The following is a 140,401-nucleotide window of genomic DNA, read 5'->3' as shown; positions in this document are numbered from 1 at the left end:
TCTGTGCACTCAGGGACCAGTTCCTGAGCTCCTCCAGGGAGCCAGGCCCAGTGCCAAGGACCCCGAAGGGAACTGGGCTGAGGCCCTGCCCTCTACAGAAGCCCTCTGGATGATAGGCAAGACAGGTGAGCTGAGCAACAGGTATAGGTGAGCCAGCAAGTCGGGTAAGACATACGCATGGTTCTGAGGTGGGCTGTGGAGGGGTGGCCAATGCCACACCAGGGGAGGTGACATTAAAGCTGGGCTTTGGAGGATCCATTGAGATTCATCACAAAATCTTCCCCAAGGACTGAGTACCCTAGGACCGCACTGTCATGTCAATGCCAATGGCATCCATCCTCATCCACCATCTGTCAAGGAAAGACACAGAGTCCCGTCCTACAGGCAGCCTCCCAGCTAAGCCAGGACGCCCCTCTGCCGGGCCCTGAAGGAAAGCTTGCTGAAATCTCTCCCGTTCCCAATCTAGGGCCAGCTTCGTGGGTGTGCGAGCTGGGTGGCTGCACAAGGTCCGTGCTTGGTATAACGCTCTGTGGTCACTGCCTTGAAACGCTTAACCATTTGTGAACAAGGGCCTGATGTTCACTTTGCACTGAGCCCTGCAAATCATGTAGCTGGTTCTGACCCAGCCTTGACTCCTTGCCCCCAGTGAGGATGCCTAGAAATGTACTTCATAGTTTCTTGGACACTTGAGGTCATTCTAGTTAATATTTCATTGTATTTTTGGCCTAACCATTCATTGGCATTATTGCCGCCCCCGGAAATAAAGTTTCTGGCAACAAAGAATGTCCTTGTAAGACGTTTTTTTTTCCTTCTTCTCCCCAAAGCTCCCCAGTACATAGTTGTGTATTCTAGCTGTGGGTCCTTCTGGTTGTGCTATGTGGGATGCCACCTCAGCATGGCCCAACAGGCAGTGCCATGTCCGCGCCTGGGATCCGAACCGGCGAAACGCTGGGCCACCAAAGTGGAGCACGCGAACCTAACCACTCAGCCACGGCACCAGGCTCCCCTTTTTTTTAAGATGTTCTTCTTATTAAGAGAGGCAATATTGTCGATGAAGATTCACACACAGGCCTGGGATGAATTAGGGAGCGGTTACTCCTGTTAGGAAGAGGTTCTTGTTTTTAGAGAGGGATTCCCCGCAGAATTCCTTTAAATAGTCAGCTTCCCTAATGCATTTTTAATGTGCTTCAACATATTAAAAACTATTTACACGCCGTCTTCTCAGGTCTGTGCGCTGAGCTCCTGCTCCGTGCTGCCCTGCGAGCTGAGCCGCAGGGAAGGAAGCAGCCCGGGACCGTGGTCCCTCCCTGGGGAGCCCTGCCTGGCCAGGGGTGACCTGCCGAGTGGGATGGGCAGCCTGAATGAGAGCCCAGAGAAGTGTTGCAACTGCCCAGGGCGTGTGGCACGTTGTCCCAAAGCAGGGGAGACACAGATGGGAGCTGACAGGATGGCCTCGGGCTGGCGGGGCCCGAAGCAGCAGAAACGGGAATTCCAGAGAGACGGCAGCTCGTCCGCGTGCCGGGTGTGCAAGTAAATGGGGCCTCCAGGAGGAGGCCGGGCGTGTGCTGGGTGGAGGCTTGTGTGAGGGGAGCAGAGAGCAAGGGCCTTCGTGCTAGTCTGAGGAGTGAGGCCATGGGGCAGTGGGAGGTCACCCCAGAGCCATGTTCTGGGAGGATAACGTGGCTGCGGTAGGAAGACAGATCAGAGCCTTACAAGCTTGGCCTTGCAGCGGGCCACACGCGGCTGTAACGATCCCTAGAGCAGGGTGAGGCGTGTCCCAGGCAGAGGTGCTAGGCCTCTGAGAGGGGGACAGATTCAAGAATCATCTCCGATGTGGCACCAGACAGGGACCGAGATGTGGAGCTAGGGAGTGAGGCGGGGGAAGTTGAGAACAACCAACCGTTTCACACTCTGGCCAAAGCCAGAGGGAAGCGGTGAGCCAGGGTGCACAGGCACGCTGCTGAGATCCGGTGCAGACACGAGGGTCCAGGAGAGACACCGGCCCAGGGCAGGTCAGCTTCTCAGTGTTTATTCTGCTGGGAGTTTCTAACCTGGGGGAGGGGAGAGAAGCTGTTCTGGGGATGCAAGGAGAGAAGAGTTTAATGTGGGACCAGGTCAGCCTGGCCACAGTGGGGAGAGACTGAGGAAGCAGGGGGCGGGCGGAAGGGCTGGGGGCAGCTGCAACCTCAAGGATGGTAGAGAGTTAGACATGAGCAGAAGCAAGGTCACATCAGACCCAGGAGGACCACGAGCAGGGACCCAGAGGAAGGAAGGGTGGAGGCGAAGGATGCGCGTGGGGGAGCGTGAGAAATGAGGCTGGTGCAGGGGACGAAGGTTGGAGTAGACCTGGCGTCTCCTGAGCATTCCCGGCGTCCTGAGTGCGAGGTGGAGCCCTCCACGCGCTTTGTGTCATTTGGCCCCACAACACCCTCCCCATGTGACAGGCAGGAAACTGACGCTCAGGAGTTGCTTGTCACACAGTGGAAAGGGGCTTGCTGGGGCTCCCAACACCCCACGTGTCTGAGTGCAGTGTCCTCTGCTGGCTGAGGAGCCCCGGCTTTCTTGAGCGGGGAGAGATGCAATAAAAACAGGAAAAGAGGGGCCCTTGTCGCAGGCGGCTTTTGCGGGTGTGCCTACTCCTGCGTTCCTGTGCAGGTGTGCACCTCACAGGCTCCGCTCCGGCTCGTCTATAATTGGGAGCTCAAGCTGCCGGCCCAGGTGTCGTCTCAATGCTCAGTGAAGTTTCCAGGACCGCATGACTGTCGCAGCCCAGATGCCCCCGTCAGCCAGGCCTGGCCGCATCACACAGTAGGCATCCACTGTGCTGTAGACGGGATGGCCACAGAAAGTTCTTCTTTTAGCCCTGAAGACTCTCCTCTTTTGGGGGCATCACCACCCAGCCCATCATCACCCAGGGGAGGTGGCATCACCATCCTCATATCAAAGGCCAGAGAGCTGGGTCACTTGTCTGTGGTCACGTGAGGTAAGTGGGACTGGAGGCCAAGTCTGCCCGATTCAAGACCAGGCCTCTTCCCACCACTCTGCCCTCCCACTGGCACCAGTGGAATGCTGTCACTGTCACCTACACCGGTGAAATCCTGTCATCCGGCAACGGGATGCTGTCACCTACACCAATGGACTGCCATCACCCACCAATAGAATGCTGTCACCCATTAATGGAATGTTGTCACCTGCTAATGGAACTCTGTCACAAGCCACTGGAATGCTGTCACCCCCCCATGGGACACTGTCACCTGCCAATGGAATACTGTCACCGTGGAATTAGTACTAAGGGAAAAGAGGTTATTTTTGGATGTGCTGGCCTCGAGGCTCCTGTGGGACATCCAAACAGAGATATCAAGTTGCCAGCGGGGTACCTGGTGAGTGGGGGGCTGTTGGAGTATAGCAGATTATTGAAGACTTGGCTGTAGATGGGACCCCCTGGGGAGAGTGCAGGGGTAAGGAGAGAAGGGGGCCCATGTCCAGGAGAACTCCGATGTTTAGGAGGCTGAGAGAGAGCAGGGAGTGTGGGATGTGGTGTTGTTCCCCGAGGCCCAGGCTGCTGGGAGCCCAGGCCTGAAAAGTGGCTGACAGTAAAGGGACAGCCCAGGGACGAGAAGAAGCCAGGAGGAGTGAGGGGAGAGCGAGATAGGGGCGGAAGATGGTAAACCAGGATGTGTGCCCTTTGCCTTGTTGGGGTGACGTGTGCCCTCATCTTTCTGCCTCAGCATCAACCCCATGTGCGAGCTGCTGCTTGCATCTGGATCCGGCAGGAATGTGCTTCCTCCATGAGACCTTGCCTGACATCACTGACAGGTGCTGCCACCCTCCGTGGGCGCCCTCGTCGGGGACGCGCTCCACTCCCGGCCTTGCCCGGCATTGACCCCTGTGCCCCTCCGCCCTCCGTCTACACTGCCATCTTGCCCATCCCCTTCTGCCCCACAGAACGTGGCAGCCGGCTCCGTGCACTCGAGAATTCAGGAAACGTGCTGAACCAAACTGAAAAGTTGGGCTGGCCCAGAGTTGGTGGGCGAGTGGAGGGCCAGGTACTGACCGAGGTGACCGGAGCAAACAAGGATGTAACAGGCCAGAGAGAAGTGTTTGGCTATGACTTTTGCAAAACCCACCTGCAAGACCTCACCTGTGGAGTTAGTCTGCCGTGAGCTCGTGCTGAGCTCCGATCTGGGAACGCTCACGGTGAGACTTACCTGGGTCTCTTAGACTCCCGACTCAGGGGGCCAAACCCCACCTCCTCCCCTACAGAACCATCCTGACCGTGGTGCTGTCGGGGGAGACCAGCAACGTTGGCGTCATTGATGGATGAGCAGAGTGCCTGAAAGGGACAGCCCCCCTAGCGGTGAGGACTGAAAACGAAACATAATGCCAAGCCCAAATGAGGTTGTTTGTCTCCAGATGCAGAAGTCCCCATCTGAATCTAGGCTTTGCCGTTACCCAGCTGTTGACCTCGGAGCAGTCCCTGTACCTCTCTGGGCCTCAGTTTTCCCATCGGAAAATGGAGTGACAATCCTCGTCCAGTCCACCTCGCAGATGGACTCCAAGTCAAAGAGCCTTGTAAAAGGCACGGGTTGGTCTTATTTCACTGCCACTTGGGGCATGTGTCACCTTTCCCTGCCCTGTGGCCTTCTCTCCCCGACATGGGGTGGACTAGCTTCCTAGAGCTGCTGTAGCAAATGACTGGGTGGCTTCAAACAACAGAAATGTCACCTCTCACTGTTTTGGAGGCTAAAAGTCCAAAATCGAGGTGTCGGCAGGTCCATGGTGCCACCGAAGTCTCTACGGGAGTGTCCTTCGTGGTCTCTTCCAGCTTCTGACGGCTGCCGGCAATTCGTGGCATTCCTCGGCTTGTGGCAGCATCACTCTGGTCTCTGCCTCCATTGTCACCTGGCCACCATCTCTCTGCGTGTGTCTGTGTCCAAATTTCTTCTTATAAGGATGCCAGTCATTGGATTATGGCCCTCCCTGATCCAGTGTGACCTCATCTGACCTTGATTGCATCTGCAAAGAAGACCCTATTTCCAAACAAGGTCACGTTCACAGGCTCTGGGTGGACGTGCATTGTGGAGGGACATTGGTCCACCCAGTAAAGGGTTAAGCCTCCCAGGCAGGGAACTGGGTTTCTCCTTCTATAGGGCTGGCACATGGGAGGCGTGGAAAAAAGACATGCTGACAACCAAGCCCTCAGAGGGTCCCCGGGGTTGAACACGTTGAACTGAAGGATGATGTACTTGCTGCGCGTTCCGTTCACATCTCAGGATCCGGGCAGGAGGGAGAGGTGCCACAGGAGAATGATCCAATTGGGCCTTGATCAAAGATAAGTCTCAGGGGGAGAAATTGTGTCCCCAGTGTCACAGAGAACCTCACTTCGGGGGGTCAAGCCAGGAGGAAGTGTTCGATGGGTCAGGACAGTGCATATGTTATTTCCGCCAGGCGATGCTGCTCCTCCAGCCAGAGTTCTATGTCACCAGAGCTTCTTGCAGACCACTTGGGGTGGGAGCCCCCCAGATGCCACGGGACAAGCCGTCTCTTCACCTGGGTCAGCAGAACTACATCTGGCCACGGCCAGCTTGTCACCAGAGGCTCGGAAGGGCTGAGGCATCACTGCCCTCCTTGGTCCTGGGGGACAGCCTGGATGGGTGGTGTCTCGCTTCTCTTTTCCATTCAAAAATACTTACTGTGTGTCCACACTGGGCCAGTGCAGTGTGTCCCTTGTCTGCTCCCAAGCTCCATTTCCCCGTCATTAGCCAGAGAGGGAGAGAAATAAGGGCTGGCTTGTGGGGCTGAGAGGGGGCAGCCAGTAGGTTGTGGGGAGCAGGTGGGTTTGGGAGAAACCAAGTGAGGCGGATGTGGCTACGGCCAAAGAGAGGGGTGATGCAGCTTCCCTGACGGTGGCCGAGACCCCTTCATTTTACAGACAAGGAGCTTGAGTTGGGGAGAAGGAGAAGAGTGTGTCTACAGTCACCCACCAAGATGGGGGCAGGGACAAGAGAGAGAGCCCAGGCTTCGGGTCAGTCCCATGTGTCCCAGCCCTGTCCCATGGTGGGAGGTACATATGGCCTTGAGTCAGCAGAAGTTGGACGCAGTTCCACCCTGCACCTCTTACCTGCTGGGCCCTTGGCAAATGCTCTAGCCTCGAGCCTCAGTGTTCTCGCCTGGAGAGCCAGGACCGCAGGCCCCTCTGTCGCTGCCATCCTCGTGAGGTCGCTGTGAGAATCAAACCAGACGAAGTGCGCAGGCAGTCCTCCAGGCATGTTCCAGACTAAAACCATGCAGCCTGCTACCCAGGGGCCAACTGGTGCACTTGGCCCACCTGGACGGAACGCGGGGACTGGCTGCTTCCTCCCTTAGAAGTGATTGAACAGAGGACAGGAGGGCCGGATGCCAACGTAGTTCCCAAGGGAAACGGATCTCTCTGGCAAACAGGAGCGTTCTCTTCTGCTTTCAGACCACACCAGGTCAGGGAGACCCAGGATGAGCCGCCAAGCAAGTGGCTGGTGTGACAAGCACCTGTGGCCAACGAGGAAAACAGCATCTAAATATTGCCCAAGATCAAGGCTATTCAGTGGAGGGCCTGGAGCGGGGCTGGTGTGCACCGGTTGAGAAATGTCCTTCCAAGCAGCCTCGGACTTGACGACGGCTGTGTGCTGTGACTGGACAGGGCCTGATGTGATCGAAGCATTCTGGTTTCCATTTGGGAAATTTGCAGGATGTGGACAGGAAAATCAACTTTCCAGAAGGGACGCCTTTTCTTCCATGGGCCGAGCGGAAAGAGCCCTGGGCTGGGAGCCTGGCAAAGGAGACTCCTGTCTCAGCTCCTGTGTGACCCCGGGCAGGGTGGAGACACGGCTCCTCGTGGACAAGGCAAGAACCACAATGTCTGCTCAGGTGAGATCCTTCGGGAAGCTGGTAAGGATGGAGTTCTTACAGATGTCCGCGAACACAGCCGTTTCTAAGGCGAGGACTCAGGAACGCCTGGCCCACTGCTGGCTTAAGCTGAGTTGACTCTGGCTGGTTGCTCTTCTCTCTCCCCATTTACAGGGCGTCAGGAAGTGAATCCAGTGTCTACCTGAGACCTAGGACTGCTGAGGGGTTCAGCAGCCGCTTCCACCTCCGAAGGGAAATGGAGCCAACATTTTAATGAGTCCCTTTCATGTACCAGACGCACCGGCCATTGAATTTCATTTTGCAGAAGTGGACATTGGGTCTCGAGGGTTGAGTAACTCGCCCACATTCACCCGCTTCATCGGGGTAAGGCTGGTGTGTGGCTCCAGGTCCGTGTGAGTCCCAGGGTGAGACCATGGGTGTGGGGTCAAGGGAGGCCAGACCCCAGCCCCAGCCCCACCATCAGCTCACTTTGAGGAAGTGCCCTCATGCTGGGGTCTCCGTGCCTTTGGTGGAGAGAAGGAAATGATCATTCCAGACCACTCCCCCCACAGAAGTATGGAGACCTTCTAGCAAAAATAAGGTCCCTGCTGTCTCAGGACTTCCTGGTTTCCAAAGCAGTTCTCATTTCAATCCTCCCTGTGTCTGTGGGCGGGAGGGGGTGGGAATTGTCAACCCGCTTCAGAGATGACGGCGGTCAGGGGACTGATAGCCAGTCAGTTAACCAAGTCCCAAGACCAGTCCAGCTCATCTGATCCCGGGTTTGGGCCCATTTTTTGGGTCCACATGACCCACCGAGTGCATCACTTCGCCAGGTCCTCACCTCTGCACAGCTAGGCCTCTGAAGGCGGCACTTTCTCCACGACTCCGTGCTGCTGTCCTGACTCCACCACCTGCTCCTCTGTGACCTTGGCCAACGACTTCCTTAAGCCTCAGTTTCATCATCTACAAAGTGGGGATAAGAACTCCGATCTGGTGGGACGGTGGCAGGAAGAGAGATGAATAGCAAGCCCCCACCCCAGCACCTGGGGACAGTCGGTGCTCCATTAACAGCCACTTTGGTTGATGTTTGCAAAGGCAGCACGTGACATGGAGTGAAGGCTCTCTGACAGCACCCTGGGGCTGCTCGAAGGGTGTCTGCTGCCTTACTCGTGCCTCCCTCCCTCCTCCTTTCTCTGCTTGCCTGCTACCTCTGTCCTCCCCTCCCCCCTTCCACGCATGCATTTGGAATCATACCTCGCCAACCTATAAAAAGGAGTCAAGGTGGCCTTTAATAAAACGAATCTGACATAACCCCTGAAGATGGGGTAAGAAAAGAGAAGTCGGATGTCCCCGGGAGAGGGCCCGTGGGCGACACTCCTTCGCTTCCAGAAACCTCGTGCGGCAGACTGTCTGCCCCTTTGCTCGTAAGCTCTTGGAACGCACGGCCGTGCTGTCTGCCTCTTCTGCGTGCAGAGCAAGGCTCTCGGGGCAGAGCTGCTGGAGGGGCTGCTCAGGATGGACTCCTGGAGCCGGGAGGCTCTTCAGGATCCCACAGGTCATCTGGTCCCGTCTATTCCAGGTGGGGAAGCTGAGTCCCACGGCCGGTGTGCGCCGGGAGTAAATATCAAAGCGGTGAATGGTCTGAACCACCAGATGCTGTGGTGGTGCCTGCCTCGTGGACAGACCCATGAGGACGTGAAGAAAGCATGGTTTTCTGTGACGAACTCGTCCACGGAGAATCTGCTTTGGTGAGATTTAAAGTTCCAAAGTCTAGAGAACACAATGTCAGGTCGCAATGGGTGGGTGTCCAGCTGACAGTTGCTAGTGAGGACTTGCTGCTCCCGGCCACTGTCTGCGCTCCATCTTGTGTCTAACCCACCCACAGTTTGTGTCCCACCATTGTCCGTTTAGGATCAGACTTCGGGTAAATCACACTTACCTTGAATCTCAGAGGGATTTTTTTCCTGTAAAATATAAATAATACTCCCTCTGTCTCCCCACTGGACTTTTTTGTGAACTAAATGAGAAAGGATGTTAAAGCATTTCTTAAAGTTTAAAAGTGCTGCCCGAGGGCACAGCATCACCAGGCGCCCAGCCTATGGGTCTGAGGGCTCACCTCCCCTACGGATCAGCTGGAGGTGAGAAGGCCATGAGGAGCGGGTTCCACTTGCAGCCCTTTGACCCAGGATTCCTTTCATGATTCTCCCGTCTTCATCACCTGCCTCTGCTCGGCAGCTCATCGCATGTCATTCCGTTTATAAACTCCTCCACGCTGGCTGTTTTCCCCTGATCAGTGTAAAATGGACTGACGTCCACATTATGGTTCCTCTTTTCTCTGGATACACGTTGTCACGTATCCAATATCATACAGACAATATTGAGCAAAGATAGGACTTTAAATAACTTACGAACTACCAAGTATCTCTGCTCTAATTTCTTTAAATAAACCAAAGTTCCTCCCTCTCTGCTAAATATAGCGCACAGACTATATCCACTCCTGTTCATCTTGAGTGAGGGAAAAAACACAAACCCTGTAATATGATTCTCCTGTTAAGATGTTCCATCTTTGGGGGCTCAAACTTTTAGCACAAATCTCAGAATTTGGCTCCAACATCAGGTTTAGCAATAGTTGCGAATGAGGTAGGAACCAAGCATCCGAAGACCCCCTCTTCCTGAAAAAGACCTGCCCTGCCCTGGCCTGTCTTGGAGACCCGGAGAGGACGTGAGGTGGGAGGGAGTGTGCGATTCAAGTCCCGGCTGTACACACACTAGCTGTTGGCCTTGGGCAAAGTGTTCAACCTTTGAGAAGCATGGGGATAATATTTGTATCTGCCTCACTTAGCCAATGTCCTCATCAGGGACATCATGTGTGAAGCCCTTAGTACAGCATCTGCACATGACAGGCGTTCGATAAATGAGGTTCCCACCATAACACCTGAATTCCATCATAACATCCAAATTCCATTATGACACCTGAATTCCGCTGTGACACCTGAATTCCGCTGTGACACCTGAATTCCATTGTGACACCCGAATTCCACTGTGACACCCGAATTCCACTGTGACACCCGAATTCCATTCTAACACCCGAATTCCGTTGTGACACCTGAATTCCATTGTGACACCCGAATTCTGCTGTGACACCTGAATTCCGCTGTGACACCTGAATTCCATTGTAACACCTGAATTCCACTGTGACACCGGAATTCCACTGTGACACCCGAATTCCACTGTGACACCCGAATTCCATTGTGACACCCGAATTCCATTATGACACCCGAATTCCGTTGTAACACCCGAATTCCATTCTAACACCTGAATTCCATTGTGACACCCGAATTCCGTTATAACACCTGAATTCCATTGTGACACCTGAATTCTTGCTCCCGGCATGTCCTGGGGCTGCCCTTAACAAATTACCAGAAATGGAGAAGCTTAAAACAACAGCAATTTATTTTCTCACAGTTCTGGAGGCCAGAAGTCCGACATCAAGGTGCCGGCCGGGCCGCGCTCCCTCTGAAAGTTCTAGGGGAGGACCCTTCTTTTCCTCTTCCAGCTCCCGGTGGCCCCAGGACCTCCCTGGCTTGTGGCTCCATCACTCCAGTCTCTGCCTCTGTCTTCACAGGGCCTTTTCCTCTTCTCTCTGGGTGTCACTCTTAATGACACTTGTCAAGGGACAAGCGAGGATGCTCTCATCTCGAGATCCTTAATTTAACTGCATCTGCAAAGACTCTTTTTCCAAACAAGGTCACAGTCTCGGGTTCTGGAGCTATGATGTGGATGAATCTTTTCGGAGGCCACCTTTCAAACCCACTACAGGTGTCGTGTCCAAATCTCCTCCCAGTGACTGAGCAGTATCCGGGGGTCACCTCCGCTTCTCGATCTTCAGCCTCCCAGCCGTAAAACGGCAGGAAATTCCCCAAGAGCCTCGAGTCTCCGACACTGTGGTTCTGAGTAGTCCCAGCTGGCCTCTGGACCCCTGGGATTATTGGCCAATGGCTGCCCTTCTTTGCCTTCATTTTCCCCATTTTAAAAATTAAGAAGCTGGATGAGATGAGTGCTTCTCAATTGGAAGTCGAGGGTGAGAATCACTTGGGACATTTTCAAAGTCTGACTGGCCAGGCCCTGCCCTGGGTCTAGTGAACTGATAGCTTATGGGGAACGGGCGAGGATCACTGCACCAGCCGGTGCTGAAGGTTCTCTAAGACTAACACTCTGCGGGTTTTACTCACTTTGCTGGGGCAGAGGCAACACAGCAGTCAGCTATCCCCTGGTTGATTTGGTTAATTCTCTACCACCCATGGTCCTATGACTAAAGGTAGAGCTTTGGGGAAATGGAGGAGTTTGATGGGAAAAAAAAATCAAAGTCCCAGGATCATGGAGACACTGAGCAAAAAGGGGCTCGTTCTGCTGACTGCAATCCAGTGCCAATCAGTTGCAAACAAGCCCGCGGTTGAGAAAAGAAAATTTATACAATTAGCCAGCATCATCGGAAGATGGCAGACTATGTCCTAAAGAATCATTTTAAAATCCTACAGAGCCTTGAGGCAGTTATACGGGGGACATGGGCAGGGAAGGAGGGGGGATGTCGACCCTCCGGTGTCACAAACTTCAGGCGCCACGTTCTCTCTTTCTTCTGTCATTCATGATGGAGACTGAAGCAGAATTTTTCTTTCCGGAGGTCGTCGTGTTCCTGGAAAACTCAGCAAAATCATCTTATCACAGCTGGGAGACATGCGCAAGTGGGAGTCAGAGAACTAGCAGGTCGTGTATCTTGTAAAAGGGAGAGGCGCTTAATCATCCCGGCGGCGTGCAGGCTGCAGCGTGTCCACAGACACTGGCGAGTTGGGGAACAGTTGCCTTGTTGCTTCTTTTCCCTAAGATGGCTTCCCTCATGTTAACTTCAGATCTAGCTGTTACATAGAGACAATTTAGAGCTGTGGTTTTTCACACCACAGGCATGGGTCATGAACTCAAGTTGGTGGTTGAGACCAACATATAGAAATAGTTTAAGAAATTATTAAAATACACAGCAATTTTTTCCATGGAGCTCTGATTCAGTTGCACGTATGCACATACATGTCTGCGGGTCCCTGGTTTCTATGTACAATTTGTTTCTTCCTGTGGATCAAGGACAAACAGTGTGGAAGCCACCGCTCTGGGGGATCCCTCAAAGAGAAACAGTGAGGTCCCAGGACCGTCCTTCTGTCCCTTGGTAGAGGGCCCTTGCAGCCAGGTCCCTCCTGAAGTCTCCGATGCTGTGCAGAGACCCACAGGCTCTCTGTGGCTGACGCTGGTGACACTCGGTTCCCAAGGGACAGTCAGTGCTCATGGGGGCAGCTGGAAAGGAGAGTGGGACCAATCCAAGTTAGTCAGATGGTAGTGGCTGCCTGCAAAGCTGTGTTGAGAAGAACTTACAGACCAAGCTCAGGCTCAGCCAGGAAGAAAGCGGGGATTGATTACTCAGGTCTGCCCTGGGAGCGGGGAGGGGACAAGGGTACACAGGCTCTCAGTTGCTCTCTCTGGGAAAAGGAGAGTGGGGTTGAAGCTAAAATTGTCGTCCTGCCACTGACTTGAGATGTCACCAAAGTTCTCTGAACCATCCTTTCTTTGTCCACAATGAACTTGAAGATCTCTTTTAACTTTGAGAGTTTAATTGGATTAAATTGGCGGGATCTGTCTCCGTTTGATTTTGCTAGAGTCAGGGTGTATGTGCGTGTGTGTGTGTGTGTGCACACGCACACGGGAGGCAAGGGATTGGGAGAGGAGTCGTTGACACTCTGGACACAATGGATGGTTTTCTTTGGCTTGAAAGTGGGACGCTCCATCAGGGCAGGGGGCTCAGAGAACCGGGCAGGTGAGAGAAGGCAGGTGACGCAGGACCGATAGCAGTTTCCAGGCTCCCTCCTCTCTGCTTCTGCTAATGGGGCTCTGCCCGGTCAACCCAGGGTAGGCACTTATCCAATGCCTACTGTATACCAAGGACACCTGCTTAGTACACACCCCAAACCAGTTTACAGCCCAGCCCCAGAAGAGCCAGGGAGCAGAGGAAGTCTGGAGCAGGCGTGGGGTGTGGCTGGGGGCCCGGGACAGCTTGCTTCAGCGGAATTTGGCTCATGCCTCCAGGTAGCCGAGTGACATAGTTCAGTGCCGTCATCCCAACAAGGGAAAATAAGCTGTTTATATTCTCTCTGCCTCGTGTTCTTCTCGGCTATATTTTTACCTCTCAGGCTCTATTTATAAACGCCGGGTGGCAGCTCGGGGCTCAGTACTGCAAATGTGCCCACACCGAGGGCTCCTCCACCCACCTTGACCCAACAAGGTCTAGAGAGGGGTTACATGCAGGGCTGAGCTGAGCTCCACGGGACAGATGTGGGCAGGACTGTCCTTAGCTCTAGGGAGCTTTCTGTGTGGACAGACAGATAGACACACACCCAGATGACAGTGGCTCAAGGCAGGGAAAGCAGACCCAGCCCCTGTGGGCCCGAGGGAGGGAGGAGGGAAGAGTTCATTATCTGGGAAAGTGCCAGTCCACAAGCATTAGGTGTGGTGCCAGGGGGTTGGAGAGGGACCCCAGGGGGTGGCGCAGACAGCCTGCAGCCGCACCAAAACTGAGCAGGTGGCACCAGGAGCACAAGGGACGGTGCGGGGGCCCCAGGGAGCATCACGGAGGGCTGCGGAGGCTGTCCCTCCATCCTTTTCTCTTATCAAGGGAGGAGAGAAGGCAGGAGCTAGAGGAGGCTGTGAGATTTGACCCTGATTCCACGTGCTACTGAATACTCCTGGAGGAGTCATCTGGCCTCTCTGTGCCTCAGTTTCCTCATCCAAAACCGGGGTGGATTAGTGGGCTGGGCCGCCCTAACGAAATACCACAGGCAGGGGGCTTAAACAATGAAAGTTCATTCCCTCACACCCTGAAGGCCAGAGGTCCTGGGTGGAGGTGCCGTCAGCATGGATTTCTGGTGAGGCCCCTCTCCCTGGCTGCAGACAGGCCCTTTGTCCCTGTGTCCCCACACGGCCTTTCCTCTGTGCATGCAGGGGGAGGGAGACAGAGACAGAGACCAGGGCGGGGGGGTAGGAGGGCGGACTCTCCCTCTTCTTACAACGGCACCAGTTCTGTGGGGTCAGGGCCCCACCCTTATGACCTCATTTAACCTTAATCACCTCCTTAGAGGCCCCATCTGCAAGTGCAGCCACACTGGGGGTCAGGGCTTCTACATAGAAACTTTGGGGAGGGGCTGGCCCCGTGGCCAAGTGGTTAAGTTCTGGCGCTCCACTGCAGGTGGCCCAGTGTTTCGTTGGTTCGAATCCTGGGCACAGACATGGCACTGCTCATCAAACCACGCTGAGGCAGTGTCCCACATGCCACAACTAGAAGGACCCACAGCGAAGAATATACAACTATGTACCAGGGGGCTTTGGGGAGAAAAAGGAAAAAAATAAAATCTTTAAAAAAAAAAAAGAAATTTTGGAGAGACACAAACTGTCCACAGCACAGGGGGCAGGGCCATCTTTCGCTCACAGCATGACTGTGACGATTAAATGAGTCACTTCAGCAAATGTTTGCCTCGACACAGGGACACAGAAGCACTCAATACATGATCATTTAATTATTATTATAGAAAGTTCAACATTACAGAAACCAAAATGAAAGTGAACCATTGACAACGGCGGCCTTGCGGGGGGCGGGGGGGGGGGTGTCGATGGCAGAGTACTTTCCGGAGGCGGCTTGGAGGGTGAGTGGCTCCTAGCTGGGAGCAGAGGAGAAGCGGACGGTGAGGCGGGGCTGGGTGGGGGCTGCACGCCGGGCTGTGTCAGGAAAGCGTGAGAGGAGGCGGTGATCAGCGAGGGGGAACGGGAGCCGGGACCAGGGCCCCTCGCGTCACCTCTGGCTGTGCGGTTTTGGCCACATCACTTAGCCTTTCTGACCGTCCATTTCTTGACCAAAACCTCCCCCGATAGGATTACCGAGAGCTCATGGTAGTGAAAGAGCTTTGTAACTTGTAAAACATCTGGGAAAAACAGGGAATCAGGTGTGGGTAGTAGAGGGATCTGTTTGAATAGAATGTTTGCACAGAGAATGAAAAATTTGGATAAATGAAAGCGGGACCCCCCCCCCACCCCGCCAAGGGGAGGGCTAGCAGGCATCCACCTGGCTGCACTTGAGAACCACCCGCAAACCCCAGGGCCCGGGGCAGAGCCCCAGGATTCTGCTCAAACTGACCTGGGGGCTGCCCCAGCACCCTCCCTACCACACCCCCACCGTGTCCTGGATTCAGGTGTCCCCTCCTGCCCCAGCCTCATCTGCCCCTTCCTCTCCTGGACCATTTGGCCGTCTGGGCTCCCTGTTCCGCCCCACCCTCCACAGCCTTCTTTCCACCCCAGCCTGAGCATGGAACCCCTGTCCCACCCGCCCCTGCACAGCCTTCCATCCTTCTAGAATGAAATCCAGTCTTCTGCCAGGGCCTGCCAGGCCCAAACAAGTTTTAAGCTTGGTGACCTCTCTGACCGCATCCCCCCCCCCCCATCCCACCCCCGCTCACAGGCCTCCCTGCAGTTCCTGCCCCAGGGCTTTGCATAGGCTGTTCCTCCAACTGTGCTGCCTTGCCCCGACTCTTTACCTGGCTGCCTTCCTCGTGCCCTCAAGGCCTCTGCTCCAACCATGTCCCTTCAAAGAACCTCTGACCTCCACAGCGGGAGTAGGGTGGGGTCCTAATCTGATAGCTTTGGTGTCCTTATAGGAAGAAGAGAGAGAGTTCTCTCTCCATGTGCACGCACCAAGGAAAGTGGGGGAAGAGTGAGCAGGTGGCCGTCTGCAAACCAGGGCTCATGGGGAACCGAATTTTCCAGCACCTCAATCTTGGACTTCCAGCCCCACGGGGAACTGTGAGCAGTAAATGTGTGTTGTTCAAAGTCCCCAGGCTGTAGTACTCGCTGAGACACGCTCGTCACTCTCCCCGCCCCGTTCCACGTATCTATTTCGGCGTTGGTTGTTTCTCGCCCCAGGAGGCAGCCCTAGGGAGCAGGGACTCGCTCCCCGTCTTCGTAGCCGCATCTCCAGCCCCCAGACGGCACCTGGCTCGGCTCATGGGAGGCACTGAACACATATGTGTTTATGGATCAAAACTCAATCAATCAATAAGTCAACTACATGGATATCATTCCTGTCTATCAACGCTGGAGGAATGTAGGGGAGCTTCTTAGAAGAAGGGGTCTTTGAGCCAGGCCGCAAACCCTGTGAATGGGGGCAGAAGAGGTGGATAGAGAGGGGAGCTGAGCATTCCAAGGGAGCCAACGGGGCCATGGGATTGCACAGGACACATCGTGGGGTTGGCAAGGGGGCCCTGAGCTGGAGTGGAGGTGCTGGGTGTGTGCCCAGGGGCTAGAGGGGGGCCAACCAGGGAGGGTCTTGAGGGAGTGCCCTGGGGGCAGCAGGGAGCCACTGAGGGCTCCCAGCAGGGCTGAGGGCCGGAGGTCAGGCAGGGTCTCTGCCTGCTGTTCTGCTCAAGCTGGGGTCATAGAGGCTGCCAAGAGCAATCTCCTCGGAGACTTGATCAGCCCACCTGGGGACGTCACGAAAGAAATCCTCACCCGGCATCTTTTCATTCCAACTTCTTGACGATTGACTGTTGCGGCATTGACATTACTTGTTTTGCAACTCAAATGGTAGAAGCTCTGGCCTTGATGTTCCTCCCTCCATAACCCCAGGTCTGAATGCAGGTGCATATTGCAGAACTCCCAGGGTCCCCTGCTTTCCTTCTTAAACTCTTTCAGGAGGAAGGTGGGGGGATGCCATGGGCTCCTTGAGCACAGGCCCCCTGCCCTGGCCGCATGGGTCTGAGACAAAGGTTGGCAGGCTCGGTTCCTTCTGGAACGTCTGAGGAAGAATCTGTTCCAGGCCTTTGCATCGCTTTAGCGCCCACTCTAATCAAGATGACCTCACTTAACTTGCTCACATCTGCAAAGACCCTCCTTTCAAATAAGGTCACATGTGCGGGGATGTCCCAGGGATTAGGGCTTGAGCGTATCTTTTTGGGGACACACTTCTACACCCTACATGCACCAAGTGCCAGGGCAGAGGTTTAAAAGCATAATCCTCCCAACAGCCCCATGAGGTAAGTACTGTTCCTGCCCCCTCTGTGAAGTTAGGGAAACTGAGGCACGCAGGTGCCACACCAGCCTCATGTAGGGGGCTCTGCAGTCCGGGCACTGACCGCTCACTCTGCCACACCTCCGGGGAAAGCTGAGATCACCTGCATGAAGCGCCCACCTTGCAGCCTCCTTTCCTTCTCCGTTTCACTTCCCAGGCCCCCTCATCGGGAAGATTGGCCTGTGAACCGCTTTGGACAGACTGACTCTTCTCTTTTTGATACTAATATTTTGCTCACTCAAATTAGATTCTGATTACGAAAGGCTGGCACGATTACGCTTTTCATATTGTATTTGAAAACTCAGCTTTATTGTCACCCAGAGACGCCCCGATGAAGGTTTAGGGTCTTGCCTCATCTCACATATGAGTCTCCTTTACAGAAGAAGTGGGAGGAGAGCGCTGGTTCAGTAGCCGCTGGTGGTTCTTCCTGGCTGCACACGTTAACCTCTGGGCAGCTGGAAAGCAGATGGACAGACGTGGGTGGACAGGCAGAGGTGTAAGCGGACACTCGCCGCTTCCAGTGACGGGGGGCGGTTCTCCCGGGCTTGTTCTCATGCGCGCTGTACTCTTTTCCTGTGGTGTGCAAGGATGTCTAAGATCCAGGCCTGGGAGATGCTTCCTGCACGAGCCCAGGTTTGCTGCTTCTCGAGCTGGTCAAGGTCGATCCTGCAGCTGCCAGGATTCAGTAGACGTGGGGTTGTTAGCCGGGACCTTGCATTAATAACACCCAGATAAGGAGCTGTTTGGCGCTGCAACTTTCAACAACCCTTCCCATCTCTGCTTCTGGATCCATCCTTGTGTCTTTGTGAGCAGGGGTGGGCAGAGGCCATAACCTTCACATTCACAAATAAGAAAGCATCTGTCAGATTTTGCACCTTGAATCTTTTGCAGTGTGCAATTTCAACTTGGAATTTTAATGACAAACCACAAGTTTACACGGCTTTCCAATTTTTAACCAGTTTACTTAGCGCCAAGCTGAATCCCTATTGGAACACAGAGGCACACGAATAAATACACGTGCGTGTGCATACACACATATCTGCTCGTGTACACACATGGAAGCCTTCACTGGCCTTACCTTAAGAGGAGTGGGGACTAAACCAGTGGTTGGCTGAAGAAATCCCCAGACTGGGTGTTCATTTATGATGACACAAGTACCAAAAATAACCATGACCACAACTTCTATAAGCACCCGCCCTACGCGGGCACTCTGCTGGGTGCTGAGAATAAGGCAGTAAAGGGATGACAATCCCCCACCCGCTCCTGGATTTAGCTGTGTTGCAGGCTCGATGTTTAAATAAATAGCTGCTATCCTAGCCTGGACAGAATGATCCTAGGGCCCAGGGTACCTTTTTGTTTTCTCTCCAGGAGATCTGATACCTCAGCAGTTAGCCTGGGGGGAATATCCTTGGGTAAGCAATTGTTTTGCAATTCTTCTCTGACCACTGACAGGCAGATATTCAGAACCTCCAAACTCACACATTTTCTGACACACCCACCCTTCTCATTCCTCCCTCATTTACAAACCTTGAACCATCTTGTAATTCCCCAATAAATTAGTAATCATTGCAATTAACACTTGTTCATGGCACCTCTCATTGTGATAATAATGATCCTCATTTCATTATTATAAATGTTATTAATAACTCATAACTCCTTAACTACTATTCTCACCAATGACTCCCACATGGCAGTTGAGAGATTTTTACCTGTGTCCTCCCCAGAGGGAGACAAAGCCAGGGCCAGAAGCTGCACGCCAGCCTCCCTGCCCAGTGATGCAAGCCCAGCATCGCGGCCTCGTGGGAGGTAACACCCCAGGCTTGGACCTGGGTTAGTTTCGGTCAAAAACAATTACTTATCAGCTATGCTTCCTTAGAGACGTCTCCGAGGTATGTTGGCCTCAGTTTCCTCATCTATGTAATGTGATTAATACCTACCTCAAAGGGTGTTTGTGAAGCGTTAAAATGAGACAACGTGGAAAGCCCTCAGCATAACGCCTGGCGTTTAATATGCGCTCATTCAATAAACATATTATTAGTATCATAGCTTAAACCTAACACATGGTGGTGCCTAATAAATGCTCTTTGATGTGGAATCCGCCTGCACAGATGCGAATCAGGGAGGTGGGAGGGGAGGAGAAACAGGAAGCAAGATGCTGTTCTATTCTGCTGCTTTGGCACTTGGCTAAAAACGGGTAGAGAATAAGAGAGATTTTCTTGAAAATCCTTGAAAGTTTTCAACAAACTATGGAAGAAAATAGGTGCTGAATATGTGAATGAATAATTGAACTCTCCTTTCTGTGCCTGCACACATAGGCCGCCGAAGGAAGAGCTGGCAGGATTTGAGAACAACAGAGCATCAGGGCTGGAGGTGGTCTTTCCCATCGTCCTGACCAGAGAGAGGCTGTCCACGCCAGCCTGCTGGCGAGGAGGGGATGTGAAATCTGCTGAGGCCGGGCCAGGGGTGACGCTAATGAGAAGAACCAGGGCCAGCCTCAGTCTCCCCTCAAATAAGGATATTTGGGACGTTGGCCGCGGTGGCTCAGAGAAGGAGGGACGTTGGTGCCCTGGGGCTGCCGTGACAGAGGTTCACAGTGGGCCACTTTAAACCACAGAAATGTGCTCTCCCCCAGTTCTGGAGGCTGGAAGTCCAAAGCCACGGTGTCAGCAGGGCTGGTTCTGGGAAGGCTCTAGGAAGGAATGTGTTCCATGCCTCTCACGTAGCTTCCGGTGGAGTGGCAGCCCTGGACCGCCTCTGCGTCCGTTGTCACGTGGCACTCTCCCCTCTGTGTCTCTGTGTCTCTCCTCTTCCTAGAAGGACACCAGCCATTTCGGAGAAGGGTGATGAACTTGTCTTAACTTGATTACATCCGCAAAAACTCTATTTCCAAACAAGGTCACGTTCGGCGGTTCTGGGAAGGATGCGGATTTTGAGGGACATAGCCAGCCCGGTACAGGGAGGAAAATGAAGGGCAGAAGGAACAAGGAGGAAGGCTGATGGCAAACCTTGCTCCCCGCTGCCTGCCCCTGCACCAGGACCTGGCATGTTAAGGTTCACAAAGTAAGTGTCCCCCAAAAAAGCCCGGGGGAGGGCAGGGCTCATCATCTCCCCAGCTTCCCCTCCCTCATTCGCCCAATCTCACTCCACAGTCCATTCACCCCGGCCAGAACCCTGACGCTGCCCCGGACGCCCTCCGCTCCCTCGCTCCCCCACCTCACCTGTCCACCTGCGTCCCTACCCCATGGGCCCCACTGCTTTGCCCCATCTTGGATCACTGGCCCAGCCTCCAGGGTCAGAGGCTGCAACTCCTCTATCCAGTTGCAGCCGAGTGATGGCTAATGACTGGCAGGTCCTTGTCCCAAATCTCAAGGCCCATCTTCTTGGCCTCTGTTGCCAGGATTGCCGCGAGGTGGCTGCCTCCCAGGTGTGCTGTCTGCACTTTGGGATCCAGCTGAACCCAGTACACGCAGTCCTGAGGGGCTAGGCTCTCTCCCACCCACAGCACCGTGGGCACAGGTCTATTCTGGCACCAACCCCATGGTTCAAGAGGAAGGAACTCCATTCACTCAGCCCTGTTCCCAGTGGCCCACGGTGCACACTCTGTGATGGTTGGCTGACTGGATGACCCTTGTTATAGGTGGAGAGGTGGAGAGGCAGAGCAAGTAGCTTATTCCACGTCACTCAGCCAGCGGGTGAGAGCCAGGATCCGAAACCCCCCGACCTCAGTGGGCTGGGCTGCGCAATCCTTTCCCCACTCAGAAAAGATGAGCGCAGAGCCCCAGAGGAACAACATGGGAGCCCCATCGTCAGCCCCCCGAGAGGCCAAGACCAGGGCAGGTTCTAGGCAGCACGTCAGGGACAACCGAGAGTCACTGGGGTCTCCCCTTGGCGCTCCAGACCAAACTTGCCCCTGCCTGCTCCAGATCCCAGATGCCCCAGCCATCAGCATCTCCCTTGGCCACAGCCTCTCCCAGCCCTGCCTGTGGCCCATCGATTGGATTTGTGTCAGGCAATATTACTGCCCGTTGGTCTCACAAGGCAGACAGGCAGAAATATTTTGGAGTCCTCTCTTGTCGCAGCGCTCACACCTGGTTGGCCTCAGCCCTAACTCCCAACCAGTTCCTCACCCCAGCTGCCTCTCTTGCCCCTGCTGGTCTGGGCTGTCCTCCCAGGGCAGCATCCTAACCCGTCACCCTTCCCCACAGCCCCAAGAGTCTGGATTCTGCAGACACTGACACGATCACAGCACTTTAGACTTCAGGGCTCCCCATCACCTGCCAACCATCCCAGCTGCTTTTGGAGGTATCTGGCCTCTGCCTCCATTCCTGGTGAATGTCTGATCCTCTCGCTGGGGCAGATGCTGCCCTGCCCCGTCCCTCCTGCACTCTCGCCTTCCTCCTGTGCACCCTGAGGCTTCTACTGTGATCACCCATGACTCTCCAGTGTCAGGAGCAGCCGCAGCCTGTGGGTTCTAAGTCAACCAGAGAGAATGTCCCTCGGAAGAAGCCCTCAGCGGATGATGGGCAAGAGAGACCCTGGGTCTCTCCCCTTGAGTAGGACAATGGGGAGGTGAGGTCCACATGGTCTCCCAGAATTCCCAGCACAATAGAGCCCTGTGGCCCCCGCAGTAACCTGCTCCTTCATTCTCCTTGCTCGGGCTTCCTTCCCTTGCCTGGCTCACTTCCCACACCCCACAGGTGCTTCCTGGGATCAGCTCCCAGCTAAACACCTGCACTCGAATCCTAGCTCAGAGTCAGCTTCTGCCTTAAATCCAAGCAAAGCCACCACCTCCCTCCTCTCATGATCTACCTGCGCCCAAAGCCACCTGTGCATTCATGCCTCGGCACCAGGGCTCACTGGCCTCCTTATCTGGACATGTCCTGGCTCCCACAGCTGCAATTCAAAAGAAGTGGAGCCCAGACTCAAGTCCACATTTCTAGGATCTAAATCCTCACTGACATCCACTAACTAGGTGACTTGCTAGTAACTTACTAACAATCAAGCCTCAGTTTCCCCATGCAGAGTGGAGGTGACAATAATATTGCCCCCCCCCACCCAGGGTGATTGTAGGGGTCAGTGAAATGATGGAGTGTGAAGGCTGCCGGTGAGAATGGGGGCCCCTCCTCGGTGCTCCCCAGCCCCTGTTTATACCTCGCCAGCATCTATTCTGGGCCATTGGTGAGGTGGTGGGCTGAAGTCTGCTGTCCCCATCAGACTGGGAACCCCTTGAAGGTACCAATATCCCCCTAGCCTGTAGCATGATGCTCTGCATGTAGTAGGACCCCATCATGCCATGGAGCGAAAGCCAGTTCTTCGTCACTCCGTTCCCCAATAATTACTAGGCTGGACTCACCGTGGCTTTATCCACAGAGAGAAGAAACAGGCTTGGAGGCATACAAGTGAAAAATAACTTTTACTATTACTCTGCTGAAAGGTTCCAGGCTCAGAATCACTCCTTGGCCAGAAGCCCGGAAGTGAAAACATCACCAAATGTGAGAAAGAAAATCAGAGAACCAATTCTGCACTATGGCTCCGTAGGTCTCCAGGTGTAAAGATGAGAGAGCAATAAGGGCTTACTGCACAGTGTGTTCCAGGAGAATTTCATTTCTCCGTACGAAAGGCATCCTACGTACACGTGCAACACGTTGACTCATTCTCAAAAGAGAATCGAACGGCTGACTTAGAATCTATGATGATGTGGGTGTGAAAGTACTAATTAGGATGGTTCTGCTAATAATAGAAGCCTCAGGACAGAAATGTTCTTAGGTGGCGCCGAGGGCTTGGCTCCTGTTGGGGACCGAATTTGTCTTTGCAGTGTCCACAGTGGGGCTCCAGGTGGTCAGGGCTGCACCTGGGGAGGCCCTGTCCTTCTCTGGATATTTTCCCACTTGATGTCCACATCATTCACTTTTGTCAGAAGGAGCCCTAAACTCCCAGAGGTGAAGCCAGGAGGCCACAGGCACCTGTTGGCCTCAAACCCACAGCTTCTGATTCCGAGGATGGTCAGGTACCCACCTCCCCACTCCTGCCTTCCCCTGAGAGAAGGTGACGCTGAGGGGTGGTGAGGGAGACGCTTCCCCGAGGCTGTCAGCACGGTGCACGCACCTCCTGGAAGAAAGGCATACCCAGCTTTCCCATTTCCCCTGATCTGCTGCTGCTCCAGATGCTGGGAAGTGGATGGCCTTCCCCTCACACTTCCTCCTCTGGAATCATTGAGAGCTGGCGTTTTGGGATCTGGCAGACCCGGGTTCAAATACAGAGCTCTCAATATATAGGTTGGGTGACTTTGGGTTAATTCACATTACTGTGCCTCAGTTTTCTCAACTGAAAATGGGGCACAATGGGAATATTTCCCGGGGCTATAAGGAAGAGACAATCAAGTAACGTATGGAGTATATCCCGTCAGTGCTGGCACTTGGAAGCCTACTATAAGTGGTGATTCTAGTCCCCTCCCCTGCCCAGCTGCCACCTTGCCAGTTCCGATCCTCTGCCCCAGCCCAGTCTACGTCTCTGTTCCCCCTTTCAGGGCTGATCGCATCAGGGGACAGAGGTGTTCACTGAGACTGAGGCAGAGGGACCGAACTGGAGGGCTGCTGTGCAGCAGGGGGCCTTCAGTTAGCAATACTGTGTGGTCTGCTTAAAATTCCGCCAAGAGACTAGATCTCATGTCAAATACTCTTACCACACACACAAAATCAAATTAAAAACTTGAAAAATAAAGGAGGTGAGGAGAAACTTTTGGAGGTGATGGTTAAGTTCACAGCCTTATTATGGCGACGGTCTCTTGGGCGTACACTTACCTCCAAACTCATCGAGTTGTGCACATGAATATGGACAGCTTTCTGTATGCCAATCACACTGCAAGAGTGTGGTTTCTCTGGTTTTGAATTCTGCCTTTGAAAATTGTACTGTTGTTTTCAAGGGAGGTAAGAAAATGTATTGGGGAATAGAAAAGCAACCTCCAAAAAAGGCTTTTTGACCTGAACTCGTAATAACGCCAGGATGGAGACCCAACTAGAAGGGGAAGTGGCCAGAGGTGGTGGAACTCCTGGGTTTGGAATCACACAGCCCCAGATTTGAATCCTGCCTCTTGCCCACGCTGGCCAAGACCTGGGACAAGTTATTAACTGCCCTGGGCTTCCTTTAGATAAAGAGAGTAATGACACCTGCCTCTCGGGTGGGCAGGAGGCATGAGATGTACTTCAGTGATGATGTGGCACACAGTCTAGCTAGCCTGGCGTGGGCACATATGGTGACGGGTAACCAATCCAAATTGATTTCCTTCCTGCCCCCTCCCTCTTCAAATGCCCGGGGAGCCTCAGCCTGGGACCAGACGCTCAGGACCTTCCCCACCCTGTAAAGGGGCCCTGCCCCACCCTGTGGGCGTTCACTCAGCCTCCAGAGCAGACCTGTTTGTCTTTGAAGGGATTTTCGGGGTTGTGGGAACAATCTGGTCTCCAGTTGATTGTCAGTATATAATCCATAACACGGAGGACTTGTCTTTCCTCTTCAGCAGACTTACCAATAGGTGTATGGTCTAGAAATGAGATTGTGGATAAATGCAAACTTTGGCAGAGAAAAGCTTCGAGACTTCGGGGGATAAGCGTATTTGAAACAAAACTGTCAAGTGTAGTCAACTAATGTGTAGCTGACATAAATGAGGAGCTCCCCTGACCTTGACAAGGGCTTCATTGAGTATTACTGCAGGAAGGGCCCTTATAGGGCAGACAGGGGCAGTGCCCCCAGGGGACCCCCAAGGGGTGGGCCAAGAAGGGCCAGACAAGGCCTCCACCGGGCCCAGGCACCGCCTCTCCTTCTGCAACCAGTGGAGGGTTCCCAGAGCCTGCTGACGAGCATCTGTCTTCTCCGGTTTATAAATCAGGTGAAACGCGGTGATCCAGAATAGAGGGCGGGAGGTGGGGTGGAAGGCAAGGGAGCAGAATCCACCTCAAATTAGCAAAGAGTCCACACTAAGCATGTTCGTAGTTCCAAGGCTCGACACATGGGACTAGGTACACAAATAAGGAATGCGGACTAAGAACAAAAATGAGGTCAGTTAGTGGGACTGGCACGGCATCGGTGCTTAACAAATACACGGTGAGTGAATGGATGACAACTGAGTGTCCACTGAGCCTTGAGAGCAGTTGGCCATCTGAGAGAAGAGCTCCTGACAGGCTGTTAGGGTCGAATTGTAGCCCCCAAAATTCACATGTTGGAGTCCTACCCCCTAGGTCCTCAGAATGTGACCTTATTTGGAAATAGGGTCTTTATAAAGGTCACCAAGTTAAAAAATGTCATTAGGGTGGTCCCTAAACCAATATGACTGGTGTCCTTCCAAAAGGGGAAATCTGGACACAGAGCCATGTACTCAGGCAGAAGGCCGTGTGAAGATGAAGGCGGAGACGGGGATGAAGGCCAAGACGGCCGGCAAAACCCCGGAATCCGGGAGGGAGGTCTGGAGCAGATTCTCCCCCACGGCCTCAGAAGGAACCAGCCCTGCCGACACCTTGATCTGGGACTTCCAGCCTGCGGACTGCGAGAGCATGAAGTTCTGCTCTTCAAGCTTTGTGAGAGCCCCAGGACACCCCTACCTAGGTCCTGAAGTTTCGACTTCCGCTCTGGACCAGTCACACTCGCCCCCACGTGAGCAGGGCTGCAGCCAATCAGAGTTGCGGATTCCTCTCCATCCCGCGGCGAGGTGGGAGGAGTTAGAGGAGCGCCTCCAGCGGGCAGACGTTTAATGCAGCAACTTCCCATTCCGAGACTATTTTGCCTGGTGGGAAAACAGCACTTTCAGAAAAGAAAAGTACAAGTGTTCGTGCTGAGAGCAGTGGCCCTGAATGTTGCTGGCGAGTGGGTTCTGTCCGGTGCCCGGAGGAGGGGAGGGGCACCCCTGCCCCGTGCGTCGGCGAGGGTCCAGGGGTGGGGGCTGTGCTGGATGGACGGACGTCCGGGGCTCCAGTTCCTGGTTTCCCAGGTCACGTCCAGGGGACGGAGAGTAGGTCGGTTAACTTCTCTGTGCCTCAGTTTCCTCACTGGCAGCAGGACAATAATAACTCCTGGCCTCTCCAGCCCTGGGAGCTGCTGAGTAGATGGAATCAGTTAGACTCTCAGAGGACCAGTGTGGTGGAGTTGACAAGGGAAGTCAGGCGTTTCTAAACGTGCAGACCGTGTGCGCAGTGCCTTACGTGCACTTCTGAAGCCCCAAACGTCCTGAGTTTTTTCCCAATAAGTTTGATGCTCACACTTATTTGGCAGCAGAGCCTCACCTGACCCAGCATGAGGCTGTTTAGGCGTTCTGGTTCTGCTTCTGGTCAGTATTCGTACGTTTGGCTACGGAAATATCGAGGTGTTTGACTATTGAGTAATTCACTGACCCCGCTGGAGATGTCAGGAAATGTTTGGTGCATGCATCATGTGACTTTTCTAAAACCTGAGAAATTCTAGGTCCCTGTGGATCTGAATATTCCCAGCTCTGTGCTGGGCGCTCGATAGACATTGTGCTCTCTTCTCTCCAGGAGATGCAGGAGCAAGGGTCCGGGACACTCCTGCATGGCTGCAGAGCTGCGGGGCAGTGGGGCCGGGAGTCCGGCCTGTGTGAGTCTGTCTGCTCATCAGAATGGAGAGCTTGGGCTGTGTGTGGGCTGCCTTAACAAAGTATCACAGACAGGGGCTTAAAACAACCGAAGTGTGTTTTTTCATGGTCTGGAGGCCAGAAGTCCTAAATCAAGGTATCTGCAGGGCTGGCTCCTTCTGGCAAATCTTCCCAGGCCTCTCTCCCAGCTTCTGGTGGCTCCGACAATCCTTGGTTTGTAGATTCCAATCTCCGCCTCTGTCATCACACAGTGTTCTCCCTGTGTACATCTGTGTCTGTTCTTCCTATAAGGACACCAGGCTATTGGATTTAGGACCACCCTGGTCCAGCACGACTTCATCTTAACTAATTACACCAAGTGTATATGATATGGGGCCTGAGAGAGGAGAGAATGACTCCGGGAGCTGATGGATGGTGCTGCTGCCCCGGGGGGGGCTGGTGAGCTCAGCTTAGGGCATGTTGAGCAGAGATGCCCAGTAACATCCAAGGGGATGCGCAGGGGGCAGCTGGCTTCCAGGCCTGAGCCTGTCAGTGTCTGGAAGGTGTCTGCCAGATATACTGTGCGGCCTCTGAGGGTGGGGGCAAGTCACTGGACAGGGCTTGGGCCACCCATTTTGCAGGAAGCAGAGTGACAGTCTGTGATGCTACAGTTGGTCCTGTGGCTCAACCCTGCTGGAACCTGAGACCCCTGCACCAGTGTCCCAGGCTCCAGACAGCACCATTCTCGACCTCCAGCCACTGCTCTAGATCAAAGGGCATTTGGTCTAGAAAAGGAAACTTTTCAAGGCTCTGCTCAAATGACTTCTTGACAAGCCTCTCTCACACCACCCCTCCCAGAATTAACTCTTTCCTCCTCTGTTATCCCATTTCTCCAACTCTGTGCTGTTTATAATGCAGGGCCATTTGAATTATCCTTGTGTCTGTGCTTTCTCTGCCAGAGCCGTCACCACACCTTGGTCACCCAGGGCCTGGAACCCATCTGATTGGATGCATGTCACATAGCTGCTTCTGCAGTCCTTTTTCTTTTTCTTTTTTTGTGAGGAAGATTGCTGCTGAGCTAACATCTGTGCCAACCTTCCTCTATTTTATGTGGGATGCTGCCACAGCATGGCTTGACAAGTGGTGCTAGGTCCATGCCCAGGATCCGTACGTGTAAACCCCAGGCTGTCAGAGCAGAGCCCATGAACTTAACCACTATGCCACTGGGCCAGCCCCGTGAAGTCCGTTTTCAAGAGTCACCTTTGCCTTCTTCTTCTTCTCCTTTTTTTTGGTGAGGAAGATTTACCCTAAGCTAACATCTATTGCCAATCTTCTTCTTTTTTTTGTGCTTGAGGAAGATTAGCCCTGAGCTAACATCTGTGCCAATCTTCCTCTATTTTTTGTATGTGGGATGCCTCCACAGCATGGCAAGATGAGCTGAGTAGGTCCACGCCTAGGATCCACACCTGCAAACCTGGGCTGCCAAAACAGAGCATGCAAAACCTTAACCACCTTGCGTCCCACCTTGGCCTTTTATAGGAACCGTTCACGCAGAGGGAGGAACCGAAGACCGATTCTTCAGTCTGAAAACATTCACTGCTCTTCTGGGTTCTCTCCAGGGCACTAGGGCTGTCGTAGGCGTGACCTCACTCATCCTCACCAGAACCCTGAGCATGATAGCTATGGCTATTCCCCGTCTTAGCCAGGAGGTCCTTCAAAAACAGAGGCAAAGTAGAGCTTAAAGTCTGTTTTTGAGGCGCAACCCTCGTGCAGCAGGAGTAAGGGGACAGGGCCAGAAGGAAAGCAACATCAAGGTGATGGATTACCAGGTTGTCCGCCGTTCGCAGGGTATGTGGGATGTTTTACAGGCCGCCTGGTGGGACCACTGGGCCCCAGAGCATTCTGTCCAGCCAAGGAAGGGAGCAGTATGATTTGCTGGCTCTTTCCTGAATCCTCTTTCTGGTTGGTCCAAGTTCATTTGATGAAGCATGACCTAACTCCCCTAGACTTCTGACTTGTGTTACTCAACCCCTTGGCTGGCCACAGAACTTCACTCAGACTCCAGAAGAGGGGGACCAGCATGGGGACCCCATGGGTCCACAGGGTTGGCCGGTTCTAGAGCTCTGCAGCGCCCCCTCTGGCAGCCATGCTGAAGGCCGCTGGCACCTGGGCGGTTGAGCCAGCAATGGACTGAAGATTGGGACCCTCCACTGAGCCAGTAGCCAAGTCTGGGGCCAGGAGGGGCCGAGTGGGTCTGGGGGTAATTGTAGTTGGTTGGACAATTCCCATTTTACACGTGAAGAAACAGAGGCTAGGAGATGTGGAGCAACTTGCCCAAGATCATGAGGCTGCTAGGGGCTGGACGCAAGTCTCAAATCCAGACACTCCAGCGTCCATCCCAGCCCCTGTCCAGCTGACGACAGTGCAGGTGTGAAGAGGAATGTGGATGCTGGAATGGATTGTAGGCACTGCTCATTTCTATAGCCACGATTAACAGCCTCCCTGTCTGAGAACAGAATGTGTTTCTCTTTTAGCATTCATTCATTCGTGCATTCACCCCCTCATTCACTTATTCATCCTTGAAGCACCTACTTGGCCCCAGGCACACCATGCCTTCCTTCAACATACATATACTGTGCTCTGCCCATAGGCCAGACTCAGAGTCTGCCCAGGCTCCAGTGGCGAAGAAAGTAATTACCTTTATTATGGGACGGAATGCCCCCCATGCAAAGTAAGCTCTGTGTGGTGAGTCTCCAGAGGGAGGAGTAAGGAATTTACATGGGGAAATTAGAGGAAGCTTCCCAGAAAAGGTGGCATTAAAAGTGAATCTTGGAGGATGAAGAGGATTTTTAAAAGGTGGGTTATGAGGGAAAGGGCTTCCAGATGGAGGGCACAGCACGGGCCAGGGGAGGGTAGCTCAGTAGAGGACGCCCTGGGGGTGGGGCAGGGGGAGTGCGTCGACAGCAGCCACAGCAGCACTGGGCTCCTTGCAAATCTGCTTACAAGAACTTCAGCTTGGTTTTCTTGCACATAACCAGTTCCCCCCTGGTTAGAGGGCACCCCAGCCCCTGACCTCTGTTGCTTGCTCAGGAATTAGGTGGCTGTGAAAACAACAGAGGGGCACGTCGATGATCACGACGGTAACCCGAACTCATTACAGAAACTTGCAAACAGCGCTTTAACATCTCTACAGTGGGAGCCACGCTCCTGCAGCCAGCATCTGCCTGAGTCTGTGCGGGTCACAGACAAGCTGAGTATCGTCTCTGTTGATTGAATTACATACTTGGCCAATGAAATTATTATAAATTTTACCAAAAAGCCAGTGACATTTACAGAGATTACAGTAGGAATCCTCTTGTGCGCTCGCTCTCTCTCTTTGGCTCTCTTAACACTGGTCCCCTGGGCAGTCCACTTTGCCAGGCCGGTGTCCAGGCCAGCAAAGCACTAAGTAGGGTGGACACCATCCCGAATTGGGGTGAACCCAGAGCGGAAGGAGCCAGAGCGGAAGGAGCCAGAGCCTCCTCAGGGCACTGAGAGTCACCTTTTAGTTTAGCGTTTGGTAAGTCCTGCCTCCCGCTGGTTGGTGCTGGACCAAATGGATCATGACCACGTGTTGGTTTTACCACGGATAATGAAACTCACAAATTAACCAGCGATCCCTTACTGAGTGCTTCCCAAAGGCTGGGTGCTGGGGTCAGGGATGAGAGGCCCCCAGTGTTTGAGGGGTCCCAACAAACACATAAGTCACTGTGGCGAATGCCCCACTGGAGGCCAGGACAACATTGAGGTCCCCACCTGAAAAAACATTCTAACAACTTCTGCTGACAATAGAAGTAACGTGTGGCATGTTGGCGTATGTTGAAAGGGGCATTTGTTGATTGCGTGTGCCTGGGGATTTTTTGTGCTGTGCAGGAACACGAAGTTATAATGGTTTATCAGTTTAAACGTTTACTTCGAAATAAGATCGCACCATTTCTCTCCAGCGTCTTTCAAACATACCAGGATTTTACCAACGCTACCGGAGCACAAAGCATTCCGACCTTAATTGACGAGGACGGAAACTCCACTTTGGTAATATCGACTCGGAGACATTAACCTCCTGGCTGCAGGGCTGCGAGTTTTGAAATGCGATCTCCGCAGCTGTAGTTATAATTGTCTTATGTCACATTGACCGGGCGTGTTTACAATTTTTAACTGTCTTAAAAAGTCCAGGGACATCTGTTGAGAGTTTAATTGTGAGTGTAAAAAAAAAAAATCATTAAAGGAACAGTCAAGAGATCAATTTTCATACTGTTTAAACAACACGGTGGCCATCAGGCGGTGGGGGAATCTGGCGAGATGACTAATTTATCTCCCAAGTCGCAGCGCTAGTGTCCGGGGAGGCAGGAGGGGATGGAAGGCACTTTAAGTAAAGCAGGAGACGGAGGCGGACGGAGGCAGAGGAAGGGGGAGAAGGGGGAAAGGGGGAGCAGCGAGAGCCGGAGGAGAAAAGAAAGAAAAAATGGACATTTTCCTTTCCACCGGAAAGTATCCATAACCCCGGCCTTAGGCTGAGCGCCCCGCTTTCCTCGGGTTTGGCCGGGGGTTGGGTGGGCGGAGAGGAGCGCGCGGCCCGAGCGGTCCCAGAACGGGCCGCCCCAAGCCGCGGGCCGCCGAGTTTGCGCCCCTCCGCGCGGCCACTTTTGTTCTCCGCTCGGGGCGCCGGGCCGCGGCGGGGCGGCAGTGCGCACGCGCGGGCAGGGCGGGGGCGGGGCGGGGGGCGGGGCGGGGCCGGCGGCTGGCTCCGGCCCCGCCCCCCGCCGCCCCGGCCCGCTCCATCCGGGCACTGCCGAATTAGCATCGTGCCGAGGCACAACTTTGCCGAGGCCCAGCGAGATCCAGGCGCGCGCGCCGGAGGAAATATAGTCCCTGCCGGCGGGCGACTCGCGCGGGCGGCGGCGGGGCGGGCGCGCGCGGGGCTGCGCGGGGCTCCGGGCGCCGGGGGGCCATGCGCCGGGCCGCGCCGGCAGCCCGGGGACCCGGCGCAACTTGCCAGGCAGCCTGAGGAGTTGGGGCGGCCGCGGCGGCCGGCTGCCTTTCTTCCCCCTCGCCAGACCCCCCCCTCCCTTTCGGCCGTGGGGGAGGGGGCTCGCGTTCCCCCTCCCCGGAGACCCGGTCCGACCCCGCCCGCTCCTGCTCCAGCGGAGCGGCGCAACTTCCCGGGAGCCGGGGCCAAAGTGAGCGAAAAGTGCTGCCCAAGTTGCCGGGATGGAGCTGCAGAGCCGGCCCGAGGCGCTCGCCGTGGAACTCGCGCGCCACCAGGTAGGCGGCCGGGGGCCCCTGGCTGGGGTGGGGGGCTCCAGGGACCCGAGCCCGGCGTCCTCTTCCTCGTCGCAGGGTCTGCATGGCTGGAGGGGTCCGGAGGGAGACCCTCCTTGAGCCTACCTCGGGGCGGGGCGAGTGTGCACTCGCACGGACCCCCGTCTGGGCTCCCCCTCCGCCCCCCTCTGGTGCAATCTTGCATAGTTTGAGGGGGGGTCGGGCGCCCGTGGGCCCCGAGCCCGGCGTCTTCTCTCTCTCAGCGCAGGGTCTGCAGGACTGAGGGTGCCGGGTACCCCTTCGTGAGCCTGCCCCGGGGTGTGTGTGTGTGTGTGAGTGTGTGCGCCGACCTCCTCCGGCCCCCACCCCCCGTGCAATCCTGCACAGTTTGCAAAAGTAGTTTCGGCGATGGTTGCCCGGGCGAGCAGCGGCGCGGCGGCCGGGGCCCGAGCGGTATTGCGGCGTGCGCGTGTGTGTGTTGGGGAGATTAGGACGCGACTTGAATATTTATGAGCTTTGCTCGACACGGACTCGCCGTGTTTACTTGGCTCTTTGTTCCTCCCCCCTCCCCCGGCACACACTCACACTCACGCTCACTCGCACACGCACCCCGGCCTGCAAACTTGCACGGCTCGGGGCGCGCCGCCGGGTGGCCGCGGCCCCCGCCCCGCCCCGCGAGCTGCCCCGATGAGGCGGCAGCCACAGGTAAGCGGCCCCGCGCGGCGCTGCCCGGCCGCCGCGCGTGCGGGACGCGGCCCGGGGAACTTGGAGCGCGCTGCGGGCGGCCCGGCCTGCGGGCTGCCGGCGGGGGGCTGCGGCCGCGCGGGGCCCCGGGCGCACTTGGCCCCCCGGGGCCGCTGGCCTGAGCCTGCTCCTCCGTGTTTCTGCAGAACGGCGACCTCAAGAAGCAGCTCCACGAGAGGCAGCCGCGGATCGCCGCGCTCAGCGACAAACAAGTAAGCGAGCTGGAGCTGCCCCCCACCCCGCGCGGGGGGCGGGTGTCGCCGGGCACTTTGGCAGCACCCTAAAAAGTGCCGGCCTCGGCGCTGCACGCTCAGACTCCCAACGGAGTCTGTCTCCAACCCTCAAAGTTACCCGCCCCCTCCTTTTCTGGAAAGAAAGAGCCGGTTCTTGGAGGCCGAGCGGGGAGGTCGCGGCTCCGGCAGTGGCCGAAGGAGTGAAGCTGCACTTAAAAGGCGGCGAGCAGCCCGGCGTCCATTTTGAGTTGGTGGACATGTTTTTGGAATGCGAAAATTTCTTCCTGCTCCACGTACCCCCCCCCCCACCTTCAGGCCAGTGTGAGGGTGGGGGTAGAGGGGGCGGTAATTCGGGCCTAGACACCAAACTACTTGGAAGCGATTTCTGGGTTCCAGTGCACATCGTATTTAAAGAATCGTTCCTCTGGGCTCCCCCCTCCCCTCCACTTCTCTAGCATCACTTTTTATTCTTGGAACCTGACGCCAGATCCCGGGAACAAAAGAAAAGCGCCCCCAGAACCCCCCCCCCCCAGTTCTGCTCCAACTTTGGTCTCCGGGCATCAGGTGTAGATTTGGACACACCAGAAGCTCCTCGCGGTGGGGGGCACGGCCGCCGACCCCCCTCCCGGCCCCTCGAGGAGGAAAAGTTGCCCATTGTGACTTAGTTGCGCTGAGCTCAGCGCTCGGGGTTTCAGCACCACGAACAGATGCCGCCGCCGGAGCGCGGCCGGCCGCGCGCCCCCGCCCCCGCCCCGCCCCTCCCCCCTCGCCGCGCGCCCCTCCCCCTTCGCTGCTCCCCCCGCCCCCTCTTCCCCGCACAGGCACTCCCGCCCCTTCCCGCGCCGCCCCGAGCCGAGAACTTTGAGCGGCGCAGCCAATGGCGCTCTCGGGGCTCCGAGGCGGGCGGGGGCGGGGGCGCCGGCGCCCCTCCCCGCTGCCCCCGGCCCTCCCTCCGCCCGCCCCGCGGGCCCGCCCCCGCCCCGCCGCGCCCGCCGGCCATCGATCGCGCTTCCTTCGGAATGCCGGCCGCCGTCAGCACCAAACTTGGACAGTGCCCGCCCCCGCCCCCGCCCCCGCCCCCCGGCTCGGCCGCCGAAGCTGATCCCCTCCTTCCTCCCCAACTCCGGGCCAGGGCGGCCGGATCCGATGCCCCATCCCCGAAAGAATTTTCGGTGGGAGGAGAGACGTGGACGAGATTGGTGGGGGTGGCGGCGACCCTGGAGAACTCAGAGGCCGGGTGTTCATTTCGAGTCTTTAAAGTTGAAAAGTGGTGGGAGGGGGCGTGCGGAAGAGGAGGGGGCCGGGGTTTGCGGAAAGAAAGATGGCTGTTCCCGCGGGTCCGCGCCTGGTCGGGGGCGCCCGGCTGGACCCGAGGGTTGGGACGCACGCATTCACCCCTTTCTGTCGGTGCCACGGCCCCCACTCCCCGGCCGCGCGCTCCCGCCCGCCCGGCCCGCGCCCCCGTCCAGGAGTGGAAGCTTCCATTCCCGCCGGAGGGGGGCCCGGCGCGCGGCCCCGGCGAAGTCGGGGAGTTCGCGGGGGGAGGGGACCCAGGCCCGGCATTACCATTTTGATTGCTTTGATGCCATTTTTGGAGGGGGAGGGGTTGGAATACCCTTCTCTGCTGAGCACAAAGATGTTTAATCGCTGTGTAGAATCAAATCAGATACTTTCTTTAAAAAAAAAATCCATCACTAAATCTGGTACGGTGTGATAGCTGAGGGTTACTAAGCCCTTTTTTTCACCGGGTAAAACAGCAAGTTGTTGACTCTCATGCTCGGAGTAGAAGATTTAAAAGAGAGAGAGAGAGAAAAATCCAATAATCCAGCAGCTTTTATTACAACAATGTCTCTTTATGTGTGCTTCCACATAGCAATAGTTGCACTGTTTGTAGTGGTTTTTCGGAGCTTAGGTTTGATCATTTCTTGTGTATTGTAGCAACTATTTCAAGGCTGTTTAAATTTTTATGATGATAGTAAATGAGTAGCTATTTATTATCTGTCATGCCGGAATTTAGATGAGACTGAGAGAAACACTGAAAAATCCTGTTTGAAGGCTGCGGTGCAGCTCCGGGAAGGAGCTGTCCGATCCACGCTGCCTTTGCCTTTAAATTTGAACTCGGGGAAGGATGCTTGCGAATGGAATGTACCTCCATCTTTTTGTGTGTGTGTGTGAGTGTGTGTTTAAAAAGAAAGAAAGAGAACAGCGAAAACTTTTGTTCTCTTGCCTTTTAAAAAATGTTTCTTTTAAATGACTAAAAATAACATCTGGTAAGCAGCCAGGGTTTGGCCTGGCCATCGGAACTTGTGTTTGTAACTGTAAGTGTGTTGTTTTTCCTTTTCCCTTTGTGGCATTTTATGTAACAAGGGCTCATAAAAGAGGGAGTGGAGGGGGCTGAGGCTTGGTGCAGCATGCTAATAAAGCTGCCTTGTCTCTCCCGAGCTCCACGGTGAAATCTTGCAGAGGTCACCTATGAAATGAGTTGGGTAGACTTAACATTTACTCGTCTCTCTCTCCTTGGGAGAGTTTGGTGGTGATTGGCAGCTTGGCTGGGGGAAAGGTCGATGAGGAGGCTCTTGGAGGTGATTCTGGGCTGCACCCAGGGTCTTGAAGAGGAGCTGTGGGGCTCTGCTTGGCCACCCCAGAACCTGCCCGAGGAGCTGAAATGTGGGAGCAGGTATGAAAAAGCCAGTATTTCAAAGTTTATTCTTAACTCAACATAAAATTAAAGGTAGTGTTTATTTATGGATTTGCTTGGGGAGAAACTCATGCCGTCTCCACCTCCAGAGATGTGTGCTTTTGTGCGCTCCCACTTGGAATATGGGGTATGAAGGTTAAGTTTCAATTGAAAGTGCACATGTGGATGATCAACTGGATAGTAATGAACGGGTGACCCCATTATCCACATCTGTTAGATGTACAAGAGCAGCTGAGTAATAGCTTTTGGTGCCCAGCCATCAATTTCCCATTCATGCCCTTGGCACTGGAATTTTTTCAGTTACTTCTAGAAAAATGGGCAAGCGTTTAAAGATGTTTATCAAGGACTCCTATAAGTAAATACGTTGTTGGTCAAAAGTAGAGAGATACAAATTCTGTTTAACTCCTCAGTGTTTCTCCTACTGTTGGTGGACTAGGGTATAAATAGGAAACCAACTTCCATAGGACCTTACTGTTTGAAAACAGAGTTTGTGTTTTCTTCTTAAAAAAAAAAAAAGGAGATGTGGAGGAGCCGATCAGAGCTGAGTTGTGGCCCCGCCGAGAGTGGCCAGGCTGCGTGCCCAGGTGTGGCCTTGCCTGGCTGCTGGGCTGTGATTCCAGTGGAGGACGCAGTCCTCGTTTTTAACGAGATACGATGTGTGAAGACTCCATTAGTTGCTCCAGTGGTCTTGTGCCATGAATTTGCAGCACATGCAGAGAGGCAGTAACATTTTTATCTAAATTGTCAAGCAACAAGCAGTTCTGTGTAAATAACAGCCCCGTCATAAATACTGGGTTTTTTTTTTCCCCCTCCCTCTTTGGAGTTCTTAGCACATCGTTTAGATGCCCCGTGTAGCGGGCATCTCTCGACCTGGAGTTCACATGAGTTCACGTCACCATAAAGTGAGAGGACTCTTCTGTGTGGTCCATGCTGGTGTGGCCGAGAGAGAGATACCATGGAGGTGAACGTGGGGCCTCGTGCGCTGCTTGATCCATCGATTTGATGGACTCTGGATTCCGAGGGGCTGTCCTCAAGTGCAGCAATAAAAATATGTCTTCTTGAAAGGTGTTATGTATGTGGCGTGCACCCGGGTGCTGAATCATGTCTTCTCCGTGATTCACTGGCCACGTTGGACACCAGAGGGATTCCGCCTCGGAGGTCTCCACCAGTTACTTCTAGAAACGGAGTGGATTTATTCCGAAAGCTCCCCAGTTGTTTGTGGTCCTTTAGTAAAAAGGTGTTCCATTTTCTGAGCTTTATTTCCAAATCTGCTCTTATCCAGGAGGGTAAATTTTAATCTTCTTGACCTGGAGTTGGAGATTTCATTCTTAAAACAGCATCATTATGTGTTAAAGAGAAAACTCAGGCTGCCTCCCGGTGCACCACGTTTTGTGCTCTGCGAGAGAGAGCAGGGGACTGAGGCGGCGGGGGCCCGGGCCTGACTTCCCTCACCACCGCCTGTGTGACCTTCACCCCGACTGCCCCTCCCACAGCAAAGTCTCCCGGGCCCGGTTTTTCTCTGAGCCTGTTCCTCGTGCTCCTCTTCCCCATCCTTCCACCACTCTGGTCCCTCCCACCATCATCTCTTAGCTGGAAGATTATAGGAGCCCCCTCACTGCATCTGCTTAAAAAACAAACAAAAATAGCTTTATTGAGATATAATTCACGTATCATATAATTCACCTGTTTAAAGTGTACAATTAAATGTTTTTTCATGCATTCACAGATATTTGCAACCATCACCACTATCAATTTTAGAACATTCTCATCTCTTCAAAAAGAAGCTCTTTGGCTGTTACTTGCTCCCCTCCCCCAACCCTAAACAACCACTAGTCTACTATCTGTCCCTGTAGAGTTACCTATTCTGGGCTTGGACGTGAATGGAATCATACAGTCTGTGGTCCTTTATGACCAGCTGCTTTCGCTGAGCATAATGTTTCAAGGCTCATCAAAACTGTAGGATGTGTCAGTACTGCATTCCTTCTTATGTCTGAATAATATTCCATCGTATGAATTAACCGCGTTTTGTTCATCCATTCCTCAGTAGATGGACATCTGGGTTGTTTCCAGCTTTTGGCTGTTGTGAGTAGTGTCTTGTATCTATTCTTGCCTCTTCTGCCACCACAGTGAGTGTCTGGAAACCTGCCTGTGATCATGGCGCCCCCTGGCTCGAGACCTTCCAGTGGTTTTCCATTGCTCTTGGGATGAAGCCGGGGAGGGGGGGGGGGGGTGCGCGCCCACGGACCCTGCAGGGATGCCTGCCCGGCCTCCACTCGGGGCACCCTCTGCCTCACTCCTGCACCCAGCGGTGCAGCCTCCTTGGCACCTTGAGTGTTTTCCTGCCTTGATCTTTTCGTGCCTGCTCTCTGTGCTAGACTGTAGGCTGCATGCAGGGCGGGGGCTGTGCCTGCTTTACCCCCTCCCCTTGTCTTCTCAGAGCACTGCTTCGCAGGGGCCGAGCGCACGTTTGTTGAACGAGTGGATGACTTTGTAAAGAGATGGGTGTGAGGATCAACAATGATGTATTTAATGGTCCAGGTAGAGTCCCCAGCCTGTAGTAGGCATGCAATAAATGGTAGATTTTTAAAATCCTGTGTTCAAAATGAGTGGACACGGGGATGAGTAAGACCAGCAGCTCCCTGCCTTGGAAACCTCACAAAAGAGTGAGGCGTAGATAACTGTTTCAAGGAAGTTCCAGGAAAGTTCTGTGAAAATCCTGCTGTGGGAGCACTTGTTTCATTTCTGGCCTCCTGGAGGAGGGTGGGAGAGGGGTCCTCAAGGACACCTGGGGTTGTAGACAGGAGGAGCTGGGGGCCAAGCCCACTAAGGGATGATGGCCTGAGGAATCCTACAGGGGCTGGTGAGTTTGCTGGCAGTAAACCATGAGAGAGAAGAGGAATGAGACAGCAGAGAAGGCGAGCTGGGGCCGAGCAGGGAAGGCGTCCGAGGCAGGGATGAAGGGCCTGGACTTGACGCTGTGGGCTTGGGCTGGCCAGGACCTCTCAGGGTACTGGTCAGGAAGGTGCGGGGAATGAAACTGAGGGCAGATTAGAAGGGAGGAGAGTGACAGAGGCCTGAACCCCAGCCCTGCTTGGCCTGGCCATATGAACTCCTTAGATGTTTGTCACCAACATGGGGAAGCTCTTGCAGGGACAACAGAGCCCATGCATGTTGTGGGACAGGAGGCCGGGAGGCTGCTGGACCTCTAGCCCTGGGTGATCAGTATGTACCAGGCTGTGGGGACGGGGACAACATGGTGCCCTCCTCCTCCTGCCCTCACCAGAGCTCCTTGGAGCAGAAATTGGTAGGGGCCCTTCTGGAAGTGACTCAGTTGACAACTCTGCTCAGTTTGTTTAAGGGAAAAAAAAGCATGCGTGTGTGTACATATACACACATTTATATTTCTACTTACCAGTTGCATTTCTGTTGTTGATTTTACTTTGATTACATATGAAGTATACAATAATAAATACTAAATATATTGGCATGCACCAATAAATATACATAAAGTCTATGTAATATGTATAAAATCGGTTAATAATTTATCCAGGATTGTATTACTAAAATGAGAGGATTTGTTTTTGAAGTAAGAAAAATAATTATCATTCTCCTGCTAAAATAAAATCTTAACTGAGGAAGGCGGAGATCAATATTTCTTATTGTTTCTGTAACATTTAGGAGATAAGAAGAATTCTACTTTTAAAAAAGTTTTTATTGTAAAAGCAACATGTGTTTGTTGGGAAGAAAATTCACAATACAGATTTGAAGGTCATGAAACGTCAGCCTGCTTCTTCCTGCCCGTCCTAGCTTGTGGATGAGAGCAGTGCTGGTTTTCAGGTGTGTTCGGAGGGTGCCTTCCGTGCCCACACAAGCGTCTATAACACAAACAAACATGCTTAGCGGATGCACTGAGCGTGCTGTTCCTAAACTTGCTTTTTACGCTTGACATAGTTTGGTGACCATCTCTCGGGAACAGCTCGGTTAACTCTACAAACGTTTAACGAGCTCCTGCCAGGTGTTGGGGATCTGGAGGTGATGGTGGGTGGTGTGCTGTTAGTAATAGCGACATCTCATTTTATAAGGCTTTACACCTACCAAATGCTTTCTCTTGGTCTCTGCCTCAGACATTTTCATGTGTGGTTGGGGAGGCAGCTCACCTGTCCCGGGAGGCCCAGCCAGGTGTCTGCATGAGCTGTTAGACCACCAGGCTCACCCTGCAGCAGATGGGGCGATGTGCTCAGGTGGGGCGTGCGGGGAGCGCTCTGAGGAGGTGACACTTGCACCTGTAGAGAGGCTCAGCGACGAATGTTACACTCAGTGCCTTGGGCGTCTGCAGCGCCATCCTGTTCAGCGGGTCTGCTCCATCCCTTCCTTGATGCACGCCTTTCTGTTAGGTCATCAGGACAGTCCCGTGACTTGGGTCAGGCTGGGCAGGTATATCATCCCTGCTGGACGGGTCAGAGAAGGGCCGCTTCCCAAGGTCAGACAGCTTGGGACCGCCGGGCGGCTGCCCTCTGTCTCAGCCCCGCCTCATCTCCAGCCGGCCCCTGCACTGTACAGTGTAACGTGACGTACCGGGACAGCACAGGCCCTTGAGTCAGGACCCCTGGCGTCGTGTCCCAGCTCCCTGCAGCTGGTGGAGTAGCCTCGGGGAGGTCTTTGCCTCCTGGAGCTCCATTTCCTGTCTGTAAAGTGGGTGTAGTCATTAGACCGCTCTCTGCGGGTTATTGAGATGAAGTCAGATAATAGATGCGAAAGTGCATCTTAACCACGCAGTGAGCAGGCTGATTTGAAGAGAATTGCGTTCGGTGTATCTGTGGCCCCAGGTAACCCTGCCGAGCCCAGGCCCGCACCTCGGGAGCTGGTCCTGGTCGGCCGGCTGCTTGGGGCCTTCTTTTCCGAGAGAGGGCGGCCTGTTGCTTTGTCACTCCTGGTCGAGGTTGGCGGTGACTACGCCGTCTTCTGCAGCCAGTCCAAGGAGTTCGCTTTGATATTTCAGCCTCTGAAAACGCCTGCTGTTGGAACTGTACAATTTATTTCAATTAACTTTGAATTTTTCCACGCGACGACTGGTGATAACTTCGGTAATCCCACGGTGCCTCATTAGAGCTGCGGGCCACGAGGATTAGCCCTCTGATTTAGCAAGTTTTTCCTCCAAACGGCTTTGTCTGTTCAGGAACCGAACCCTGGGCTGGCTGCCGTCTTTATTTCTCTCTCGGAGCCGATGCTGACCGTGGCCGCGGTGGCCGGAGGAGGGGCGTTCTGCTCCTGCACTGGGGGCTCCCCCGCCGGGCCATGTCTTGGGCACGCTTGGTCACGCACGGGGGGCTTAAGGAGGCCCCTTTGGGGGTGTCCGTGGGCTCAGCCTCCAATGCCTCTGCCCCAGACCCAGGAGGAATCGAAGGAAGGGGCAGCGTGGCCATGGTGTTCGTCTTCCCGACACTGTTTGGAACTCATGGTGTTTAGGAAAATAGGACTCTGGGTTTGATGTCCCTTCCGGAAGAGGACGGCCAGGATGGCTCTCAGCTTTTGTCTCCCAGAGGCTTGTAAGACAGAAGTCAGCACAGGCCTTAAAACTGGACACACTGAGCTCTCAACCCCGCTGCATCCTCCAGGAAGGGCTGGGCCGCATTCAGTGCCTGGAAAGTGGGACTAACCGTGCCCCATAGGTCAGCTAGCGGAGTGCAGGTGTGTGACGTGCACAGGAAGTGGCCTGAAGGAGGTCCCAGGAGGATGAGGTGAGATGAAATGTTAGGCTCTGGGCCCGCAGTAAGTCCTCAGCAGGTGGCACTTGGCCAGCATCTTCTGTTCCTCCCTCAAGAGTCGCAGCTTTCCCATCTGATGCTAACCCTGAGCCAGGCTCCCTTCTGGTGCTTTCCATGGACCAACTCATTCACTGTTCACTCAGCCCTTTGGGGAAGGGCTGCTCTTAATTTCCATTTTATTCAGGCTGAAGCCCGGAGAGGTTGATTCTGGTTGATATCACACGGCTGGTGAATAAAGGACCTGGGATCTGGTTCAGGGCCATTGTGGCTTCATGATCTTAACCCCTATGCCGGAGTGTGTGGGGGAGATGACAACACTTTGTGCCACGAATATGAAAAGTTTGGTGTGTCATGTAACCCCAGGGCCTGCGTTCAGGTAACAGTGATGGAGTTAGTGCGAGAGATGACCACCACCAGCAAATTAGCTGTTCCATGGTGAGCAGAAATTTTACTCTGCCATAGACGGTCCTAGAACTCTGGAGGGGGCCTAGTCTGCATCCCGTCCCGGTGTCTCCCAGGAGGCTGCCTGCTGGCTGGCACCGGGGTGGGGTGAGTGTGGCAGGCCAGGGGTCCCTGTGGGGTGGAAGTGGAGCCAAGGGCAGTTGGGAGGTTTGGACAGACGCCGAACAATTTCTCCTCCCTCTCGTCTATCCGCGAAGAGCCCTGGGCGCCGCCCCCACCCCGCCCGTCAGCCCCGCCTTGGCCTGGGCTCTCTGGCTCTGCTGCCACTCTGTTCCTCCTCCTTCTTATTACTGTTCTCATTGTACACTTGAAGGCGGAGGCATCTTCTCATTTGGAAATGGCCTCTGTTCTCCAAAGGAACAAATGTGCCTCCTTAAGACTTTTTTTTGTTGGCAGTTACTTATTGTTCGGTGGCAGCAGTTTCAGTGTGTGAGAAACTGCTGATGCAGCTTCCTTGCCGTTACGACCTCTGCCTGCCCCCCGCGGCAGCCTGGGCAGGCTCGGGTGGGCCTCGCTTTCCATATATGTGTATATGTTATTATTATTGTTTCTTTTGCTTGGCACCTGTGTTGATCTTATTAAAACACAGCGGACATAAGTACATCCATGGGGGGTTTTGATTTTTTGTCTCGGCTGCCGTGGCTCTTCAGCCCCCAGGGAAGACTGGAGGGCAGGTTGGCTGGGTCCTTCTCTGAAAGCAGGTTAATGCCGCCTCCCCGGCAAGGTTGTCCTGAGGAGTAATGAGGACGCTTGCCCCAAGTTGGCGGTCTGGTGGTTAAGATTCGGTGTTCTCAACGCTACGACCCAGGTTTGTGTCCCGCCCAGGGAACCACACCACCGTCTGTTGGTTGTCACACTGTGGTGGCTGTGTTTCGCTGTGAGGCTGAAAGCTCTGCCACCAGGATTTCCAATACCAGCAGGGTCTCCTGTGGTGGACAGGTTCCAGCGGACCTTCCAGACCAGGACAGGCCAGGAAGAAGGACCTGGCCACTCACTTCTGAAAAGATTGGCCATGAAAACCCTGTGAACAGCAGTGGAGCGTCGTCTGAAACAGCCCCAGAGGATGAGAGGGTGGCACAGAAAGACCAGGCAGGGCTCCGCTCTGCTGTCCACACAGGTCGCTAGGAGTCGGAATCCACTCGATGGCACTGACAACTGTCCCAAGTGCCGGGCAGGATTCCCGACGTGCAGCAGGGCGGGTGAATCCAAGGGGAGCTGTACCGATGTTCCCTTAATTACTTTAGTTGACAACAACGTGAGAAGGAGAAAGCTGTTGGTTCCCGCAGGATGTTATTGCTGTGGAGAAGTCGACAGGCAAGTGTGGCTTTTTCTTGGGATAGAAACCTGTGGGTTGCTTTTCGTCACCATAAACTTGTGTCTACAGCTGGGATTGGGCCCTAAACTTGGCATTCAGTGGAAATGGAGAGCACGTGTGCTCCGGACTCAGCCTGATGGCTTCAGCACAGGACGCGAGAGCCAGGGTGCCTTGGCCAGGCCCCGGTCTTACGCATGGGAAGCTCAGGGCCTGGGTGGGGGGTAGGGGTGGCACCCAGAAACCAGAAGTAACCCCGGGGACCCTGGTCTCCCTGACCACCACACCACAGTCACACAGACGGTTGTTTTTGTTTAATCAGTTAAATTCTGTTCACTGGGGTTTTCTTTCGTAAGCTGCTTGCCCAAGAGGGTGTCCCCTGTGTGAGACGTGCTGGGGTCCTGCACCAATGTCCCGTGACAAAAGGGCCACCAAGAGAGGACCCTGGGGCAGACACCCTAGTGGTTTTCAGAACGGGTGTTAGACTTTCAGAGCAGCTGAGGGACAGGCGGCTCTGGCAGGGCACGGGGCATTCCGGAACAGTGTGTTTTGTAAAACTCACCGAATCATGTTGACAGTGGATCTCCAGGTGCGGGTCAAGTTCAGAAGGAGGGTTCAGAGGAGTGCTTCTGTCACCCAGCCCAGCGTGCATGTTTCTGCTTTCAGAGTCTCCCATCGGAGTAGAGGTTGGCTGTGAGCTTGTGACGGGAGAGTCGATCCCAAAAATAGAAAAGGGGCTGAGAGATGGTACTGTGGGTGCACCCATCTCTGGCAAAATAGTGGCTTCTTTTTGCTCTCTTGAGTGGAGGCAGCAGAAAGTTACTTGACACGGCAGATGGGGGCTCCCCTGGGGCCTTCCTGGGGGATGGCAGCAGGCTGTCCGTGGGTGATGCGGCCGTCAATTTGGGGAGAGTCTCTTTGCGCCAGGAGAGGGAAGAAGGCAGACGTGGGGCAGGGGAGAGAGGAAGAGGGGGAGCTGTGTGTCTCTTTGATGTCGTTCAGGCGGAAAGCCAATCTGCACATGTAAATGAACTTGAAAATGCAATTAAAAATATATACATATTGGAGACCGCGATCCAGGCTTTAATGTGAGATGCGGGCGCAGAGTGACGAGCAGCATTGTCTGTAATCAGGATACGGGCTCTCCTCTGTGATTAATGCGTCCCGGTGGTGATGGATGCGCCACAGATAAACGCCAGAATTATTTCTTAAACTGCAGATTGGCAGCCCCGCTGAATGCAGACTTTCCTTCGCTCACGTCACCAGTGTCCTTCTCCCAGCTGCCACTGTGCAGGGGACACGTGCTTAAGAAGGTCCCTCCAAGGGCTTGACAAGAGAGGTGACAAAACAGTTACCCGTGTCATTGTGGACAGAGATGAGAGGGGCCCTGGCTGTTATTACAGTCGCAGGTGCTGGGAACGGGGCAGAAGTGGGTGCATTGCAGGGGAGGTGGCAAGGAGCGAGTCCTTAAAGCGGGAGCTGAGACGTGGGGGGCCTGGGATGTCCAGCGCAGGGGTCTGGAAGGGAACGGGTGGCAGAGCTTGCTGTCTCAAGCCCTGTTGTGTGTTCTCAGGGTTGACAGCTCACGTGTGTCCAGAAGAGGGCGCTCAGCCATGGGGGCCCAGGCGTTCGCCACTCGTTAGAGAATGGTGTGCAGCACATGCCTACTGTGCGCCCTCCCTGTGCCATCGCTGTGTTGGGCACTGCGGACACAGTGGTGGATGGAATAAGCCCCGGAGGCATGCTCACAGTCTCAGAGGGGGAGACACCTCATCGAGGAGAAACGTAATAAATGAATTACGGAGGTTAGATGACAAGTGCTCTGGCAATAAGTAGAGCAGGGTAAGGGAGGTGTGTGTAGGGTGGATGGCTGTTTTAAATAGGGTGGTCCAAAGGGGCTCATTGAGAAGGCAACATTGGAGCAAAGACCTGCAGAAGTTGGAAGAGTGAGCCCCGTGGCTCCCTGCCAGAAGAACGTTTTAGGCAGAGGGAACAGACCGTGCAAAGGCCCCGAGGTAGGATGTGCCTGCTGTTTCCAGTGGAGGCTAGTGTGGCTGGGAGAGAGTGAGTGACAGGAGAATGAGAGGGAGGAGATCAGAGAGCTGGTGGGATGGGATGGGGGCTGCCTTCTCCATCATGACTGACCCGTGCCTTTAAATTGCCGACTGGCCATAATGTATTTTGGCAGAATTTTAGCTAGAAGCTGGAAGAATTTTAACCAGAAGACGATGTCAGCTCCAAGTCTGGAGGAGTTCTGTGATGGAGAGAACTGTCTGGGGATGGAATTGGTTGTTCTGAGACCTTCACCCGCCAAACACCATCCTAATCAGCGAAAGGAGAAGGTGTAGTGGGATGGGAGACCAGGCTGGGCCTCCCTGTCCTGAGATTCTGTGGTTCAGAAATGCTAAGACCCGTCAAGGATCCTTCGCTGCCTCATTTCAATCTGAGATGCTCTGACTAATGCAGAATCGCAAACTCCGATGCTGTGGGGCCGGCGAGTGGTCCTGCTGAGGGCCGGCCCGCTGGAAAGACCCTGCCCCACAGCAGGGGCAGCAGGCCCAGCAGGCCCAGCACCCCCTTGTCGTCACATGTCATGGGCCCTGGGCACCTTGCTCCTTCGACTGTTCAAGAGGAGCCAGAAAGCCATGCTCACGTGAAATCTCCTGAGGTTTCCATGTGGGCTGGGCATTAAGGCGTTTTCTAAGTGCTGCTGGCCTCGGGAACATTCCTGCAGGCTGGATCCCACCCATCTCCTCTGGTGCCCGTCCTCTGATCACCCCTCCTGGGTCCCTCCCCCGTGCCCTTGACACCTGGCTCCTCCCTCTGCATCGTCCAGGCCCAGATGGGACAGGCAGTCGCCCTGACCTCGCCCACAGGGACTGGCGGCCCTCCTCCGGGCTCGCGCCCCTTCCCAGCTCCATCACGCTGGGTTGTAATCTAGTAATTTCCTGCCTCCTTCACCTCTGTGCCCCCCATTCACTGTGTCGCGTGGTGCCCCATACTAAGCACCAGATACAGAGCTCCCGAGTGTCAGAGCCCGAGCACCGCGATTCTGAGCCAAGACTGACCGTGAGCCCTGGCCTCGGCGGTTCTGCCGTCCTGGAGGCTTCTACGCCTCTTAGCGAGAAGGAGTTGCTTGCACGCCTAGAGGGCCGACAAGGTTCTTCAAGAGCCTTCATCTCTCGTTTGGATAACTAAGTGGAACTCAAATATATTTCTGTAAATAAAACGGTCCCACAGCCCCCCCGCCCCCGCCTAAGTCGATGCCTCGTTGAAGCTATTTTATTAACGAGTTCTGCTGAGTGGGCCTGAATGGGGGCCGCCACTCTCACATCGCGGATCTAATTATAAACACGAGGGACGGTACCAAATAAGCAGCCGTGGAGGGAGAGGAGTCTGGCAGCTTGGTTTAAAGTGTCCTTTAATGAACTTCTTTGGCACTTGTATCTTAGCAACACGTTTTATTACATCCTGGTGCAGCTGGACTCGCGCAGCGGTAATCTATCCCCCAGCTCTCCCATTCTGGCTCTTCGCTGAATGGCTGGAGGGATGTACCGACCCATTCTCCCAAGGCTGTGTTTGCGTCCCTTCTGTTTTGTTTAGTTGATGAAAAAGGCAAACACAGGCCTGGGAGTGGGGGCCTTGTGGGTGCAGAGGGCGCCGTGGCCCCGGCCTGAGAGACGGCGGCCCGCCCGGAGCTGGGCTGCCATCCTTTCGGCCGCTGTGGCAGCTGCGTGCTGCCTTGTGCGTGTACCGCTTCGCTCCCCGGCGCTCCCTGGGTTTGGGTATTTTTATCTGGACTTCTCTTCTGTAATGACACTAATTTGGATACGGCGGAAGTGGGGACGTTTGCAAATCTTTCATTGCAATCAGCAGCCTGTAAGTGGGGATGGGGGAGTATTCTAGAAGAAGTGGACGTGGGGGAGGGTGGCACAGGAGAGGAAGGGGGGCCGGGGCACTGGGCCGAGGTGGCCTTCCAGCCTGGCTCTGTTGCTGGTGAGCCCAGGGACCTCGGCCAGTTTCTTGCCTTCTCTGAGCCTTAACTCTCTTGTCTGCTGTGTGAGTTTCCCGTGGCTGCTGTTAACAGGTCACTGCAAACTGGCCTTAAAACAACAGACATTTGCTCTCTCAGTGTTCTGGAGGCTGGAAGTCTGAAATCAAGGTGTCACAGGGCTGCGCTCCCTCCAGGGGAGGCTCCTTCCTGCCTCTTCCAGCTTCTGGTGGCCCCAGGCGTTCCTTGGGTTGTGGCCGCATCACTTCAGTCCCTGCCTCTGTCGTCACGTGGACGTCTTCCCTCTCTCTGTCTCCTCTTGTCTTCTTATAGGGTCCCCAGTCATTGGATTTGGGGCCCACCCTGATCCAGTGTGATCTCAACTAATTACATCTGCAAAGACCCAATTTCCAAATAAGGTCTCATTTCGAGTTTTCGGGCGGACATGAGTTTTGGAGGGACTATTCTAACCCGCTGCCTCTGCCGACTGAAGCTGCTCACGCCTCCCTCAGGTTGCGGTTGGGGATCGCACGCTCCATGCTGACCCAGCGCCAGGCTGTAGTCTCCGTCAGCATCTGCCTTCCTGCCCCTTCCTTGCCAAGAGCCGGGACAGAGGAGCTGCTGAAACCGTGCTCTGCTGTGAGCAGGACGGCCGTACTTTCCGAACCCGGCAGTTGGTTTGGATATTTGAAATCAAGACCACCCCGGAAAATCTGGGGTGCCTCCTTTATTGGGTTTGATGTTAATTTGCTTGTGCAGTTTTGAAAACCAGTCAGCCGATGGTTTCACCCTGGTTTGTTTTCATTCAGGAGCCGGGAGAGGATGCTTTAGAACAAACAGACCGTCAGTGGGATGTGCACCTGCTGGGCGGCCCATGCAGCTTGTCTTCGCCCTGCAGGGGGATGAGCAACCTCTAGGCTGGAGGCCGAGGCCCACAGTTACTGGCTGCCACCTCCCAGGATCTTCACAACTTTGCACAAGTTGCTCATCTCCACTTGCCTCATTCTTTGCATCTGTAAAATGGCTATAGTGAAGGACCCTGCCTCTGTGGCCTGTGATGGGGATTAAATGCCTTATGTGGAAGCACATTTGTAAACTGCAAATTGCCGTGTGTGTGTTGTCTTGGTATTGCTGTCCAGCAGCTGTGGCCTGTCCTCCTGGCTGACCAGGAGGCTGAGGTCCATGTTTAAGTCTCAGGAGCCACATCGTCTCTGGGCCGCCAGAGACCCTTGTGGGTGGCAGGATGGAGCCAGCCAGCACTTCCCGGTGACAGGTGAGAGTGTGCTGGGTCCCCCACTGCCTTGACTTCTGACAATAGCTTCGAGTCCTACTCCTGTCCCCGTTTCACAGGGGAGGAAACTGAGGCTCAGAGCGGGACAGTTACTCATCCAAGGCTTAGCTCTGGGGCTGAAATATGAGCCCAGGTTGCTGCTGCACTGTCTGTGTATCAAACTGGCTGCCAGCAGAGACGGAACCCCGAGCCCGCCTGGGCATCTGATCCCTGCCAGCAGTCCCAGTGTGCTGCCAGCCCTGGCTGGGGATGCCACACTCGTCTGTGAGTTTGCGGTCCACCCAGGTCCTCCCTGTCCTTGATACCATGTCGTCCTCAGTGTCTCTGGGAGTGGCAGGCCCGGCAGGGGGTGTCCCCATGGGACTGAGCTTGAGGAAGCAGAATCTGTGTCCCGTCCCCAGGGCCCTGCTGGGTAAGTCTTTGATCTTTCTGAGTCGTTTTCTGCATCTGTAAAATGGAGATGAGACTCTGCTGCCTACTTCAGAAGGTAATTGTGAGGGGGGAGTCTGGCCTGCAGGCTTGGAGGGTGGGGCATGGGGCGACTGGGATCAAGTGAGCAGCTGGGCGGGGGTCCAGAGAGAAGGCCCATGGGGTCGGGGTCAGGCCACCTACCCCCTCCTCTTCCCCACCCCCCGCCACATTACCACTTAATTTGCACCTACTGGGTGCTGGATTACACGCATGTGTGGGGTCCTGATAAGCCTTGGGACAGAGCCGTGATCCCTGTTGCAGGAACAGAGAGTGGGGCCTGGAGCTTTTCGGTAGAGGATAGGGGCTGACAGCGGGGCCCGGCTCACACAGCTGGGCCTGAACCCTGGCTCTGCCCCTCACACGTCCACGTTCAGAGGGGCGGTTCCCAGGTTCAGTGGAATGACGTGCTTGGTCATCGGCCGCTGTGTTGGGCACTGCCGGCCCTGGTGAGTGCTGTCCGGTGACAGAGCAGGACTGGAAGGCAACCTGGTAGGAGGGCCGCGGGCTTGCTGTCCCTCCCACTCCCAGAGTGCTGGCCGGGGCGCGGGTCAGGTGGCCCTGAGACTGCTCGGAGGGGCTCACTCCTGGGGCGCCCTGGCCTGGGTTTGGAGCAGCCTCCCTCCTTTGGCGGGAGCCCTACCCGCCGCCAGCTCCTGCCTCCTGAAGACACAAAGACACAAAGGAAGAGCCCACCTCGGGTTCCCCACCAAGTCTTTTTGTGATTTTGACCCTGCTAAGAGAGTTCCCGGTCCCTCTGGGAAGCATTACGATGTGGTTCTCCCCATTTTACACATGAGGAGGCTGAGTGGTAGAGTGACCTGCCCAAGGCCCACAGCACGAGAGACGCACCAGGATCCCAGAAGCATCCATTTGACTCCAGGGGGCACTGTTATCCCCACTTTAAAGATGAAGAAACTGAGGCCCGGAGAGGTCAAGTAACTTTCCCAATTCACCCAGCTTCCAGGTGGCAGTGCTCAGATCCCCACCAGGTCTCTTGACCACAAAGCTTCCCCTCCCACAGCTGTGCCAGCCCCCAGGGACCCCAGGAAGCCCACGCGGCTGAGGGAGGAGGATCCCGCCTGCAGTCCTGCTCTTGCTTGGTGTGGTGCTCTGGTGCTCGCAATGTCCCCTCCCCTCCGAGCTCACAAAGTCCCCCGAGGGCAGAGCCAAGATGCGCTCAGGAAGGGCCGACCACTGTTTCAGCGCTCACACGCATGTGCTGTTTGAGGAAGAAACGAGGAATTGGACAGGTGAGGATTTGGTTCGGGTTCGACTGTTTCCAGGCACCTCCTGTCTGTTACGAGGAACTCAGTGGGAACCGAGGGAGAGCTTGGGGGCGCACTGTCACCCTCGCTGTTTGCTCAGGTGACAGGCCGGAGGCCGGGGCTCTCCTCGGAGACAGGGTTGGTTGTGAGGTCGCACACGAGGAACCGCCTCTCTGAATGTGGACGTGTGAGGGGCAGAACCAGGGTTCAGGCCCAGCTCCGTCTGAGCTGGGCCCCATGCTGTCAGACCCCATCCTCTACCGAAAAGCTCCAGGCCCCACTTCCTGTTCCTGTACTAGGGATCACAGCTCTGTCAGCCCCGGACGGCCTGAATGCCTGAGGGTCACCAAGCCTTTGCTCAGGCTGCTCTCCTGCCTCGATCGCCCTTTTCTCTTTAACAAGATCCTGCTCATCCCCTGAGGCCCAGATCCTCTTCTTACCCTCAAGAAAGGCGCCTCTGGATTCGTCTGGATTTGGATCCTAGTGGTGGTAGTGATGGTGGTGGTGGTGGTGCTGGTGAGGATGGTGCTGATGGTGATAAAGGTGATGGTGAGGATGTTGATACTGATGATGATCCTGGTGATGGTGGTGGTGGTGGTGGTGACGGTAATATTGGTGATGGTGGTAAGAATGTGATGGTGATGACGCTGGTGATGATAAAGGTGATGCGGATTATTGTGATGATGGTGATGATGGTAACATCAGTGTTCACCATGGCAACTCCCACTTATTGACCCCTTCCTACGGTATGTTTTTTTTCCAAGTTACCTTACTTACCATCACAACACGTCTTAGGAGCAAGTATTACCCACACTCTGGAGCGGAGGAAGCAGAGACAGAGCCCAGGTGCTGGCCAGTCATGGCTTCGCTACTTTGTGGCAGATCAGACTCCTCAGTAAAACGGAGGTAGTGAGGGGTGTTACCTGTGTCCGACACTTGGGTGCACACAGTTACATTTTAATTGGTGAACAGTGAGCATGGGTGTGCCTTAGAAACTGTAAATGTGGAAATGTTTTTGCTGTTACACTGTGTCCCTGAAGACAAGATTCTTGTGTGTGTGTGTAAAGAAGAAGCAAAAAGCTGTAAAAGTTCTAAAGTCACTGAGGTTGACACCCAAGAAATAGAGTACCTTGTGTGCCTAGGATGCCCTTCTGGGGACCCCCTACAGAGTGAATAACAAGATGACATAAAACACAGAAGGTTGCCGACGTTGCTTTGAAAGACCGTGCGGCTCAGACGGCCTCTTCCTGGGCGAGTAGATCTTGTGTTGCATCTATTCGTGTGACATTTGCTGTCACTTCCTAGGTTTGAAAAGCCCCAGGCCAGCTCCTTGGGGGTTGTCTGTTCCTCCTCTGTCTGAGCCTGCAGTTCTCTCGGCTGCCAGTGGATGACGCTGAGGTTCTGGAAGGAAATCACAGGAATGGGAAAGAATACATGATTGTTCTTGAAAATTAAAACTTTAGATGAAAAAGAACAAGATAAACAATCCTGCCACCCTCCAAGTGTAATTGGTAAGTTATGGAGCAAGATTTAAATACAAATAAGCATACGTGTCAAGTACTTTCATTGACATAATTGCTACTTATCCTACTTAACATGTTTTTAACTCTTGGGTAGCCCTTTACTCTCAACTACAATGTTTCCAGGCTTTGCAAACACTCAGGCCCTGACTGGACCTTCGCTCAGGCCCCCCCGAGCCTGCCCCTTGACCTTCTGCGTCTCAGTCTCTCGGGAGCTCCATTTCCCAGCAGATGCCTCGTGCCACCTCTTACTTGTGGAACCAGAAGCTCCACCACTGGGCCCAGGAGTGTGTGTGACATGCTCCCCGCAAGATTCTGGAGCACCTGAAGTGTGAGAACCAGGGCTCTGTGTGAGGATGTCCCTTTTCCCGGCCCCCTGACAAAAGGGAAAGATGTGGACAGCAGGCTTCTTCAGCCTTTCTTGGATCTTCTCCTCTTTTGTGATTATGATGATGGTGATCATTGTGATGGAAATGATGGTGGTGATGATGGTGGTGATGGAGATGATGGTGGTGACGATGGTGATTATGGTGATGATGGTGATTTTGGTGATAATGGTGATGGTGGTGGTGATAGAGATGATGGTGGTGATGATGGTGATTATGGTGATAATGGTGGTGGTGATGGTGGTGATGGAGATGATGGTGGTGACGATGGTGATTATGGTGGTGATGGTGGTGGTGGTGATTTTTGTGAGGATGGTGGTGGCGATGGTTGTCACGCCTTGCCAACCTCAAGGAAAGATGGAGGAGGTTGGGGCGTAGTAGAGGGGCCCAGCTCCAGGTCCTCAGCTTGCTTACCTCGCACACTTGGCTGAGGCGTGGAAACTCCCTGAACCCCTCATTTTCTTCACGTGCAAAATGGAAGTAATAATATCTTTGTAAGCCATAAGACCTGTGCAGATATTAGTGGTTTTATTATTAAAACTCAGGACTGCAGTTGGTTTTCATCATGCGGTGTCTTTATGTAAAGGGGTAAAAGAAAAGAGGGCTAACCATGTGTCAGTAGGCTGTGATGTGAGACTTTTCACTGATATTTCATGGCGTTGGTATTTAGACATTTCTATTAATCAGCTTTTGGTCTTTCTAAGTTGAATTTTAAAACATATTTCTTTAAAAACAAACACAGAAAGTGCAAAAGGTAATCTAATGGGCCCCCTTACCTGCCCTTTGGTGCGGTGTTCAGGGGTGGGCCTGGGTGCTGGGCCTCACGTCCCAGCTCGTCCAGGCTTGTCTGCTGATGCCTGTGGGTGGCCCCTCCTCACAGTGTTTGCTCCAGTTTCCACTCAGGGGCCTTTGACACGCATGTGTTGCCCCTGCAGCCTCTGCCTGAATCGGTGAGCCCCCGTCTGGAGCCAAGTGGCCTGGACGGCTGGCCCTCCCTGAGCGCCACCAGCCGAGGCTGAGAGGCCAGAGGAGCTCAGCTCTCGTCCCCATTTTAGGTTATTAAATAGATTCCCCCCGATTTTGCCTTTGCTCAGTCCAAATCAGATTTTGTTTTGTCTCCTGGAGCTTCGTTTCATAGCTCTGCTGGCTTTGATCTCCTCGTCGCATATGGACATCTTCCCTTGCTGGCTTCTCCTCTCAGCCCCAGGTGCCTCCTTCCTGACGTCGAACCCGCTGTTCCTGTAACACATACTCACCCCTAATGAGCTACTTAAAAAATAAGCATTGATTTCTGTATAAAAATCACAATTAATTTTAAATGCCCTCTGTAAACCTTGTTACAAATAATTGCCAGAAACACACAAAGTCTGAAATTAATTAAAATCGACAGCCTCATTTGATGCGGAATGCGCCTCTCATTTTTTAGTTATGTGTGTGAGCCGTGTGGATGTTGCTCAGGCAGAAGCGGCGTCTGTGAGATGCCAGGCGGGGAGAATTTGCTGGAGGACTAGCTGAGTTGTCTGGCCACGTGCAGGAGGGGGAAGAAGATGGGGTTGGAGTGGTCCAGACCTGGCTGGCAGCCCTGCATCCTCTCTGAGTGATTGGATGACCTTCCGAGCCTCAGGTTCCTCATCTGTGGAATGGGTGTAGTCATGCCAGCCGCACAGGGTTCCTGGAAGGTGAAGGCAAAGATGAACCTGTTCAGAGAGTCAGTGCTCGCTGCTTATCCTCGCTCTTCCTTCCTCCCTCTCTCCCTGCCCTGCACCAGCCTTGGAAGGCTTCACCTGCGTGTCTGTTGCTGCAGTCTCATTTCATTCGTTCACTCATTCGCTCACTTCTGCCATGAGATAAATGGAAGCTTGACAGGAGTCAGAGATGGCAAGAATGCCATTCAGAGTTCCTCTCGTCTGGACGAAAACACTAGGGCCAAGGGTGGGGAGGTGACTCAGTCTGGGCTGAGCCTGTCAGTCTGGGGTGAGAACCCGACTTTCCCGACCCCGAGCTTGGCACTGTTTCTGCCCCACTGGACTCCTGTCCTCTCAGGCTGGTAGGGTGATTGGGGTTGGTGTTTCCCGAGGCAGATGGAGCCCGCTAAGGGCCACGGCTCTGTGATCCCCTGCTCCCCAGTGTAACAGAAGCCCCTTACTCAGCAGTAGAGAGGATGTGTAGAGGCGAGGAAATTCTTCCGCAGGATTGCTATAGTAACGGGTGCGTTTATATGAAGTTGCAGTCATGGTCAACCTTTTGTCAGTTTCCATTCCAGGATTCTCAGAATCACTCCGCTGTGTCCTTGAGCAGAGTGCCCTGTAGCCTTCACATTTCCTCATTGATCTCTGTGTAGCTATTGTGTAGGGCCACAGAGAGGCCAGTGCTCCCCCACTTTCTGAAGGGGCACAGGTGCAGGGCCAGACCTACCAGGGACTCATCCTTAGGTCCTGCTCTCTACTGATCACCAATGCTGGGTAGTTGCTCAGCATCTCTTAGCACTTTGGCTGCTTCATCCGCGGACAGGAAAGTAGCATTTACTTAACTGTTAGGCTGTTTCATTTGTCCGTTGAGCCAGGAGTTCCTGAGCAATGCCGTGTGCCAGGTGTTGGGCAGGGGCTGGGAAAACAGCCAACAGCACAGCGTCCCTGCCCTCAACAAGCTCATAGCCAGGTATGAGGACAGTTCAGGGCACCCCAACTTGTTGAGTGAAGGGGGAACTCAGGTCTCAGGGGACCTTAGAAGGAGCCACCAGTTCAGCCAGGGACTGCAGGAGACAGCGTCGCCGAGAGAGTGGAGACGGCACAGGAACAGTACAGACTCAGTTAGGACAGTTTCTTGCCTCCTTCCCACCCCCTCCCTCCCTCCTGGTCCCCAGGTATCTCTTACCCTCTGTCTCCCCCTGCCTTTGAAGCTTTGGACAGTAAAGGCCGGTTCCTCATCAGATTCCTTCTATGCCTTTGGTCCCAGAGACAAATAAATGGCAACTCGCCCCCCACCCCCTTGTGTCTCCGTGGACGGTGGCTGCAGAGAAGAGGAAACAAAGCTTAGGAGTTACTTATTTATTCCTCACTTTGCAGAAATGTTTATTTGAAAGCAGCACGGCAAGGCGGGATGGTCTGATTTGATTAGCAAGTCTGAATGTATTAGCAGCGAGACAGAAACGGTATTACAATTAGCCGTAATTAGCCGTGCTGATGACTCTGGGTGGCAATGCGGGTGACAGATGTGCCTCCTGGTCCCGGCTAGGCTGGGAGGGCACTTTCCCCTTGTGAAGGGACTCTGCTTCCTGGGGACGTAGGACTCTGGCCCAGTTGCTTCACAGAGACCAATGTGCCAGACCCACTTGTGTTGTGTAAAGTGATTTCGTGGTTCTCTGGGGGCAGTGGGCCTGACTTTTGGGGAGCTGGCGTCTTCTAGGCTGCCCTGATTTGGTACCATCAGCAGCAGCAATGGATTCCTTTGTATGCTGCTCATCTCCTTATGAGTCTTTATCAAAGCCCAGCCCTGGAAACCCCGTTCACTCGGGTTTACTGTGGGCTTTCTCGCCGAGACCAGGCCTGTGCTGTGTCCCAGGCCCAGCTGGCTGCAGCGAGGATGCCCTTGGTTATGTTTGTAGATGCTTGCTGGATGCCCAGTACTGGGCTCCAGTAACACTGTCAGGTGCTGTCTTAGATGTAGACACTAGGAACGATGTGACCACATCTTACCAAGTTAGTGTATCTCAGTGTGTGTTGTCAGTGACTTTGAGCAAGGCGGGGGTTGGGGGGGGTTGGAAGGGGGACGCCCAAGCCTCTCCCGTCCCCCACGAGTTCCCGGTCTTCCAATGCGGGCACCAGACACACAGACATCCTGCAGAAGGAAGCCGAGTGCTTCTCATGGGGTGATGAGGATGTTTTGGAACTTGATGGAGGTGGCAGTTGCCCAACTTTGTGAATGTATTAAATGCCATTGAATTGTTCACTTTAAAATAGTTATTTTTATGTTATGTGAATTTCATCTCAGCTGAAAAAAAAAGAAGCAAAGTGCTGAGATATTTTGGAAACACTATAGACGGAGTGCATCTCAGAGGCTTTAGTGGGATAAAGTTTCTGAAAAATCGGGCCGATAAGTGGAGATGATCATGGAATCCGAGTCTGGCTCTGAGCTGGGAAAGAGCTGGAAGGGTGAGGACGGGACGGGCGTGTCCACAGAGGCCCTGGGGCACAGTGAGGACCCAAGCCCAGGAGATGCAGCCTGTCCTTTGGGCGAGAGTGAGGAGGAGGCTGGAGAGACCAGTGGGCAGAAGTGAGACCATGTGTCCTTTCTGCCTTTGGCTGCCCTCCGGGGGCTGCAGGAAGTGGGCAGTGTGTGTGAAGGGGGCAGTGTATGCCATCTTTATGGCTGGAAGGAGGCCACCCCACTGCCCCACCTGCCCTGAGTGCCACCCCCTGGCTGTCATGCCCGTTAGAGACCACAGCTGCCTCTGGAGTGTGGCTGCCTGTTCTGTGGCTCCACAGGTGGACTCGGCCTCAGCTGCAGCATCTGCCAGGGCTGCTTGGAGAGGCAGCCCTCAGATGGCAACTCCTCGTTGTCCTCCACAGCCCCCCGGTGGTCAGGAGGATCCTCTGGGCTCCAGATCTGTGCCGGGCCTGGACCAGTTGCTGCAGGTATAGCAGAGACAGATGTGCTCTGCCCATAGGGGGCTGTCAGTTTGCAGCTGTCCAGGGGCACCTGGTGGGGGTGTCTGAGGGAGCTGGAAGGGGCTACAGCTTGAGGAAATGCTTTCTGAACTCCAAGTGCAATCAGAGTTTAAGGGATTCTTTTTCTCAGGGGTGGGGGGTGGTGACAAAGAAAATGTTTAGCTGTGAGCTGGAAAAATGCACTCTCCTGCAAGGGGACCCTGGGGTGGGTGGGCCTGCTTCTCTCGGGGGCTCCAGGCTGAGTCCACACAGAACACTGGCCCATCCAGTCCCCCAAAGGACGTGGCTTTGGTTCCTCGGAATGAAACTGTGGTGCAGTGTCTTCCCAGGGCATGGGAGGGTGGGACGGGCCTTCCTAGAAGAGGAAAAGAATAGTCCATCAACGTGTGAAGAGAGGCTTGACCCTCCCCATGTCAGGGAACTGCCAATGAAAACCACAGCAAGATTCCATTTCCTCCTCACCAGAGTCAACTAATTGAGTCCTGGCACTCAGGGCTGGTAAGCACGTGGGTGACCGTAAGAGCCAGAACTCTTATGAAGCACTTGTGGGCCGGAAGTTGGAGAATTTGGAAAACAGCTCAGAGTCATCTAGTAAAGCTGAAGATAGACACACATATCCTGTGACCCCAGAATCCCACTTCTAAGTGTATACTCTGGAGAAATGCTTACACAGGCGTTGCAGGAGACCTGCACATTCCCACAGCCAAAACAAAACAAAACAAACGAAATGGTGAGAACTGAGATCCCCACTGACAGTAAGTGGATAAAGAGGTACATGCATGCACGATACGGCCGTGAAAGGGGTGAGCCAGGCCCCAGGCAGCAGAAGCCGTGAGCCTGAGGAACGTGAGCTGGAGTCCAGGTAGAACGTGCAGAAGAATACTTTGGTATGATTCCATTTATCTAAAGTTGAAGGACATGCAAAACAAAGTAGTATAGTTTTTGATAAACATATTTGGTAAACTATAAGGAAAAGTGAGAGAAGGATAAATATGAAATAGTAGTTAGCTGTGTGTGGGAGGGAATGAGGAGGGCATCCAGGGGTATTTTGAAGCTTAGCTCACTTTCTTAAGCTGGGCACTATGTACACGGATGGTATTGTTAGTCTTTAAGTGTTACGTGTATTTTATGGTTTCTGATATCTGTTTGGTACTTAAAAAACACATATACATATTTAAAGTGAACCTGCGAGTGTGGGGCGTCCTGCCTCACACCCACAGTGAGATGCTGGGCCATAGAGCAGGATCCGGGCTGTCCTTGGCCATGCAACCTCCAGGAACGGGGCACCTCCAGCTTCCCAGAGGAAAAAAGTTGTGTAACTTTTGGAAACAAGACAGAACGGTCAAAAGTGCATGAAACCAGCGGTGTAAATTGTGAAACATAAGTCGTAAATTTGCTTTTTTCCCCTAGAGTGACGTAAAGGCACACTTTTCAAGTTGTATTTCTGAGATGAATTCTGGAAATGAAGCAGAACTGATTTGCGCCCTCTCCTGGGCAAGGCGGGAGGAGCGGCTGGGCCCGCGGCGGTTCAGCACCACGGAGAGCGCCCGCGCGGCCTCTTCCCCGGAGTCTGGTGGGCCACCTGGCCGAGTGGGGCAGCTTTGCAGAAGGATGACTTTGGGGACCTCGGTGGGCATCCTGCCTCTTGCACTTCTTAGCTGTGTGGCCTTGCGCAAGTCTCTTGGGGCCCTGGGGCCTCAGTTTCCTCCTGTTTTCCTTGTAGGGGGAGATGAGGCAGGGAAGGTACATTATGTGTTCCTTGCTCTGAAGATGGTCGTCCTGTTTGAAAACCCATCTGGCTATCGGAGGGGAAGGGGCTCCTTTACACACACACGTGGGTCCCGCACGTGTGTCTCTGTGAAGTGTCTGGCTGAAAGGGTGGTCAAGGGGGCAGGGGTGGGCAGGTCATGGCAGGAAGGGGCAGGTCAGTCCTGCCTGTTGGAGCCATGTGACATGTGAGGGATGCCATGAGTGGTGACCAGTGTCGCCAGGCTCTTCGCACACTTTCTAGGTTGGCTGGCGTAAGGGGCGAGGGGACAGGAGCTCCCTGTGGCTCTGCACAGCACCTGCCCATCTGCCACCTGCACTTCCTGCTCAGGACCAGCCTCAGGTGGTCGGAGGAGGAGCAAGGCCAGGGATGTGCCAGCATCGCCTCAGGCTTGTCCCAGTGGTGAGGCAGGTGGAGAGGGCAGAGGTGTGTCAGCCAGGAGCTTGGACCCTTGACCCTCAGTCCCTGGAGAGAAGATGACTTGATGCATGTGAGGGAGTAGAGGGATGGTGGCGGGGGTGGCTTCTAGAAGGTTCTCAGCTCTCTTTTCTCAGTAAAATGAGAAGCAAGCCCTTGGGTGAGAGAGCAGGTGGAGGAGGCATGAGGAGAGAGGCGAAGGTGGGAGTCATCGTCCAGGAGAGCTGGAGGAAAGGCAAAGACTGAGGACTGAGGATTCTCTCGGCTTTAAATTCTAGGGCATGTGCTTCTAACCACACCACCCATTTGCTAACTCACATTTCTTTTTGACTTATTTATTCACCGGTTGGGTAGTGAGCAGTATTATATTATCTAAACTCTCAGTAACACAGTGTTACACCATTGATTGAAACAAATTGGTTGGCATCTTCATCTCCATGTACCACCCTGGTCTTGTGAAATCTAAATCATGTTTGCACTCAGCAGCTCTGATTTGAACTGTAAACCCAGCGTGGGTGGGAGGTGACCTGCTGTTTGAAGGGCTGTCTTTCTCCTCCGTCTCTGACTTGATCTGACGTACGTCACTCAGCGTCAGGCCACATCTGTGAGAGCTGGTGTGCTGGTGACCAGCTGTAGGCACAGTGCGTGTGTCTGGCATTAAAACGCCAAGTTGCATGGATGAAGGACTCAGTGCTGTGTAGCACCAGCACCCTCGGGTGTGTAGGTGAAAATACAAGCCTGGGTCACCTCGGGGCATGTCTGTGCAGACCCCTATGTCCTTACACACGTGTGTTTATAGCATCTCACACCAACACTCCAGGGCCAAGAATGGAACTGATGTTTCACTCCTGTCTGTTGTCATAACTGCTGTGGCCCCAAAGCTTGTAGTGCTTCTGAGCAAGGCGGAGAGGTCAACCTAGTCCAGGGGTCTAGAGACACAACCCCCGCCCCCAGCTCCAAACTTGGATAGCCCATCAGTGTCTGAAATTTGCATTTAGGATGGCTTCTGATAATTCTGCCTGTGTATCCTTTCCTGCCTCTTCTGGCTTGTTCCTGCTAATCCTATAAGAGCTGTCTTGAAAACTCCTCCTCCGAGAAGTCTTCCGTGACTTCACAGGGCTGGGCTGGGTCTTCTTCAGATGGTTACACAACTCTGGGCGCAGGGGCCCATAGTCCCCTGCCATGGTGCTCCCCTCACCTCCCACAGTGCCTTGCCAAAGCTGGGAAAACAGTAGGTGCTCAATATGTTAGTTGTATTTCAAAATGGTTCCTTTCCCCTTCCCCTCGGCCACGCACCAGAGGGGTTTTCTCCAGTCTTCATTGTGAGAACTTGATGGGGTTCCTGGAGGTAACACCCACAGAAGTATGGGCCCCCCCTTAGATTGGGCCCCTGGGAGTTTTAACTCTCAAGCTGTCAACACTCAGCCCTCAGCAGTTTGTTGAAGTTCTCGGTTAAGTGTTGCTACCAGTTCCTGGTTCTAGCGGCTTCTGCTCGTGGTAAGCTGTGATTCTCTGTAGCCACCTGTCTCCCGGGAAGCCCCCTGCCTCCTCTCCCTTGGCTCCGAGTTACCAGGCCTGTGCCAGGGCCTGAGTCATCTGGCAGCAAAGAGCACAGTCCATGCTATGGAAGGAGCTCCCTGTCTGGGGGAGCAAGCACACACAGCTCCAGTGCACACTGCTTTGGGGAGGGGAAAGGGCCAGAATCACGTCAGTTCCAGGAGAAGGTCAGCCCCACCAGGGCCAGGCATGCAGGAAGTGCTCCTTCCATGTTTGTTGATTGACTGAGTGAGGATTTGCAAGTGCAAAGTCTGTACCCGGTTTTGCCTGGATCACCCCTGAGCTGACCATGCGGAGGAGTTTGGACTCAACAGTGTGGGCCACTGCCAGCTTCCTCCGTCCACTCGGGAAGTCCTCTCAGCCAAGACGGGGTTCCAGACTTTTTTGGCTTTTCAAGGTTCCCCTCCCTTAACAAAATGATGAAAATGCACAATAGGCGAAAATGCCCAAATCCGTGACTCATTATACATTTTCCCAAAGTAAAAAAAAAAAAGAAAGAGTTCTCCTTAATCACCTTTCATATTTTCATTAACGGCATCAAAGCGGTTGGGTCTGGAAAAACCAATCTGAATCATAGTCGTCTGGAAGAAGTTGATGAGGAATGCAAAGGAATTTGAATTTCAAAGCTGAGCCTTTATCTCTCATTAACGTTTTCTGCTGTGAGGGCTCCCCCAAGACCCAGCCGTGTCATCCATTAGAGGAGCGTGTGGATCTGAACACATGTGGCATCGTCGCTCACTCTGAAGCTCTCAGGGCCCACAGTGTGGGTAGCCCCATCGTGAGCCCACGTGACCCCTTCCTCTCCCTGACCCGCCCTGCCCCGGGGAGTCCAGTGCCGAACTGCTGAGCCTCTGAGCTTGCTTCTTTGTTGGCTTGGCAGCAGCTGTGGGCACCTGTTGCACGCCCAGCTCTGTGCTGGACCAGCTGGGGCGTGAGGTGTAAGATGGAGCACACCTTTAGTGAGCCCTCTGCCCAGCGAAGCCACACACCCAGCACTGTGTGGGAAGGGTCAGCACAGACTCGAGTTGGGGCATGCAGTGACCCAGAGGACAGTGTCTGCTGGGCGCATGGTGGCTCCTGGAGGCTGGCCTCCATTCTCCAAGGTGCAGGACAGTGTGGGGAGGACAGAGCCACCCAAGGCCAGGCCTGAAGGCACCGGAAGTTCTGGAGTCAGTCGGAGCGGTGTCAGGTCCTTCGGGCGTCTGCAGGTTCCTGGGGACCTGAGTGGGAAACACACTCCCGCCAACTGACATGAGCCGGGCCAGGCCACACACCCACTGTGTGGAGACCACGTTGCTGTGATGCTCTGTCCGTTGGCCCCGTGAAGCCAGGGGTGACTCGGCCACAGGAAGTGTCCGTGTCCTTCAGGGCGACGGGAAAAAGGGGTCCCGGAGCTGAGCATCTTGTAGTGCCAGAAAGTAACAAACAGATAAGCAAAAGTCACTGCACTAGGAACATGTCAGAGGGACCCAGGAGCCGAGCCCGAGAGTGCCTGTGGCCACACTGGGGCCATTGGAGCAACAAAACATGGTATTGGAGTTTAACCCCAGGGATAAAATAATATCGATCAGCCCATGCTGATATAAATTCGTGATTAAGTAAATAAATCAGGGAGAAGAGACACGTCTCCCAGGCAGAAGAATTCTAGATAAATTATGTCCACACCGCGCCCTCGAGGAGCTGGGTGTTCCTCCCACCGCTTCAGCGTGGGCTGTGCGTGTGACGTCCTCTCCAAGAGGGCAGTGTGGACGGGGAACGGAGTAAGTTGACAGTGGAGAAGCTTGGCAGACACCTCAGCCGGGTGACCAGGGTCAACACCAGAGGGATCAGTCATGGTGACGGCACCTGCCCTGATGGGATGTGACGAGGAGGGCTCCTCCCCTCTGTGGTCTTCCTCCCAAACCCATGGCCCCAGTCTACCCCTAATAAAACGTCAGACACATCCCAGTTGAAGGACGGTCAAGATCATCAAAAACAAGGAAAGTCTGAGAAACTGTCACAGCCCCGGGGAGCCTAAGGAGATGTGACGACTAGATGCCATGTGGGATCCTGGACAGGGTCCTGGACCAGAATAAGGGCCTCAGGTGAAAATTAAGGAAATCTGAATAGAACGGGGACTTGAGTTAACAACGTATCAAGGATAGTGTGTCCATATTGGTTCCTTGGTTGAGACAGATGTAGAATGTTGATGTGAGATGTGAACGGTGGGGAAACGGGGTCTGGGGCATATGGACACTCTCTACTGTCTTGGCAGCTTTTCTGTAAATCTAAAACTATTCTCAAAATAAAAGTTTATTTTAAAAAATTAAAATTAAGTAAAAGGGATTCAGGAGCTGGCAACTTTGCTGCTCTTGGGGGTGGCCCGAGCTGCTGGGGCCTGTGCAGGGCCTGGTCATGGCCGCCCCTGAGCAAGGGGACACTCCCGTCGCAGGATTCGGTGGCCAGAACAAGTCCCCGATTCAGCTCGCGTGGCCTCCTTGGGGAAGCACAGGGCTCACGTTTTCTTGTGAAGGCTCTAGGACACGGTCAGCTCTGCTTTTGTATTTTCCTCCGTGTGCGCACGGGAGTACTGTGATGTGCTGGGGGGCGGGGGGCACAGCTGGAGCCCTGCGGGGCTGTTAAGAAGGAGATTCTGGCCTTGCTTCACAAGGCACTATCTGAGAGAGGGCCCACGCCCGGGCCGTGCAGCAAAGCCATCCTTCCCACCCGGCCATGTGTGCCTCCCAGGTTCAAAGTGGTCCCCAGTCATCATTTTATGTGGCCTTTACAACTTTGCTCGTGGTTACGGCAGGGGGTGCCACTGCCCCTGTGCCTGGGCCTTGACTGTCACGCAGAGGCTGACAGGGTTGGCTGCTTGCCTCATACTGGCCTCAGCTTGAGTGCTCGACACCCCCGTGGGGCAGCATGGAGGGATGCAGGCTCAGAGTGGGTCTCCTTCATGCCCGCGACCTGGCCTTGTCCCTGTTGTCCCCCCGCCCCCCCCCCCCCCAGGGACTCCCTGAGGACAGTGGCTGGGCCCTTCTCTCCTCTGCCTTCAGTCCCTAGGCCATCACTTCCCTCATGGACACAGGCATGACCCAGAGCTGTGGGTGTGGGCTGGTGGGTGGGCCTGCCTGCTCTCTCTGCCCTGCCCTGAGGCAGCAGCCGCCTCTCGCAGAGGCCAGGCTTCTCCGTGAAGGGACTGGCACACTGCGCCTTTTGAGGGCTCTCTGAGGCGGGGTGCAGAGCTGTGAGGAGCCTGGCTGGGTGTCTGGGCCAGCTCCCTGGCTCGGCGTCTGTGCTTGTGCTGGACAGCAGGCAATGGGGCTCCTGGGCCCTGGGATGGGCACCCTCCCGCATGCAGGCTGCGACAGGGGGGCTGGGGTCAGATTCGAGGACTTGCACTTTGCACGTCATCTTTCTGCAAACGCGCTTATTTGGCTGGCAGGTCGCTGGGCCCGCTGAGCCCTCGTCTTGCGTCGGTTGCCTGTCCCTGTCTTGTCTGTTGAGGTGGCCCCGAAGGCAGCAGGGGGAGGCAGGGGCTCCTGCCCTCAGCAGGTGGGGATGTGGGGAGGCCTGGGTGTCTGGCGGGCTTCGGCGGGGAGGTGAGTTGGGTCTTTGATGGATGGCTGCCACGAGGACAGGGCTTTCCAGGCTGAAGGGACAGCACGAGGGACATGTGAAGTTGTCTCTGGAGTCACCCCAGCCCTGCCCCCTGCCTTCCCGCATCACCTTGCTCCACGTGAAGGCACAGCCTGCCTTCCATGGTGGGTGAGTGGGCACGGGGCAGTGAGGCCCGTGGAAGTTGGATTTCTGGACGGGCTCTCTCTTCTGCGGGGAGGATGCGATGTGTGGAGGGGGTGGGGAGCTGGGGTGGGGGGGTGGGTCCCTCGGTGTTCCGCTCAGGGCCCCTGTGGGTTCGTGGCTGGTGCTCACACCCAGGCTGCTGGGTTGGGCTCGTCCACCCTGTTGCCTGGCATCTGGCCATGGCTCCTGTTGACTTCTTGGCCAGTGGGCAGTGTGGCTTTCAGCCCCCACAGGACTGTGTCCGAGCTGAGCAGGGCGTTGGGGCAGAGGGGCTGCCTCTGAAGGCTGGCTGAGGCCACACTGTCCCAGGGCCCAGCAGAGCCTGGACAATGCCTCCAAAGCGTCCTCTGTTCCCCTGTGTGGCCAGACCCTCACAGATACCCTGCCTGCTTTGTCTGGAGGGGGAAGGCGCCCGACTGGCCAACAGTGTGGCAGGGATGGAGGGGAGCCCCACAGTGGAAAGGGGTCGGGAGGAGGAGACACTGTTGCATCTTGACGGTCGATGGGAATCAGCAGGCTGAAAGCTGGGGTGATGGGGAGCCAGTGGGACCGAGGGGAGCAGGGCGAGGGCGTAGGGAACAGAGGAAGCTGGAGAGGCGGGCCTGTGAGGTGAGGAGGGGGGGCGGGGAGGGCCGAGGTTCTGGCTGGAATAGGGGAAGAGCTCTGATTGGGGCATTTGACGGCTGAATGGCCTGTTTGCCTCCCCATGCCCAGAAGGCAGGGGGCCTGGGCTGGAGACCCAGATGGAACTGGCTAGAGTGGCGGGGAGTGGGGCGACATGAGGAGGATGCACTGTCCAGGGTGTGGTGCCAGGCCACAGACCCCAAAGGGAGGGGGAGGCGGGTCTGGAGGGAGGGGGAGTGTGGCCAGCTGTGTGCAAATAGGTGAGCCCGAGGCTGGACTGAAGGCTGCTGGATTCAGAGCTTAGAAAGCCCTGCCCGGAGCTGCTCTGGACAGGCCGCCCAGGTGGACGTCCAGCGAAGCCCAGCTCCAGGCTGCTGGTTCAGGCCGGGCGGAGTCCAAGGCTGAGACCGGAGTAACTGAGGCATCCACACCACGTGCAGGCAGCCCTGCTGGGAGACCGGCACGCCACAGGGGAGAGAGGGCGGTAAGGAGCCCCCGTGACCTGTTCATCTCCAGTGTAGGCACGGGAACCTAAGGATCAGAAAGGTTAAGGTGCTTGCCCAGGCTCACACAGCGGAAAGCAGTGAGAGCAGGTCTGGGTGACACACTCGGCTCTGAGAGCGCTCCGGAGAGGCAGCCTCAAGCCCAGTGTTTAGCTTGAGTCTCCAGAAGGCCCGGGGGTGGGGCTCTCATCTGGGCTGTGAGTGACCCAGGCCCAGACCCGGTGACAGAAAAAGAGGTTTTTACCCCCCCACCTCCCAAGTAAATAAATCAGTACGTCGAGGAGACCTGTTTCTTGTCTAAAGTCACATTAGAACGTTTGCTGCAGGCGAAAACTTTCGCCTGAAGATCTCACCCTGGGAGGCATCTCCTTTTAAAATGTAGTTATTAATCACTGAGGCTGAATTAGCATAATCGGGATCGTTTAAACACCGAGCCACGGTGAGTGAGACTCTCCGGCGGGGTGGGGGCCGTTGTCTTACTGCTGCAGGTCGGGGGTGCAGAGGGGCTGCCCAGTGGTCAGGCCTGGACTCCTAGTGGGAGGGTTGGGTCCAGGCGGCCACGGGGGCTGCTGAGGGCCGAGGAGGGTGGGCGGTGAATGGGGACCAGAGGTGGACCACACGAGGTCCCGCCCCCTCTCAGGGCTGGGCTCTCAGTGGGAAGAGTGACGGGACTGTCGAGTGTGTCTCTGGGGCTCTGTGTTGTGAGGACGATGGTAAACCTCCCTGCTGGGAGGGCAGAGGGCTGGGGCCTGGATCAATAGCTATATTAGTCAGTGTTCATTATTAATAACATGGAGCCGTGTGTTTGTCCCTGTCCCCACTGCCCTACGCACAGGCAGACCCGCCTTCACTTGCTCTTCCCAGGAGCCCCATGAGACACACGGTCTCACTGGCCCCTTGTCCTGAGGGGCAGCCGAGGCCTGCAGGACCCCCACACACAGCTGGACAGGCCGGCTGGCTCTGGCGCCCGTGCCCTTTGAAAGAAGAACTTCTGAGTGCCCTTGGTCTGCCGGGCTTGTCTCCATTACGAGGGATTCAGTGATTTGAGTGAAGGCAGGTCACACGTGTGTTCACAACATTAATCTTTAAAACCCTCTGGGGCTGATGCTTTGGGTCCTCAAACAGTTGAGGCCTTCACCTGTTTGGATGGGACCCACCCACAATGGGGAGGGCCATCTGCTTTACTCAGGCTGCCGATCCCAATGTTAATCTCATCTGGAAACACCCTCTCAGGCTCATCCAGAATAATGCTTGGCAAATGTCTGGGTGCCCCCGGGCCCCGTCGAGTTGACACACAGATTAACCGTCACACAGCTCATGGGGAAACCAGACCTTGCAAAGAGCCAGCAGCTCCAGGCAGCACAGGGTGCGGTCCTGATACGGGCCAGAGCCGGAAGTGACTTCCACTGCAGAGGAGAGATGGGGAAGACGTGGGGAGGGGGTGGCCTTGGGCCTGGAGGGGCAGGAGGGCGGGCCATGTCTGCATGGTGCTGCCAGCATGGCATCCTGCTGTCTGGAGATTTTCCAATTTTTAAGGCAATGAGGGAAAAAAAGACGTCTTGACGTTCTCTTTTAAAGCCAACATTTGGCGCTGAACTTGGGTGGCTGTGGACAACGGGGAATAATCAGCAGGAAATGGAAAAATGGATCCAGGAAGTGGGTCCCTTGGCTTGTGGAGGACGCAGCATTCAGGTGTTTCTCCGATGGTTGTTCCCTAGGGCGGGTGCTTATTGAGCACTTACTGTATGCCAGGCCGTGTGCCGGGCAGCGGGTGCACAGGGATGAGTAAGAGCCCTTGAAACGCGGGTTTCAGGGAGCGAGAGGTTTGCACACGGAGAGAGGTGTGTGAGGCCTGAGTGCACGGGAGGGGGCGCTCTGAAATGCAAACTGGCCATCCGCTGCCCTGCCCCTGACCCTCCGGGGCCCCCAGGACTTTCGGGGAGCTGGCCTGGCTTACTTCTGCCTTGTATTTGGCTCACCACCCCCTCCCTTTGCTCCAGTTAGACCCCTGTGTCTCCCTGAACACATCGGCCTCTTTCCTACCACTGGTCTTATACTCCATGTGTCGCATAACGACATTTCAGTCAATGACAGGTGGCATATATGATGGTGGTCCCTAAGATTAGTCCCACATAGCCTGGGTGTGTAGCAGGCTGTACCATCTAGGTTTGTGTAAGTTCACTCTATGATTTCACAGTGACGAAATTGCCTATTGATGTCTCTCAGACTGTGTCCCTGGATTTAAGCGAGCCATGACTCTACTTAGCTGTTTCCTCTCCTGGAATGTCTTTCCGTCCTGTTCACCCATCTACAATCCACTCATTTTTCGATTCTCAGCTCTTCGTGAGGACTCTCTGGCTTTCCCTTCCCTTAGGAGTCACTGGCTCCCCTCAGTGATGCCCCACTGCCCCAGCACAGACACCCTTCAGAGCCCCTGGGCCACTCGCCTGTGTGTCTCTGATGAGCCTCGGGGGGCCTGGGGGCAGTATTCTTCATCTGGACCAGTTAGAGGAGGGATGGCGAGAGCAAAGGCCCAGAAACTGTGAGAACTTCGTAGTTGAAGCCCGAAGCTCAAAGGGGGAGCGTGAGCGGGTGGATCAGGACAGAAGGCCGTCGCTTGTTTGTGGAAGACTTTGATGACCCAGTGCAACCCCCCAGAAGGCTGTTGAGTGCCTATCCTGAAACGGGAGCGGATAACAATCACCGGACATTCAGGAGAGCATCTAGGAAGGAAGGGACCAGGGCAGACAGGCGACGAGGAGGCCATGAAGGAAGCAGGAGAAGCTTCCAAAAACCTTCCATCTAAATAAATGCTCCAAGAAATCGGGCAGTGTACAGCATCCATGAGACAGAGCAGGGGCTAAAGGGAGCAACAGCCACAGACCAGCAAGGACCATGGGAAATAAAATAGATGCCAGTGGCATTAAATAATCAGCTGAGGGTTGGGACATGTCTCATAAAGTACAATAAAGTGATCCATGGATGAGAATGGATAAGAGAAATGAAGAAAATCGGAGGATCTCTGTGTAACAAGAGGACTTCCAGGTAAAATGGGGAAAGTGACAAAACAAGACCAAAGAAATCCAAACGTTCTCTGTAATTGACGGGCGCAGGTTTCCAGATTGAAAAGGCCCTCAGAGTTCTTAGCACAACTGGGGTCCACGCTGCACGGCGTCACCATGAACTTCCGGGACACAGGGTTGAGTTGGGGAGCAGAGAGCAGTCAGTGGCTGGAATCAGGAAGGCAGGAGGTGACTCAGCAGCAGCCCCAGAAGCCAGAAGCCAGCGGGACCATGTGCTCAAGATGCTGAGGGATAGCAATCTCCAAACTAGAATTCTGCTTCCAGACACGCAAGGCCGTGGAAGTGTCGCACGTTGCCTTTCTCAGAAAGCTGCTGGGTGAGGTTCTCCACCCAAATAAAGGCATTAAATCCAGAAAAACAGGGGATCTAAATGCAGGAGAGGGACCCGGGAGCATCAAGAGAAACCTCTTTGGGTTGGAGCAGGAGAAGGAAGCTTCCAGAAAGAAAAGAAGGAACTGGCACCTGAGTGTTTGGACAGAAAAGAGTTTTGTAATTCCAGCAGGGAATTTAGGAAAAATTAGCAAGAGGATCTTAGAAAACCAAGCTGATGAAAGCTTGGGGCAGAAAAAAGTGTGAGAGAGGGAGGGTTGACTATTGATTATGCATATGCATTATTTAAATATGAATTAAAATTAATTTAAAACTCCCCCTGCTGGCCGGAGAGGATGAGCAGCCACACAGCCCACGGACCTGACACACCAGCCCTTGCACACAGGCTGAACAGCGGCTGCGTGAATTTGCTTTTGTGCCTTTATAAGGTTTTTCATGCAAACAATCAGGAGAGAAAAAACTTTTCAAAGAGAGTTCATTCTTGTAAAGTACGCAGTCCGGGGCGTGACCCACGAAAGGCCTTGAATACTGCTTGGCCGTGTGCCCAACCTGGCGTGTGGAAACGGTGGCCCCTCTGCGGAAGAGCTGGGCCAGGCAGTGGCTATGAGTCGACGAGAAGCATCCTTGGTGGTGGGCGTTGGGGGGGGCACCATTGGGGGAAGCCCCGGCAGGGAGCAAGGTTGGAAGGATATGAGGAATGCGTAGGGCGTGCTCAGTTAGCCGTGGCTGTGGGACCGCCGCTGGGGAAGCAGCCACCGTTTACAGCTCCCGCCAGCGGAAGGAGGGCGTGGGGCGATGCCTTGAATGCTCCGAAGCACCTGGATGCAGCTGTTCCCCTGTCCCAGCTCCCTGTGAGACCAGGTGAGGGAGGTCAGGATCAGGAGGAGAGCCCACTGCTTGACAGGACCACCCATCCCTTATTTCTTCCTAAGTTTCCTGTTTCCAGAGAGGGCCAAGTGGATTCCAAAAATGGGGACCACTGCCCTGGGTGGGCCCAGCAGCGGCCCCAGGGTCAAGCTCCCCTCGGCCTCGGTGCCCCCTGAGCAGCGCGTGGAGGTCCCCCGAGGTCTCCACCTCCCCCCTCGCCTGGGCAGCGGCTGCCTCGTGGAGAAGGCCCAGCAGTTCCGAGTCCCGTAATGCATGATAAATCCCAGTATTTCTGCCATTAAACAATAGCGTCACAAGGACTGAATTGCCACCTGCAATGAGTAAATTAAATATTGACGATTTCATTGACTGTTAGATTTAATTTGGAGCCATCTTGCCGGGGCCGTAATGGGGCTGGAGATGACTTACTGTTTAATCCCGGCTGTCATCCCCGTTAAGAGCTGAGTAATGAGGAAAAGATGTACTTGTCGGGGTGAGGGAGTCCTGACGCTCAGGCCGCCGCCCCGTGAGTTTGCCGAGTGGTGGCAGCCCTCCTCCTTGTCGTTCCTCCTCAGCTCCTCCCCCAGGTAAAAGTTAGAACCCTCGTCCTCCTCCGGGAGACCTCGCCTTACTTTGTTTCCCACGGGGGAGCCTGGGTCCCCGACAGTCATGACCTGCCTGTCGGGGACATTGCTCATCGGGATGTACCTGGAGCGTCTGCTTCATGCTGCCCTGTCGTGTCATCAGGGTTAAGATGATCGGGGCGGTTCCTTGCAGGCTGATGGCTTGATGCCATGGGGTCAGGGGGATGCTGAGCCCTCGACACAGCACCGTGCCTGCCTGGCACAGACCGGGACTCGTCATGTAGTTAGTAAATAACCGTAACTGAAATCACTTAAGCCGCTCTCCTCGGCTGCAGTGTTAACAGAGAGTTGGTGAGCACTGACCATGGGCCAGGTTCAATTCTAAGCACCTTTCCTGTATCATCTCACTTAAGGGTCACAACCACCCTGTGAGCACAGGTCATGATTACCCAGGTGAGGAAACTGAAGCCCAGAGAAGTTCGGGGACCTTCTCGAGGTCGCACAGCTGAGGAGTGGCAACCAGGATTCTGAGCCAGGGCATCTGAGCCCAGAGCCAGGGCTCCTGACCTGAGACAGTGCCACCACCCTCTGCCCACTCAGGCCTGACCCAGCTGGGTTGCTGGGCAGTGATCCACACTGCAGTCACTCTGGCCTTGATTGAGGCTGCTGGGCTGGAAGCTCCGCCTGCCTGCCTGCTCGCCCCGTGGCACTGCTGTCCCCATTTGCCCCACGCCCTACACCTCCTCGCCTTCAACTTCCCGCTTCTCCCTTGAGGGCAGGGCCCTGCGCCATCTCTCAAGGTGTGCCCCATTCTTCAAAGCCCGAGGCCAGTGCCCCTCCACTGCCCGTCGTCCAGGAAGCTGGGCCCCCTGCTGCCCCTACAGGGGTAGAATGGCTCTTTCATTACAGTCCTAAGGCACATACATGGGTAGAGTGGATCTGGTGTCAGAAGACCCAGATCTAGCCAGTTCTCCTGCCTTCTTGCTGTGTGGCCTTGGGCAGGTGACTTCACCTCTCTGAGCCTATTTCAAAAGATGTTAATACAGATAAGAATACTTGGCTCACAATGTTGCTTGGAAGATTAGATGAGATAGACTAATAACAGCAGCCACTACGACTTTCTGCGTGTGTTCTGTGTTGGAGTTTGTTCTGGCTGCTTCATAGACTTTCTCCCTATTCCTTACAAAAGTCCTTCAGAGTAGACAGCGGGGAAAATGAGGCTCAGGGGTTACGTGCCCTCCCTAAACTCTCACAGGTATAGAGGGACAGAGCTGGGACTCACCCTGGGTCCTCAGGATTGCTAGCCCAGGCCCTGAGCCCATCACCACGTGGTCCACGCTGCTGTCATCTTGTCAGAGGCCGCCATCCTCCTCTGCTGTGGAACCTTCGTTGTTTCCAACTTCATCGGTGTCGTTTAGATGTTTGTGTTCACAGAGCGACCCCCACATCCCACCAACATTGGCAGCTTGGCTTCTGAGTTGATTGGGTCTCACAGTGGCTGGTCCCTCTGGCTGCCCCTGTCTGGGGCCTCTTCCTCCTGGATGGAGTGGCTTTGTTTGACCTCCCAGTGGCCTCTGAAGTCACAAGTGGCCCCAGAAGGACATGCACTGTCCACGCTCGTTTACAAGTGACTGGATGCTGGACACTCCCTTCATCATCACTTAGCTGGGGGGTTGACAAACTTTCTCTGAAAAGGGCCAGACGGTGCATCTTCTCGGCTTTATGGACCACAGAGTCTGCGTGGCAGCCGCTCAGCCCTGCGGCTGTGGGGCCAGAGCAGCCGTGGGCACCACGGAGAGAACAGATGTACCGTGTTCCGATTCAGCTTTGTTCGTGGACACTGAAATGTGAATTTCATGTCATTTCCGCATAACACAAAATACTATTCTTCTTTTGATTTCCCCCCACCCCCAACCAGTTAAGAATTCCTAACTGGTGGGCTGTACATAAACAGACAGTGGGCTCCATTTGACCTGTGGTCTGTAGAGGCCTGAGTCCTTCCGAGGAGCCAGGACCTCCTTGTTAGAATAGTAGGAGTGGAATCAGGTTCAGGGTTCCTGCTCTCTCCCAGGCGTGTCCTGCACGTGCAGAGTTGGGGCACTTGAACCTGGTCGGGGTCAACTCGGTGGACTTGGTGCCTGAAGGGCTGTTCTTTCCTTGGTGAAACGATGGTTCGGGGATGTGAATAACCACTTCTCAGTTAATCTGTACCCCTGAATTGCTCAAGAGCGGCCAAATGGCTGCACGCGGAGGCGCAGGTGAGAGGGGCTGGAAGATGGGAAAGTGTGGCAGGACTTCACACAGAAATAAACCCTATCTTGCTCACCTGGGCTGGGTACTCGTGAGGGGCCCCTGGCCACAGAAGCTCTGCTGGGTGGCAGGTGCCACCGCACTTGTTCATTCCTTGTAGCCATTTATCGAGCACCTACCTGGATGTGGCATTGGGCACCGGGACGAGAGAATTTGACAAGATCCATGTGTGGGCCAGGCGCAGGGCCTAAAGATGAGCCACTTGCACACAGGAGGAGCTCAGACAAAAGTCGTCACCTGGGGTCTCTCAGACGAAGGTGGGAGGACGATTGGGCCCAGAGGAGGGAGGGAGCCATGTGTCCTGGCGACCCTGGATTCTGTCAGGGCTGGAAAGCGCTGAACAAGCACTGGGCACTGGGGAAAGTATTTTCCAACTGAATTTGAAAAAAAAACTGTAGCCACTCAATGGGCTCAGAAGAAATAGACCTTGGCAGCACTGTTTAAGTAGCCCTGTTGGCTGTGCGGCTACCGCCGTGCTCCTGTAAACATGGACCCTCTCGGGGGCTGAGGAGACGCTGTGGGTCACATGCCACTGGGATGGGGCCCTGAGCTCGGGGAGGCTCCTTAAGAAGAACCTGGTGGATGGACTGAAGCTGGAGGACACAGCCTGACTCCTGGGAGGAGGGATGGGAGAAGGGTGCCCCCGGGACAGGGAGCCCCAGCTGACGGGGGAGGGGGCACCTTCAGAGCCTTTGTTCCAAAGCAAATGAGACATGATCGGAGGGAGCCTGGAGACAGTGTGACCCCAGGCACCAAACCCGCACACCTGGAAGCTGCGGGTCTCAGAGGAGGGCTGGGGGCTCCCCTGGGAGGCTCCATCTTAGCAGGAAGCCCCCGCTCCGCTCCCCCATGACGCACTAGGAGAGAAGACATTGAGATGTTGGCTGTGTTGAAAGATCCACTCCGGGGCTGGGATTATGTTGCGACCAGAGAGACTAATTAATAAATTAGAGCAGGAAAAATAAAATGAAAGGGAACATTGGAAATGAGAAGTGATCACACCAAGAAAGCCCAGCGGAGCCTGCGACTGGCTGGGTTTGCGTAAGACTCAGGGGCGATGGGGAGGGCCACCGGGAGCTTCAGAGACGGGAATTGCTGCACGTTATCGTTTCTGGTTTCATGTTCCAAATGGGTTGAGCTTCTGCTAAAAACAAAACAGACTGGGAAGCACAGCGAGACTAGCAGGTGCCTCCTGCCCCAGGGTGTGGGGATCAGACCCACGGGAGTATCTCTGCCCCCGTTGGGGTCCTCAGCCTCCAGGGTGCATGGCCACTCGGGGCCTCAGAGGGGAAGGTGATCCTCAGGCTGCAGCCAGGCCCTGACCGTGGGCTCGTGGTGCCCAGCCACCCCGTGCCCTCCCTGGGCTCCTCTAGAGGACACCCCGGGGTCTCTCGAATGCAGAGGAGCTAGGTTAGAGGGTTGAGCACCCACCACTCAGCTTTCGAGAGGGCTGACTGAGGGGGCCCTGAGAGTTTGCCGTGTCCCCAAGGTTCCAAGCCCACCACTTCGGGGAATGAATAAATGAGCAGTGATGTTGGCCGAGGAAGGAGGAGTGATCCCGGCAGAAGGCGCCAGGAGTGCCTGTGACTCTGCGGCCGCCCTTGGGAGGGGGATGCAGCATCTTCCCCATCTCACTGCTGACACCCCGACAGTTCTCTTCCCACTGGGAGGCCGTCAGCCCTCCGTGGAGCCCCCGGATTCGGGTATGTCCAGGCTGTGTTCCCTTGTGCCTGCCCACAGCTGCCTCCCGAGGTTGAGGTAAGCAGGGACTGCTCACACAGCTCCGTCCCGCCATCAGGAGCTGGGGGGAGACTTGTCCGGTGCTGGAAGATGAGGGGATCCTGGGGTCCCCCATCACTGCCCGTCCCCCCACTCAAGCCCTCCTGGACGTGCTCTTGGAAGACCTGAGTAGAGCGGGGATCTATGACCAGGGCTGTGGACATGGGACAAACCCCAGGCTCTTGCCCACTGTCTCCGGAACCGGCCCACATTCAGTCACTGGGCAGGTGATTCTGTAGACGGCAGAAGCCGCGTAAACTCTGGGGTGGGAGGGGATTTAAGACGCGTGTCTGCGTGGGAAGCCCTGTACCTCCCATCATTCGGCCAGAGTTAAGTCGGCCCATTGCACAGAGCAGGGGTGCAGGCCCCAAGTAGGGGCACGGAGGAGCCTGGGTCAGACCCCTGTCTCTCATTTCGCGCCTTTCCTGCTGGCTCCCGCGAAAACGAGGCTGCCCCTTCTTCCCGGGAAAGCACAGAGCCCAGGGGCTTCCTAACACGAAGGAGAAGTGTTATGAAGTGACTTACACGTGAACCAGAGCTTAATGAAGCCCAGCGCTTCCATAGCACTTACTACACCGGGGGCTTTTCCACCCGTTCTTGTATTTAAGTGTCATCACTGCAATTGACAGGAAATTAAGGCGGGAGAGGGGAAGGGAGCGGGCAGCTGTTAGGCACCTTGCAGATGCACAATCAGCCCTTTATGCAGAAATCTCATGATCCTACCGGGTAAGCTTCTCTCTCTCCCGTTTACAGAGGAGGAAACTGAGGCTCCAAGAGGACCCCTAGCTAAGGTGCGAATGAGAGAGTGACACGTGAGGGTCCTGCTCTGCCTGACCCCAGAGCCTGGATGCTGTGTTTCCCCAGGCCCTTCTGCCCATGTCCATGACTTCACTTTCAACTTCAGAACATCCCCAGGAGGTGGGCTGGGCAGGGGGTTTGCTGTTCCTCGAGTCCTTCATTCACTCACTCATTCATTCACTCACCACTCAGGAGCTCAGTCTCCTCTCCAGCCCTGAGGACGTTCTCCCCAGGCAGACCTCCCTACTGAAGGCCTGATGTCCCATACCACACGTCTGTTGAAGGTGGAACCAGGAGTGCCAGCCTGGCCCTGTGTCTCATCAGCTTGCTGGCCGAGGGCCTGGTTCAGAGCAGGCAGGGGCAGGTCTGGCTGGGCGTCTTGTGTGACGGTCAGTAGATTTCCTGGCTCTGCTGGTACCTGCCTTTGAGTCCTGTTTGTCCCAGTACTGAGGCAGTAATGCCAGCATGTTGGTGGTGGCGGGCCTTGGTCAGGGCTCCTGGTAGCCCTCATCGAGTCAGTATAGCTCCCGGGAGCCAGGGGACAGGGAGGAAGGACAGCTCGCAGTTTTAGAGGCAAATATGGTGTTATGAGCTCCCAGAGTGGACGACCAGTCCCCCGGAGGCCATCCCCAATGCCACTGAGCCCCGGAAATGAGATGCACATGGAAATGAAGTTTATTTCCTCCCTTAACTTCCCTTGAAGGGATGTGGTTTTCAGCTTTTGCGCAGAGTGTGTTCACTGTTAAAGTTTGACGGCCTGATCATGGCAGCCAGAGGCGGAAGCTGCCCGATGCTGCCCAAGGATGACCCTGGGTGCACAGCCCTTCACCGTCTGCGCGACGTCCTCACACCCCACCTGACTCTTACCAGTGGGTGGCAGTGTGATTCCCCTTTCACAGGTGGGGAAACTGAGGCTGATAGGTGCTCAGCGTGTTGCTGAAGGGGAACTAGTAGGTAAGGGGGGCGGAGCACGGGCGGCTGGGCTGAAGCGGGAGTTCTGACTCCTGCCCCAGACTCTTCCTTCTCTCAGGTTCAAGTGTCCTGTCTTTTGGAGCGGCTGAGTTCAAAGGGCTGACAGCATCTTACTGTGCACCTACTGTGTGCTGAGTGCTCAGGGTTTCCATCCGCGTGAGACCGAGCCAGGCCCATGAGGCGCTTAGATGCCAGCTGCAGTGCTGAGGGTGGGTGTCCTCAGTGCCCCCAGCCCGCCCAGAGCAGGTGCTCCTGCCACTTCTTGTGCCAAAGCCGAGTGATGAGCCTCTCAACCCCGGGGAGGAGTTGTCACGTGTGTCCTTGCATGTGGGGACAGAACCCTGTCACCCGATACTATGTTAGGTCTTCAAAGAAGGGATTGGAGCAGGTCACAGAGGTCAAAGTACATGTCCCCTGCCCGGATTCCAGGCGGCACTGTGGGGCCCAAAGGGCCGTTGAAGCTGGCCGTGTCTCGTGGAGGAATGGAGGCACAGACCAGCCTGTGGGGAGCCGGCCTCCTGAGCTCTAGAGGGGCTTTTCGCAGAGCCCCACGCGCTTCCCTTTAGTGTCTCCATGAGGAGTCCTGGGCCTCCCCAGGCGCATCCGCAGGGCCTTGCAGGACCCGGTCCTGAGAGAGATGAATGGGCTCACATCCATCTGTGCTGCCCAGAGTCTGTGCTGCCCAGACTCGGGGCTGGCTCTGTCTCAGGATTATCGCACCGCTGCTGCAGTCAACTCTGCTCCACTTCTGTGTCCCCCCGTCCGGCCCTGCGCTGCCGGGGGATGGACACAGGCCCCCTGCCTGGTTCAACTCTGGTCTCCAGGCTTCCAGATCGAGGGTGTGTTGGAAGGGAGCCTGCGGGCAGGACTGGGCATGTGGGAGAGAAGTGGGGGGCACGGTGGCGTGAGGGCGTGGCTGGGTGGGCAAGGGCCGCCCTGAGTGGGAACTCGCTCCACATCTTTCATCTGGCCTTGGTGTGCCTTCGCTGCGGCTGCCAGGCCCTCCTGGGGCCGGGAGTCACCCCCACCTCCACCCCCACCTAGAGGTCTCTGCCTGGGGCTGTGTCCTGACTTCTCAGATCCCTCTTCCTCCGTTGAATCAGACCCTTCACACTGGACCTCAGGGATGGCGACTCCAGCCCCACCCCCACCATCCAAATGGGGAAACTGAGGTCGAGCCAGGACAAGGGGTTTGCCGGACGTGAACCAGCCCCTGCACGCCCACCTCCCGCGTGGTCTTCGAAGATGTGCGGTGGCTCCCAGGGAAGCTTGGGCGGCCCTGCCCTCGGTGCAGCTTCCCTGCTCAGCCTTTGGGTCTCAGCTCAGTGGCTGGGCCTTGCTGGAGCTGCGGGTGCCCTGCTGTGACCCTGAGCCTTTGCTGTGAGTGCTCTGGGCCACCGCCTCTTAGAAAAGTCTAGAGCGCACACAGGCTCTGCGGCCAGGCTGCCCAGTTCTGCCCGGCACCCCCCACCTCCCGGCTTGGGCAGGTCACTAACCTCGGTTTCCCCATACACTGAGTGGGGTGAGAATAGTACCTTCTCATGGGGTTGTCATGGGAATGAGATCGGCCACCCATCACGGGCCTAGACAAGGGCCAGCCCTCGTGCCAGATAGGCCAGCATGCCCGGTGTCCTTGTGGCTGTCCTCTTGCCTCTGGGTTCTGCGTTCCGGGATGCTAGGGCTGGGGGCCCCGCCCAGGACCCTGACACAGCTCCAGCCACCTGAGGGTCTACCGCTCCCTCCAGAGGTGCTGGCACACTCTGGGGCCTGGCTGCCCATCACTAGGTTTGAGATGACCAGGCCCAGGATTGTTGGCCTCTTTCCCAAATCCGGCTGGGAAAAGGAGGAAGCCCCAGGCGCTGCCAGCACAGGTGCAGATCCTGAGCCCACCATCCGAGGCCCTTCTGGCCCCAGACTTGCTGTCCCACCTCAGGCTGCTCCCCAGTCCCCAAGGCCAGGCTCCTCCCAGCCAGGCCGTTGCCCATGCTGGTCCCTTTGCTTCCCCGGTCTGGCTCACTGTCACCTCCTCTGAGAAGGTAACATCCTCCCTCTGCCCCAACAAACAGAGGGTGGACAGGTCTGTACCCCACTGAACTATGAGCTCCTGGGGTACGGGCTGCTTCTGATTCATCCCCCTTTCCCCTGTGCCTAGAACAAAAAGCTGAGTGAATGAATGGATGGGTGAAGGAATGAATGCAGCTTCCACAGGCTGGTGGGTCCCCACCCCCTGTGCTGCTCTGATAACGGCCCTCACCTTGGTCTGTCACCATCAGCAGGTCTGTCTCCAGCTGGACTGAAGGCCCTGCCCGCAGCCCCCACACACAGTAGGTGCGCAGTGTGGTTCTTTGAGGGCAGGGGGCTCTGAGAGTGGAGGTTGAGGCTTGGAGCTCTCGTGGCTTTCGTCCCCTCCTCCTGCCCCTGTTAGCATGGATAATGGAGTGGTCACCACAAGGTCACAGAAATCAGGTGTTGTCAGCTTCGATGGGATCTGCAATTTTCTGGTCTTTCTACCCCGCCTTCTCCCCTCGCTGTTATTCTATGCAATTGAGATGAAACCAGACTGAAAGAGAGGAGGCTCAGTCTCAAAGGGATGGGCTGGCCTGACCCGCTCCTAAGCAAATGGCGGGAAAGGCAGCTCCACGGGGGCTGAAGTCACTGCCAGAGCCTGACCGGCATGTGCCCACGCTCCCCTTGGGCTCTCTGGAATCTCCCTCGTGTCTCAGGGCTTCCAGCTGGGTGACCTTGGGCAGGTGGCTCAGCCCTGGGCCCTCCCTTCCCTCGTGTGTGAAAGGGAACAATAACTCTGAGCTCTCCAGGTACCTAAAGGATTAAATAAAATCGGACTGCGCGACCCCCAGCAGGGGCTCGGTAAATGCCGGAATTGATGTCTTTCCCTAATCCTTCTACTCACCCAACAAATATTTGTTGAACCTTTAAAAATTAGGACAAGTTGGAAAGTTTAGAAGTTGATAGATTAGTACAAATTGAAATTAAATTCCATGAAATGACAATAGGGTGGCCGACTCCTCAGCAGGGCGATGTGGGGGTGGGCATCCCAGACCACACCGTGCCCCCCAGGCCCATGTGAGGCCCTGCGTGGGTCGTCTGTGGGTGTCTGCTTCTGCCGTGGCCTCCTGTCCTTCCTCCAGCGCTGCTCGACACTTTGGGAAACTCCAGGCACCCGCTGTCTGCACTGGGGACAGGCATGGGTACACTTGGAGGGGTCCCTGGCCAAGGGCTGGGGGTCATGCCCAAGGGTGACCCTCCTTCCTGGGGCCTGAGGGAGGGCCAATGGGGTGGGCTCCCTCTGTGCTATCCGCCCTACTTTGGCCACACCCCGTGGCCCTGCCCTGGGGTGTGTGCAGGGACGAGCCCTTGCAGGGCTAGTGTGGGGGGGCCCACACATCTGTGCATCTTGATTGTTGGTGCATCCCGCCACCAAGGGAGCAGAGCCACGGCATCCCAGCCTCGTCCACGCCGTCCTCCAGCAGCCCCACCGAACTGGGCAGCATCTCGGCCTCCTCCCACCTGCTCCCGGGGATTGTGCCTGCTTCTCCCTCATGACTTGAGACCCCCAAAATCTGAAACTAACATATTCCTCCATCCTGTCGGGCCCTGCTGCTCAGCGCAGCCTCATTATTCCAGCTTATTAACACGTGGATGCGGTGCTGGACCGCGGACACTCTGAAGTCGCTCACAGCGGGCTGGCGCAAGGTTAGAAATGCTAATGCTGGTAATTAGAACCGTGGCGGAGATGGGCTGGGTGCAGGCTCGCCCGTGGGATTTGAGGGCTGGGTTTCATGTTTGGAGTGTGGAAATAATTAAGTTGACCCGAGGGTTTGGAGCAGGCCTGCGGGAGGCTGGCTGGAGGAGCAGGCCCTCTGCCAAGAGGAGGCGAGAATAATTTCCTGGTGATCTCAACGTGCGGTGCCTGGTGCAGGTTGACAGGTTGTGAGCATGTCTGCATTTTACCTCACCTGTCCCCTTTTACAGATGGAGAAACTGAGGCTCAGAACGGCAGAGACTTACCCATGATCCTTAACCCCCAACTGCTGGTTGTGTTTCTTGAGGAAGGAAACTTTATTTTTTTCATATCTTTGTCTCCACCACCTAACTCCTGGCTCTCGCCGGGTTTTTTCATCACTCATGTTACCCTCCTGCTTAAAACTCCCCAGAGCCCCACGGGTCCCCATGCCTTCTCGCTCATATCACGTCCATCTGGACCCTACTTGCACCTGCCTCCACGTGTGCAGCCTCTGGTCCATCTCACATCTCTGAGCTTTTCCTTCACTGCCCTGCTCGCATCTCCTCCCCAATGCTGTCGCCTGGGACATCACATCGTCCCTCCCTGGGGTCACCTCTGGGGTTCTTGGACCCCCTCCCCCCCCATCTTCCCCTGCTGCATCTCAGCAGGTCCCCTGTTGCCCTGTCTCCTGGTCTCCTGGGCATCCCTCGGCATCCTCGTCTGTGGAAATCCTGCCCCAGCGTCTCCTCCATCCCTTCCTCCCGGGGCCCCACTGAGTTCTGTGCCCCAGCCCCATCACAGCCAAGCTCTGGTTTTCTTCTGGAAGCTCCTGGGAGTCTTGGAGAGGCAGGAGGCTGCAGTTGGTCAGTGCCTGCTCTGCAAATTTGCACCCTGCGGGCGCCACGTGCACCCACCCCAGGGGCCTAGGTGAGGTTGTGGAAAGTCCTCAGTCCCTCTTAGTCCTTCTCTGTGGCCACCCACCTCTGCGGTTTCAGATGCTCTTGGTGATCCTCAGAGCAGTGAGAGGAGACATCTGGAGGCCCTTCTGTAATCCATGAGGCCAGTGTGCGTTTTATTTATATAAACAGCCCATAACGATTTCCTGTGCTTTACTCAGCACCACCCAATAATCCTGCCTTTTCTGATCCAGTTCCCAGGTCCCGGGTCCCCTCCTGCAGACCTGATTGCCGTAACTTGGAACATCAATTCCCGTCCAGTTGCAGCAAGTGAGATGTGAAGTGCCACAGGTGGGGGCGGGGATCAACGATGCCCCCGGCGGGTGGGCGTCTGCGCTCCAGCCGCCTCCTTCAGCTGCCCCCACTTCCTTTCTTTCCGTGAGGCTTGGAGCGGCAGCACCTGCCTTTTTTTAATATAAAATTTTTTCTTTAAGATGTAATTTACATACATTGAAATTCACAGATCTTAGTTGTGCTGTTTGATGAGTTTTGACAGTTGTACACACCCAAGTAACTTACACCCCAATCAAGATCCCGAGCGTTTCCATCACCTCGGAAAGTTCCCACGTGCACCTGCCCATGAGTCCTCCCCCAGGCCGCCGCTCCTCTGACTTCCCGTGTCTCAGATGCGTGTGGCCGCTGCCCGGGCCTCGTGTCGATGGAGCCGTTCGGTGAGGGCCTTTCTGTCTCGCTTGGTTCATTCAACGTCGCGCTCCTGAGGATCCCTGTGCTGCTGGTGCACCTGCCGCTCATTCCCGTGCGTGGCTGGGTGACGTCCCGTGGCGTGGATGTACCACCATGTTTGACTGTCCTCCGCTTGACGGACATTTGGGTTGTTTCCACTTTTTGGCGATTATGAATAAAGCTGTCTGCACGTTCACTCGCGTTGTTATGAGGACACACTTTCCTTTCTCTCGGTCAGTACCTAGGAGGGAAGCTGCCGGGTCCTAGGGCACAGGCATGTGTTGAGTTTGGTAAGAAACTACCAAACTCTTTCCAGCATGGTCGTGCCATCCCCCCCCCAACCAGCTTTGTGAGCCCCGGCTGCTCCTTACGCTCGGCTGACTTCTCGGTCCCCTCAGCGGCTCCATCCTCGGCTGCCTTGGTCCTCTGTGCACCTGTGCTGAGACCGGCATCCACCCTAGGTGTGGCTGTTCCCCTCTCTGCTCGTCTGTCAAGGCTCCTTCTTTCCTGGAACTTGGTCCTTCAAGGTTTTCTTGTACCCATCACTTCTCTCTAGTCGCGTAGGAAAGTATGATATTTATTCTGTCGGGCTGTGTCGTCTTATTACCGTGGAGCAAAACCTTTCCCATCCTTCTGCTTCCTTATCAGAAGTGGAAGTCCACAGCTTTTGTCTTAAACGTGAAACATTCCTATGGAACAACCCTATCCGATAGAAGTATCATGGGAGCCACGTATGTAACTTTAAATCTTCTAGTAGCTTAGTAACCCAGTATATCCAAAATATTATCATTTCAACATGTAATTTATTTTTAAAAATATTAGTGAGATATTTTACCTTCTTTTCACACTGAGTCTTTGGAAGCCCGTGTGTATCTTACAGCAAATCTCAGGTTGGACCAGCCGCATTTCAGGTGCTCACCAGCAGCAGGTGGCTGGTGGTCCTAGAGCTCAGAGGTGGCTTTGGAACCATGGAGAACTGAGTTCAAATCCTGGCTCTGCCTCTGACTAGCTGTGTGACTTGAACGAGCCACTCCACCTCTCTGAGCCTTGGTTTCCTTATCTGTGAAATGGGATTCACCTAGTAGGCTGGTGATGCACAAGATATGCCAGTGGAGCTCCTCCTTCTTGTTGCCCTGCTCTTGGGTCTTATTTCTTGGTGGATGTCTCAGGGACCTGGAGTGGACGGGTGGGGGAGGTGGGGATAGAGAGGCAAGAATTAATTCTCTGCAGAAATCCGTGCCTTAGAAGGCTGCTGGAAAGACATGGCATATCAGAACAGATGCATCGGACAGAGTGGGCCAAGTGTACAGGAGTGTGAATGAGGGGGGACCACGACCTGGGGCAGGAGGGCCACGCGTTCTGCACATCCAGAGAGAGGCACCCTCACCTGGGGCCGTGGAGTCGTTTCTCCCTAGGCTGGGCCCTGAGGCAGCCGCTTTGCTCTCTGGGCCTCAGTCTCCCCCTCTGCCATCTGCCTCTCTGATGTTCCCTGGGTCTGCTCATTCGAAACACGTCTCCGTCCTCGTAGACTTGACACCCCCCCAGAGCCCGGGCGGTGGGGAGGGGGCTTCAGGCAGGGCCTAGGGTACTGGCCCAGAGACGGCCTCCACAGTGGGGTCCCCCAGCACCTGGACAGAGCTTGGGGCATCGAGACTGTGTGTGGGCCCCTTCCTGGCCCTGTTGTCCATGGGATGCTGTCCTGTCCACAGCACCTGTCCCGGAGCCAGGGGGAGGTCGTGGCTGCAGCTGAGGGTGCAAGCAGGAGCCTGCTCAGTTCAGTCCCTTCAATGAAGGGAGGTGGGGTGACCCAGATCCTCAGCCTACAGATTTACTGGGTTGAATAGTGTCCCCCCAAAATTCGTATCCACCTGCTCCTCAGAACATGACCTTATTTGGAAGTAGGGTCTTTGCAGGTATAATTAAAGCAAGATGAGGACATTAGGATGGCCCTCAATCCAGTGACTGATGTCCTTACAAAGGGGAGAATTTGGACATGGACCACACATAGGGAGAGTGCCATGTGATGACGAGGCAGACTGGGGTGATGCATCTACAAGCCCAGGGACACCAAGGACTGCCAGCAGCCACCAGAAGCTGGGGGAGAGGCCTGGGATGGCTGCCGCCTCAGAGCCCTCAGAACCAGCCCTGCCAACACCTTCATCTCAGGCTTCTGGCCTCGAGACTGTGTTCTGTTGTGGTTTTTGTCTGTTTGTTTGTTTCTGAGGAAGATTGTCCCTGAGCTAACATCGGTGCCAGTCTTCCTCCACTTCATATGTGGGTCGCCACCACAGCATGGCTGACGGGTGGTGTAGGTCCGTGCCTGGGATCCAAACCCGCAAACCAGAGCTGCTGAAGTGGAGCACACCGGACTTGACCGCTAACCTCCAGGGCCAGCCCCTGGGTCTGTTGCTTTAAGCCACCTGTTTGTGGTCCTTGTTCCAGCAGCCCGAGGCCACTAACACACCTGGCCAGGGGAGTCAGGTAAGGCTTCCGTGAGGGGAAGAGGGCCAAGGATGAGGAGGTGCGACACGGGCTGAGGGGTGGTGGTGGGACCCCTCCCTGACATGGGGGGCCCGGGAGGAGGAGCCAGCTTGAGAGGCAGGTGAGGTGTCCGGGTGGGGATGTCACACGCAGATCTGGAGCTCAGCGGAGAGGGACCAGGGGTAGGGGCGCTGCCGGTGCACAGTGAGAAGATGAGCGTTGTGGGCCAGGAGCAGGCGTTTCTGCCAGGCCGGGGGGAGAGCCTGTGGCCTTGGCGGTGGTCGGGAGCCGGCAGAGACCTCTGCAAGGAGCCGCTTTGAGCCATGCTGGCTGCTAGTGGCTGCCCTGTCCCCATGGTCCAGCAACGCCCCACCCCTCCAGACACTGCTGGGAGGAGCTGTCTGTGGTCTCCTGGGGGGGGGTGACAGAGCAGGACCCACAGCCCCGTGGCCGTAGCTCTCCCGGGAGATCAGCCCATTGTCCTGGAGTGGAGGTGGCAGCACTGTCTCTTCAGGACCTTCCCGAGAGGTGTTTTCCATTATATTTAGCCTACAGGGATTTTTTTTTTATTTTCAACATATTTGTTTCCAGTTGGAAGTGCTGTTCCTTCTTTTTTTTTTTGAGGAAAATTAGCCCTGAGCTAACATCCGTACCCATCTTCCTCTACTCTATATGTGGGATGCCTACCACAGCATGGCGTGCCATGCAGTGCCATGTCTGCACCTGGGATCCGAACTGGTGAACCCTGGGCTGCTGAGAAGCGGAAGGTGCAAATTTACCCGCTGTGCCACTGGGCCGGCCCCAGAACTGCTGTTCCTTCTAAATATACCCGAGCAGAGAGAACAGAATGCTGAGTCCCCCGAGGGCAGTGGGCCGTGGGCTGTGGGCCGTGGACACACCACCACCACCACGCACAGCTCAGCGTGTCACTGGGTCCAGCCCCGGGCAGGCTCTGTGGGGGCCTGGGCATCCTTGAGGAGGGTAGAGACAGGCAGGCCCACCTCTTCTTGAGCTGAATTTACGTTCCTGATCTCACTAATTCTTCGCCAGCCTACGAAGCTGGTGTCAACATCCCCAAGTAATAGATGAAGCACCCTAGGCTGGGGGAGGTTGGGAGCCTAATCAGTCACTCTGCCTGAGGCCATTTGTCGCACCTTGCGGGGTAGCCATTCTGTTTTCAGGGACTCCGGGGCTCCAGGTGTGTGCCACCTGCTTCTCTTTAAACTGTTGCAGCAAACCTGTGTGACATTCATTGTCCTCGTTTTACAGATGAGAAATACTGAGGCTCAGGGAGTGGGAATGAGTCGTGCCAGGTCTTGCAGCCCGTCAGTGGCAGGGCTGGGATTGACTCCAGGTCCCTGGGCCACCTTCCCCCACTCCCAGCAAGGCTCGCAGGGAGCGTGAGGGGGCAGGGGTGACAGTTGGACTGACCGCCACGGCTCTCCATGGAACCGTCACTGGCAGCGCTTACAGGAGTGGGCACGTGGCTGGTGTGGCATTTTGACAGCTCTGCCTTGCCCCTGACGCGGGGTAGATAGGTGTGTTGTGAGCACGTGTGAGCTGAACTGGGCGTCGAGATTTCAGAGGTCCAGGACTTGCCCCTGGAGTGGAGCACATGCTGCCTTCCCTCCAAAGCCCAGAGCTGTGTGTGCCTGGCTCCCACCTGTGGCCTCCCCGTTACTCACGAGGTGAGGACAGCAGCCTGGGCGGTAACGTGAACCAGCGCAGCGGTGATGCTCGGGGTGTCCCCCGAGGTGGGGGACAAGCTCCAGCCCGTACTTTGTCAAGGTCCCAAGGAGGCTTTCATTCTCCCTGGGGGAGGGAGTCATGTTCCTGACCCTACATCTGCATCTGATGGAGGAGAAACCGATGCCGGAGAGGGGACAGGCTCACTGGCCGGCTGTTGCTGCTGGGGAGGCTCCTGAGCTGTGCACAGGAGCTGGCCCCCCTCCGATCCCTCCCTCCTGTGTGGCTCTGCTTGGCCCTGGTCTCCCCAGCAAGGAGCACAGCCACCAGCAGCCCCGCTGACTCGGTCCCAGGGAAGGACTCCATTGGCTCTGCTGGGTCACGTGCCCACCCACGAGACCAATAGCAGTTCATGGATAATCTGGTGCTGTGATTGGCCAGGCCGGGTCATGTGCCCCAGCCGGGGGGAGGGTCTTGTGTCCCCCCCCCCCCCCCGCAGTGAGTCCATGGGGGAGGCCAGGCCTCGGGGAGTGTCACCCACTCTTGTTGAGTGAGACTGAGGAAGAGCTGGTGGCCTGGGACAGAAATGGGGAAGGGCGTTCCCAGCAAAAGGAACAGCGTGTGCGTGCCTGTGTGTGTGCACAAATGCGTGTGTGTGCAAAGGTGTGGGAGCGTGAAGAGATCATCTCCCCGTCTGCTGCTGGCTCAGTCATACTCTTCTCTCATCTCCATACTGACTATGGACTGGGCTGGGGGTGGTATCTGCAGACCACCATCCTTGAGGACTTAGCGGAGCCTGACCACATCAGGGAGAGGTGTGCATTTCAGAGGAAAGGCCCAGAAAAGTCTGTAAAGGGAGGAGCCCCTCGAGAAGGCTCACTGGCTGGACTTCCTCTCCTGGCATGGCATCAAGTTCTTGGGACCCGGCTTTCCGACCTGTAAAATGGGCGGTGTAATTTCTGCCTCACAGGGTGCTTGGGAGGGTTAGCTGAGATCGTGTGTGTGAAACCCCACGCGTAATGCCTGGCATGTGGAGCGAATGCAGTAAACCTTCTTGTTGTTTGGACCTCTGCAGTAGTCAGGCTGCCATTTAAAGACTGGAAGCATTAACTGATGGTTCCCCTCTCCTCCTCTTTTTTGGGCTGTATTATTTGTTCCAGGGCTCTGTTTTGTCACCTGCAAAATGGGGATAATGATGACACCCACTCTTAGATCAGATGAGGTCCTGTCTGCCAAAAACTAGCCTGTCAGGGGACACTCAGAAAGTGTTGGTTCATTTTCTTATTAGAAGACTTGCCTGAGGCGTCTGCCCCAGTCGAGTCTCACAGCAGCTGCCGGGCTTCCCTCCTGTGTCTGAGGCCCCCTCATGTTGCCTGAGGGGTTGCAGGGGACGTTAGTGCTCCCGGGATTGTCCTTTGGGCCAGGCTGTATAGCCAGTGCCTGGAGGCGACTGGGTTGTAGGATCTCTGGCCCCAGTTAAGGTTGCTGAGAGGAGGGACAGCCATGCTGAGTCTCCCACCGTGTGGTCCTCTGCCTGTGGCCACATGACAAAACTGCCTCCAGCTTCCCCCAGGCAGGTGGACATCCTGGGGATGTGGGGAGGCTGGAGGCGGGTTCTGGTTACGTGCATGGCACCTGCTGCCGCCAGCCTGGCTCGTGTCTTCTCTGCCTGTCCTCTGGGCACATCTCAGCGAGGCCAGGACACTTCCCTGGGGCGACCTAGTGGAGCCTGCTCAGCATAGGGTGGGTCTGGCACCCAGCACTCTGTCAGGACTGTCTACCCCACCCCCTGCGTGTCCGAGACACCGTGCTGACCCCGAGGGGACATTGGGCTCTCTCTGTGCATCCTCCCTTCCTCCCCGCGGCCTGCTCTTGTCCTGCAGGACAGGGTCGGGAGGGATAGGGGGAGGGCAGCCACCCAGGGTGGTGTGAGGACTGTCCACTTAAAGCCTGGGGGCTTGGGTCCCTCCCTGGGTCCACCCCCGGGGACCCCTCCCACTCATCTCCCACCAGCCACTCCCCTCCGGGAGGTCACTTCACCCCCTGTCGTTTCCCTCATCTCCCGGAATTGTGCAAATCAACTAGACACAGAGGTGCTGTATCAACATCAAACAACTCCCCCCCCCCGCCCCTTCCTTGTTGGCAGGACCTTCTTGTCAACATCCGTCTCCACTGGCCGAGCGATGGTGGCAAGCCCACTGGCCAGTGCCGTCAGATCCAGCTTCAGTCCTGCCCAGCACCTGCCTAGAGCCTGTCCCCATGCAGACTTGGCAGGAACCTTGCCGTGTTTGCATCTGTCCACAGGGCCCGGCACGGAGGAGCTGATCAGTGAACTTGGAGAGTTTAATTAGTGCCAACCGGTGAAGGAAATAGTGGGCACTTAATCCTGTTTTCCTAACAGCTGCCGGGTCAGGGAATCAAGCCAGGAGTCGATTGCCGAGGACAGAACCCTGCTCTGCAGCTAGAGCCTTTGTGGGAATCCAGGGCCCTCCCTGGAGGGTCACTCAGGAGCCTCTGGGGTTGCTGGGATGTTCTGTATCTTGGTCTGGGTGGTGGTTACTTGAGTGTAGACATTTGTCAAAATCCTTCAAGCTGTGTGTTCTGCGTCATTCACTATAAACAAGTGCATCTCCGTTTTACCCAGTAGGGCTTTTCTCTGGAGATCCAGGCGTCTCTGGGGGGCCCGGGGACCTGGCCCGCCCCGTCACTGCCCACACGAGGCTCGCTCCAGGAGGCCTCTCCCGATAGGGGAGCGCATCGGGGGCTGTAGGCAGGCTTCCCGTGGCGCCCTGCAGATGTGCGTCCCCTAAGTCAAATCCTGGGGCCTCAGAGGTGGCAGGATGATGAGGCCAGGGCCAGTGGGAGTGTGCGTCAGCCGATCACACGTGGAGATTAGATTTCATAAATGACTTTCTTTCACGAGGTCCACAGGTCGGTGGGGAGAGGCCGTTAGAAGCGCCCCTATGGATTGCGTTTCACCCCGCACTGATTTCCTTTGAAGATGTGCGCCCGCTGGTGGCGGCTCCAGGGCCTCCTGCCGAGGAGCAGACATGAGCACTCCCACGTCTTGGGTAGTGGGGAGCACGAGGCAAGGGGGACGGCAGTCTGCAGGGACCAGGGGACTAGGGGATGAGGAAGGGCAGGCACCAACCAACCATTCCATGTTTTCCTCCCAGCCCCCATCCTGGCAGCCCTTGGGACAAGCCCACATCCTTCTAGTACCTGACTTTCTGCGTCATCCCAGGGGACAGACGGAGGAAGGAGAACGAGCCCCAGGGTCTTCCCAGTGGCTGTATGAGGCCAGCCCCCGCCCCTGGGTCTCTCTGAGTGTCACCGCCGCCCCATCCCGCTCCACTCCGAGCCTGCATCTTCACCTGTGCCTGGCCTCCTCCTGAGAGGCTGGGGTTAGAAGAGACGACCCCTTCGGGGTCGGGGGGAGGCTGCCTCTCTCAGGCCTTCTAGCCAGGGGCCTCCATCCAGAAACCCCCTGCCACGAGGTTGGCTGTGTCCCCCAGGCAAAGCCGGGCGGCACGGGGCGGGTGCCTCCCCCTAGGGGAACAGGACATCCTGAGGGCCCGGTGGATCTCAGCCTCCCCCACGTCCAGTTCTCTTCCAGACGTGGTGTCTGTTTCCCAGCTGCGTTGACACCATGCGGCCTTTTTAGCTGGTTTTGTGGATGCCTCACCGCAGAACCTCGTGGCTTTGGAGGCTGCCGTCTGTGGGGAAGCTTCCAGCATGCCCCCTCCCCCACCCCACACCTGTGGTTGCCAGGGACTCGTGGCCCTGTTTCTCCCACCCTCATGATCACAGTCCTTAGTCCACGATGCCATTTAGAGAGTATATTTCCTACTAAATAGCATAAAATTACACCCTCTCAAGTTAATTAAGCCGCTTTGCCACGCTGAGGGCTGCTGAAAGGGTGTTTTAAATGTCAGCACAGAGTAGCCACTTGTGTTTTCTGGGGCTTTCTGATTAAGAGCAGCCTCCCCTGTAAAGACCTCTGCATTGGTCAAGTGGCCCTGGGCAGCCCGCCTCAGCTGGATCCGCTCGGTCAGGGTCACCGGGACCCAGCTGGGCTGGAGCGGCCTGTGCCCACAGCTGGACCGCAGTGGCTCACTCAGTCAGCGGCTTGCTGTGGGCGGGGGAGGGGGGCGTGTGCGGTGTCCCTGGGGGGCTGAGCTTCAGGAAATGATGCCCCTCATGAGACTTGAAGAAGCCGTTTTGGGAAGTGGCTTCTTGGTTTAAAGACCCCACGTTGTGGTCTCCTGAGGGCCCCTGGGTGTGGCTCCCCTATCTTGGGAGCTGCCATGCACTGGGGACCGCCCTCCAGACCCTGGGAGAGAACAGGGTACCCAGGGCAGGGGCCAGCAGGTGGGGGGCCGTGGACAAGGGCCTCAGAACCACGGCTGGTCCTGGGAGAGATCTGAAGAGGCCTCTGCACCACCATGGGCCGCTCAGACCCACGGCCTCCTGCCCACGCCAGAGGGCTCCGCCCTGACCCACTGCGGGCACCTTACTCCCCACCTTTGGCTTTGTGCTCCATCCCCTTGACGCGCCCCCTGCTGGTGCCCATGCCCCTCCCACCACCCACCCGGCCCTCCTCATTCTCATGCTCTGCCCTGACTGTCTACTTGGAACACTCTGGTCTAACTTTCAAGGTCCAGCTCAGACACCACCTCCTCCAAGAAGCCTTCCCACTCCCCAGTTCCCTCTCTGCCCCCTTTTATGCTTATTTTTTTGTTATAAAATGTGCAAAAGGTGCTATAACAAACCTCCACATACTCTCTACCCAGATGAATAAAGGGGCGTTTTGTCACATTTGTGCTGACCGTTTCTAAGACATAGAGGAAGTAGGCGTCCTCCACGCTCCCTCCCTCCCACCGCCCAGGGGCAGCCACAGCCCTAGGTCGGTTGTGCACGTTTACTGTGTGTCACCAACCACGCATTCCTGTGGCACTGACTTTACACAAATGGTATCGGGCAGCGTGTGCCACTCGTGGGTGTCACCCGGCAGCTCGTCTTCATGGTCTCACGGTGACATGTGTACGGCGGTTTATTCACTCCAGCCCCTGGGAGGTTTTCCATTGTGAAGACATTCCAGTTGCTGATGGACAGTTGGGTGTTCCCAGTTTTCCCCTTGGCAGGCGCTGTTGTGTGACCTCTCCCATCTGTACCCCTGCGCACATGGGCACCAGGGCCTGGGCGTGCTTGTCTTCCTCAGGCAGCCCCATCACCCTCCTCCCAGCCACCTCGAGTCCTTCCCTCTCTCTCCCTTGTCACCACACTTGGTCCTCGATGCGCTTTTGTAAATGGAGCCGTTGGAATGACTCACGCGTGGTAGCTCTGTGCCGGGTGCCCCCACCCTGCCCTCTGGTCCTTGTAACAGGGCAGGTGGTTCTCGATCCCCCTGCTCTGCAGGTGAGGATAAGGGTGCTTGGCGTGACCCAGGCCAGCACAACGATGGAATTCACATGCAGGTTGGGTGGCCCCCCCACCAGTGGCCCTTACTGTGGGTCTGTGCCCGTCACAGTTGTAGACACATGTGGCCTGGGAGGAGGAGGGACTTCTGAGGAATGGGCCAGCACAGACAGGTGCGCCTTTCCCTGGGCTTTCCCATGAACCCCGAGGGCCCTTGGCTGTCCCTTGTGGACGAGCTTGGGGTTGGTGGAGGCACGCTGGGAAGGCACTGAGCTGGGCTGGCGGCCAGGCCTGCAGGAGCCGGCCAGCAGCACGTGGACCATCTCGGAGTCGTTCCTGCAGTGACGAAGGCGGCAGGCGGCCTTCATCTGTCTATAACAAACTGGTTTCACACGACAGTGAAAGTGGTACTTGTGTTATGTTAATATTTATTGGCACTTGCTACAAAGATGCAAGGAAATTGCAACTCCAGAAGGCACAGAGCTGCTCGGCTCTCCCAGCAGGCTAGGGAGCAAGGCTGCCTCTCCTGGGGCTGATGCCCCACTTTCCTCACCCAGCCGGGTGGAGGCAGGAGCCTCGTGGGGTGCAGGAGCCCCCACTCTGGTCAGCTCTGCAGACACTTTCCCAATCGGTGGAGGGGCTGGGGAAGCCGGACACCCTCTTCCCTGCTGTCCTTGGAGCTGCACTGGGCACGCACATCTGACAGCGAGCATTCCCGGCCGTAGCTGCCCTGACCAGACCCCATTGTCCCCTCCTGGACACCAGCCCCCCAGACGAGGTTAATCAAGGTCACAGGGAATGCGCCCAGATGCAGGGAGCTCAGGAATGGAGTCCCCTCCTCCTGCAGGGAGTCAGGCTGGAGGCTAGCTGCCGAGGCCCAGTGGGGAGAGGGCCAGCCATGCACTCGAGAAACACTCATCTCTGTGTGGTGTGGCCTCATTCCACAGGGACCGCTGGTTGTGTGATAAAGTCTGACTCCTTCAGGGTCATCCCACAGTCCAGCCTCCTCGTCCCCTGCGCAGCCCAGGCGCCCTCTGCTCTGGCTGCTGATCGTGCCACCGGCATCTTCCTCTCAGTCGGTGCTCACGCTGGCATCCCCTCCTCCTCTCTCAGACCCGAGTCCTGAATCCTCTCCTCTGGCTCAGAGGCTCAGCCTGGGACTCGCCTTGCACCACAAGGATGTTTGTGGGCATCTGGGCAGAGGGTGATGCCAGGGCGGGACCAGGGGCCCACCTGGGATAAAACCAGGGGACAGACATGTAAGGACCCCCTGAGATGTCTGGGGTTCCTGGGTGGTGGCCAAGGGCTGCCTGGCCTCATGGCACCGGGTGAGACATCTTGCCCCGGCTGCTGTGTCCCTCGGTGGAGAGGGAGCATGGCAGAGTGTTCCAGTAAACTTGAGGGAATCAACTGCACTTGAATTGCTTAATTTTTTTTTAAAGGTTGGCACCTGAGCTAACAACTGTTGCCAATCTTTTTTTTTTCCTCCTTTTTCTCCCCAATCCCCTCAGTACATAGTTGTATATATTTTTAGTTGTGGGTCCTTCCAGCTGTGGCACGTGGGACACTGCCTCAGTGTGGCTTGATGAGCGGTGCCAAGTCCGTGCCCGGGATCCGAGCTGGCGAAACCTTGGGCCACCAAAGCGGAGCGCATGAACTTAACCACTCGGCCACGGGGCCGGCGCCTGAATGACTTCATTTAACAAAACTCGGCTTCCGCTTTTTCTTTCTGGGTGGGCTACACGGAGACTCGGCAAACCTGGCCGAGCTCCCGCGCGGGGCCAGGCGTGGCGCTAAACCCTGTTGTTTAGAAAAGCACAGCAACAAACCGCTCAGGTCCAGACGACCCCTGTTCCCTGCGCAGCTCAGGGAGCCAATTTGGGGCTGTGCTTCCGGAAGCATCTTTGGGGAGGTTGAAGGTGGCCGGCTGGGGTGGGCTGTTCGCTCAGCTCCTGAGTCAGGGCTTTCCCAGAAGCAACCAGGAATCTTCTCCTGGGATGAGCTCCAGGGACAAAAAGGAACTTCTCCCACCCCTCGACAAGGGCCAGGGCTCTGGGTCAGCAATGGGGCCTCAGGATGGTCCCCTCCAGCCCCAGGGCCTCGCTGGGCAGCCTGGCCTGCTGGCCACCCTGGGACGGTGGGCGAGTCCTCTCAAGAGCTCGTCCACCTGTAGAGTGAGGTCTCAACAGGAAACACACGGCAGCCTCTGCAGAGGGTCATCTGAGGCCGCTGCAGTGTCGGGCTGTGCCGTGCGTGGGAGCAACAGGCTCACCCTCGGCTGGAAGGACGGGCTGGGGGTCGGGGAGATGTTACTGGAACCTGGTGGTGTGCAGACAGCCTGGGGAGGGACTCGGCAGCTTGGGTGACCTCGTAAGAAGGGCACGGGGACATGAGTGTCCCCACCTCCCTCCCTGGGGAAGTCAGGCTGTGGCCTGGGGCTTCAGGGACAGTGGGGGGTTGTGCTACTGTGTGAGCAGGTCCTGGAAGACGCCCTGTTGTTTCGGGTGCATGTTGAAGTGGGGGTAGACGATCGTGGTGGGTGTAATCTCCTCTAAGGAAGGCTTCCCTGTGTGTTTTTCTGGAGTTTTATCTGCAAACCTGTGCTGATGTCAGCCTTGGTATTAATTCAGATAAGGAAAAACCCAGCCCTCTGAATGTCCCACCACGATGGCCTGAGAGAGGACAGAAGACCAGGAGCGCCCAGGTGTGGCCGCCTGACCAGCCCGCCCCCCTCCTGAGGGGTGGTGTTGGCTTCTGGGCAGCCGTTGCCCCTGGGAGGGAGCAGGGCCTTTATCACAACCCCCACGGCCAGTGCTCCGGCCCACTGAGGGGCCCGGGGACCCACGGGGAGCTCCACGAGTGTCACCCCGAAACCCTGTGAGAGGGAGCACTCTGCTGTCTTTTCTCAGATGAGGAAACTGAGTCCCAGGCCACATGGGCTGCACTGGGTGTGGTGGGGGTTGGGTGGAGGGCTGCACTCCCTCCCCAGGAGGCCTTCCGGGACCTGGCCTAACCAGAGACTCGCGTCCAGGGCCATTGGGGAGTCCTGTGGGATCTGGCCCAGTGCAACCGTCCTGAGCCGTCCCACCCCCAGCATCTTGGATGGATGAACTCACGCCTCCTAAGTCATCCAGGACTTGGCCAATCATTTTTAACCTTTCTTCCTTGTGGAGAATGTGTCTGGGGGCAGTCGGGGCCCCGTGCAAGATTGAACCCACCGGGAGCCACGTGGCTTCTCCCTGCAGCACTGGGTGTGTCCGATTCTTCGGGTCACGGCAGGTCCAGCCTTCTCCAGGAGCACGTCCCTTCCTTCACACGGGCCTCTGCTCTTCGCCGGCAAAGCTGAGGCCTGAGTGTCCAGTTTATGAGTTGTGTGGCCTTAGGGAAATGCCTTCGGCTTGTTGGGTCTCGGTTTCTCCATCGGTAAGCCCAGCAGGGAGACTGCATGGTTTCTAAGCTCAGATGGCTTAGAATTAAATGTTGCCTGTGTCCACTTCACGTCATTCGCTTTCTCTAAAGGGAGAATGGAGCTTGCTTCGCAAGTCGACTAAGCGCCGTTTTAGAAATCTCTCTCCTCTGGGTTCTGAGAGTTTAAAATAGAAAACTGCTCCCTGGGCTCCAATCTCACAGCCTCTGAGCTGCGATCTGTGGCCCTTTCTGCCCAATGACTGGGTCGTGATTTCCAGATGCAGGTTCAGAGGGCAGGATGTGTCTCTCTGGTGACCATCTGGGCAAGACAGTCACTGCTGTCGGATGCTCAGTCCACTCCAGGTGTGGATGGGAGCCCAGATCCTAAGGGAGCACGAGGGCCAAGTGTCCCCTGGAAGGCAGCTCAAGACCACACGTGCTCTCACATGGCCAACCGCTCCCCGTACCCCCCATTCCCAGGTGGCCGTTGCCTTGGCAACCCCTCCCTGGTCCTCTCACGTCAGAAGGGCCCTCTAGGAGGCCGGCCCTGCCAGTGCTGAGGGAAACGAGGCCAGCTTTTACAACAGCTTCTGATGTCCTGGGTGCAACAGGAGGCTGGGCTGGCCCTGCGCTGGGTGGCTGTGTCTGAGGGTCGGTGGTGGCCACCACCCGGGTTCAGGTTTGGTGGGTCAGGCTAGGGGAACGGCGTGTGGAAACTCTCCGGGTTCATAGGCGCCCCCACTCCACCAGCCTCCCACACACACTCCAGGGGAACCCTCCGTACCACCAGCACTCAGTTAAAGACGCGTGTGCGTTGCCATTAGTGATTGGAAATGTATGCTTCACTTCAGGCCCGCATTCTCGGCCTTGGGGAGGGGCTGTGTTTGTGTGTTTGGGGGTCATCTTTGTCTGCCTTGTGCATCACAGATGACAGAGTGCTTTCCCACCCACTGTGACAGGTCACGCCAAGGCAACCCGGGAGGTAGGAGTAAGGGTATCTTTAGTTGACAGTTGTGGAAACTGAGGCACAGAGAGGCTCAGGAACACCCCAAAGCCATGCAGCTGGTCAGGGTCAGGAGAAGACGCGTGATCTGTCAAGGGACGGGCCTGGGCTTGGGCCATGGTCACTGGAGCAGCAAGTGGAGAAAAGTTCTAGAAACGGGTCTCTCAGGTGGGGCTCTCCCTGCATCTCTCTGCATCCCCGGCTGCGAGGCCTGTGGGATTCTCCCTCCTCTCAGCCCTGCCCCATGAACACTCCTGTCCCTGAAGTGGCCTGGGAGAGGGGCCTTGTGGCAGTGTAGCGGCGGGGTGGGGTGGGGGGGGTGACCCCACCACCCCCCCCGTCCTCCAGGAGAGTGGAGGGGTCTGGAGAGCTCAGGTCCCTGACTCGTGCGCTGCTGGCCGCAGGTTCTCGTCCCTGCATTCTCTACCCGTCCGGTGCTTTAGTGTCGCTGGCCGTGGCTGCCAGGCTCCCTGCTGTCGGCGTGCAAGGCTCTTTCTGGTGGGGCTTGGGTACCGGACTTGGAGCTTAGTGGGCCCATCAGAGACCTGCCTGTGGATGGTGCCTGCAGTGTGGTAGAAGGTATGACTGTTGCTCTTGCTGTTGGCGGGTAGTAGGGGCTGACCGTCAGGGTCAGATATGGGCTGGAACTCGGCAGACCAGGGCAGAGCCTCGTTCGGGGTGCCTTGTGGGGGTGTCCTGTCCAGTCCTGGTGGCTGGGTTTCTGCCTGCTTTGGGAACACCTTTACATGGATGGGATGGGGCCACTTCAAACCCCCCCGGGCTTGTTCACACCTCTGCCAAGGGTCCCACTGGGAGGGCAGCTCTCTGAGGTCTGGGGTCACTCTGGGTGCAGGAACTGGAACCAAGGCCAGGAGCTCAGGGAGCAGGTTTGCACATGTGTGGAGAGAAGCTCAGGCAGGGGGTGGAGCTGGCCGTGGTCTGCCGGCCTGGGGAGTAAGGCTCCGGGTGCCCATGTTCGCAGGTATGAAGGGAGAGCCCCCCTCCCCTGCCCCTTGGCAGCTCCCTGAGGCCCAGTAACCTGAGCATCTGCTCGCAGGGTCATGGAGCTGGACCCCAGGGCCCCAGGCCCTCCTTGTCTGATGACATCCATCAGACACCTTGACCAAGCTTCTGCTCCAGCCAGGACCAGGACTGGACTCCAAGACCCAAAGGGGCTTTAGACTGGGCCCTGCTCTCCGGGAGCCACTGTCCAGGAGGGGAGTGGCAATGTGAAAGGCCACTTCTGATCCATCAGGTCAGGGGCTGGGATGGGAGCAGTCTTTGTGAGGCTGGGGGCTGCCTATCCTACTCACCCCCCCATTCCCCAGGCCAAGCAGAGAGCTGGCCGGCCACCAGGGGCTGCTCCGAGATGTTTGCTGAATGAATGATGGAGTGAAGGGGGTCACGGGAGAGGGTGGGGCATCTGTTCCAGCCAGAGGGTGTGGGGGGGCATCGGTGAAGTGTGGGGAGCCATCAGCTAGAGGGGGCAACTGCAGCCATGGGCATGAGTGAGACCACTGAGTGGGAGGGAGGGAGGGTCTGGAAGGAGCCCCAAGGAGGGTCAGCCCCGAAGGGCCAGGAGGGTAGGAGGAGCTGGAGCAGGGCCTGTGCAGAGGTGGGAGGAGAGTGGGGGAAGGAGTAGCTGCCTGCTTCGAGGAGCGGGACCGAGCAGTCGGGTCTGGTGCTGCCCAGAGGTCCAGGGAGGCCAGACGGAGCAGGCGGCTGTAGCAGGACCAGCGGCAGGTCAAGACGAAAGCACCCTAGCCAGTGGGAACGTGCTCCTGCGGTTCACACTGACCTGGGGCTCGGTGAAAGGCCCGGATGCAGACTGCAGACTGGCTGCGTGCCTGTGCTCTGACACGGGAGGACGGACCATTGAAGGGAACACAGGCAGGACGCCCGGGACACGGAGGCCGAGTGGTGCTGGTTCCTTGTCTCCGTCCTCACCCTGCTCTGTGCCTGAGCACTTCACTCTGATTACTGGGGGGAGGCGAGCACGTGCATCCCGTCTCAGAGATGGGGAAATGGATGCTGGAGAGCAGATGGGGCTCCCCCAGGTTTGCCCAACAAGAAAGGGGCCATCCCAGGATTGGCACCTGGATGGCGGATGCCGAGGCTGTGCCCTCTCGGGCACTTGGGGGGACCTTCCTCCCAGGCACGTGCTTACCGCCCTCCTGTCCTCCCAGCTCCGGGCATGGTGGGGTCTGACCCACTCCCTCTGCCCAGCGCTCACGGAGCCTCTTAGGTGCCCCGGGCACTGTGCCCACCCCCTTCACCCCCACGTGCCCCATGCAGCAGGAGCTCTCCCTGGTACCAGCAGGTGAGGAGACCGGCTGGGAGCAGAGGGGCCACCTGCATCTGGTGTCAGAGCTGGAGTTTGAGCCCAACCCCAAGCCCAGGCTGTCCCCGCCACCTGTGCGGTCAGCACCGACACCTGTCTGCTCGGTGCCTCCCCTGCCCGGCCGTGCCCGAGCTTCTCCGAGGTTTCCCAGGCTGCCCCAGGGCCTCCGCCGATGCAGGAAAAACTTGAAGTTATCTTTGACTTGTATGGCCCTTTTTTCCCTATTAAAATGCTTAGAGCTGTAAATGTAGTTGTAAGAAGCTCATTTATCTTGACAACAGCTGGAAACTATCGGTGTTGTTCGTGAAGTAGCCTGTGAGACGATCATTTCTGCTGCTATCGATAAATCCCGACACGAAGCAGAAAGGTCAGCCCCGCCCACGTGCAGTGTCTCCTCTGCTTGTTCATTAAAGGTTTGCAAGGACGCGGAAGACGCGCTCCGAGGGCAGGCCTTGGAGCGAGGAGAGGCACGGAGGCAGCGCTGGGAGGGCACAGACGGAGAAGAGGCAGTGGGTGGGAGGTGCCTTCGGGGTTCTGGGAGGAAACCACCGTTCCGGAAGCGGGGATGCGGGGACCATGCTGGCAGCCTTGTTTGTAGCAAACTCGTCCCCAAACTCCTGGCACAGAGGGCACCCCACACACTGTAAGGTGCTCCTGGAAAAGCCGTCAGGCACCCTGAGTCCCAGGGAGGGGTAGTAAGCCAACCGTCGGGTCGGTTGGAGTCGGGCGGTATCTTAGTCCCTAAGTCGGCAGGTGAGCGCTGTTCGGCGAACCTCCGGTGGGTGTTCGGTGTTTTCACCGTGGCGATCGTGTTTCTTTCTTGGTAGCTGAGGGTCTGAAGAGTTACCTGTCTTTTCCCGCATCCTCACCTCGGGGGCCCTGCCTTTCCAGCAGCCTCCATCCGTCCCTCCCTCTCTCGGCCCCCTCCCCTCCTCTCCCTGATTGTGAATTTCTAAGGCTCACGGACAGACCTCACCCGTGTCCCAAGTCAGAAGAGAGGGCCGAGGACCGACCGGGAATGAAGTCTTGGAACCACAGAAGCTGGCACCTGCAAGACACACGGACACAGAGCGTAAGAAGCACCCAGAGAAGAATCCGTGTGGGAGCCCACAGAGACACATGCACCAGAGTGGGTGCCTAGAGGAAGGGAGAGCTGGGGCTCAGACCACACCCAGAAATGGACACCTGGCAGCCCTCACACCTTTCCACACAGAGACCCACACAGAGGACTCAGAGAGGCACGCGGACTGGACGAATGTGCAGACAGCACACGCGCTCCTTGTCTCGAGGGCTCGTTTGGGGCATCTTAGCCGGAAGGGGATCCCCAGGGAAGGCAGGTTCATGCCTGTTCTCTGGCTCCTCTAGGTCCTGGGCGTGTATTTGTTCTAGCGGTTCTGGGGCCCTAGGGTTTTCTGGCCAGCCCCCCACCCATTCAGGAACCCCTGCTGCCAACAGACCACACGGCTTCACCCGGATGGAGTGAAGTGCCCACGTGGGCCTTTCACTGCTCGAGGGACAGCCGGCTTCCTCTTGGCCTGCCGTCCCCAGGTTGGCAGAATCCCCTGGAAGCTTGTTAATCAAATGGCCACTCTGTGCCTGCCCCCGCCTGTGCAGCTCTGGGCTGGGACCCAGGGACAGTTGACAAGCTCCACAGGTGACACTGACGTGCCAGCAGACCCAGGGGTGGGGGAGGGCAGAGCATTCTACACTCGTCCCTTTGCGGAAGGCGGGGCAGAATCTTTTAAAATACGAGCCTTGGGCAGTGCTCGGGATGTTGTTTCAGCGACGCTCACCAGGCTGTGCTGGAGGGGGCGTGAGACAGCCTTGTGGATGGAGCCGCTTCCTGAAGTGACTGCGTCTGCTTTTGATGCTTTCTGCATTCCATTTAAGGCTCTGTTCCGACAGTGTCCACAGCGCATATCCAGTTTAATGTGGATAATTTGGCTCCAGCAGAGAGACAGGCAGCTGGCTGAAGGACGTGAGCCTCGGAGTTTTGTCACATGGGGCAGGTGGCAGGTTCGGAGGAGGGAGGAACATCCCATCCCAAACAGAAGCAGCTCTAGTCTGGGGGCCTGAGACCCTCGGCTGGATCATCTGGGGATGGATGGTGCTCATTCTGGTGGCGGAGAGACATAAAATGAGGGAGCAAGAGAGAGGGAGTTTATTTTTGGCAGCTTTGTTGAAGGACGATAACAGTAAACTGCACATGTTTAAAGTGTGCAGTCTGGCAAGTTTGACGTTATGTCTACACCTGGGAAACCATCGCCGGAATCGAGACTGAACACATCCTTCACCCTCAGAAGTTTCCCAGTGCCTCTTGTACTCCCTTCCACCCATCCCCCGAGCCCCACACAACCTCCCATCTGTTTTCTGCCCCTTTAGATTAGTTTGCATTTTCTGGGATTTTATATAAATGACATTATAAAATATGTTTTCATTTTTGTCTGGCTCCTTTCATTCAGCAGAATCATTTTGAGATTCATCCCCGTTGTCCTGTATATCAATCTCTCGTTCCTTTTCATTGCCGAGTAATATTCCATTGGGTGGATGTAGCGGTTTGTTCATCCATGCGCCTGTCGAGGAGCATTTGGGCTGTTTCTGTTTGGGGCTGTGGCTGTGGAGCTGCTGTGCGCATTCCTCCACGAGTCTCTGCGTGGACGTCTGCTTTCATGTCTCTTGAGTAACGGCCAGGAGTGGAATGGCTGGATTGTGTGAAATGTCTTAGTTTGGGCTGCTACAACAAAAAATACCACAGACTGGCTGGCTTCCACAACAGACGTTTATTTCTTGCAGTTCTGGAGGCCGGAAAGTCCAAGATCAGGGCGCCAGCGTGGTCAGGTGAGGACTCTCTTCCAGTTGCAGACTTCTCGCTGTGTCCTGACATGGGGCATGGGGCTGGGAATCTCTCCAGAGCCTCTTTATAGGGCACTAACCCCATTCATTTCATAAGGGCTCTACCTTCATGACTCGAGCTCCTGCCAGAGGCCCCACCTCCTAACACCTCACATTGAGCCTTAGGATTCCAACAAGTGGATTTTGGGAGGACGTGAACATTCAGACCATAGCAGGTGCCTTCTCGCTGTTTCCTCACATATCGGAGAGAGTGGAAGCAAGTCCTCAGTCTCTTCCTATAAGGGCATTAATCCCATGGCGAGGGCTCCACCCTCACAGCCTCATACCTCCCACAGGCCCCGCCTCCAAATACCATCCCCTTGGGGGTTGGAGTTTCAATATATGGATTGGGGGAGACACAACGTTCAGTCCATAGCAGCAAATGTGTGTTTAACTTATTAAGAAACTGCCAAACTCTCTTCCCGTGTCATTGCCCCGTTTATGTTCTCAAGGGCAGCAGATGAGCCGCTCGCCGCCCCTCCAGCTGTCCATTCCGTCAGTCCCGATGTCAGCGGTCTGGGTGGGGGTGCGGTAGCATCTTCCTGAGGTTTGCGTTTGCATTTCCCCAGTAACTGGTGATAGTTAGTGTCTTTTCATTTGCTCATTTGCCATCAGTGTGTCTTCTTTAGTGAAGTATCTGTGCAAGTCTTTTACTCATTTTTCATTGGTTTGTTCTCTGATCATCGGGTTTTGAGAGTTCTTTTATACATTCTTAATACAAGTCCTTTTATCAGATAAGTGGTTTGCCTGTGTTTTTTCCCAGCCTGTGGCTTCTTTTTTCATTCTTGTAACAGTTTTTCCAACTCTTGGAGTTTTTAATTTTTTTGAAGTCCAGCTTATTCCTTTGTTCTTATATGGATTGTGCTTTTGGTATTGTATCTAAGAATCTTGGCCTAACCCAAAATCCCAAAGATTTTCTTCTGTATTTTCTTCTAGAAGTTTTATCGTTCCAGGTTTTACATTTAGGTCTGTGATCCGTTTCGGGTTTTTTCTCTTTTTTTAATGTGGTGCAAAGTATGGATTGAAGTTATTTTTTGTTTTTAATATATAGATATCTACTTGCTCCAATGCTGTTTGTGAAATGATTATCCTTTCTCCACTAAATTAACTGCCTATACAACCTTTGTGGAAAATCAGTTGACCGTATACATATGAGTCTATTTTTGGACTCTGTTCCGTTCCATTGACCTATTTGTATAACTTAACTCCCCTGGGACAGTCTTGATTACTATGGCTTTATAATAGGTCTTGACGTTGGAGAGTGTAAGTCTTTCCTCTTTGTTTGCTACTGTTTTTGTTTGTTTCAGAGTTGTTTTGGCCATTCTGGGTCCTTTGCATTTCCATATGCATTTTAAAATCACCTTGTCAATTTCTACCCAAAAAAGCCTGCTGAGATTTTTTTTTTTTTTGAGGAAGATTAGCCCTGAGCTAACATCTGCTGCCAATCCTCCTCTTTTTGCTGAGGAAGACTGGCCCTGAGCTAACATCTGTGCCCATCTTCCTCTACTTTATATGTGGGATGCTACCACAGCATGGCTTGCCAAGTGGTGCCATGTCCGCACCCGGGATCCAAACAGGCGAACCCCAGGCCGCCGAAGTAGAACATGCGCACTTAACCGCTGTGCCACCAGGCCGGCCCCTGAGATTTTTTCTAAGTTAATTTTTATTGAGTTTATGATAGTTTGCAATCTTGTGAAATTTCAGTTGTGCATTATTGTTTGTCAGTCATGTTGTAGGTGCACGCCTTTACCCTTTGTGCCCACTGCCCACCCCCCCTTTCCTATGGTAGCCACTAATCTGTTCTCTTTGTCTACAAGTTTAAATTCCTCATATGAGTGGAGTCATACAGAGATCGTCCTCCTCTATCTGGCTTATTATTTCACTTAACGTAATTCCCTCAAGGTCCATCCATGTTGTTGTGAATGGGACGGTTTTATCCTTTTTTATGGCTGAGTAGTATTCCATTATATATACACCATATCTTCTTTATCCAATCATCAGTTGATGGGCACTTAGGTTGCTTCCATGTCTTGGCTACTGTAAATAATGCTGTGATGAACATTGGGGTGCACAGGACTTTTGGAATTGCTGACTTCAAGCTCTCTGGATAGATACCCAGTAGTGGGATGGCTGGGTCATATGGTCATTCTATTTTTAATTTTTTGAGGAATCTCTGTACTGTTTTCCATAGTGGCTGCACCAGTTTGCACTCCCACCAGCAGTGTATGAGGGTTCCTTTTTCTCCACAGCCTCTCCAACATTTGTCACTTTTGGTTTTGGTCAGCCTGCTGAGATTTTGATTGTGATTGTATTGAATCTGTAGATGGATTTGGGGAGAACTGACATTGAACAGTCCTGAGCCTTCTGACGCATGGTTACAGTACGTCTCTCTGTTTACACAAGTGTTTCTAAATTTCTCACAGCACTGTTTGGAAGTCTTCAGTGTGCCAGTTTTAGACAGCTGTTGTCACATTTATCCCTAAGTGTTCCTTATTTCTTGATGCTTTTGCAAATGGCATTTAAACATTTTTTACATTTCTGAATGTTGGCAGCTAGTGTATAGAAATACAATTGCTTTTTGTATATTGACCTTGTATCCTGCAACCTTGCTGACCTCTTTTATTAGTTCTAACGGGGTTTTTTTTGTAGATTCCATAAGATTTTCTATGTAGATGATACTGCAAATAAAGACACTTTTATTTCTTCTTTCTAATCTGGAGGCTCTTTATTTCTTTTTCTTGCCTTATTGCACTGACTGGGACTTCTAGTCCAGTGCTGAATAAGAGTGGCAAGAGGGAGCATGGCTGCCTCATTCCTGATCTCGGGGAAGGCGTGCAGTCTTTCACCATGAAGTATGATGCCAGCTGTTGGTTTTTTATAGATGCCTTTTGTCAGGTTGAGGAAGTTGCTTTCTGTTCCTAGTTTGGCTGAGAGTTTTGTTGTGAACAGATGTTGAATTTTGCTCAATGCTTTCTCTGCGTCGACTGAGATAACCATATTGGACTTTTTCTGACTGATATTCAGATGGTGAGGTGACCTTGCATTCCTTGCATAAATTCAGCTTGCTCCTGTTGTATTATCCTTTTTATCATTGTTGGGATTGATTTGCTAACACTTTGTTAAGAAGTTCTGCATCTAAGTTCAAGAGAGAACCTTGCTGATGGCTGGCCACCGATGGTCTGGCTGGGTCTGAGTGAGGGGTGCCTCTGCCCATCAGGCGGGCTCAGGGGGTACAAACGTGGCTGGATGGTACTGCCCCTTCGTCAGCTGTAAGTAGCGGTGATTCCCACAGAAGGAGACCTTAGGCAGGCGGGCTCCCCACAACACATCTCGCATATGCATTTGTGGAGCCCTAAAGACCCTGGGAGGGTGTCATCTCCCATCTCCACACCCTAAATACCCACCTTGCCCCTGGTGCGGCCATGCCATCGTGCATTGGAGAGAGCCCTGAATTGGGGAGCGGGAATTTGGGGTTGTGTCAGGGTGTGTCCTGGTCACTGCCCCTCCTGAGGGCACAGTGGGGACACATATCAAGGACCAAAGGTATGCTGATCTTTTAAAATTCCTGCCCATTAATCCCTGTTTTTTACACTCCCTCCCACGGAAATACTTTGTCTTGTGGAAATGACTTTATCCACCAAGACGTTTATTGCAGCATTATTTATTAATCGGAAAAGGACAGGAATAGAACCCAAATTTCTAAGGAGAGGGGATGGGCTAAGGAAATGCCATTGTGTCTGCTGATGGAAGACTCTGCAGCCCTTCCAGGAGTGATTTAGGAAGATTGTGGCAACATTGGAAAATCTGCACGGATCCTTAAGCAAAAGTAGAAAAACAGGTTACAAAATTCCACCTATGCTACATAAAAAACTTACTTTTAAAAAGGAAGCTAATGTGCAGCAAAGGGTAATTATTTTCCAGGCAATGCCTTTCTTTTTCTTTCTCTAGCTTCCAAAGTTTCTTGCATGAGTATATATTATTTTCATCATTAAAAGACTCATGATAAAGAGAGGGAAGAGCAGAGTTTGCTGTCTAAAAGGCACCCCTGCTCGGCCAGGCTGGGGGCGCCGCGTGCCTCTCAGCACCGTGTCCCATCTCATCGCTGTGTCCCGTCTCAGTGCCGTGTGCCGTCTCATCGCTGTGTCCCATCTCAGTGCTGTGTGCCGTCTCAGTGCCGTGTGCCGTCTCAGTGCCATGTGCCATCTCAGCGCTGTGTCCCGTCTCAGTGCCGTGTGCCATCTCAGTGCTGTGTCCCGTCTCAGTGCCACCTGCTCTGTCTTGCAGGCTTTGGGAACCATTACTGCAGTGCCTGTCACGGGTCCTCAGGTCAGCTCCTTGCAGAGGTTGGCCGGGCAAGGAGCGGCAGAGCTACCTCAGGTAAGCAGCCTGTGGGCAGCCCCAGGGTGACTGTCTGTCCGTCCATCCCCGTGGTCCCTGTCCCCGGCCCCTCAGCTCTGAGGTTTGAGGTGGGCAGTGAGCTGGTGGGACCCGCACGCTCTGGGAGCCCCCCCCTCCCCCGCATGCTCTGCCCGTCCTTCAGAGCAGCTGTGTGGACCAGACCCAGCGACCTGCACGGTGAGGAGCTGCGTGACCCACTAAACTGTGGGTCATGACCAGGATTCTTTTAGTGGAATAAGCTTGGCTGGACTAGAATAGGACAGAAAACAGCAAGACACATCGTTAGCGTTGCGTCTTGGGTAACCTGGCTCTGGACTGGGTCATGAGGTAATGCAGATTTTAAACTATGGGTCACCGTCAGAAAAGTGTGAGAAACTCTGGACAAGAGGCTGCCTTTTGGGAGGCGGAGCGGACGCTGGCCGGGTGTCCCGGTCCCGTCCAGGCCTGTGATTGGGCGCCACACTTGGACGAGTTACCTGGGCGCTCACCTTCCCGGGCTGAGTCTGTCCTGCAGACAGGCTGGTGCGAGTGGCTCCCCAGCACTATGAGCACTGAACCAGGTGGCACAAAGCCCTTCTAGCCCTGCCTGGGACGGAGCAAACACCTGCCAGTTCCTAACCAATGCTCAGCTTTGTTGAGCACCTGCTGTGTACATCCCACCTGTCCTGGGGCTGCAGGGCTAGACAGATGCCTCCAGCTCCAGGACACAGAGGGGTGGCTGCTCTGGAAACCTCTCGTCCTCGTGGCAGCGTTCGCCAAGGGCCCACCTGTGCTGAATCTGCCAGGGTCCTGCTCCTAAGAGGCTCAGAGTCTGGGGTGGGCGTGGGGGCAGACAAGGAAACAGATGCTTTGAACCCAAGGTTACTGGGCTGAGTCAGAAGGATACACAGGGGCGATAGGAACCCTGAGGAGGCCCATAGGCCACCTGGAGGTCAGGGAGGGCTTCCTGGAGGAGGCGGTGCTTAAAGCAGACCTCAGAGGGTGGGAGGTCGTGGCAGGCCGAGGGGGAGGCAGGCCCAGGGAATGAGCCCCCAGGAGAGGGACCGTCAAGCACAAGGCACTGGGGTGAGAAATGGAGGCAGGGGTCGTGGGGAGGCCAGAACTGCAGTCCTCGTGGCACTGTGGGGGGAGGGCGGAGCAGGCAGAGGAGGAGATGTCAACAGGGGCCTTTCGGGGGCCTCGGATATCAGGCCCCAGAGTTGGGCTTTGCCTGTCAGGGACCTGAAGGTAGTGGGGAGCTATGGAAGGCTTTGAGCAAGGGAGGGTCGGATTGGGGCTTCTGATCAGGGTTGGTGCTGTGTTCCTAGGATTTCTCACTCCCACGTGCACCCCTCACTTGTGAAAGTCCGAGGCCCCACTCGTGTCTCCACCCCACCACGTGCACACGCACGCACACACTCAGGCATGTGCTGCATTTACAGAGTCCCTCATCGTCGGCCTCTGCACCTCCCCCGAACCTCCTCCTCTCACCTTGCTGCTCTGGGGCTTGTGTCTCCATGTTTTGACCTTGCTGTCCCCCTCCCAGCAAACATCTGGACCTGACATTGACTTGGTGGCCTCCAGGTGGGTCCACTCAGGCCAGAAGGTGGCCAGTGCTCACCTGGTCCAGCTGTGACTGCTGCCGTTGGTGCAGGGAGCCTCATGGGAAGCAGAATAGGCAGCGTGTGGAGGGGGCCAACCTGGTGGGGACTGCCCACAGGCCCAGAGAAAGGAGAGCGGGTGGAGGGTGGGGAGGGCCCCTGGAGCTCCTGCAGGAGGAGGGCGGGGCCTGGATCTGCACACACCTCCAAGTGGCACCAGCTGGAATGTCATGAGCTCTGGGGTCCCCCGAATGTGTTTTCCCTGGTTGGAGGCCCACAGGTTTGGGCCAAACCCTGAGCCGCTGGCTGAGCTCCTGTTCAGAGTCCGGCCCCTGTGGTCTGCACCCCGCTCAGCCATATTTGGAGTCCCGATTGTGTAGTGTTAGCCGGCCAGCGTGAACCACAGCGCGTGGGCAAACCCCGAATGACTAGGAGGTACTGACAGAGCGTGCAACAGCCCCCCCACTGCCGACGGGAGCCGGAGATCACAGCTGGGGTCCTCGTGACCACCGCTCACCCTGTCTGCCCCGGCTGGTCCTCTTCAGAAGCAGAGAGCAGCACATCCCGGGCTGGGGACCGTCGCAGAAGGACCAGAGGAAGGATTCTTTCTGCCACTTTTCATATTCAGTATTGGTGTTTGTGTTGGTCTCTGCGACTGTCCACTGGTGCCAGGGACAGAGTGGGTCAGGATGGTCCTATCCCAGGCTGACCAGAGCAGGCGCGAGGTCCTCAGCTCCGGCCTCCATGAGTCCCCTGATGGTGGGGAAGTCATTTCTGTGCTTAGAAGGCAGGCCCACTTTGCTGAGGTCCCCCGTGGCAGGGGAAGGGAAGGCCAGCAGAATTAGCACCAGCCCCATGGCAGGCCCTGGCGAGGAGCCTATGGACACGGTGCCTGCCTGATGAGGGGCACACCGCACTGCGGTGACCTGCCCAGGTCAGGAACCCTGCGGGAACTGCCTGAGGCCTCTCCCTCCACTCGGGTCAGTGGCGAAGGGACGGGGGAGACAGATGGGGTAATGCCTGGGGCCAACGCAGCACCCCGCCAGCCTGCACGAGCACCAGGCAGCCTCTGGAAGTCCCGGGTGCACGTCCCGCCGCCCTGGGAGGAGTAACGCCTGTAGCACCGTCGTTCTCAGTACATCCCTCCCTCTTCATGCTGTGGTCTGCTCATCTGTGGGACGGGCCGACATGCCTGCTCCGCACTGCAGCCACAGGGGCTCCCAGAAGACAGGGCGAGTCGTCTCCCTTCTCCCAGCTCTGTCTCCTCATCTCCGAGAAGGTGATGTGAGCGCGGGTCCCACGGGGTCTGCGGGAGGCTCACTTAAGGTCATGGCGTGCTGGGCCGCCGACAGTCGGCACACACCTGGCACTTGGTGCATTTTCTCCCCTGCTGCAACCTGGCTGGGTCCCATCGCCCCCAGTGCACAGATGAGGTGCATGCCGGAAACCACACAGTGCCTGGAGGGGGCGGGATGGGCCCCAACATACCGCGCAGAGCCCTGGCCTGAACCACGTGGATGCCGCGCACACTCTGTGCTCTCTCGCGGTACATGGACTTCTTAGAGTGTGACGTCCCAAGCACAGCTCAATGGCTTTCCCAGGGGATACAGCGGCACCCCACCCAGATCAAGAAGCAGACTGAGCAGGCCCAGGAGCCCCCACGGACCCCCCAGTCATCACCCCAAGGGCAGTTCCGCAGACACCTGATGTCGAGAGCTGCCCCGCTTTGCGACTGGATGCGAATGCAGTCCTGTGGCGCCTGCCCTCCCTCTGACTCGTCCACGTCTGCTTTCCCATGCTCTCTTCCTTTGTTCTTCACCGTTTTATCTGAGTTGGGCTGGGAGGGACTGGGACCCAGACTGGCTCCTCCTGAGCCCCCTGGCCAGTCAGTGCAAGCCCCGGATGCAGGCGGCCTTGGTGGGTCCCATCACCTCTCCACTGCTGCCCGCTCCCCTCTAATGTGGGAGGTTTCTGAGCCAGGTCGTGTCCTTCCCAGTGCTGGCTTTGCTCATCACCCTGCCTCTGTGTCCGTCTGACCACGCAACTGTCCCTTCGTCCCCAGGTTAGGCCAAAGACTCTGATTCCAGACAGCCTCCCCGTCACCCCGGGCCGGGACCGGCCACCCAAGCAGCCCCCAACATTCCAGAAGGCCACCGTGGTCAGCATCAAGAACCCCAGCCCAGCCCTCCCCACTGCCAACAACACCGTGAGCCATGTGCCAACGCCCGGCAGCCAGCCCCTCGCCGAGTCCGCCGCCGTCACCTCTCCTCTGAGCAGTGCTGGCGTGGCCTACGCCATCATCTCCACCGCCCCCAGCAATGCCGCCGCCATGGCCCCCAGCACCGCCGTGTCCGTGGTCAGCGACAGCATCAAAGTCCAGCCCCTCCTCATCAGTGCCGACAACAAGGTGAGGGTGGCCCTGCACACAGGGGAGGCAGTTGTCCAAGAGGGGCCGGGTGGGTGGGGCCCGGGCAGGAGGAGCGACTGGATGGCGGGATGACTGAGTGGCCAAGTGAATGGATGGGGTATGAACGGGGGAGTGAGTGAAGGGTGCACGAATGAGTGATCAAGTGAATGAAGCTGTGCAGAGTGACTGGGGGATGCCAATGAGTGACTGAGTGACTGAATCAGGGCTAGAATGAACGGCGATATGAGTGAGTGATTACGGAAAGGAATCCTGCAGGCACAAGGCGGGGAAAATGAAGGAATATGTGATTGAAAGAATTTGGGGCTGAATGGATTAATACCAGTGGGAAAGGAATGACTGGTCAGTGAATGAATGACTTCATTCGTTGGGATAATTAATTAGCTGGTGACCTGGGTGGCTGCCGAGTGGATGGCTGGGAGAGCCCAGGACTGATGGTGGGGCTTTGCTGCTGGAGTTCAGTAGCTGAGGCCTTTTTTGGACCCCAGGTGCCTGAGTAGAAAATCTATGATTTCTTGCCACAATTTAAAACTAAAACTGAGGTCCTCACCCGGCTGCCCCCCGAGCTGCTTGGCTATCGTGCTGTCAGAGGCCGTTGGACTGCGGAGAAGGTGCCCTCCCCCCGCTTTGGCCTCTTTCCCCCTGTTCCCAATTCAGGGTCCGCCAGGCCGCCCCGCTCTTCTGTATGCCAGCGTCCCTTCTGCTGCCCAGCCTGAATGTTAGCCCTCCACTTTCATGCAACCCCCTGTTATTGCACACGGCGTATTCCTGGGAGAATTATGCTCTCGGGCCCTCCCACCCGTGGACAGATCCCGGCGGCTCGCAGCCTAAGGAGTTATCGCCGGCCGGGATTGGATGGCAAGCTCCACGAGGAGCCGTGCCCCCAGGACCGTGCCTGGGTGGGGGCTGCTTGGCAGGAGTGTGCTGGGTGAACGCACCCGTTTCACTGCAACCTCATCAGCACTGGGTTTTGTCATTTTAAACACTTTTTGTTCATTGAATCGATGCAAACAGAGGCTCGTTGTTGAAAGTTCAATTCCTTTGGTTATTATGAAGTTGGAGTGTTTTCTTCTGCTTTTCAAGAATTCTGTGTCCTGTGTGGCTCCTTTGAGGATATTCTTTGCACTTTTTTTCTACTGGGATCTTAATGTTTTTCTTCCCATGAATATGAAAAGGGGGTATTTTTTTCCACCCAGAGAAACCTGGGGTTTTAAAGTTGTGCTACAAAGAACAAGGAGCTTTCTCTTAAGCCAGCGGAAGGACGGAGGGCGTGTCCTCTTCATACTTGGGAGCCTCAAGTTCACATGATATCCCCACATGTTCTTGGGGGGCGGGGACAAGTTCAGGTCATTCCTGGCTTGGGCCAGACCCTCGCTGGCTGCTCCTGGCAAGTTCCTTTGTCCTAGGTCCGTGAAAGATAATGATTCTTTCCCCATTCCCTGTCCAAAAGAAATAAGATCGCCGAGCCGCAGGTGGAGGGGGTTCCAGCCCAGGGGGAGGCTGGGCTGCAGAAGTGACCTCAGACTTGTCAGCTTCAGACCCTTTGATCACAACAGATGGCAACCCTGAACCCTGGTGAGGGCCTGCTCAGGGGGCTGCGCTGGGTGATGCTGAGCAGGTCTGGAGCCCACCTCCCCCTTCACCCGCCCCCCAGGCTTGGCAGGCCCCTTAGAGTGGTAACGGCAGGACCTCCTTGCTCCCACCTGCCCCCAGGCCAGGTTTGAGAGCCTCAGTCTCGGTGGCCTGGGGGCCCAGGGACAGAGCAGGGAGTGGGCAGGCCAGGCAGTACAGCCCCACAGACCCAGGGAGGCTCTCAGCCCCTCTGCTGCCTAACCCAGTGACCTCAGGCAAGGAGCAAGTCTGAGCTCTCTCGGCCTCAGTTTACCTGCATTTGAGCTGGGGGTAAAGAAACCAACCTCCCTTGAGCCCTTGCTGTCCGAATCTTCACAGCCTGCCTAAAGGTAGGTGTTTCAAAGGTTTTACTGATGAGGCACCTAAGGCTCAGAGAAGCAAAGGCACCTCCCCAAGGCCACACAGCTGGGAATCGGGAGTGCCCGATTGAACCCAGGCCCTCCTGGTTCCTAAACCAGGCCCATCCGCACAGACCGTCCTCGCGGTGCACAGGGCTGTCAGGAGGAGCGTGGCCTGGGTGCTGGCACCCATGGACTAGAGAATCAGGCAAGCTGCCTCGTTCCTCTGTGACCCGCCATTCGAGGCCTGTGCCCTCATGGGGTGGACACCCCTGGCCCCGGACTCTGTGGGCCTGGCCCACCCTGGGCCCTCCTGGCGGCCCCTCCATCCCCTGCCCCGCTCACCCCTCCACCGCATCTTCCAGGTCATCATCCTTCAGCCTCAAGTGCAGACGCAGCCTGAGAGCACGGCGGAGTCGCGGCCGCCCACGGAGGAGCCATCTCAGGGAGCTCAGGCCACCAAAAAGAAGAAGGAAGACCAGCCCCCAAGCCAGGAGAACCCCGAGGTAGGGCGCCGGGGTCTGAGGGCTGCTGCAGGACACGGCTGTGTGTGGAGTGGGGATGGGCCTCACCGTGGGGTCACCCGATAAGCCCAGGGCACGGCCACCGTGTGCAGCGGGAGCTCTGGGCGGGGGCTTGCTCAGAGTTTCATCTCACAGATTTGCCCGCTGAGCGGCAGCGTGGGGCAGCAGTTAGTGCAGATTCTAGACCCAGACTGCCTGGATTCGCATCCTGGCGCTGGCAGTTGATAGCAGAGTGACGGGGGCCGATGAGCTGTAAAACGGGGGTGGTGCGTCTTCCTTCCTGGCAGTGTTGTTGGGCGGATTCCGTGAGTCAGTGTCAGCCAAGCCCCCGGGAGAGTGCCTGGGACCCTGCTGGCCGTTATGCACCATCCCCGGTGCGGCCGTCCCCGCCCATCCTCAGGACCCTCCGTCCGGGGCCCGGGCTGCTCCTGGCAGCGTGCCCCTAAGGCAGCCCTGCCTCCTCTCCGCGCAGTCGTGGCCGATCCCAAGCATCCGGAGGCAGCAGAGCAGGACCCTGAGTGCCTTAGAAGTCCGCTGCTGCCAAGGCTGGCCTGGGAGACGCAGGTGTCTCCTGAAGGTGCCTGCAGAACTTTCCAGAAATTGCACATAGTGCCACCTCCCCCACCCCCATGTGAAGGAGAAGGGATGAATAGGCTCTTGTCACACCAGCCCAACGCGTGGCTAACGTGCGGTCACCTGCACTGAAGGAGCTATAAGACGGAGCGGCTGGCTCAAGGCCATTCCATGTTGAACTTTTGGTTCCCGCAGGTGACGGTCCTTGTATTGCTGCTTGCGTCCTCGGCCATCCTGGGCCAAAATGAACCCTCTGGGCCTTTTTCCATGTGACTGCCCCCACCTGGCCCTTTTCCCTCCTACTGAACCCTCATCCATCCTACAAGATTTACTTCAGACGTCCTCTCCTCCAGGCAGCCTTCCCTGAGCACCCCGCCCCCGGCAGGCAGCAGAGAGCCCCCTGGGCCCCTGCAGCTCCGTAGGCTTCTTTGTGTCCAAGTGCCGCCCTTCTCAAAAGAAGTCAGTCGGTCATCTGTCCATCCGTTCATTTGTTCGTCAGGCATATCTTTGAGTTTGCTCCACGCCGGGCTCTGTGCTGACGGCGGAGGGGAGGCGCCGAGATGGCGCAGATGTCGTCCTGGCCTGGGGAAACTCACTGCTATGGGCAGACACAGGCACGGCCACTGGGACCTGAACTTGCGTTTAAAAGTGTCAGGTGTCATCAGAGAATTCCAGACTCAGAGCTCTGGGAGATCCAGGGAGAGGGACAGAGCGTGTCCACCTGGGAGGACAGGGGAGGCTGTGCAGAGGAGGGGCGTGATCATGAGGGACTGGAGGCACAGGCGGGGTGTCAACAGAGGGACAAGAGGCAGGCGGGATGGCGTGCCGGGTGGAGGGACTGCCTGGGTGAGCACGTACGAGTGGGAAAGGACTCGGCACACCCAGGAAGGTCAGCTGGCCTGTTCGGACTGCAAAACAATTTCTAGACACAGGGTTAGATAGACATCGGAGCCGCTCCTGGGGGACCTGGATGCCGGCTGCCGTGTGGGGCTTTGTTCCGTGGATAGTGGGGAGCCATGGAATATCTTTGAGCAGGAGAGTGACTTGATTATCGTCCTTTGACGCATCCAGAAGATCCGCTGGGGATTCATAGAGTTGACCACCCACGGAAGCTGAGACAGAACCAAGGCTCCTCTGTGGCCCAATTTTGTCTCAACAGAGAGAATCGGTTTCATTCCAAGGCAACGTATGTGCACCTACTGTGTGCATGGGGAGGCCTGGGGTGAGCTCACAGCCCAAGGCTCCCATGAGCACCCTCTGTCCTCTGAGGGGTTTGCTGCCCCCTTAACATCCAGGAAGGTTTTCTGGGTGGATTCTCTTTGTTCTCTCAAAGTATATCTTAGTCAATTATTGTGCGTTTATACAATTAGTGTAATTACATCTAATGACATAATTAGCATAAATACGTATAATGACTGAAATAGAACTTGCAATGACAACACGTCCTGGTGTAAAAATCCTTATTAAAGTTTCTTTTCAAAGAGGGCTGGGAACACTGTGCGCGCAGACGCGGGACGCCGTGGCGGCCTGTGGACCTTTTGGTGAAGATGTAATGAAGAGCACTGAGGCCGGCGCGGTGGCCGCCCCGGGACCCGCCCATGTGCCCGTCGGGAGCCCCGGTCGTGGGTGTGGGTTTTCTGTAAAGAAACTCTGACGGTGTCTCTGTGACCCCCGTCGGCGTGGCTGTGACGTGGCAGCCAGGGCAGTGGCTGGGGGCTCCCAGGGGCCTCCTGCAACCCTTGGGGGGCCGGCCTGGTGGGCGCCCAGCAGGGCTGGGACGGCACAGGACGTGCAGCAGAAGGGGACAGCGGTTTCCCGGTGCCCAGGACGGCTCTGGGCTCGGGGGAAGGACTGTTCCACGACCTCTTGGACCCCAGGAGGTGCGTGCGAGGAAGTGCAGACCAGGATAGCGACCTGAAGAGCGTCTGCTGCCGGCCAGCCCGGGCACAGCGTGTCAGATTCAGTCCCCACAGCGAGCGGCCTGTGCCCTGGGGACTGTTAACCTCTTGTACAGGTGGGGAAACTGAGGCCCAGAAGTAGTGACCGTCAGAGCTAGGAGCCACACCCATGCAGACTGGCCCCAGATCCTGAGGTCCTAAGTCCTGTGCCCCACTGGCCTCCTCTGCCTGGGTCACGCTGAGAGGGGGTGAGGTTTGGGGCCAGAGCTGAATGACTCGGGGAGCTGTGGAGGGGCTGACTGCTATCCCAGGATCCCCTGCTCCCACGATTTTCCCACACGCAGCTCCCGGCCTTCCTGCAAGTGATGACTGTCAGTGGGAAAGGGTCCCCATTCCTCACCTTCCCAGGGGCCCACAGCCTGGCCTCGCCCCCCAGGGGCCCCAGCACTTCCAGGAGACTCCAGAGAGTCAGGAAACCGTGGGACTGTGTAACTGCTGCTGCCTCTCTCTTTGCTTGGGCTGCTAGGGAGCTCACAGCCAAGTCTGTGACTGACCCCTAGCAATCGTGTAGGGCCTCTGACCTGTAGTGTGAAGCCAAACCTTATCTGGCTGCATCTCATTTTCCTAAGTTTATCTTCTCTTCTGCTTACTTACTTGTTTATTCTATGTTTAAATGTGTTGTGTATAGGCAGTACAAACCCTTTTTTTTTTAATCAGACTGGATATCAGGAGCCAGTGCTCACCTCTCAGGTGTGTTTCGCTCTTCCTATGACCAAGGTCAGCACCTTTTCTGAAGGGTCTGTTCTAGCTTCCTTTTATGTGGCTGAGACTGTCCTGCTTATTCCTGAAGGACATCGCCTGACCCGTGCCCAGAGCTGGGGTCCTGGCACCCTCACCCAGCCCCCTGCAGCAGGCGCGTGCCGGACGCCGTATGTCCGGCTACCCTGCTGAACCCTCACAGCCCCCACGGAGCTGGGGTCTTGTCCTCTGTTTTGGCATGTGCCAACCCGAGGTCATACCAGGAGCTTGAGAGCTGAGGCTGGCCGGGCCTCTGACTGCCCAGTCTTAGCCTGTCTGCAATCCCACAGGTGCCTCCTAGTTTCAGTGGAGATGGACAGCTTTTATGGGGGCACGTACCGCAAAGTGACAACTATAGAAATAAGTAGAAAACAAGGACCAAAGAAAGCCACTCAGCCGAGAAGGTTGAGGCTGGAACAGATGTGGCCGCAGTCAGTGCAGCTCTCAGATCATCGCAGCCTGGGCCGGAGTTTGCCCGGGGTTTCTTGCCGTGTGAGTGAAGTGCCAGGGTGGACTGTGGTTCGTAGCAGGGCTGGTCGTGTCTGTGACGTTCTGTAGTTTGTGACAGGTGTTCACATGCAGGGCGGTGTCTGAGCCTCCTGGCAGCCCCATGAGGTAGGCAGGGAGCTGACACTCGGGCACAGGAAGTGGCCGTGCCCACCCAAGGCACTGCAGGGACACGGGGCAGGGACCCCACATCTGTGCCGAGCCCTCGTAGCTGACTGTGCTCCCTGCCCCCCACGTCCTCGCAGTGGCTCTGTGGAGTATGGCAGGAGTTAGTTTTCAGTTTACAGATGAGGAGACCGAGGTTCAGAGAGGCTGGCCATGTACGTGGTCACAGGGCTGTGCGTTAAGCCCAGACAGAACCTGGGCTCCTGGCTCCTGACCCCAGGCTCTGTCTGCTCCTTCCTGTCTCGAGGCCCAGGCCGTCTTTAGGACAGAGCTGTGGTCTTTTTGGTGCCACCCGTTATTTCAGCCTCAGGTAGCATCTGTCCCAGCTGGCCGCCCTCGGGTCAGTGCATGCCCTCGGAGGGGCAGCCAGGGCAGGGGTTCCAGGCCTGTGTGAGCACTGGCTGCAGCCCCGGCGCCGGCCGCCTCTCTGGGTGGGACCTGTGCACACAGATGCTCCTTCCCTCCATGCCATCCCTGTTGCCACAGCCCCCGTTCCTGCCCCATCTCTCCCCAGGCCCTGGGCTCCCGGCCCCTGGATGGCTTCCTCCCTGTCTATTCACCCTGCACCTAGAAGGACCTTTCCAAAATTCAGAAATAACCAAGTCATCCATCAAAGCACGACCCCCATCAGGATGGTCTCTGGGTGCACCCCTGTGCACAGACCCACAGCAGCAACAGATGAAAGGCAGGAAGAGACATAAAGATGAAGCCGGGCCTCCCGTGTCCCAGAAACACAGGCAGCGAGCAGGACTGATGCCCCAGCCTGGGCTCCAGTTTCAGAATCCGGCGAGGGACTAGGAGGGAGGGCAGCTCCCGAGGGACAGTGGGTCCCCAAAGTTCTTCAGTGAGAGAGGAGTGGAACCAGGCTTCTCTGCTTGTCCAGGAGCCACCCTGTGCCAGAGGCCACAGCTGAACGGGGGTCAGCAGGGGCGGGGGACGAGGCCAAGGTGATTGCAAACTCGCTAAAAAGCAGGGTGAGCAGGAGGGAGAGAAAACGAGAAACAAAACAGAGGGAAAAAGAAGTTGTGCCCAAAACAAGTCTGAAGACAGAATTCTAAGACCCATGAAGTTATCTGATGTTGAGAGTGAGAATCAATAAAATCGACATGTAGGGCTTGGATTTATTCAAGACGAGTTAATTTTGTGGAACACACTAGCAACGACTTTTAAATAAGTATGTCTAGGATACTCTAAAGAAGTTTAAAAAAAGGAACAACATCCACTTGAAATAAATAAGGAATAATGAACTAAAAATATCACTAAAATGAAAGAAGATCAGATGAATATAAAAAGTATTTGAAAATCTGGTCATGAGAACCATGGTGATTGGTTAGAATAATAAAAAAACTTACTAGACAAGATGAACAGAGAAAATCAGTGCTTGGGAATACGGCACCATGGGTACAGCGCAGGCGTGCAGAGAAGTCAGACTGCCCCATCTCTTGTCTGTCTCTGCTGTACGGGTGTAGGAGCAGGGAGGAGACAGACAGAGCGTGAGGAAACCTCCCCTTTTGTCTCCAAGGAGGATGGAGGGAGGGGGCGGGGAGCAGCCATTGAAGAAGAGAAGCTGAAAATTCTCCAGGATTGGAGAGCATTGGTGTGAGTTCTTAGATTGAAAGTAGACTCTGTCTATCAGGCAGGATTAATAAAAGTAAATCCAGAAGCCTAGAAAAAAATCATAAAAACTATGAGAGCAAAACCACAGATTCCCCACAAAGGAATGACAGATGAATGATGCGCCTCCAGCAGCCGCCAGAGGACAGCAGGGCAGTTCTGCAGGCCGCTAAGAGAAGGCAACAGCCAACTCAGGATTTTATACCCGGGTGCATCGTTTCTCAAGAGCAAGTGCAAAATCGAGACATTTTTAGACACAGAGGGACTAAGAGTGTTATCACCCACAAACCATCTCTAAAAGTTACGGTGCTTTAGCAAGAAGACGGGTGAAGCCAGGGAGGGGCTGTGGGTGTAAGAAACCACATTGAGCACAGAAATTGTTAAACGACAGATAAATTTGTCAAGTATAGACTGTAAAAAAAATACCCAGTTTTGTTTTGTGAAACAGGTATAAAAGGGAAATTCTAGGCAACAGTAACAAGTTGGTCAGAGGTGATATTTTAGAGGGAGTCAGTGTCATGCTGGGGAGAAACATAGAAATATGGAATAACTTTAGACTTCATTAGGAAAACATTGTTAAAAACATATGCTTGAAATGTTTAGGGGCCGGCCCGGTGGCATAGTGGTTAAGTTCGCACATTCTGCTCTGCCGGCCCAGGGTTCACTGGTTCGGATCCTGGGTGCAGACCTACACGCCGCTCATCAAGCCATGCTGTGGCGGCGTCCCGCATAGAGGAACTAGAAGGACTTACAACTAGGATGGACAACTATGTACTGGGGCTTTGGAGCAAAAAAAAAAGGGAGGAAGATTGGCAACAGATGTTAGCTCAGGGCTAATCTTCATTAAAAAAAAAAATTTTAGCCTAATCACCAAAAATAATAAAATACCATCTATAAATTCCAAATCAGCAGAGGGAAAGGAAGTGAACATGGGACATTTTTTTCAAGAAGCCAGGAAATGAAGTAAAAAGAAAGGATGAGAATTGAAAATAGAAAATGAAGTGGAGGAAATAAGTCTAAATATATCAGTAACCACAATAAATGCAAGTGAAATAAGTGCCTGCTCTTAAATAGCAGAGATAAAAGGAAAACGCAGACTTAAGAAAATCCAGTTGTACATTGCTTGTCAGAGCCATACTTTAATAAAAAGCATGCAGACAGGTTGAAATGCAGGAATGAAGGAGGTGTGTTGTGTAAACACTAAAGGAAATCCATCAAGATAATTTAACAGGCCCCATAACAACGTAGTTTTTAAGATGCATAGATAGATGGCCAACTTACAAGGCAGATTTGGCAAATGCACAAAATGCAGAGTTTTTTTGTTTTGTTTTGTTTTGTTTTTTAATTTTACAAAATGCAGAGTTTTGAACACACGTGTCAGAAACTAGCAGATGAAGCAGAGCAGAAAGGCTTGGCTGAGCTTCCAGAACAAACAGGGCGGTGGCTTCAAACCAAATCTCCCCCTGCACCCCCTGCAAACAGGGCAACATGAAAAACTTAATTTTGTGAATTTCAAACCAGACCAGAGACTCTAGAGACTGGGAAATGCATGTTAGTGTTGTCAGAGGCAACAGAAATCAGAGGGAAGCTGGCCATGCAGGACCGGAGTGGGAGTACCATGAGGCCCGAGGAGCTGCCGGTGCAGAGGCAGCTGCACGTAGTCCTGAGGATCACAAGTCCATCCTCAAGTGCAAAAGGACAGGGGTGTCTGTGAACTGGACTTAGGTTAGACGGGGCTGGATTGGGCAAAAGCTGGGACTGTGTATGAGGGAAAATGGAGAGAGAATGTGCGGAAAGAGGGAGCGTCTGGTGTTGGCGAGTCTCAGAAAGCACGAGCTAAAACGTGCTCCCTCAGGATAGGGGCAGCTGCAGTCTGCAAGGCATCCGGGAGCAGGGAGGGTGCCACAATCCCTGCAGAGAGAATCCCACTGAGGCACCGAGTTTGAAGAATGGAGTCAGTGCGCCTGGCAGGAGCTTTTGAGTTGCCAATGGAAGGCTAGGGGGTCCCTTCTCCCCTTCCCCTGCAAAGAGCTGATCCAGGAAAGCTCAGCTTATTCGATATGTTTAACAAAAAGGAGCATCTGGCATAATGTCAATACAAAGCCACTGTAAGGAAAAACATGGGAAAGAGAAGCCATTTTTACCATAAGTTAAAGAATATTCACTAGAAAAAAAATCTACTATCATACTGTGAATTAAAAGAAGGAAAACTTACTGCCAGCCCTGGTGGCCTAGTGGTTAAAGTTCAGCACTCACCACTTGGCGGCCCAGGTTTATTTCCTGGTCACAGAACCACACCATTCATGTGTCAGTTGCCGTGCTGTGGCAGCGGCTCACATGGAAGAACTCGAGGGACTTACAGCTAGGATATACAACCATGCACTGGGGCTTTGGGAAGGAAAAAAGAAAAAGAGGAAGACTGGCAACAGATGTTAGCTCAGGGCAAATCTTTCCCAGCAAAAAAAAAAAAAAAGAAAGAAAGAAAGAGAGGAGACTTAATAAAATAATCACCACTGAGAAGGAAACGAACTGGGGCCAGCCCTGTGGCCCAGTGGTTAAGTTTGCACACTCTGCTTCGGTGGCCTGGGGTTCACCTGTTCAGATCCTGGGTACGGACCTACACACCACTCATCAATCCATGCTGTGACGGCATCCCACATGGAGGAACTAGAATGACTTACAACAAGGGTGTACAACTATGTACTGGGGCTTTGGGGAAAAAAAAAAGAGAGAGAAGATTAGCAACGGATATTAGCTCAGGGCCAATCTTCCTCACCAAAAAAAAAGGGGGGGGAAATGAACCACAAGGACTTAGGGAAGAGATGGCTAATGGCCAAAGTGCTGGAGAGGATGAAATGTGAGCTGGAATTATTCAGGAAAAAAATAAGATAAGTATCACAGAAATAAATATGTAACTGGATGAGCACGGGGCACCATAGACACAGCAGAAGACATGGCCAGGGACAAAGGAAGTGGAAGTGAGAAAAGTCTACAAAACAAAATAGAATGAGGCTTTGAATATTTTTAGAAGGCAACACAGAAGACAAGCAAAGAAGGTACAACAGGTGGATAGTTGGAGGCGTCAAAGAGGGTCCCAGGATGACAGAGCAGAACACACAGTCAGACTGTCCTGTAACCCCTGCAATGACGTGGATTTGGCTGAAACACGGTAGGCAGCCGGCTCCCGTTAGCTGTCCTCAGATGAGCGTGGGCTAAAGTTATCCTCAGTGGAGGAGGGGGAACCAGGAGGCAGGAGCATCATCTCCACCTTCCTAGTATCCGCCCAGCCCAGTCTTCCCAGATCAGACCAGGGAATGGCTGCCAGTGCCAGGGGATTCCTAGAGTCCCTGCCGCCATCCAGGCAGCCACAGGGCCCAGAGGGGACATTGAAACCGGGTGGCACCAAACTGCAGCCTGGACCTGTATCGATTGACCCCCAGAATTTGCCTTCTGGCAGCTTGTGGCTGCCTGAGTCGTTTCACTGTTTTGGTGTTAATGTGAGCGTACAGCTTACAGGATGGAATTTTATGGACCCCCCCTTTTCATTGTGTGATGATGCTCCACTATTTTTTAAATATAATTCAAGAAAAGCTTACTGAGGGGCTAGCCCAGTGGCACAGCGGTTAAGTTCACACGTTCTGCTTTGGCAGTCCGGGGTTCACTGGTTCAGATCCTGGGTGCGGACATGGCACTGCTTGGCAAGCCATGCTGTGGTGGGCGTCCCACATATAAAGTAGAGGAAGATGGGCACGGATGTTAGCTCAGGGCCAGTCTTCCTCAGCAAAAAGAGGAGGATTGGCAGCAGTTAGCTCAGGGCTAATCTTCCTCAAAAAAAAAAAGAAAGAAAGAAAGAAAAGATTACTGAAATAAAAGAAGATGAATTTACCTATTGAAAGGACACACCGCGTGCCTGGGAAAATCGACATGTGTACCGAGGGGAATGGTCAACATTGCGACACAACCCAGTAATGTCACTGCCTTTTAACAGAAATGAAAGGATCCTGTAGGCATCCAGGCAAAAACAACCAAGTCGCTTGAGAGGGAAAATAGACTGGCTTCAGACTTTCCCACGGCGACGTTCAACTCCAGAATACAGTAGCGCGACATCCACGAGATCCAAAGGAGAGAAAGTAAGAGCCAAGGATTTTCTGTGCACACACATGCTGGCCTTCAAGTTGAACCGCTACAGAGAAAAGTTTTAAATCTGCCAAGAACTCAAGAAATCTTGCTGCCATGAGCCGTTCGTGAGAAACTCCTAGTGGCTCGATCCCAGGCAACCAAGAGACAATGGGGGTTGGGGGGGGAGCGGGGCTGGCCCCGTGGCCGAGTGGTTAAGTTCGTGCGCTCCGCTGCAGGCGGCCCAGTGTTTCGTTGGTTCAAATCCTGGGCGCGGACATGGCACTGCTCATCAAACCACGCTGAGGCAGCGTCCCACATGCCACAACTAGAAGGACCCACAACGAAGAATATACAACTATGTACCGGGGGGCTTTGGGGAGAAAAAGGAAAAAAATAAAATCTTTAAAAAAAAAAAAAGAGACAATGGGGCCATTTTGTCACCAGCACTGGGGTGGGCATCATGTATATGTAACTACAGAGTAAAAGTGAGACAGAGTAAGGATGTTGGAACAGAATTTAACATTCATGCTCCGATGTATAAAAGATTCATCTTAGTAAAAGTGAGAAGAGAGGGAGGGACAGAGGCTGGGGGGACGGAGGGAGCTGAGGTCTCACATTGTCCCGTCTGTCTCCTGGGGTTTCAGTGAATCAAAGAATACCATTTAAAGCTGAGAAATTGAGAAACAGCATAGAAGTAAAAATTGGAAAGGAGGAGTGAACGGTCACTATTTGAGATGATGTGGGGAACCCAAGAGAAGTGATGAAAACCCAAGGGAACCGATGGAAAAGCTGCTTCAGACGATAAGAGAATTCGGGATGGCAGTGGGGTGTAAGAGTTATGTAAAACATCAATGGTCTTTGTAGGAACACATATCACCCTGTTAGATGCTTAATAGGCAGCCCGCTTTACAACAGCAACAGAAAGATGAAATGCCTAGCAATAAACATCATGAAAATATTCGGGACCCACTGAGGAAAAGTTTAAAACCCCTGAATACAAGAACAGAGAGGCACACATGGCTTGGGAAGGAAAATGTAATGCTGTATTATGAAGTTGTCATTATGCTCTAAGTTAATTTATAATTTTAACATCCCGGGAAATATTCCGACTGATCCCCCCATTCTCAGAACAGCCTGAGATGGTTGGCGAATTTCACATGAAAACATAACGGGAAGAGCCAAGGAAACTCTGAGCGGAAAAGCAGAGGGCATTCCAATCCTAGTGGGTTCCCGTGAAGCCTCGGCAACTGTGGCTGCAGCTCGTGAATAGAAGGAGAGTAGAAGGCCCGGAAATAGACCCAAATGTGTGTATGATAATTGAATGTATGGTTCAAGTGGCTCCTTACATCAGTGAAAAGCGGAAAGATGGAATTTTCAATAAATGGCATTGGAACAAATGAGTAGCCATATGGAATAAAATGAACCCAGACTTCCCACCGTACACTCCAGGATGAGTTCCAAATGGATCAGAAATCTAAATGTAAAAGTGAAACCATAGGTACTAAAATAAAACATAAGCAACTTGCTTCACAACCTCAGCGTCTCTTGCTAAGATTCAACACTGCAAACACTGTGAAAGAAAATATTGATAAATTCTACTCGTACAAATCTTTTTAGTCCACATGACTGAAAAAGTGCCAGTGGAGCATAACTCCCACGCCCTGAGGGTGGGCTGTGCCTAGTGACCTACGAAGAGGACAGGATGGACGGGGCAGAGTTACAGTGAGAAGCCTGACAACCACCCCTCAGCCAGGTGACCAAGGTCAACACCACAGGGATCCGTCCTGGTGACAGCGCCTGCCCTGCTGGGATGGGACGAGAAGGGCTCCTCCCCTTGGTGGTCCTCCTCCCAGACCCATGGTCCCAGTCTAGTCATGAGAGAAACAGCAGACAGATCCCAGCTGAGGGGCTTCCTACAAGACACCTGCTCGGTCCTCCTGGAAACGGTTAAGGTCATTGAAACAAGGGGGTCTGAGAAACTGTCCCTGCCCAGAGGAGCTAAGGGGACATGACGACCAAATGTACCATGGGCTCCTGGATGGGGACCTGGGACAGAGAAAGGACAGTAGGCACAAACTGAGGAAATCCAGAATAGACTAGCCAGCCCCATAAGCAGGTGCTTAGCAAACGTTTGTTGAATGAGTGAAGGCCGTTCATGCTCCTCTGTTTCCTTCCTGCAGAAAATCGCCTTCATGGTAGCGCTGGGCCTGGTGACAACGGAACACTTGGAAGGTAAGGTTTGCCCCGCGGCAGGCTGGGCTGGGCCTGGCCCATAAGATGGGGTGGGGGCCGGGCGTGATGCGGAATATCTGGGCTGTTGGGGACAGTGGTGCCCAGGGCTGGCAGAGGAGTGCGGGCTTCCCGAGGCAGGCAGATGGGTGACTGCTGCATCTGTGCCCTTCCAGAAATCCAGAGCAAGCGCCAGGAGCGCAAGAGGAGGAGCACAGCCAAGCCCGCCTACAGCGGCCTCCTGGAGACAGAGGTGAGGCCCACCGTGGCGCACCGGAACCAAGGGTGGGCTCCTTCCCTGTCCCCTGGGGTTGCAGTTCGGGGCATGACAATAAAGAATGTCTTCCTTCACCTCCTGAGATCAGAGTCACTGAGACCATCAGATGTGGGCGGTGACGGTGTCGGGGGTGTTCCCTGAGTAACCTCCGTGGGGAGAGTGGTGGGGACGCAGGGCGCGGCAGGCTTCCAGGTTCTTGGTGGCCTGATGCTCAGGCGTGTCGTCCGGTCGCAGGCCGTGGGGAGCGACACCCTGGAAGTGCCCCCTAGCAGGGAGGCAGTTTCCTTAGGGCCCCGAAGTCCAAAGCTTGGGGCAGCTTTCCAAAGTAGAGCGATGTTCCCAGAGGCCACTGCCTGGCACGTTCCAGACCTGAGCTGGCGCTGCCGCAGGCCCACAGGGCTCTGCTGAGCCCGGAGGAGGGTCGAGAAAACGCCGTCGCCCTCCCCAGAGTATTGGTCCATCTGGGCCGGTCATCCCGAATCCAGGTCTCTGAACTGGAACTCGGCTGGGAGGGAGGGCTCCCACGGAGCGGTGGTCGTTCCAGCCCTGCGACCACCCTGTTAGGAGAGCCCACCTGGGCCAGGTCCACAGCCCCCTGCCCTCCCCGGCTCCTGCTCGGGGAACACGCCCCACATCTGTGTTCTTATATCCTTTACTTCCTCCTCGGCTTTCTGACCAAGCCCTGTCCCTGAGACGGGGTGCCCCAAGGACTGGCCCCCTTTTGTGAGAATGTTGCCAGTTGTTTCTCAAACCTCCACCCGAGGGCCTGGCATCTTCTCTGCAGTGGGGGCCTGTTCCCTGTGCTCATTGATGACACCGTCGTCTCCTCGTCTCCGAAGTCTGTGGCCGAAGACCTGATTGGTAAATCAAGAGCCAGTTCAAAGCCTTGTGACCTTTGAGCCCTGGACACATAAGTAGCCTCAAGAGTGGCCCTTCCACGGGTCCCTCCCCACAGCCCGGCCACAGGGAAAGAGTGGGGCACAAAGCCTGCCGTCCAACTCTAGAACTGTCTTCTGCCACAGACAAAGCCACCACAAAGCATCAGGGTCTGGACCAGTATGGCCTGCGGTTGTTAGAGCCTCCCTTCTGGAATGTTCCAGAAACTTCCATCTACACGTGATGATTTGGGCACCAAGGGCCACTCTTCATGGCTTGGGTCCCCAGGCCACATGCCAAGAGGCGGGGTTAGGGAGCCAGTCTACCACAGCCCTCATTTCCCCACCTGACTCCAGAACCAGCTGAGAACGAAGATGCAGGAGGCAGACAGGTGGAGACCCCGATGTCAGCTTGGTTACTTATTTGCTCCAGTTTGGGATCTCTGACACGTCCTTCCTGCATGAGACTGATGTCCCCAGGGGAGCAGGGATGGACTCCATGGCCTCCTGCAGGGCACAGTGTCAGCTGATTTTGACCCCGCTGACCTGCCTCCCCCCTGCCCTGCGTCCCCTCTGTCTGCCCCTGTTTCTGCCTCTGGCCAGGGTGTCCAGCTGGAGTGGGGAGCCTGTCCCGGGTGAGTCCTGGGCAGGGCAGTGGCGCCAAGCAGGGCTCCACATAACCGCATGTTTGGTTTCCTTTTCTGTCCCTGCAGAGGAAGCGGCTGGCGTCCAACTATCTCAACACGCCCCTGGTCCTCACAGCCAGAGGTGAGTGCCGATGGGGCCGTGTGTCTCCCTGGAGCCAGGGGCCAAGCTGGCTTTGGTGGCCGTCCGCTCCTGGCAGGGCCAGGGCTGGGCTTGGCCAAGCCCCCCTCCTCCGGTGGCAGCAGGCCTGAGGGCCCAGCCTGCCCGTCTGCAACAGCGACACAGCTGCTTTCTGGCGGGAAGCACACTGTGGCTCACCAGGCCCCCTCGCCTTGGCCTCCTTCGTCCTGTGGCTCCTTTGGGGAGGAGGGCCGGTGCACTTGCTCCCATGCGACAGGTGCAGAAACTGAGTCTCTGAGCAGGTGTGGGCCATGGTCACACATGAGGCCCAGACCCAGGGTTCCGGGCTGCCCCTCTGTCCCACCCCGGTGTGATCCTGAGCAGAGAACCAGGCCACGTGGGCTCAGAGGCCACTGTGGCGGGACCCGTTGACCACAGGGCTGGCCTGGGTGGGAGTGTGGATGACGGGCCAGGGAGGAGCCTCCCCCGGCCTCCCTATCCCACCACCTCCATGTGCAGCCTCTGCTGCCCAGGGCCTGGGCGTGCCTGGCGTGGTGGCCTCTGCCCTGTGGCCCAGCCCAGGCGCCACCTGCTACCACACGGCCCTGGAAAGAACCTCTCTCCGCCCGCACACAGGCACCAGCTACCTCCCGGCTGGGCTGGTGGCTCTCAGTCCTCGTCTCGCACGCCCTCCTGTGCCTTCCCTGGGTTCTCCGCCCAGCTCTGCCTCTGACTTGCTGTGTAGCCAGGGCACTGGGAGCCCCAGCTCTAGCAGGCTGGGCCTGGCCCAAGGCCTCCACCCAAGGCTGCTTGGACCCCTCCCTCTTCTGCCAGCCTCGCGCCATCGCAGGACCTCAGGGGAGCCAAGAAACCCACATCCTCAAATACAGCCAGGAAGTCACTTTTTGTTTTCAGTCAGAAAAAAATGAATACTGTCACATGTCGCATAATGACATTTTGGTCAACGAGGGATCACATATATGATGGTGGTCCCGTGAGATTAGTTCCATAGAGCCTAGGTGTGGAGCAGGCTGTACCATCCAGGTTTGTGTAAGTGCACTCGATGATGTTCGCACAACGACAAAATCGCCTAACGATGCAGTTCTCAGAACGTGTCCTTGTTGAGTGACGCATGACTGTAGTCCTGGGGCGGGATGACTGCCTGCTTCTTGAGACTCTGTGTGGCTTTCAACATGTCACATCACCTCCCTGGGCCTTGGTTTACTGACCTGTAAGATGGGCTCATAACAGTACCTGTCCCTCAGCCCTGGGAAAGTGACATGACAAGCGAACGTGACAGCACTTTGTAAACTGTCGAGTGCTGTGTACACACAGGAGCTGTTCTTCCAGCTGGATGGTATTATTTGCAGACAGGTCTGACCCAGAAACTAAAAGGACAGCCATTTTTTGTGATCATTAAAATGTGTGGTTTGGCATCACTTGGTAGAATAAGAGTGGGTTACGGCCAAAAAAGAGCTGAAAATAAGTGCCTCTGAGGGGTCCCTGGAGCGATGGTTCCCTCCACTACCCAGTGCTCACTGCAGCGTGTTCCTCAGAGCTCAGCAGCTATGGTGAGCCTGTCCCATAGTGGCTCCTGGCTGTGACCAGGGCAGAGACCCTTACTCCGATCATGCCCCGGGTGAGAACCCACATGTCAGGGGGCCTGTGATATTCCCATCATGCCATGGGTAAGAGCCCACGTGTCACGGGGCCTGTGATACTCCCATCATGCCCCGGGTGAGAACCTCAGCCACCCTGGGCCTCGTGGACTCCAGTCTGGATTGGTGTCCCTCCCATGCCCACTAACATATTCTCCGCCCTTCTTCCCTGTGCCAGCCAATGAGGACCCCTGCTGGAAGGTACGTGTCCCCTCATCTTCACACTTGGGTGGGTGGGGCATGCTTTCCCTACAGTCCAGGTAGGGTTGCTCCTGGCAAGGAGGGAGGGCCCTGTGTCCTGCTGCCCTGGAGCGGGGCAGAGGAAAGAGTTGAAGCTGAGGCTCTGAGCAGGGGTCCTCGGTGTTGAGAGCTTTGCACAACACCCGGTCCCCTTTCCCACCTGCTCTGCAAAGTCGGTCCCTGATGCCGGGCTCAGCCCACAGGTCGAGCAGGCGCTCTCCCTGCACAGTGCTGAGGACGGAGGGACCCTGGGAGCCACGAAGGCCCAAGGAGAAGCACCTGATGCTGGATGCCAGCCAGGCTGTGCTTGCCTCTGCCCAGCCCCACTGTGTGGTCCTGGACAGAGTTGGCTCTCTCTGGTCCTTGTTGCCCACCTCATGAGGGGCTGGCTTTGGGAATCCCCAGGGTCTCACTCCACATTTCTGTGACCCTGTGAGACCCCAGCCCCCCGTGCACACACCACGTGCCCGCTTCCCAGAACATTGGCTGGGAAATGACCTCATTTGCGGGCATGGCCTCAGAGTTTATTCAACGTTTTTCTTTACTAAGTTTCGGATCTAATTCTAACAGAATTTTCCAGTCCCCGCCTGTCTGGCTAAGGGTCAAGGCGCTAGGAAGCAAGAGGTGACAGGCATAGACTCTGGTTACACAGCGTTGTTTGCCACGATAACCTGCAGGGTCGCAGATCCGTGCTGGTGGGCCTGGCCGTGTTTGTCCACAGCCGCCCTAGGCCCGGCCAGCACGGGTTTGGGGACAGGAGACTCCTCAAGCTCGAGTCCCTCACCCGCAGCGCCCACAGTCCTGGAGGGGCCTTGGCTTCAAGGCAGGAAACCCGGATGCTGCTCTTCCTCCTGGTTTCCAGGCCTGTCCCGACATGGCTGCCCTCTGGGGCTCACCCTCCCTCTCAGAGCTGTTGAGAAACACTGGCGGAAGCTGGGTCACAAGCAGGTCAGGTGGCAGCTGCCTGCTTCCACCTGGCTGACCTGCCGCCTGCCCACCCTTCTCTTTCAGAACGAGATCACCCACGATGAGCACTGTGCCGCCTGCAAGCGAGGGGCCAACCTGCAGGCCTGTGGCACCTGCCCAGGGGCCTACCACCTCAGCTGCCTGGACCCGCCCCTCAGGACGGCGCCCAAGGGCGTGTGGGTGTGCCCCAAGTGCCAGCAGAAGGTATGGGAGGCTGTGTCGCCTGCTAGCGCTGGCACCCCCTGCCCCCTCCCGTGGCACATTGAGGCTACTCAAACCTGGGCTGCAGAGATGGGAGGGCAGAGGGGCTGGTGTGGAACAGGCTTTCTCAGCCTCGGCACGGTCGGCGTTTGGGGCAGGATAATGCGTTGTGGGGGCTGCCCTGTGCACTGCAGGATTCTACCCACTAGATGCCAACAGCACCCCCATCACGGCCATCTCAGGCATCGCTGGTTGAGGACCACTGGTGTGGACTGAGCAGAGGTCCCTCTGCCCGTGTCTGACTTAGTGGCTTCACCTCTGACTCCAGTCCCAGACTCCAGGCAGAGCTGGACCAGCAAGGCAAACTGCAAAAAGAGTGCCAGGGGCCGGCCCGGTGGCGCAGCGGTTAAGTGCTCACGTTCCGCTTCTCGGTGGCCCGGGGTTCGCCGGTTCAGATCCTGAGTGTGGACATGGCACTGCTTGGCAAAGCCATGCTGTGGTAGGCGTCCCACGTATAAAGCAGAGGAAGATGGGCACGGATGTTAGCTCAGGGCCAGTCTTCCTCAGCAAAGAGAGGTTTGGCAATAGTTAGCTCAGGGCTAAGGTTCCTCAAAAAAAAATTTAAAAATAAAGATAAAAAACAGATCTTGGGCTGGCCCCGTGGGCTAGTGGTTATTAAGTTCAGCCTACTCCACTTTGGTGGCCCGGGTTCAGTTCCCGGGTGCAGACCTACACCACTTGGCAGTGGCCATGCTGTGGTGTCCCACATACAAAATAGAGGAGGACTGGCACAGATGTCAGTTCAGGGCGAAACTTCGTCAGCAGAACAAACAGATCTCACAGCCGCTGCACAGTTTGCTCACCAGCTCTCTGAGAAAAACTCTGTGCAGACTGAAAAACCTGGGAGAAGATTCTTCCAGGTGCTGATGTGTGTGGCTGGCGGGTGGGAAGCAGTGGTGGGTTTTTTAAAGTATGCTTTTCTACAGAAGGTATTACTTATAAAATCATAGGGGAACCCTCTTTATTTCAAAAAACACTACCTCTCGTGAGCTCCTGTCATCCTGGCTTTGTGGGGCTCTAAGAAGAGGGTGGGTACGGTGGGCACGTGCTGCTGTGGGGCTGCACTGTGACTGCCTGGGGTCACAGCTCTTTGAGGGAATGTGGAGAGGGACAAGATTCTGTTCCCCCACTTCAGCATGATGGCGGGGCCTCCCTGGGTCCCCGATTTGTCCCTGCCTTGCCTGGGCTGCTCTCGGGTCCAGGACTGGGAAGAAGACAGTGATAGTTCATTCATTCAGGAAGAATGTGAGCTGCTCCCTGCCAGGCGCTGTTAGGGGCCCGGGCCACCAGCACGTTCCTGCTCTCACGGAGCTGCTGTCCTTACTGAGCAGCCGCTAAGAGCCAGACCATGAGGCAGGTGTGGCCCTGGGCCCGGGTCACAGCTGAGCCACCTGCACTGAGGGGCCTGCCTTCCCAGCATGACACGGCCAGGGCATGGCGGGGCGCGGCCTGTGCAGTTGCTCATTTCCCCATCTGCTCTCCAGGCCTTAAAGAAAGATGAAGGTGTGCCCTGGACCGGGATGCTGGCCATTGTGCACTCCTACGTCACCCACAAAACAGGTAAGACATCCTTGGGGAGTGGGAAAGGGCACCTACTCTCCTCTCTCCAACCCTGCCCCCAGGCCTCTGGATTCACTCAGCGCCCATCGGAGGCTGTTCCAGGGCAGAGCACTGAAAACAGGGGCCCTAGGAGTGGTCCCGTGTGCAGGGCAGTTCCTGTGTGGGGGTGGCATTTCCAGTCCTTCTGCATCCAGCCATGGCCACTGTCCTGCAGGAGGACGCGGCCAGAATGGCCTGTAGGCATAGACCTCGGATTCTTTCCGCCTCTCCTGCTCGCCCCTGACCCAGCCCTGCTCAGCTGCCCTTCCCGGGGGCCTGGCCTTCTCTTCCCCAGTCAAAGAAGAGGAGAAGCAGAAGCTGCTGCAGAGAGGCAGTGAGCTGCAGAGCGAGCACCAGCAGCTGGAGGAGCGGGACCGGCGCCTGGCCTCGGCGGTGAAGGTGCGTGGGCGGAGGGGGACAGGGTGCTGCCCTTAGAGCCACAAGATGTAAATCCACAGCCTCACTGTCCGTTACCGAGGCCCCAGGAGAGGACAGAGGCCAGCATCACCCAGCGAGTCCAGAGGTGGAGATTGCAGCTCTGTGACTCCTTTGACAAATAGTTTCAAGCCGTTGAGCATCCGGCTCTGCTACTCTCCATCCCTGCGACTGTGGCAAGGCCCTGACTGTCTCGGAACCTCAGTTTCCTCTGGTGCGAAGTGAACATAATGGTTCCTCCTCTGTAGGGTGGTGATAAACAAGACAATGGTGATGGTGGTGGCGGTGATGATGGTGATGATGGTGATGGTGGTGGTGGTGATAGCAATGGTGATGGTGGTGGTGGTGATGATGGTGGTGATGGTGATGGTGGTAGTGGTGGTGGTGATGATGGTGATCGTAGTAGTGGTGGTGATGATGGTGATGGTGGTGGTAGTGGTGGTGGTGGTGATGATGGAGATGGTGATGGTGGTGATGATGATGGTGATGGTGGTGGTGGTGGTGATGATGGTGATGGTAGTAGTGGTGGTGGTGATGATGATGATGGTGATGGTGGTGGTGGTGGTGGTGGTGATGATGGTGATGGTGGTGGTGGTGATGATGGTGATAATGGTGACAGCAATGGTGGTGGTGGTGGTGATGACAGTAATGATGGTGACAGGGATGGTGGTGGTGGTGGTGATGATGGAGATGGTGATGGTAGTAGTGGTGGTGGTGATGGTGGTGGTGGTGGTGATGATGGTGGTGATGTAGATGGTGGTTGTGGTGGTGATGATGGAGATGGTGATGATGATCATGGTGACGGTGGCGATGGTGAGAATGATGGTAACAGCAGTGCCAGACCCTGGTAAACTCTTTGAGTGCAGTATCTCATTTCATTCTCTCAATAACCGAAGGAAGAGGCTCTGTGGTTATTCCTGTGTTAGAGTTTTGGATACAGTTTCAGGAAGTTTAAGTTACTTGCCCGAGCAGCAAATAACTTAAACTCTGACTCGAGGCCTCAGTCCTGACTGCATCACTGTATCGCCGTGATATATACGGACGCTGGCGAAAGCCAGGAGGACAGCAGGCAGGGAGACAGCAGAAGGCTGCCCGGCCATCTGAAGGTCTTCCGCAGCTGCTGTGGTTGAGCCAGAACGGGCCCTGCGCTTCCCCCAGCAGGAGAGAGAGGTGTGCTCACTAGGTGACGTCACCACCACGAGGGAGCGTGTTTCCACGCTCACGAGCACATCATTTCTAGCCATCAATTCTAAAACAAACTTCTCCTGTGGGGCTGGCTGCCATTTCTTGCTGCCACCTGGTTTTTGTGAGACCCTCTCCCTGGTGTCTTGTGAGCCTCTGCGGTGGAAGGGAGGGGCCTTGGGAGAGGGGGCTGAGGGGGTGCCTGCCCGAGGACGCCTGCACGGTTGAACTTGGAGCCTTCCCTCTGACCCCTCTTCCCTGAACAGAAATGCCTGGAGCTTAAGACGAGCCTGCTGGCCCGGCAGAGGGGCACCCAGTCCTCCTTGGACCGCCTGCGGTCCCTCCTGAGACGGATACAGGGCGAGCAGATGCTCCAGGTCACCATGACGACCACCAGCCCCGCCCCGCTGCTGGCGGGGCCCTGGACCAAGCCCTCAGCAGCCGCCATGCACTCTGCCCTCCAGCACCCTCAGGGGCACAACTGACCCCGAGGGACCCGTCTTCACACCCACGGAAAGTTACTGGGACCCTGCTCACGAGACCTGAGGGTTCTGTCAGCCTTAATTCATAAACACTCTGAATTTCAGACAAAAGTCAAACCAGACAGAGGGAGACAGAGGAAAGAAGGGAGAAGGAGCTGGGTGACCGTCCTGGAGCCGGGACCCGGTAGGGATGGAGTCCTACGTCCTTCACCCTTAGTCGGGACACCCAGAAGCCGGGTGACGCACACAGTAGCCCCCACCGTGGTGGGACTGCCCAGGCCTCCGCTCCTGGGCCCAGCTGTCCCCGTGGCCTCGTGCTGCCCCCAGGCCGGCGGGAGGGAGGGAGGCGGAGGCTGTGGAGGGGCCCGGAGGCTGTGCAGCCCCAGCCCCCGCTGAGGGCAGCACCTCCCGGGGTCCTGCGGGCGGGAGCCGAGGACACGCAGACATAGCTGAGTAGTAGGGTAGGTGGGACAGACGTGGGTAGCAAATCTAGCTAGGACTCCGAGCCCCTCCCTCACAGGGGCCCATCCCGGGCCCGGCACCCCCGGCGCCTTCCAGAATCCGGGCCCCTGTCTGTCAGTATTATTAGCGTTCAGATTCACAGCTGTTTGACTTGAAAGAACCCCTGTGGACGTGCGTCCCGAGGGGACACCGCCGTGCTCACCTGCTTGCCCGCCACGACGTCTTCGGAGCGCCCTCGCCGCCGGCGCCTCCTCCCTCCCGCGGATCTCTTGGACTCACTTTGCTATCGATGTATTTTTCTCATGGACTTTTCGGGCAAGACGGAGCTGCAGCCAGGCGGCGGGGAGGGGCACCTGGCAGGTTTTCTATTTTGGGTTGAATCGTTCAACTTACGACGACTGAAGCCTTTTCTTTTCTCCTTTCGAAGAGCCGATAAAGTATTCCATGCCTCTTTTCTTGCCAGAACAGACACTATGCCAAAAAATAACTTTCCATTTTTGTATGGCGTTTTTATTGTGAGATATTTAATGTGAAGGGGGACCCTTGCCGACTTCTTTTTCTGCTGACAGGAGTCTCTGCTGCAGGGGACGAAGGGGAAACCCCTGGGGGGGGGGGGCGCCACGCTGGAGAGACCCAGAGCATTTTTATAAGAAGTGTGGGGGAGGGGCGGGGGGAAGAGACGGTGGTGGCCTCAGCAGGGTCTGGCCTTCGGAGACCTGAGACCCGAGAGACTCTCTCTTTGCCGTGTCCTTGAGCGGGTGAGAGCTGAGGGTTGCACGCTGTCTTAAAGGGCCCCTGCGTCTCGGGGTGAGCTACGTCTGCGCATCACACCCCCGGCTTCTCCAGTCCCCAGGGACTTAGCACAACTGGCTGAGATCCGGGAGCCGCGGGGCTCCCACCCCCAGCATATCACATGGTGCCGAATTGCATTGAATACACGTGTACGTGTGCGCACGCGGCCCCAGACACGCACGCGCACACGCACGCAGACAGGTGCAGAGCAAGGAGGCTGGCCAGAATCCCCGAGACTGCCACGGTCCCTCCTGTCATTTTCACGACTCCGGGAGAAACTGTGCTGTACAATACAGATCTATTTTAATACACTTAACACTGGGTTGAACAAGATTTTTATATTCTTTTATTGATGAACAGAGTGAACTGTGGGACACACATCATATATATTGGTTACTCTAGATGCTAAGTTTGCATTGCTGCGTGGCTCGCGATGTAAATGTCTTCAGGTTCCTTTTTGGTTGGTTGGTTTTTCTTCTTGGATGGATTGAATTAAATTTTTTAAAAATGTCATGGGAGGTTACGAAAGCTTGGACCCGGGAGGGGTAGCAGCCGACGTGTCTTGAGAATTAGTTTTTCGGACCAAGGAAGACCGTCCAGTGGATAGTGAGGATAGAGAAAAAGTGTTTGTCTTAAATATGCCAATGTAGTTTTCCTTCTGTACGACGCATTAAACTCGGTCGATGATTTCAAAGCCCCGTGGTTTTTGTTTCCTTGCCTTCCACAGAGAGGCCCCTGGGGGCACGAGGGACAGGGAGGTGGGAATCGCAGAGGCTGGAAATCGGGGTCCCGGCCCCTCCCCCGGTAGGTGGCAGGTGGCCCTGTTAGGGCCAGGATTGGTGGTCACGACTAACAGAAACCCCCCAGGCGTGCTGCAGAGCCCGAGGGCGGAGTCCCCACGGCTCCCAGCTCCTGTCTTCTTCTCCCTGAGTATCACCATCACTTGCTTTTTCTGCTTCCCGGGCAGCATGGCTCACAAGTCCCACAAGCACCCCGGGGCTCAGGCTGTGGCCTTTCAAGGGAGCAGCCAGACTGGGAGGCCAGGCCCCTGCGTCCTGGCTCCAGACTCTGCGCAGAGGCCTCTGGTTGGCCCAGCTGGGTGAGGAGACCACCCAGCTGTGGGGGGACTGAGAGGTGTGCCCACCCAGCGGGAGTCCTGAGCCCCAGTTGGCCCAGGGTCACATGGTCTGACCCCTCTAGCCTCTCTCTTCCGTGCAGCCGCTGAATGTGGAGGGCCCGGGTCTGTGCTCCGACCTCTCCTCTCCTGGATTCCTCGGCTGGCCCCATCCAGCCTCCTGGCTTTCTGACTCTATGCTGGTGGCTCCCTGCTTTTGCCTCCATCCTGGACCTCTGCCATGGACTCCAGCTGCTGACACCCGACCGCCTAAGGCCGGCCCCACTGGATTTCACCCCGATTCCTCGCCCTCCACACCTGGTCATCGGCAAAGCTGTCAGCTACGCCCTCAGAATATGAGCAGGATGCGGCTATGTGTCACCCCCACCAGCATCATCTGGCCACAGCCCATCATCTCACACGGGTTACTGCAGCCACCCCCTTGACACGGTCTCCTCCCTATCCCACAGCACCAGACTGACAGCACCTCTGTTAGAACCCTGCTGTCACTCCCCATCTTGGTTGGCAAAGGTCAAGTCCTCCAAGGCCCCAGGCACTGCACGCCATCCCCTTCTGCCTCCCAGCCTGCTCCTCTTCATTTTCATTGCTCTGTTCCAGCCACATGGCCTCCTTGCTCTGCCTGGAATGCACTAGGCATGCCACCACCCCAGGGCCTTTGCACATGCTGTGGCCTCACCCAGCATGCTCTTCCCAAGCTCTCTCCCTAACTGGCTCTTCTACCTGCCTGGGGACTTGACCACAGTCCCCTCTCAGGGCAGCTGTCCCCAGCCACCCTCACGAAGACAGCATGTCCTCTTTCCCTGCTCTGTTGGAGTCCTCAACGTTCACAGCCTACCACGGTTCACCTTTTTACGGTTTCGTCTGCTTCACTAAGGCAGGCAGGTGGGTCAGTCTCACTCACCAAGTCTCAGCGTCAAGAACTCAGTGAGGAGGAGCTCAGTCCATATTCTCGAATGAAAGAAGGAGCCTTTCCCGAGACACAGCTGCGGGGCCTCGGGGCTGCCTCCGTCCTGGCTCAGGGCCCCACCCTGGGGGTTTGCTTCCGCCAGGGCAGCCGGCAGGTCCGCTCGGCCCGGGGAGGCTGGAGGTGCGAGCAGGAGGATGAGAGCCGAGATGGGGGAGGTGATGAAACCGCCAGAGACCCTGCAGTTGTGCACTCCGCCCCGTCCTTGTCCTGGAATCCCATGGGGGTCCAGCACAGCCGCCTCACTCTCACCGAGCGGCAGGGCCTGGGGGCAGCATGGGCGCCCTCCAGCTCCTGGAACGGGGCAGGAATTCCCTCCAAAGACAGACCCCTCACCATCCATCCTCCACCCCAGGAATGAGAGTTCCCTCCACAGGACCACTCTGCCACTAGAACGGGGCCCCAAAGTGTGTGGTCTGCCTCCTGCAGCTTCACGCACCCCACCAGCGTCAGGTGACCCTGCATCCGTGCACCGGGACAGCCCTTGGGTTGGGACAACGGTCCCTCTAACACCTCCTCTTTCCCCAGTTCCATCTGACCCAGCCCTGGAGAGCAGCGCCTCCGTTGTAGCTCCACGGAGCCTCCCAGGCCAAGTTCAGGGTTGGAAGGGCCCCCCTCCCGGAGGGCTCTGCCTACTGGGACCCTGTCTTAGTTTCTGGGGGCTGCCGTAACAAAGTCCCACAGACCACAGGGCTTAAGCAACAGAAAGGTATTTGCTCCCAGTCCTGGAGGCTGGAAGTCGGAGATGGCGGTGTGAGCAGGGCCGGTTCCTGCTGCGGCTGTGGCGCAGAGTCTGCTCCAGGGCTCCTCCCAGCCCGCCTTGGGCGTTCCGTGTACGTGGTCGTGTCTTCTCATCATTCCCCTCTGTGCACGGTTTGTGGTGATCCTCGGCCCTCCCTGCCCTTAGACACATCACCTCGATCTGCCTCCATCTGCACGCGGCCTTCTCTCTGTGTGCCTGTCCATGTCCAAGTCCAAATTTCCCCTTCTCATAAGCACACAGTCATACCGGATTAGGGCCACCCTAATGACCTCATTTGAACTGAGTCATCCTATTTCCAATAAGGTCACCTTCACAATGCTGGGGGCCAGGACTTCAGCACCTTTAGAGAGGACACAATTCAACCCACCTTTCACAATTCACCTGCAATTCAACAGACACCTTCAGAAGGCCCCATGTGCCTTGTCCACCCCTACACAGCCCGGAGGTGGAGAGCCCACCATGTCACCCCCTGACTAGCCTGTTCCCCAACGATCTACTCTGTGCCCACCCCACCTGGCTCCTTCCTCAGAGCTGCCCTCGCATGTCACAGCCCCTCACAGGGGAACCGAAGCACAAGGACCTAGAGTGACATGCCCAGGTCACACAGCCAGCAGGTGACTTCAACCCTGGCTGTGGCCCCATGCCGGCACTCCCCACCACTCTGCTACTGGACACTGGTCACCCTGCGGGGCACCAATGGATGGCTGGAGGCCACCCCACCAAGCCACATGCACTCACACTCCTGACCTGGCCACCTCTCCGTTCTGGGGCTGCAGATGGTGACCCAGCCCCTGGGTGACTCCACAGAGGCCTGAGGGGACAGATAAGGGAGCATGGGCTAGGTGAGCACTACTGACCCCATTCTGCCCCTCCCCACTCCGACAGCCCAGAGAGCCTGTCCCACGGTGGGGGTGGGGTGCTTCTTAAACTGAACTCTGCTTGGCCCCCAATCCCATCTCTCAGAATCCCCACGGCTCGCAGGACAGTGCCGCAAATGGAGACCGTTTTACTCCTCTCTTTCCAATCTTTGTGTCTATTGTTTTTCTTGCCTTATTGCAATAGCCAGGACCGTCAATATAATTTGAATGGAAGTGGTGAGACTAAGTCCTTCTGTCTTGTTTCTAATTGTAGGGAGGAAGTTCCAATAAATTGACCATTTCGTACGTTATTTAGTAGACAGAGGAAGTTCGTTCTCTTCTATTTTAGTTTGCTTACATTTAAAAAAAATTGTCAGTGGTTACTAAATTTTGTCAAATGCTTATACTACATCTACTGTAAAACCATGTGGGTTTTCTTCTTTATTCTGTAAATACAGTGAGTTATATTAATTTCCAAATGTTCAGCCAACCTAGAATTCCTGGATAAACTCCACTTGGTCATTGTGTCATACCCCTTTATATTCCTTTATTTGGCTTGCTAATATTTGCTAAGTATTTTTATCTTTATGTTTAATGAGGGATATTGATCTATAGATATTTTTCTTTGCAATGTCTTTGTCAGACTGTGGTATTAAGCAAGCTGGAAAGTGTTCTCTACATTTTGAAAGAGCATCTTTATCTTTTTCAGAATTCACCAGTGAAGCTCTCTGGGCCAGGAGTTTTATTCGTGGGAAGTTATTTTTATTTAAAAATTTTAATGTACTTAATATACAGGGCTATTCAGATATTATATTTCATTTGTGTCGGTTTCAATTAATTTGAATTATTCAAGGAATCTTTCATCTCTACAACGAATTTTTGGCATAAAATTGTTTATAGTATTTTAAATTATCATTTTACTATCTGCAGACTCTAAAGCGACCATTGTTTTCTCGTTCTATTTTTTCCCTTCTTCTTCTCCCCACCGCCCCCCAGTACATAGTTGTATATTCTAGTTGTAGGTCCTTCTGCTTGTGCTGTGTGGGAGGCCACCTCAGTGTGGCTTGATGAGTGATGCTATGTCTGTGCCCAGGATCCGAGCCCATAAAACCCTGGGCCACTGAAGCGGAGCACGAGAACTTAACCACTCGGCCACGGGGTTGGCCCCTGTTTTTTCATTCTTAGTTTGTGGTTTCTTTTATTTTAATATGTCTAGCAAGGGGATGATGAATTTTATTTATCTTTTCAAAGAACTAACTTTTGACTTTGTTAATTTTCTCTATTCTTGTCTGTTTTTTGTTGTTTATTTCTGTTCTTTATTATTTCCTTCCTTCTACTGATTTGCATTTACTTTGCTCTATATCTATACCTATACGTATACATATATGTGTATCTATCTATATCTATGTCTATATACCAGATTGGCCCAGTAGGGTGAGGAGCTCACCCCTGGACCATCAGCTGTGGCCAGAGGGTGGAGTCAAATATATCTCTCGTTTCTTAAGGTGGAACATTAGTCATTGATTTAGACTGTTCTTTTCTATTTTTATTTATTTCTAACCTAAGCATCCAGGTACTACTTTAACTCTGTGTCCCAAATGGTGACATTTTGCATTAGTGTTCACCTCAAATTATTTCCTCCCTTCCATTATGATTTCTTCTCTGATACATGGATTATTTAGTAGTATGGCCCCTTTTTCTTTCTTTTTTTAAAACATTTTCATATATTTAGGTTTTTCCTAGATATGATCTTTATTGCTAATTTGATTTCATGGTAGTCTTCATGTGATTTCAATTCTTCTAAATTTATTGGGCTTTGTTTGACGCCCCAGAATCTGGTCTACATTGGTGACAGTATCATGCGCGCTTGCAAAGAACATGTATTCCCCTGCTGCCGGGTGTGGCACTCGGTAAAGGTTAATTAGGTCAAGGTGGTTGGTAGTGCCGTTCCGATTACCTGTGACTTCACCAACTCTTCGTCTGGTTGTTCTTTCAGTTGCTGCTGTAGGAGCCTAAAATCTCCAACTACGATCATGGGAACGTCTGTTTATCCCTTAAATCTGCCGCAGCCTTTTTTTTCTTCATGTATTTAAAGTTCTATTATTGGACGCATTCCCATTTATGATGGTTACGTCTTCTAAATAAACTGACCGTTTTATCATTACAAAAAGGCCATCCAGGCCTAGCGACACTCTTCGTCTCAAAGACGATTTTATCTGTGATTCATGTGGACACCTCGACTTCTGCTGCTTCCTGTGTGTGTGGCACACATTTTTGCATCCGCTCACCTGTGCCCCATCTTTGTACGTAAAGTGCACATGGTCACATCCTGCTTCTACATCCTTCGACAATATCTGCCTCTTAACTGTAGAGTTTGGTGCATCAACATCAGAGATAATTACAGTTGGATTTAGGTTTACCGCCTTATTATTTTTTCCTGTTTGCTTCCTCTGGTTTTTTGTTCTCTTATTTATTGCTTTCTTGCCTTATTTTAGATTTTTAAAATATTTTTCAGAATTAACTTTTACTGCATCTATTTTTTAAGCTCTATCTCATTGCATTATTTTTTAGTAGTTGTTCTAGGAATCATAATATACATCCTTTCCTTTTCCGTTTACTTAGGATAACTATCATACCACTGCATGTCACAGGTAGAAAACCTGAAACCACAGAAGTCCCCTTACATTGTACTTCATGCTATCATTGTCATATTCATTACATCTACATATATTATACTCTATAAGACAATATTATAATTTTTTTCTTTAAACAGCTCTGTTTATTTTTTTCTTTTTTTTTTTTTGCTGAGGAAGATTAACCCTGAGCTAACATCTGTTGCTAATCTTCCTATTTTTTTTTTTTTTTGCTCAAGGAAGATTAGCCCTGAGGTAACATCTGTATCAATCTTCCTCCACTTTATATGTGGGTCACCACCACAGCATGGCTGACGAGTGGCGTATGTCTGCACCTGGGATCCAAACCTGTGAATCTGGGCTGCCAAGGCAGAGCGCGCCAAGCTTAACCACTACACCATGGGGCCAGACCCCTTGCTTATTTCTTTAGAAGAGGAAAAAGTACTCCTTTATATAATTCAGATACTTACCATTTTCAGTGTTCTTCATTACCTCCTAAATATCCAAGTTTCAATCGTCAGTTCCCACCACCTTGAAGAAATTCCTTTGGCATT

General features: G+C 55.3%; 1 protein-coding gene and 2 long non-coding RNA genes across 4 annotated transcripts; all 3 read left to right on the top strand.

The window, feature by feature from the left end:
• Positions 1-31,584: 31,584 nt before the first annotated feature.
• Positions 31,585-134,189, top strand: PHF21B (PHD finger protein 21B). 2 transcript variants are annotated; one of them, XM_023631381.2, is made up of 13 exons: positions 31,585-31,907; positions 32,795-32,860; positions 104,986-105,078; positions 108,742-109,086; positions 111,440-111,580; positions 123,453-123,504; positions 123,678-123,754; positions 125,367-125,421; positions 127,255-127,277; positions 128,328-128,486; positions 130,028-130,103; positions 130,438-130,541; positions 132,026-134,189. In XM_023631381.2, exons 1-13 carry the CDS (start codon positions 31,854-31,856, stop codon positions 132,242-132,244), a joined length of 1,464 nt encoding a protein of 487 aa, XP_023487149.1. In that variant the 5' UTR covers positions 31,585-31,853; the 3' UTR covers positions 132,245-134,189. The 2 variants fall into 2 exon arrangements, with proteins under 2 accessions (XP_023487149.1, XP_070110512.1); XM_070254411.1 differs by lacking the exon at positions 31,585-31,907 and adding an exon at positions 32,378-32,609.
• LOC138921264 (uncharacterized) lies at positions 46,587-48,212 on the top strand. Its single transcript, XR_011433699.1, has 2 exons — positions 46,587-46,997; positions 47,919-48,212. It is a non-coding gene; the product is annotated as an uncharacterized lncRNA (long non-coding RNA).
• LOC138921261 (uncharacterized) lies at positions 50,436-53,449 on the top strand. Its single transcript, XR_011433696.1, has 2 exons — positions 50,436-51,647; positions 51,783-53,449. It is a non-coding gene; the product is annotated as an uncharacterized lncRNA (long non-coding RNA).
• Positions 134,190-140,401: the final 6,212 nt, after the last annotated feature.

This window comes from Equus caballus, chromosome 28 (assembly GCF_041296265.1).
Source record: "Equus caballus isolate H_3958 breed thoroughbred chromosome 28, TB-T2T, whole genome shotgun sequence".
NCBI lineage: Eukaryota > Metazoa > Chordata > Mammalia > Perissodactyla > Equidae > Equus > Equus caballus.
The sequence above is the reverse complement of the archived record's forward strand: the minus strand, read 5'-3'. Positions and strand labels throughout refer to the sequence as shown.

Excerpts from the sequence above, each read along its gene's own strand:
- PHF21B (XM_023631381.2), top strand. The coding sequence starts at position 31,854 with ATGGAGCTGCAGAGCCGGCCCGAGGCGCTCGCCGTGGAACTCGCGCGC. Across the intron at positions 109,087-111,439 it reads TCATCAGTGCCGACAACAAG|GTCATCATCCTTCAGCCTCA; the intron begins GTGAGGGTGGCC and ends CGCATCTTCCAG. Across the intron at positions 123,505-123,677 it reads GACAACGGAACACTTGGAAG|AAATCCAGAGCAAGCGCCAG; the intron begins GTAAGGTTTGCC and ends GTGCCCTTCCAG.